This window comes from Neopelma chrysocephalum, unplaced genomic scaffold, assembly GCF_003984885.1.
Source record: "Neopelma chrysocephalum unplaced genomic scaffold, ASM398488v2 Primary Assembly neopelma1_75, whole genome shotgun sequence".
In the NCBI taxonomy this organism is placed as follows: domain Eukaryota; kingdom Metazoa; phylum Chordata; class Aves; order Passeriformes; family Pipridae; genus Neopelma; species Neopelma chrysocephalum.
In genome coordinates, this window is record NW_020897736.1 from 11,122,343 (window position 1) to 11,266,521 (window position 144,179).

Below are 144,179 nucleotides of genomic sequence, written 5' to 3' on the forward strand. Positions count from 1 at the left end.
TCATCTAGTTCCAATTTCCCTGCCATGGGCAGGGACACCTTCCACTAGACCAGGTTGCTCTAAGTCCCTTCCAACCTGGCCTTGAACACTTCCAGGGATGGGATATCTGCCATCATCTTTTTCAGGATTAAATGTTATTGAATGAGACACAGCTTCCCATACAGGCCCTTCTCTGCCTCCAAAACAGTCAGCCCCCTTCTCTTTGTGCAGCCCTCAGGTCACTGGTTCTGCAGACAGGGATTTGTGATAGTTGACTGCAACCTGCACACTGGGCAAAGGCACCCCCCCCCAAATCCTGACTGCTCAGGTCATACCTGGACATCCAGCAGATTTATCCCAGGGCCAGCTCTGCCATCTCCTTCTCCTCAAGCTGAGATTTCCAGAGCAGCACGTGTGTTACTGCCATCAGCTCACACCAGCTCCTCTGGGTGCTAATAAGGCCCATCACAGAGACAGCAAGATTTTTTTAGTGTATTCTGTGAAACAAGGAGAATAAAAATCAATGGCACTACATAATCCAGTCAGTGCTTTTCTTTGCTCACAAATCTTCTTTTGTTCAGCTGGGAAAATTATGAACCATCGAGAAATAATACAGTAAAGGCGGTCAATGACAATTATAACATAAAGACTAATAGGGATGGTGTGTGAATCTGGTATATTCAGTTCTGCTGAAGCCCATTTATAATTTTTAATAAAAACAGTAACAATTTATGATAACTGGACATCATTTAATGCTCAATTACTATGAAATTCCTTTGGAAATATCTATTAAGCACAGCAGCTCTGTATTTTTATCAGGAGGGTTCCTGGAGATTGATGTTATTACAGGGAACACCAGAGGAATGTCAAGTCCAACACCAGTGCATTCAATATTCCTGCCCTCTGGGTCAGGTATCCTTTCCTCCTCCACCCTGACATTTGAGATGAGTCCTTATCTATGTGGAGAGGAACAACGTAAACTACATACATCTTGCATTTAAAAAAAAAAAAAAAAAAAGGAATTTGCAACACAGGCTGGCAAGGCCTTCTGCAATGATTAACTGAGACATTTTTGAATAACAATACAAAAAGGTACAGATCCTAAACAGGCAATTTTATCTTGAATGTCAAGAGGTTTCTGAACTCCCATGTTTATAAAACAAGCATTATCCCAGATAAAGCACAGAACCCTTACATCAGAACTAACTTCAACTTACTGAAGATTTCTCCTAAAAAGAAAAATACTATAAGCCTTTTTCCTCTACTTGCAGAAGCTTTTATACTGCAGCATTTTTAACCCTACCTTACCATCAGAGTTCACCACGTAGATCTGAGCCCTCCAACATGCTCTGCACAGGTGGGCTTAGTTACCCTGGAAAGCAAATGGGATCTCCCTGATCCCCTACAGCTGCCTGCCTCTGTGCTTTCAGCCCCACATGTTCAGCCTTGACTCTCCACTGCTCTTTCCCAGCAGGCTGTGGGAGAACTTGCTTATCTCAGAGGTATTTTGAGGAAAAGCAAGAGGATGTGAGCAGCAGAGCAGACACTGAACCCTGGCAGGGTATGGCTGGGCCCTGCTGAAGTCTGAAACCAGAGACACATATTTTGTTTAGCTACAACCTCTCTGAGCAGCAGAGGCAACAAAAATGGCTGAATTTGGTTTGGGAAATACAGTCTGGGGAGGCAAATCTGAGAGGCCATCTCTTCTCTCTGGATGTATCCACAGCCAGGGCTCTTCCATGAATGTGATCCCTACCCCGACCGCACACAAAATCTGTCACCCGAGGATGGTACTAAACTGGCTTCTGTGCTGCCCTGCTTGCTTTGCAGTGAGGACTAACAAGACTAGGCAAGGTTTGAAGGATGGCATGGTTTGAAGGTACCAGACACAGGTCACCAGAGTCCTCAGTTTGCAACACTGCTCAGATCCAAAGGCAAATTTAAAGGAGTGCATCTCTTCCCAGACCATAAATACTATCGATAGCTCCTTAAGCAGCTTAGGAAAAAGAAACACCAGTTGGAGGAAAGGGGGCATCCTAAAGGCTCCACTACAACTAACATCATTCCATTTAATCATAAATCATGCTTTGCATCCTCTGCTGGAACACTGTTTATCCCAGACCTCTGAGCAGCTTAGACACCTGGCACAATAGCCCATTAATTACTTCGGCATGGGAAATATATTTTAATGTCTTTCTCTTTGATGCTCATTACTAAACACTTCACACATTCCCAAATGCACATCAATGGTTTATTCTTCTTCCTGTTAGATGTAAGAGGCTTTATTTTACAGTTTAACTTTAATCAACATCTCCCTCAACCCTGTGTGGCATGCCATAATGTTATACCCTCATTCTGGGTCACCAGTTCATTTAGGAACCCAGGATAAGGTATTTATATTTTGCTGCACTCGTGTTCTCATCCTGTTAAAGGTGATTACAACATCAAGTTTTGTCCAGTGTTTCAGCCTCTGAAGATGAAAGGTGGCATGAGGTACAATGGTAGCAGGTCAGCATTTTCAATAAGCATCCATCCGTAAATAAGTCCCTTAAAATATTGCAGCAGTGTGAGGGGAAGCTGCACCCTAATTGGGTAGAGTGAAAAGCCACAGGGCTTATAAATATAACACGTAGGTGATCTGTCTTGCCAAAAAAGAGGAGGTTCGTTATATGAAGGACACATTATCCTTTTCTCTTCCTATGATTCAGCATGGTAAGTAGTCATTCCTAATTGGCTTACAGCTTAGTATGAAATATTAGGATGCCACACAATGTGATGACACAGCTGGATTCCTAAGGGAAGCCGAAGAGTGATCTGAGAACAGAAGAGGGACAAGAGCAGATGCGAGCCTGAAAAAAAATAGTTGTAACTTACAGAGTAGCATGTCATTCTTTATCCTCCTCCTCCTGCGTGCAGCATGCTGTGTGCAGCACACTGCTTGCCTGGTAGAAAGGCAAGAGACCTGTCATTTCACAGTTCCTAAATAAAACGTGGAGGGGGGAGAAAATGTGATTGCTGGGCCTATTGAAACAGGAAGAGCCAAGCAGGCTGAATAAATCCGGGCAATAGCTGCCTCGTCATGAAAAATACACTGCACAAATTTCACCTCTCTGTGCGTCAAATGATGATTTCCTCAAATTTATTCTCGACTGGAAAGGATTTGCCAAATTACCGAGCCAAACAATCCGTGGGTCACTCACAGAAGTCAGGCATTCGGGAGACAAGCTGTTTGAGCCGGCACCCAGGTCTGTGCTGGGAGCTTGTTTCCTGGTCCTGGCCTTGATTCAGGAAGGTAATTAAACAGCTGCCTACCTGAAGTCAATAGGGCTATTCACATGCACTTAAGTGCTGCTGACGCCAGGCCGAGGGGAATAGACTTCTCAGGGGGAGATTTTTGCTGCAAATACCAGTGCTAATTCAAAATTCACTTTCTACAGAGTTCTTCCCCTGCAGTCAGCTGAAATTAGCTATATCCACTGTGGTGCTTGCCAGGAAACTTGATAGAATATCGCCCAAAGTGAACATAAAGGAGAAATAAACACAGCAGAAATTAATAACAGGAGTTCAGACGGGTAGGTTGCAGAAGATGTGTTATAAATTTCATCCAGCTGTAATGCAAATTCTGCCAAATGACTGGGAACATCTCCCTTTTTATATCACTGTTTCACTACATATTAATAGCAACCAGTTACTGATGCGGCACTAAAATATTAATGATATGGTCATAAACCTGAATCAGTGCCTAACTTGGCAGAACAACGTTGGGCAACTTTTCAATCACGTGTGAACAAACCCAGTTAGCAGAAACCATTTTGTTACTGCGGGACCATGTGAGCAGAAGTAATTGCAGGGCTATTTTAGGCACAAAAAAAATTGTTAGTCTTCCTTGGAAGATCGACAGCCCCGTTGAGGTGTGCAGCATGGGTGCCCAGGTCTTTATGCAAGGCTGAGGGAATCTCAAACCAGGCAGAAACAAAGTTCATGCAACTAATTAGCAAGATTTCTTCTGTGATTTCATCTGCAGCTGGTATGACTGACTTTTATCTGTACATTAGAGGCAGGAGCCTCCAGCCCCTGGGGACGGATTGTTTCAGCGGGATTTTGCCCTTTGTTCTGGACTCAGCTGGAATATGGTCACCAAGAGAGGCAAGAAATCCAAAGAAATTTTACAGAATTGCCTGATATAAGAGCAGGTGAATTTATCAACTCTGCATTGTATCACCTGTGACCACAACAGAAATTTGGGGATGTTAAAAGGCTTTAAAAGTCAGAGACTTCTCTTGCACCTCTTAATTCTTCCAGTCAGCTTCCCAAGCCTTGGAAACCTACTCTGATATTCAGGTACCCTTCTCAGGACAACCAGGGGCCACTTCCAGTTAAACAAGGTAGTCCTTGGGATGTTTGGTTGGGTCTGTAAAAGAAAAGCACATCTAGAAGTTCTCCTTGCTCCTCACTTTAGTTATGCTCCAACAGAACCAGGCTGGTCCATTTTATTTTTCACTTTTGTCCCTTTTTATGAAGATGGAGCCATATATTTAAGCTCCTTTCACACACAGTTGAAGCTACAAATCAAGGGGAGTAAGGACAGACACAGAAGGATTCTGTACAATTCCCAAGAGCAGCCAGCACCCCAGGAAGAGCTGGAATACCAAAAGAATATTTTATTTCCACATTTCCACAGGACACAGCTAATGGCTCACTCTTCCTCCACCCCACCAGGATCCAAAGGAGGCTCTGGAGAAAACTCATATACAGCCAACATTTTACATTGATCTATCAATACTAAACCAAGGTCTTTGCTTTAAAGGTGTTTCACCGCTTCTTCTTTAAGTCATCAATGCAGAAATAAGCTGACTTTGGTCATGACTGAGTTTTCAGTTTAGAAGTGCAGGGAATGGCAAGAAATTATGTATGTCTGGTTTTCTATTGCAGTTACATAAATGAGGACCCAAAATCCCACTGAGATATCACTTAACAGTGTTAGCACCTGGGAGGCAGGGCTGATCACTAAGACAATGTCTTTATTATTCGCTGACCAGAGTCACTGCAGTCACTTACAGCAATGATAATCTTTCTTCATTATATCTGCAAGCAGATGCCACCGAGGTGTGGCTGACAATCAGCCCTTCCAGAGTAAGTGATCAGAGGGTTTCCATTGCTCCCACATCCGTTGGCTCCTTGTTTATTAATAACACAGTTGAAATTTTAGGGTTGCTTCTGCTCAGGTGGAAAACAAACATTTGTTTGACTGACACCTGTCATTACAAAAGTTTCTCCTACAACTGAAGCAGCAAATAAATAATACAGTCTGACTGCAAATCAAATTGCCAAAACAAAGACTTTTTTTTTGGTTTACAAGTTAGCAGAGCAGGAGGAAAACTGCCCATGTTTTGAAACTCGTTCTAGCAAGACAGTGGAAATCTCCCACATCTAAAGTCTACTCTAAAAACCAGAAAAAAATCATCTCTTGGAAGAAGACAAGTCAAACATAACTCATTCCTTTATTCTTTTTCTTTCTTACCATGCTTTACAGATAATTGTTTCATCTTGTTCTTCTGTTTCCAAGAAAGACCTTTCTAAATCCTCAGGCAATATTCAGAGCAGGCAGATTTTTCTTTGAGTGTTCAAGGCTGATCTGATCAATTTTAAAAAAAAAGAAGGTTACAGTACATTTTAAACCAAATACCCCATAGTATAAAATCTCAGAGGTCATTCTAAAGAAAAATATATTTTGTTAGCAAGTAAATGCAAAGAAATTATAAAAGGATTAGGTACAACCCCCTTTCTCATGTGTCCTCTGGGATTTTCTGCATTGTTCTCTCTGTTTAAAGGGTTTAAAATGCAAGGGTAAGGCTGCTGAAGTCCTGGACATGTGAGTTCTGTTCTCTGGATGGAAACATAGTGCCATGGATCACACAAAATTCTTCCCGGCTGCTTTGTTCCCCACACACACATTTTTGTTCTTTTTCACTCAGGAAAGCTATAAATTCTCTCCAGTCACAGACTTTCTCCCAGCATGTGATGCACCACAACCTTCTCTGAGGCTGTTGGGGCCCAGCTGCAATATAAACAGTCTTCACCACTGGGACAGGCTTTAGGATCTCTCTTTGCAACAGCAAATTTCCAGTGAAGTACAACTCATTCCTCAAGGTGAGCGTTCCCTGAGGCCTCAGGAATCAGAGCTGGCATAACGTGAAATTTGCTTCCCCCTTTACAAACTCTGGCTACATAAACTTGTCTTCCATACAGCAGGACACACTTCATTTTCCTGTCCTTCATTCTCTTCTCCCTCTTGCTGATTCCAAAAGAAGACCACATAGACCAACCATCACAGCCAATTTGATTTCCAATTTTCTGAGTAGCTCTGCAATCACGTTCCCTTTGTCACCTGAATGCAGTATCGAATTTGCAGCCCGGGTGTGAATGACTTCTGGAATTATCTCCCCTGGACAAGACACCAAAGCAATTCAAAAGTAAGTAAACAGAATGCAGGAATACCTCTGAATACGATTATGTCAGGTTTCTAAATCCTAACTGTGTTTCTTCAGTCCCTTTTCCTCTCTTTTCCCCTTCTGGTTAATATTTTCCTACCCAGAACTCAGTTCACATGGCCACAACAATCAAATATATTCTGTAAAGTTACTGGGTCTGTATGAACCCCTAGAGCTTGGCAAGCTGTGTTGTAACACCAAAATATGTTCTTGACAACCAGTGACCCCAAAAGCTGATGCGATCAAACACATCCCCCCATGAAAGAAAGAATAAGGCCGTAATCAGTTTTACAACTTTAAGGAAAATAAATCCTAATCCTTTGCTGTTCCGTGGTATTCCTCTAATTGCTGTTTCCTTACACATTCAAACATCCACAATTTGGTTCCGTTGTTTGAACATCACTTGGAATCAAATCAGTGTTGCGGACACAACGTCTTTGAACCTTTTAGTCCAGCTGTGAACTTTGGGCTTAATCCTTTAGGGTGCCCCTGTCTAGCAAGCTTTAATGTATATTAAATTTTCTAAAAGGAGAGGGAAAGTGGTCAAAGCGAGATAGTGCAAGGTTCTGTGTTTCATAAATTAATAAGCATCACCAACTGCATTGCTTGACCCTTTAAACTCTGTGAAATTAATATAAGTAGACAACCAAAGTGCACTTGGCCCCTGAAGAGCCTTGGAAGTTCACTTAAGCAATCCAAGTTTCCTTAAAGTTTTATAAGCCAGCTTTTAAAGCAAGTCCTTTGTACTTATTACTGGTGACAGTGAGCATTACAACAGCTAATGAACCTTTGCTGACTTCCGACCCCAATATGGTAGAGCACGGTTATCAAGGGAAATATCAGAATCAAAGCTTGTATATTACATTGAGGTCCTGACTCCTGCAAGAGCCCCCCATAGACTCCTCAGAGTATGTCAGAGAAATAAACAGCTAATATTCTCAGACATCTACTTGTGATGTATGGATATTATTGTTTACTTAAGCACTTTTGGCATAGTAACACCCCCACCACTCCCCAATAAAAACTAAAGCCTCCTACAATGAAAGCTGTGGCCCTTGCAAGACGACAAAATTTTAAGATCTTTTATTTAACCTGGATAAACCCTCCACTTGGTGGTGGTGAGTCAAGCAACACTAAGTGTTCATCTTAAGTGATTAATGGATTTAAATTATTAAGTGGCACTAGGTAGGCACGGTGAGGAATACACAGTCTTCTCTCAGCCCTCCACACAGGCTGAGACTGCCTTGAACAAAGAGGACAGTGTGTATCCACACCTTCAGCGTTCTGGCATTAATCCTGCAGTCACTTGTAATACTTGAGTTAGCATCCTGTAGAAATAAGATATCTCAGCACTGCCAGCTGATTATATTTTTCATAATGTAAAAGGTTCTTGCTGAATTATTCAGGTGTTTTTCCCACTGCTTAGAAGGAGAAAAAAAAAAGAAAAAGGAGCAAGACAGAACCGCTAAGGCAGACAAGTATCTGGGAATAAACAGGCTGACAGGCAGTGGTGCCCAGTATTAGTAATTATTATTGGACTATAAAGCCCAATTAATGATGATGTTTAAGATAAACTTTTCAAAAGGGCAAGCAGATATTCAAAAACCAGACAGGTTTTTTGATGCAATGAGAAATCACAAGATTATCTGCTGAAGGACATCCAACTCTATTGCCTGTGTCCCCCTCCAGCAGTGAAGTCAGGGAGGGCACATGTTATCTGTTCTCTCCACCTGCTTAGAACATTTGAGTGAAGCTTTTGGGGACATTTAATGACACTGGTTTCCATTTGTTCATCTCATTTTTCTGTCTAGATCTGGACGTGGACAGAGACAATAATATCACGGCATGGAGGAAATAAATATATAAACATAGATACATATTTTATATACACACCATGCACTACTGTACATAAGAAATAAAACCCAAATAAAAAGCAGAACTCAAGTACTAGGAAATAATTGATGGAATTTCTTAGCAGAAACACAGATAACAAGAGACAGATGGAAAAAGGAGGTGCTTTCGAGGAACGTGGCTCACAGCTTCCACGGAAAGCGAATGTTACCAGGGACAGGCTGGTGACAGGGTCACAGTCCCTGCCAGGCAGATTCTGCTCTGAGAACAGTGAAGTTCATTTAGCAACTGCCTGATTATTAAATGTAAATTGGACTATAAGTGAACCTTGAAATACTTTGGGTCTACTCTGACACATGTTGCTCCAATTCAGATTTTTTGTGAGTGTAACCAAGCAACAATTACTGAAAATGGAATCACATTAATTGATCATTATCAACAGAACAGCTAATTTGAATGTGTGTATATATATATATGTCTATGGCATCTACAGAGGTATTAGTGTATGGCTGCATGGGCCAATACTGGAGAAAATGAAAGTATGTTCAAATGAATCCCATGCACTGACTGGACAGTGCCTAAGGGGCGACCCCCGAGCAGCATAAGGAAGCAAATAACAAAATTGTTGACATGAGAGAAAACAATTTCTACATTCAGGACTCCTTTATTTGGAAACGAGTCATTTGTGCCTGCTGGCTTTTCCTCAGAGCTATCCATCTTCTCGCTCGTAAGTGGATCACCAGCTGGTGCCAGGAGGAGATGTCCACAAGGAATAGAACAGGACATTTTTTAAGGGGTGTGACAAAAGGGGTCTGCGTTTCCTTCCAGGAAAGGAAAGCCAACTTCGCAAGTCCCAAATCTTCAACACCAATCTCAGAAGGAGGCTCTGGTAAATGCTCATTAGCACTGGAAAAATAGGATCTGCCTAAGAAAGGCAGACTCTAAGTCCTGACTACCTCTCTTTTTGAGAAAGCTCTGTGTAACAGAGTGGAAGCAAGGCAGATGTCTCCCAGAAATGAAAGTTGTTTTCCTTACTTGGAACAGTTCAGTCCTGGACAACCTATAGGAGCTTCAAGACGAGATACTAATTTGTTTTCCACCTTTCCCTGAGAGACTTCCAGGCTTCTTGATGAATGAGCTCTGTCTTCCCAGCTCCCATATCCAGTCAGGCCTGTGACACATCTTTGGTTTTTTTTGTTCTTGGATCAGAAAAGTTTGCTGAGGCTGGGGGAGTCTCAGAACTGCCATCCAAGTCACTGAGGCCTTCTGCAGACCACTTTTGATTAGCCAGCTGGAAAAGAAAAGCGCCTTTTATCAAATCCCCTGGGGCTAACTCATATTGAAAATAACTTGTTCTTAACACTTTTAGAGGCCGGGCTTCAAATGATGAATGGAGAAGAATATTCTCTGTCACAGGATTTTCTTTGTTTTTTAAGTCCTTAGAGGGAGTTTGTGATCTTTGAAACTCTGGGACTAAGAGCACTGTCGTTTTCCACTGAACTTGCCACCGTTTCCTTCCGGAGAAGGCTGGCTATGTCTTCCAAAATAAAAGAACACATTTATTTGTTATCCTGAGAACATCGTCAGAGGATTTCCATAACTAAAGTAATTAATCTGGGGCAAAGATTCTACCTTTTTCTTTCTTTCTTTCTTCAGACAGCACCTAGTACCAAACACTCAATCCTGACTGCCCTACAAATGGCTTTTATAATAATGGGAAATAGCCAGGGTACATCTAACTTCATCAGCTGGTTTTCTGTTTTATTTTAAATTTCTGATACACTTGCTCTTTGAAATGTCTGAGGGTTTTACTTTTTTAAAGTTTCAGTGTGTTTTTTCTTCTTTCAGTTAAGCAAATTTTCAAGTGCCCTTAGTTATTTCTCAGGACAAACAGAGTCAAGCTCTGAAATGTAATTAAAATTTTTATAGTTTCTAGGAAGATTTTCTTAAATACAAAAAAATTAAAATGGAAACATGAAAAGAGGTTTTGATCAAGTGCTCAAAAATTTTCAGTGGATAAAAAATGCCAGTGTTATTAACAGCTCTGAAGTTCTTGAAATCTTCAGCAGAATCCAGTATAACTTTTATAAAGCAACAAACGCTTTTCTGACAATTTTATCAGTGAAGCTTATAAAAGAAAAATGCATAAGAAAAATGCTCTAATGAGACTATCAATTAAAACCACAAATACTGTACTTGGCTCAGAAAATTCCATTTCCACAGCAAGTGGATATTAATTTCAAGGATACAACTTAGTAGCTACAAACAGCGTTATATGAATCATAGAATATCCAGAGCTGGAAGGGATCCACAAGGATCATCGAGTTCAACTCCTGGCCCTGCACTGTACAAACAAGTTCTAATGAGGACAAACGCTGCTGGCCCAGTCCCACCAAGACAACCAGACACAGAACTCTACTGATTTCCCTTGAACCTCCCTGAAAGGGGAAAGATTTAGATTCCTTCAAACTGAAAGAGTGTGGATTTAGATTGGATACTGGGAAGCTATTCTTCCCTGTGAGGGTGGGGAGGCCCTGGCACAGGTTGCCCACAAAAGCTGTGGCTGCCCCATCCCTGGAAGTGTCCAAGGCCAGGATGGACAGGGCTTGGAGCAACCTGGGATAGTGGAAGGTGTCCCTGCCCATGGCAGGGCGTTGGAACCAGGAGATGATCTTTACGTCACTTCCAACCCAAACCATTCCAGGAGCCCTGCCTTGCAGCCAGAGGAAGTGATGCTCCAACTTCTCCACCTACCAACGAAGATGATTCCAGCCTCCTGCCTCCAGAAGAGGCAAAAGGAGAAATCCTGCCTAACTATCTGTGACCACATTGGAAAGCAATGGCCATCTTTCACTGTTAACCAAAAAAGTGTTTCTCTTCATGTGGCTGCTTTGGTTTGGGTGTGCATCTCCCTGAGGGAATGTTCTGAGACTTCAGCTTCTGTGTGTGTGGGGTGGAAATGACCTGGGGATAACCTGGGTGACTCTTTTCCAGCAGGTAAGGGAAGGTTTAAAATGGGAAAAATTGAGATTGGACCTTAACATGTCCCTAAGTGTGGACACCAAAGCAAAAGAGACACACAGGGAAAATCACTGAGGGGCTAAAACTTCAACCACCAGAAGAAGGTCTGGCATTAGCTATAAACTCTGTCAAACAACATCTAATTAACCCAATTCTGCCCAGGCAGGCATTCACTACAGTGCTCCATTTGGGATACTGACACTGCAGCAAATTCAAATACTGAGTTACCCCCAAAAGAAACCCCTCCCACACAGACCAAACACATGCTACATCCCCCACAAAGGAAGGACACTTTTCCACAGCTCTAGAAATATTCATTTGACAGTTTCTCCTTCCTTGGCTACAGCTCTAGTAATTGATCTGCTCTATTATTTTTCCCATTCTTTCTCTCTTACATTTAAATATGTCCTTCATACTTCTGGAGCTTTTTTTTTCCCCAGCCTGTATCTCCACTGTTACATTATTTTTTATCTCTCTCCTCCATTCTTCAAGTGTGAAAAGGGTGCTCTGTTCTCTAATATTCATTTTTCTTTTTTTATTCTCCAAGTACTTTCTTTCCCATCTGTAACAGCCCCTAATATGCACCTCCATTCGATTTTACTTACCCAGCTTGAAACCCTCTCATTCTAATTACCTTTTCAGTTTTCTTCTATTTCTCCCTTGAGATGTCTCAATTAGTGTACTTTTTCTTACTGGCTGTCACCTCTGAGCTACAAGGTGGGTCTAACTCCAACTTAAACCATGCAGAAAATAAATGAGGAGCTGTTCGTGGCGGCCCTGCTGAAGGTGGTGTTACTTTACAAACTAGTGCACCTTTAATAGATGATAAATGGGCAGAAAAGTGGCCTTGTTAATGCAGCAGCCCTTGATTTGGTTGCCATGCCGTGTCCTTTCATTACTCAAAGATACAGGAAAGGCAACCTATGCTAAGTCCTGGGTGATGTAATTCCATACAAAGGGAGTGAGTAGAGGCTAATTAACATAGTTCTGGTCAAAGCCTGAAATTAACTCTTGTCTTTAAAGACCAAAGCTAAAAATGTCATTTGTCTTGGCCATAATTATGTTTAGAGGTAATTATGGTAGCAGAATAACAGCAGGCTGAACGAGCCTAGGAGTGGGATTTTCTGCCCTTTCTGTTGCTAGCAGAACTCTGAATTCTATTTCTGTCAAAGAGAACTGGATAAAAATGCAGGTGACATCCACAGTACATTTCTTTGATTAAAATTGGCACCGTCATATTGAAGTTCACACAGAGCTTTCAGAACCTGAGGAGTAAATTCTCCCTCCACTTGTTCCCACAGAATAGAGAAACGAGCACCCTCCCCACCACCACAGCTACTGTGCAGCAAAGGGGAGATGTGTGGCTGATTAAAGTGCCAGGCTTGGAGCCTAAAACCACATCCACAGGGAAGTGTTCTGCCATATATTAAAGTCCCAGGCCCCTTCAAACGACCCAAGATATCTCCACAACACAGAGATGCCCTTGTCCTGTATTAGCACAGTGTTACCTCTCAATTAAAGCATTTACGTCCTGGGGTAATTAATTTGTCAAGCAGGTCTGCCCATATCATCATTTGTCCAGAGCCAGGATAACTATCTCTGTGTTCTGCAGAACAGATACGCCCCAAACATTTGAACCCACTTATTTAAATTATATGTATGTTAAAATAGATATTATTGTTATTATTATTGCTGCTATTATTAAAATCCCAATGGCATATGCTGCTGTCACCATTTAGGTGTCCTGAAATCCATCTACCTGCGGTGTCTGCTTCACCACCATCCCCGAAATTTATGAGCACATCAGCCATTAGTGACTTGGAGGATTTATTTGTGAGGTATATAATACTAATTTAAAGACTTCAAACTAAACTTTTTTAAAGTTGGTATATTCACTTGGATCAAAGCTTGACACTGAAGTGAAACTTCTCCCAAGGGTTTATTACTGAAAGAAATTTCAAATATCTGATAGACCTAGAGCTATATATACGTATACACTCATTTTTCCAGCTACTGCATTTATCTAGGGTGGCAAAAACATTTAGATTTCTACTGCACTGGGCCTGAAGGGGATGCACAAACACTGGGTGTGCATTACTGGATGGGCTGCTGGCAAATGCCAAGGTCTGTAACACAACTGTATGCAGAGCATATTCACTGGGTCCAAATTTGTCTGTTTCTGAAATTATTACACTTCATAGTGTAAATTCAGTGAAGTCACCCAAGGGCCCATAATATCATCTTTGGCACAAGTACAAACTAAGTTATAGCCAGGATTTCACAGAGATGACAATAGCATATAAAACATGTCATAGCAGCTTTTATGAAGTTCTGGAGGAGAACTTTTCTAATGGAACACCTCTGCCATTTTTACTAGTATCCTTCCTGGCTAGCAGGGAATCAGGGAAAACTTCCCCTGAAGGATCAGCTCTAGGGATCCCAAAGGCATCCCCCATCTTGCCTCAAAGAGATCTTAGTCTTCAGAGATCAGCTTCAACAGAGCATCAATTTTAAAGCACCAATTTAAGGACTGGTTACAGGAGTTTTGCTTCAAAAAACTGCCCAAAACCACAGAACCCTTTTGAAAGTCTCACTGTGCTATCAAAGGTAAATTTTGAAAGATCTGTATATCCCTCGAGCTGTGTCTTTCCAGAACTCCAGAAAACTTGCAGAAAGCAGGACTCCTGTCCTCAAAAGCTCATGTTTTTTTCCCAACTATATCAGTTACCCAATAAAATGTGTCCCTTCTCCCTATAGATATCGCCTCACATACCTCTTAGACCTTCACAGCTCTTGCATTACTACCACTACTTTTACAAGTGGCAAAAGTACTTTAATGGTGACATCTGCCTGTATCACCTGACAAACACAAGCACCAAAGCCCATCTGGAAAAGCTGCCTCTTCCCATAATATTCCTGTATCCTTCATGAGATTGTCTTGCAAAATTTTTAATGATTTGTTTAAACGCAAAAAAAAAAAAAAAAGCTTAAGAGTTACATGTTACTCTGACACCTGTTACATTCAAACTCTTTGGGTTTCATCCCTGACTAGGTGGAACTCTTAGAGATGCAAACCTTGCAATGTTCCCATTTATGAGACCTTCACTGATGTTACAGGTTCTAAGAGCAAAGACACTTCTCTGAAACCTGGCTTGTCCTCCCAGTGGAAAGTGCAAAGCACAGAGAGGACAAAACAGAAAACCAGATGACTTACAGACATGAAACAAGGGTTTCAGTAACCCTGAAACTAAACCATCTTCTGCCTCTCCCTAGCACAGCACAGAACCACCAGAAGGCCATTCCATCAGCAGTGGCACCTAGATCCACAGTTCCCAAATAGTACTACACATACCACTGCATAAAGCCATTGCAAGCTGTCTTGCTGCCACAAAAGGGCTCACTGTCTTTCCATTCACATTATTTGGGCATGACTGAAACCAGCTCCTGACCCCGAGCTCACAGGACCGTGATATTCCTCTCCTTAACATCAGTGAGATATCTAAAATGGTAAAATAATTTTACAGAAGCCTCCAACTCCTACTGAAAACAAAGATGTGTACTGAAGGGGAAAAGAGAGGGCAGGAGCAGAGAACCTAGTTTGTGCTCAGCATCCAGCAGGAAGAACCTATCCATAGTGCTTGGTTTCCAGTTGTTAATTTAAGTGAAGAAACTCTTATCCTCTGTGGAAACCTTAAATCAGCAGGAACTCATTTGTTACAACTGCTTCCCTGTCTGTCCTGTATTTTGAGAGCACCTCGGTCTTTGCAGAGCAACACAAACCAACACAGACAACTCTAAAATGTCTCACATGGCAGCTCCAAATGCTTACAGTTTATGTAAAGCCATGGAGCCAGCATGATAAGATCTAATTACCAAGCAAATTAGTAAAAAAACAGCTGCAAGGTTTGCAGAAATGTCTGGAAGTGCAGAGTAAATGGCCACAATTGATAGAGTTATTGCACAAGCATCCTGAGGGCACAGTCTGCAGCACTCGAGTCCTAACCAAAATCACTGTCAACAGTTGTTGTTTTCTCCATTCTGTTAAATGAAAAGAGCATGAAAATGATCCTGCAAACAGCCATTTAATATTCTCATGCACGTGAACTGCAATTAGCAGCAGCAGCAACAACAAACTCTGCTGTAATGTGTTCATGGTTAATCAATTCAATTGATCACTGTTTATTAAATAAAAACCTGCTCTCTAAACAGTTCTTCTCTAAATGGCATGTTTTGGGGCTTGGGTTTTTTTTTCTAGCTTTCTTTTTCCTTTTTTCTTTTTTTAAACACTCTGCTGGGAGAATCAGGAGACCAATCAAAGGTTTTAATTTAAATCCAAGCTAAGAGAAATGTTAGCAACATATAGTGCCTTTACAAAAGCATTAGCTTAGAAGAGGTTTGAATCAGCCTAGCCACTCCCTGGAAAAGCTGCACTGGATCTGATTTGTTCCTATTCCAAAGGCTTTCAAGGCATGTTAGCAAAAGCCAGTGTATTTATCTGTGTAGGAGACAGTCATGACCAGGTCAGCTCAGGATATCAGAAGTGGGCTGTTGATAATGCAGATTAGGGGACACACTTTATTCACATCAGCACTGTAGCATTGATCACCCCTATTCTGCACCTTTACAAAGCAGATCGGAAATCAATGAATCCCAGGCTGGAGAGATGCTGTGGATAACAGAAATCCTCTATAGCCAGTTATCTCCCTACAAGGAATAACGATCCTGCACAGAATTGAATGCTTTAAATGTACGAAGAATATCCACTACATCACAAGCTCAATGGAGATTGATACCAGGCAGGCTGAGGGTCTGGGTGTACCCAACTCCAGCACTGGAACCCTGCACCCAGAACTTCCACCCACAGTGCTGGAGTCCTCCTTGCCCTTCGGCTGCTCCAAACGGTGCAGAAGGGAGGAGAAGGGGAGTGTTGACACACAAAAATAACCTCGTGGGATTTAATTAAGACTACTGAACCTGTGTCACTTGTAATTTATGGCAGATTTGAACCCCTGCCTCCAGAGGGAGAAAATGAAGGCATTTCCAGTACATTAGCTGACTTCAATAGCAAAGTCAAATCTGACGTCCTGTGACCCTCGAGTGAACGAAGACTAAGGAGTCCCTGTTATCCCAATTATTTCTGACTAGATTTGTCAGATGTTTGCACTACTATGGAATCCAGCAACAACCAGGTACCTGCCCTAATGGGGGAAGTGCAAAGCCTCCTCATGCCATAAAACCCTTGTAAGAGCATTAGAAATCTCCAGCAAAATTGGGTCATTAATGGCATGGTTCCATGGAGAAAAAGGGATGTGGGGCATATTCCCTCCCCTGCCAGCAGGCACCTGGCCTCCACAGGAGCTAAGAGAAGGCTTGCAAATAAAGCTGTGCAAATAAACCAGCTTTGCCATTTATGGCCAAAGTGAAAAAATAAACTCCACAAAAATGCTTTAGGTCAAGTAAATGTTTTGTTCAGTCTCATATCAGGTGTTTCACCTTTGATCCTTTGGGAGACTGGGGGAAGGGTGAGAACAGGCTTTATTTACCAGTCAAAATGAGGCATATTTTGCAACAGAAAATGTTAACATTATTGTTAATTTTCTCTTAATTCTTTATTTTTCAACCAGAATTAATTGCTAACTACACAACCAACTTCCAAATAGGTTCACCTGACCCAAAATCACTGGTCTCTTTAGGGGTAGGAGGAAAAAAAATCACTGAAATCCTTCACTCAGAATAACTTCTACAGAGGTATTTCAGGGAAGAGCAAAGCAGAGATGCCTTCTTTTTTGAGTGCCCCAATAAAATAATACTAAAAGGAAAACTTTTCCCCAAGATGAGACAGATGTCTTGCCTGACTGACCAGCCCTGAAACCAATAACAACACCGCCAGCGAGGCTGAAAGCTCCAGCAGTAGCAGCAGCCTCTCTAGTCTGACCTGTTTGAGAGAAAAGGGATTATTAGGGAATAAAATTAAATCCTTTCGTTATAGGTTCCACAGCCAGTGAGTTTAGCACACAGCTGTCTAGTGACTGTGTTAAATCCATCTTTACCCCCAGGCTTGGTAGGCAGCATCAGCTAAATGAATTCCTGACGCTGCTGATAAGAAGCTGACAGCCTTGCTGGGGAGAGGAGGGAGGCAGGTACATCCACTCGGAAAGGTGCCGTGGAGGACCCTGCCCAGACCGGCAGAAATGTCCCCAAACTGTGCCTAAAACGCCGTCCCTGTTCCGGGTGCTGGCAGGAACACGCCCCTGAAGGGAGGGGGGTTTTCCCCGTAGGAAATTGGCATCTGAAGTTGGGGTAGAAGCAATGCCGCATCAAAGTGCTTCATAATGAGCTACAAATTTTGCTTGTAGTTCAGCAATTTATACGGATTAGCAGCCGCTGACCTTCCCAAGGCCCCCAAACGCCGGCAGGCTCCATCCCTGGTCACAGAGTGACCTCTAGTGTTGCCGAGAGCCGCGCGGATTAGGCAGAGTCCCAGGGCTGTGACCAGCTTCCCAGCTGGCTACACTGGGATCTTCCCGCTGACCTTACTGGAGCCCTGTTTATTTAAATCAGTTGACGACACAACTTCCAGAGGCTGTTCCAGCTGTGCTGCACGTGGTACCACAGCAAGATGCTGGAAAAGTACTCAAAAATCTGAAGCTGTCGACCTTAATCATAGAAAAATAGACTGGTTTGGGTTGGAAGGTACCTTAAAGATCATCTAATTCCAGGCAGGGACATCTTCCACTAGATCAGGGTGCTCAAATCCCCATCCAACCTGGCCTTGAACACTCCTTCCTACATCTTCTGCTTCCCCACTTCTGAGAGCAATCTGCTTCTCTTACCAATTGGCACACAGAAGTTCTAATGAATTTTTAAAACCCTGAAGAATGTTAGTGTGGAAAGGCAAAACAGAGAACTGAGCACACAGGTTTGGATCTATTTCCTACAGAGCCCAGGTGTCTGTAAGCAACTAAAGAGGCCTGCTGTTCAACAGCAGGGGTTCAGCACCATCCTCCAAAAGCTACTTAATTCTATGTCTTTTTAACTCCAATCTGGAAACCCAGGAGCTCTAGCAGACTGCCAGGAGGGGACAGACCCATGGCATCTCTTAAGCCTGGCTTTCCCTTTGAGCCTGGATGAGCACTGAGCACAGTCAAATCAAAGCAAGCCTACTCAAGATGTGAAGGTCATTGAATCACTGCACGGTAACAAATGCTGGGAGTGAACATCATTTGTCAGGCACCTTCTATCAATCATTCCTGAAGCAAGTCTAGCACAGGATCTCCATGTCCACCTCTCAGTGATGTGCAGTAAGACTTCACCTCTCCAGCCCCACAAGGTTCAAATCCCTTCCCTAAAAGCAATAGTCCGGACTAGCAAAAGTTAAAGAAGTTACAAGTGAGGTGCAAGTAAATGCAAAAGGCAAATCTGAATGGGAAGATTTTGTATAAAGGTGGGGTAGAGAGGAACCAAAAGCTCACAGGAGAAGAGGAAAGAGCTGGAGATCGGTGGTCAGGATGTTGCCAAACTGGCTATTACTGTGATTATGGAATCTTACAACTTCAGTTTTCCTTGTAATGAAAATGAATGCAGGTATTTTGACACAGATGAGGGACAGAGGTAATGCAGATTTTCACTGCTGGAGTGAAGTCAGGGTTTACAGATGCTTCTTTGGCATTCCTGATTGCTCTGTGCTTTTAGGTATTCCCTTGTCTCTCTTTTACCCACATCCACAAGCACATCTCACACCACACTTATTTCATGGGCAGCCTTCCATCTTCCACAGACCAACAGCCTGTGATACACATCTCTTCCCCCAGACCATGGAATGAAGAGAACATTGCCTAAGATTTAATACATAAACAAAAAACATTTAATTTTAAAACCTTGCCTGATGCCTGTCACCTACACAAAAGAGTTGAAGGGACAATGCCTATTTTAAGCAGGGAAGGCCAGAAAGTCCACTAACAGCTGACACGGTGGCTTTTCCAGACAGAATGAAGACATGAGCTGGAATGGCATGAACATCAGGGCTGGCATTCCTTGCAGGCCATGATTATCACTTATCAAATTACCCATGAGCAGAACAAGCCAAGTGGAGCAGCACATTGCACTGACACACAACCAAACCAAGACCCAAGGCCTGCAGGTAGATTCAGAACTCCCTGTGCTCAGCTGGGGGGAAGAAATTTTGTAGCTGGGCATGAGAGAGTGACTCAGTGTTCAAAATTACCTGTTCTCATCTTAGAATTATAAAAGCCAGAATATGAACCCACTGCTCAAGAAAAAAAAAAAAAAGACATTCTGATAACTACAGGGATGAGGAATAGCATAGAAGAAGGGTTAAGGAAGTGGCAGCCTGGGAATATATTGTTTGGTTCAGTCTTCTCAGGGACTGGCCCAATTGTCCCTGGAGCCTTGGAGCAGTTTCCATCAACTTCAGCAAGCACTTAACACACAGCCAGTCTGACAGATGGATCTCCACCATAACTCAGGTACCACTGCACCTGGAAAAAATCTCAGTTGAAAGAGAAAGCAGGTTTGATAAAGGCTGAAATTAAGGCTTGTTCAATACAGGGCACTGAGTTCAAACAGGATACAGAAAAATCAAGGATGTCTGAAGGCTCCATGACAAGACACAGATTCTGGAATAACAGTGCAAATATTCTGCATCCATTTCCAAAAGGCAAAGGAGCTTCCATGGAGTGATAATCGAGAGTTATTCCTAACTGATATCCCCTCCTGCAGACAAACACTCACTTGTTAAAAGTTGCAGTGTATTGACAGGAATAAACTGTAGAACAAACAGATACATTTGTTAGGGCTAAGAGAAGTGTAAACCTCGAGGATAAAATTAGGGAAAGTGTCTAGTTGTAACTTGTTGAGGACCAAGGGAGGAAGCGAAAATCAAACAGTACCAGACAGACAACTATCAGTAACCCAAACAACAGAGAGGTACAACAGGGCAGAGAAATAGCAGCCCAGATGGTGGTCATGTGAAAAAACACATTCCACAGATTGCAAAGTACTTAACTTATTTATGATTACATGAGACAGAGAAGGATGGCAAAGTTAAAAAAGAAATGAGCTTGAGCCATATCATCACAGGCACATGCCCATTGTGCACCTTCCCAGTTTTGACCCACTGGCTTATTTTTCCAGCAAGATACCTTTGATGTTTTAGATACATCTAGAGGAAAAAAAAATCTTATGAGAAAATTTACAGTATTTCATACCAAAGCACTGCAGGAAAGGGTGATTTTATTGAGAGACAGAAATTCTAGAAAATGTTGAGCTGGTCAACAGCTTCTCGCCACAGATCTCCCCAAGAAAAAAATCTAATCTCAGTCTGATGAGTGAAGTGATAATATTGCAGCTTCTCCCAGTACTGCCTGAGCATCAGTGCCCTAACAAGAGAGAAGAATAACTGTGTCAGGAACACCTCTCCTCTTTGTCTTCATTAATTTACATTTTTGGCTGCACACCCCAGAGGTGAGCAGCAGAGAGGAATGTGCAGACTCCAAAGGGCTCAGCTGGAACTGCAGCCCAGTTCTGCCATAAAATGACTCAAACTTCATTAAATAAAACAAACCTGTTGTGGCCCAAGGATTGACTGAGCTGCAGTTTTCCCTGCTCCTGGGTTAATACAGTGGAGTTGGCACTTTGATAGAACACTCAGCAGGACAATGGGGTTTGCTGAATTCAAATGAGCCTTCAAGGCTGGTAGGACTTTGCCAGGGACTCCATACATAGTCTGCAGCTTGGAGGAAGGGAACAGAATGCAGATAAAAAAGGAAGAAAAATGTAAAAAACTGCAGTTGCAACTGACATAGATTTGTCACATAAAATAGAGGATCTTGAAGACCTTGAAGTGAGTGCAAACTGGAGAAGACCATAAATTCTACCTTGGAGTTTAGATTAAGAGGCTCTTCTGATTTAGGTATGTCTGACTACAGGTCAGCTCCTTATAAAAATTAACAGTCCATGCATCCCAGTGGGACATTGCCAGAAACTCTACAACAGTACACACCTGGAAAATCATGTAGCAAACCAGTGACTACCAGAATGTGTGAGTGCCTTGGATACACCCACATGCTCAGTTCACAGCTCAGCTGCACATCCTGCTACACAGGAGATGTGAGGCATCAGCCACGGAGCTGGTGGTGTGAGGCTGTGACACTTCCCAGGTGTTTGTAAGCTGGAGCCTGTTCATGACATCCTAGTGCCCATCTGCTGGAGGCTTCTGCTGGTAGAACAACCAAGTAAGAGCTACTGCTCCAGGAGTGCTGGAAGTCAGAATACACAGTGGATGGCCCATTAACCCAAGGCCTTCTGACAAAAGCAATCAGGACATCTTTCCAAATCTTGATTCTGGTTTCAAATCAGTCAGGCCAGCACTCAAGAACGAGACTTAAGCATTGAGCTGTCCAGGTTTAACTAAAATGCAGAATATTGAGCAAACATGAAAGCCAGGACAGGAATACCAAGGAAGAACACACAGTTGAAACCTGGGCTCTTTGCACAGTCACACAGGAGGCACCTCTGTGAAACCTTAATCCAGGCTTGAAGCTGATTCCTACCATCAGCAGATAGGCAGGTGGGGCTGTGACTCCAGGGAGGATGACATGGGGACTGACTGCCAAGGCAGCAGATCCCATGGGAGTAGGAACTGGTTTTCAGGAGGAAAAGCCTTTTTCAGGGAAAGGCTTAATCCATTTTGGCACAAATTATATACAGAAGCAGGAAAAAAAAAAAAAAGAAAAGAAAAGAGATTCTGGAAGCAAAATTTAGGCTCTGGGAAAGGAAACTGGAGACAACGAGTATTCTCTGAAAACACTCCCAGTAAATCCAAGCAGGATTAGAAAGAGAGGAAAAGAAGCCAAGGTTTAATACCTGGCTGAGAAGAAGGTTGAAAGAGCAGATTTGTCAGGAACTGAGGACACTTCTGGAAGAGAGGAAGCCCATGCCAGAGGGACAGATCTCTCTGATGCACTGCCCAATAGTATTAAGGGCATTTAAAACCAGGAAAGTTGCAAGCAGGCTTTTACACTGGAGAGCAGAGGGAAGCAAACAAGTGCAGAAGCACAAACAGCTTTGGCTGATGCTTCTTTGAGGACAAAGCCATGGAAATCATGTATCCTCACAAAGAGGACACAACAAGGAACAGAACAAGTCAGACAGAAGGACAGAAAACAGAGTAGGTGCCATTTGTGCAAAGAACTATGAGAACCAAAACAATGATACAAAATGCCAGAAATCTAATAAGTGAGAAATCTGGAACATCTTCCTTAGGTGAGGACATCAACTAAATGTGTATTTCAGAGAGCTTGAGGACAGAAGACATCCTGAGAGATTCTCCCCACATACCACCCACTGCATTTATGCCCAAATCCGATAAATATGGGCTGATTTTCTCTATGTACAAGAGAAGACATTTGGGGAGGAATGCCCAATGGCTAATATTTGCTCCATGCTAGATGCATCAGCACTGCTCTGGCTGCAGAGTTAAGGCACAAAAGCAGGGTTTGTGCCTGGGTGCACTCAGTGCCTCCCCTGGGAGATGCTGCCACCTTTAACTAGCATTTGGGTCGTGTTCAGCATGCACGGGTTGGCACTGCTGAATGCAACACATTTGCTATGCTATCAGGAGAGCAAAGGCTAAATGCAAGTGTTTTGAGCTGGAGAAGAGACTCTGACAGTTTTGGAAAGGCATTAATTCCATAAACCAGAAATAATACACTGGGTAAGAAGTTAACACACCAAGGTGAGCAATATGTTATTGAAAGGTTAACAGTCAGCAGGTGTCCTGCCCCAGGAGATGAGGAAGCAGTACTTGAAATGGTGATAGGCATGGAGAACTGAGAGTCCACAAGTTCACACCTCTGCACAGCCTTGTCTTTACACCTCTCCCTGTGCCAACAAGAAAAACTGTTCTCTTTTGAGGAGCTTCTCCACTCTGTCTCCTCGGTTTCTGCATCCCCTGATGTCCAGCAGTCCCATCACTCAGGGCCAGCTGTCCCTGTTTAGTTCCTCTGGGATGGTGCACACACTGTGTTATCTCTGATAACCAGCCCTGGCACCTGTGCCACAAGCTGGGAGTGGCTGTGTCTGAGGTGTGGAACTGAGGAGAGGTGACCTGGCCTCTGCTGGGACAGCTCTGTTTTTATTGTGTTTAAAATTACAGATTCACAGGTTTTAAGTGACCTCATGTGGGGTCATCCAGTTCTTCCTCCTGGCTCAAGACAGGATTTGCATCACTCCTGAGAAAGGAACTATGAAGAGAAAATATTCTGAGAGCAGAAAAACAATCGCCTAAACACCACTTCATTTTAATGCCTATCAGCTTTCAATCTGTATCTGTGTCAGCGTGGGGGTGTTTAACACAGGATTGGACAATTCCTAGAGTAATTTCAAGAACAAATTGTACCAGAGCCCCAGAAAGAGAGAGAGTTCCCTAGGAGGTATTTGGGTAACATAATCAATTCATACAGAGAACGGGTGTGTGTATGCAGGCGAGGACAAGAAAAGCACATGGACACACACACCCACACATCACACCAGGATGCTGCAGAATCCCACAGACATCAGCAGCATGAAAGCCTGCTTTTTCCTGCATTATTTCTGAAATTTCTCAAGCCTTCCTGTTTTGCAAAACAGAATTATTTAAAACCAGCACAGAGAAGCAGGACTACACTATAAAGAAGAGGGGGAAAAAAACCCCAACATTACCTGGATCTGAGCAAACCAGATTTTGTTTCATACTCACAAATAAAAGTTTATAATCCTGACTTCATCTCACCCAGAGCTGCAATTTTCCAGCTCACAGGATGACAAAACTAAGTTGAAACATATATCTGAAAACACTGACAGCAGTCTGACCCTGACCTCAGTTAAACTGATTTTTATATCTAAAGATAACAGTGATTTTTTGTGTCATCTGAAGTAGCGTGGGGGGGGACAACAGTGTGAGGAATGTCACAACATGGGGTGCTACTGACTGGAAGCAGCATCTCCTTGCTGGGGTTCCCTGGTCTCTGGTGTGCCCCTGGTAAAACAATCTAAGTGGTTCTGGCCCATTGCCACGAGCCCTTTTCTCTGCTCTATGTGCAGAGAAATGTGTTACAGCATTATGAACATGTCACTGGCACTGTTAGCAGGGCAGAGATAAAACCTCACTAATCTTCAGTGCAGCAAGCAGGAAAGGATCATTCCTTTAATTATTAAGCATAAGTGAGCTATCCTCCCAAAGACAGTTTACACTGGATTGTGCCCTGCAGACTCAGCGCTCGTGAGTTGATGTTGCAGAGCTTTAAAAACATTTTGCTCTCTTTCTCTAGCTGTTTCTCACTTTATTTTTACTTTTGTTTTCTCCCTTGAACTCCCAAGCCCTCAGAATCTGAGGACAGCATGAGTGAACTCTGAACAAAGCTGGCAGCAATCCTTCCTCACTGCTCACACTTCCTCCTGCCAAGCTCGGGGAGGTTTGTTAAGTCCTGAACCTCTCACCTGAGATGTGCCCATCACTCTCCCAGGAGTGGAATGTGTTGTGTCCCTCAGGAAACCACATCTCAGGAACAATTTCTCCAGCAAACACATCTCCACTGGTACATCAATTCCTCAGCCCAGGCTGTAGGTCCAGAAGGAGCCAGGGGAAGATCTGTGAAATAAAAGGGACAAGATCTGAGTTTTGGCTGGAAGACTCTTTAAATTTTCAAAGCCACCTGGGAAGATCTACACCACTTGGCTCCTCCAGGCTATTTGTCCACTGTGAATAAACCTACTCACTCCTTTGGAGGTCAGAAGGAACAGCACTATATGGCAGAAGGCCAGATTCAAAATAAAGAGGAAACTAAAATTAATCCTTGGAATAGAGGCCAGCCTGAATCTTGATATCTGCATAACGAATCAGGCAATGTCAACTACACCAAAAGAATTGTGAGTGTTTAGGCTCTGGCTTAGTTTCTCTGACTGGGTGTCAAACCCTGTGCTCCTTCCAGAGCACATGTTGCCATCTGTCTCTGCTTCTCACCAACTCCTTTTGGCCACATGCCACTCTAGGGCATATGGATGGATCAGCCCGAGAAGAGGAACATTACCTGAAGTTTTCTTTTCCCAGTACTCTTTTTGTGCTTCCTCAAGGTAATCAAGACTCACCTCTCCCACCCCTCATAAACATGGTGCTGAGTTTGAACTAACTCCAAGTTTGGGGTAGTTCAGGATAGAGAAGAAACAGCTACAGTGCAGGTAGTGCAAGACAAGAGAACCTTTGTTTTAGGAGAGATAACTGTGGAAAAAGTAGAGGAACAAATTCATCAACATCTACTGTCTGGCATGTGAAACTGGATATTGCTTCAAGTAAGAGTGGTGCAACTGGGCTGCTGAGAACAATCACTAGAAGACAGAGGAATGCCCTGTATCTAGGTGGATATGGATGTTCAGATCCCAAAACCTGGCTCAAGATCATCTAAGTACAGAGTACAAACACAGTAAGAGCTATGCCAGTTCGTGCAGCTTTAAATGACAGCTGAATCCCAGAAATTTCAGGAGCTCAGAGCAGACCCTACACACTCCACAACTTTTGCTGGTGGGGCTTTCCTCCTACTCACCCCCAGGCCTTTAACCACCTTGCAAATGTAAAGCTGAGCCCTAGACACAGGTAGAACTCCCTACCAACCCCATCCTCTCCCTGCAGCCTTCCAACATCTCCTCACACCTCCTTTTCCCCTCTTGGCTCATTTGCTGGCTGAGTTTGCTCTGTGCCCTCCCTATGGCAGTGCCTCCCCTGCCAGGCAGGACCCCATGTGGGCTGTGTTACCCCCGGCTGCAGGGCAGTGCTGGGGGCACAGAAACGCCCTGGGGTGGGTTTGTAGCTGATCCCTGTCAACTTGCATCATTCCAGCCACTGAGTTATCTGCTACTGCAAACTGTCCTCAGAGAGCCCCTCACGTCATCCTTCTGCCAGCTGCCAGCCAGAGGACAGCTCCTGTTCACTGCTGCAACACACAGCCAGACCTGGAGCCCTCTTGTTAAATCACAGAGCTGGTCCAAGCTATTCCGTGGCTTGCACTAAACCAACACATCCCTTTTGTTATTCCTTCTAAGCTCAGTCCTGTGTTTCTCTGCATATGTTAAACTGGGGGGTGAAGAGAAAGATTAACACAGTGTCTATACTGGATTTTTTACTCTCTCAGTTTGTGCTGAGCAAAGGGGGGAGGCAGATGCTTAACCCCCAGCAGGAACACATCACTGAAATCAGCTTGGCAACCTCCTCTTCCTTGCCAACGTTCCTGTGAAGATCCTGCAGGCAATCTGCACAGAGCAGGCTCTGGCTCACCTGCAGTCACTTGCATCTGCGAGATCAGCTGCTTGGTGGCATCTCATCACTGTGAAGGGCTGGAGCTGCTTCATCTCAGCTCCTGCTGGGTTCTGAGGTCAGCAGAAGTTGTGAGTCTCTGCTACATGGGGAAGCTCTGCGAGTAGCAGGGTCTCACAGCCTCTGCTCAGATGAGAATGCAGCTGGAGATGTAAGACAGGAGCCCCTGCCTATTACCAGAGACAGGATTTTGCTTGCATGAAAGGCAGACACTCCTCCTTCCCATCTCCTACTTAGCCAGGAACCATATTCTCCTCTTAAGCAGTGCTTATACCTAAGCCTTTCACTGTCAGCTAGTGATGTTCATAGCTGGATCCACACAGCTCAGCTTTGTGCTCCTCTCTGTGCTGAACCCCACTGATCATTAACCACCTTGTACAGGGCCGAGGAAAGCCTGTGGAAAGCATCTTACATATCATGGATACTACTGCCAAGAGAAGAAACAGAGTGAGGACCAAAATCAGCCTTCAGGATTTCAATCAGTGCACAGAAGACAACAAATGCAAATCAATTTTTGCACTCTAGAAAGGTTTTCTTTGCTGCCAAAAAGCTTTAGAGAGGCTTCTATGGGGTGGGGAGTATTTCAGAAACAAGAGGTACAGTGCCCCATGGTTTTTTCTTCGAGAGGAAAACAGTGCTTTAAGATATTTCTTTGTATTTCTGAGCCCAGGCACACCTGCCTTTTATTGATCTACTGTACAACTGGAAAGGAACCAACACACTCCCACAGAGCAAGACCCCACAGCACAGCACGATGCTCCATCAAACACTGGCCACCTACCCATTGTCATGTATCCTCTGGTTGTCACTAGCCCAGATCAATCCCATGCTGTTCAGCACATTTTAGGAACTCAGGCTAATAAATCATTTAAGTGCCTCTCACTTCACAGATGGTAAGTGCAGTTCAATGAAGGTAATTATAAAAAAAATTACTTCTGGAGCAAAAAAATCAAAACATGGGAATATCTGTCTAATAGAAAAGGCCTGCAAAGAGATTTGGGAGTTCTAATAATTCTGAGGAGCAGGTTAAAGGTCTGAGAGTCTGACAGTAGGTTTTCCCTCTGATTGACTGAATCGATCCTGTCCTCATGTAACAGCTCTGGGCCCCTGTATCTACCAGATTTCAGGTCCTGAAAACAGTGTTGAGAAAAAAAAATACACTTGGCTTCCTCTCACTATAACGTGGTTGTTTTTTCCTTTGTGCAAATGCAATATCCATCACTAAGAAGACAAGATGATGGGGAGGTGCAGGTCCTGCAGGGAGCAGGGAACATACTAAAGCAAGACCCAAACTCCAGTAATGGTGGCATATTCAAAGGGGACTCCCAAATTCCATCTGGCTTTTGTTCCTGGGTTTTGACATAACATGTTGTGGTTGTGCCATTTCAACCCATTGTTTACGCTGATCTTTCTAACATGCCAGAATAAAACTCCTTAGTTCTTGGATTATACATACAAAGGGAAGATGCCCTTCTCAGCCAGCATCACTGAAGATATATTTACAGATGGTCAAACCACTCTCTCCAGCTAAGAGGCCACAGCAAGTGAAGCCCCTTTTGTCTATCCACATCTCCTAGTTCCAGCTTCAGATCTAAGCACAGAGATGGGCTATGTTACTTCTTCCAGCCTTCTTTATGCAGCAAAGCCAGTTAAGCCAGTTCTGCCAAACTTAGGGTTGTTACAGAATCAGTGCTCCCAATACTGCTGAGATATAAAACCAAATATTGGATTTTTTTTTATATGTAGCATGGCAAGAAGTAATTCAGCAACCAGCAAAATCCCTCCAGAGTTTAAAGCAAATTCAAAACAAAGACTCAATCAGTTTACCATTCTCCTTTCTTTTTTCACCTCAGTGAAAGGCAAATTCATGTCCTTCAAGCAGTTTACAAAGTTCATCTTCTTACTCCACTTACTTTGCATTAAATTGTACACCCAGTTTTAACAAACAAGCTAATTTGAAAAAAAACCCCACACAAGTCCTTCACAAAAAGCTTCAGAGCTTCACATACAGCTTCATATAAAGCTTTGAGTAAGGGGTGTTCACCTGTCCCTTTTACTACCTAGTAAGTTGTGAGCTCCATCCTCATTTAAAGCCATTATGTTGACTACCCCAAGGGTAAAACTTTGTTTACAAAGCACTAGTTGAGTATAAGTGGCTCTGTCTCCTTCTTACAGAGCTCAGAACAAGTAACATTTTTTTGATTGCAGTTACAATTTGAAGAGCGTGACATTTAGTGATGCATTCTGAGTGACCTTAAATCGTTATATAAAGTAAGATGTAAAAGCCAAATGTGAGATATGATTCCAGGAACTGTTAAGAGATTAGAGATATGAATAAGTAAATCTGTTGAATAGCTTCCTTGGGCCTTAGAATTTCAGCTGGCTCTCAAGAGCAGCCAAAACAAAGGCCTTTTGATTGTGCAGAGTGCTAAGAGCAGCATGAGACATGAAATGCAGCCACAAAAAAGAGTTAAGGTGAGGACAGTTTTGGTGAAATTTGTCTCTGTGCTGCAGGCAGGAAGGACAATCTCTATACCCAAGACCTTGGAACTGCTGCTGTTTTTACACACTCTTGGAGACTCAAGAGATCTTACCTAAGATCCATCCCTGGCATTTGAGGATTCATCCCAACTGAAACAATAAGGCTTTGAGAATTATCTATTAGGAGTTAGCATAAGTTCTGTGATTTCATAAGTGTCTGAAGTTTTCCTGTTCAGCTTCACTGAAGTCATCAACTAAAGCAGTGTATAAACTAGGTAGCCCTGAACTCTCACTCCCTCTCCCACTTCAACAACAATTTCCATTTAATTAGCACCTCATTAGGCTGAGACATCTCAAGGGGCTTTATGAAAGCTGTCCAGTCTTATAATCTGCAGTGCCAAGGCAACAAACAAAATCAAGAAAATGAAAAATATAAGAAAAGCCTCCATTTAGATTTATAGAACAAAAGGGTAGCAAAGCACAAAACAGGATGGATTCTCAGCAGGCAAATATCAGGGACTGGGCTCTGTTCTCCATCTGCTGATACTCCACTACACCAACTTCAGGAAAAGTTTCTCCTTTTACCTAAGTAATGTTTCATATTCACATTTCCAGGCATAAGGATTTTTTTTTTTAAGTAGCTCAGAAAGAAAATCAGGAAACAAAGTTTTGATATTGCTGACTGGTAACTCCTTACTCCCCTCTAACCGAGCTCCAGAAGACTTCGTGTGTCAGCACTATGATAAGTGAGGCTGATACTGGAGATGACACTCTTCAAATGAAAAATTAAAAACTCATCCAATATGGATTTCTCCTGATGATCCAGAGGGACACCAAAGGACACACAACACTCTTCACAAAGCTGGGGGACAACGCTGCTGTCCAGACCATACTCGGAACAGCAGGGCTTTATGTCCTGTATCCCATAAAACACATGCTGGCTTCCTTTAAAGCACTATTAACATCACTACTCTGGATCATGGGGCACATCCTGATGTTCCTACTCAGATTCTGTTCAGGGGAAATGCCCAGTAAACGTTGAGAATTTCCCCTTGCCCTTACCTGACTCATTATCCTACTAAAATCCCCATTTCTGGAGGCTATTGCAGTCAGAACATGTTCGAGCACTGCCTTCAGCAGGAAGGCAGCTGAAGCTGAAAGACCACAAGATATTAGAACTAAGGTTTAAATTAAGGAGTACACTCAAGCTTGTCAGTTGTGCCAAACTGTTATTAGAAACACTGATAAGGAAATAAATAGATACTTTTAAAAATCACATTTCAAATGCCTTCTCTCATAAAATTCTTTGCTAGGCATTGACCTCTCTGAATTTTATTATATGTTGCATCCAGCTACATTAATAAAAGTGATGTCTAATGTATTAAATTCATGTCAAAAGAAATGATAACTTTAAGAAAATCTTTTCTAAGGGGAAAATGCAATTTTAATGACATCAAAGCATAGATTCATAAGAAGAACATGCGCTCTGGTTTGATGACAAGAAGATAATCAAGAGCTCAGGCATCTTCCTGATGTACAACAATGAACCAAGTAAATTATACATTTGGAAAAAAAAAAAAGAAAAAACCAACAACCCAAAGGAGGACTAAGATTAGAAAATTAAAATCACAGTCTAAGATCAGTATTATTTCTGAATAGTCAGTGTTAGTGAACACACCCTACTGGAAAAGATTCCAAGGCAACAGGGAGAGAACAGTTAAAAATCAATTAGTAAGAATCATTCTGCTTTAAATATACAAAGTATGTACAAAATGAAACAATGTCATAAAGAAAAAAAAAATTAAAAGACCACAGCAAGTTATAGTTTGAACAGAGCTTCACTGTTTTTAAACACAGATTTCTCCTGTCTTCAAGGATAACATTCAAAAGCTCATGGTTTGTGGCTGTAGAAAAAAACCATCCTTGAACACCTTTTCACATTATTCCCTTTTCTCCCTCTTGGCTTCTGTGATGCCACTAAACCCAGAATGTATTTTAGTTCAGAAAGATCTACCGGCCTGTCAACTTTCAAAATATCCATCAAGCCATTTTTGTAACACATTGGGGCGAGGAAAGGGGAAACCAGATTTGAAGGTCTTGTCAAAGCTCATAGTAATTTATGACGTGAATGCAAAGTGCCTCTGACAGCAAGAAACTGTTTGCCATGAAACTACTTTGCAGTGAAATAAATACTACAAAGTAAACTGGAATGCCAAACTTCTTGGCACATCCTGCCAGGGGCTGTGCAATCCACTGCCCTCTTTCATCCCTGATTTTGGCCACCTCTGAAAGTAGATTGTGAGAATCCTGACTCTGAAGAGCTTATCAATGTTAATCAGTGGAACACTCTCAAGGAAAGGCAAAGCCATCTTCACTTTTCACCCTTTACTAAAAGCACACCCCATCCTGCCTTATTTAAGTACTGCTCAGGTTACCCCAGCACACAGAAGAACCAACAACACAAATTCTGTTGAGTTTGGTATCACACACATACTATGAGATAGGGGAGGTGTAAAGGCTTGAGAAATCATCTTCTAATCTCACCAGATGACACAGGAATTCTTTCTGTCCCTCATTTCAGGGTCAAGAACTGAGAGTGCTCGATTTCTGGCAAAGGTGGGAGTTGAGACGTCTTCCAAGTGCCTTAGTTATAATTTGAATTAAGTAGGACTAAAACATCACACATAGCAACAAATATTAGCAAGTAAATAAAGTCTACAGATATAGATAAAGAAAAAGTAGAACTGGTGAAAAAATTTCCACGTTGGATGTGGAAGAGTTCTGTGGAGATTTGGGTTTTAATAAAAGAAAGCTTTAATAGAAATGTCCTTTTCCTGAGAAAAAAAAAGATGGTGTGGATAACATCACAAATAAATAGCTTCTAGCTCTGATAAATAGCCAGCCACAACACTACATTTGGCAAAGCCTCTGCAGAGAACACATTACTTTATTACTGTTGTTATTTCTACAGAAATAGGTTTGTACCAGCACTGTCACGGAGCAGCCTAATCTTCCCCCGGATTTTTGGGTCAGAAATGAATGTATAGTACAGATGTCCCAGCAAGGAGTGCTGGGCAAGTCAGGGAAGCAATGCAGTGGAAACACAAGGCTGTGATGCAAGGAGAGGGCACTTCAAAACAGGCAAATACAACCCAACATGGAGGGAACAACCAAGCAGCTCAGAGCCAGACTGGTGAGATAATGTGAGTGGTGGGCTCTGAAGAAGCAGAGACTCTGAAAAGGACAGTTGAATACAGTGTTTTGGGAACTTAGACCTCACAGATCTTCTAATAATTGGCAATGAGCTTCTACTAATTGGCAATCATTTCAGCACAGTGTTTAGAGCGTGCAGAACAAACAAGACAGACGTGTTTTCCTGTCTTACCCCGAGACTGAAGGATGGTTGAGGAAACTGAAACACCTCCATGCCGGGTGAAGTGGAAAAGGGGTTACAACGGCTGCTGTAACTCCATGCAAGTATTACCCAGCCAGCACTGAAAAGAATTCAGAAGAAGAGTCAAGATTAGGTGCCTCACAGAGCAGCCTGAATCACCAACCTGTGGATTGTCCCCAAACACAACTGAGACTGGAAAAAAATTCAGCTGTGAGGAAAAAAAGTCAGAAATTCCTTTTGTAAGCCCAGTGGCATGTGGCTGATTAGAATTGCAGGCAGCAGTTTGGGGCATTGTTTGTTCATGTTTTGTCCCTAAATCTGAAAACTGCAATAACATTTCATACTCCCAAAGAAGATTCAGAAGCAGAGAAAAGATAGTCAGAGTGATCCATACAATGACCTTTTATTCCTTATCTCTCTCTCATTTAATCAGGGAAGGTTATTAATGGAAACAACCCCAGGTTTTATTGGCCCTTAATGCCAGGGTTGCTTTTCAAAATTATTCAAGAGATGCCAGCTGCAAGTCATCTTATTCAGCCAAGTAAGAATGAGATTAACTTCCTGTGCTAGTAGTAAAGCTAAAAAATTGTCTTTGCCATGAAAACTTTGAGTTTTAAATAGTGAACATTACCTTAGGCTATGCCATTATTTTCAAGTTTCAGCTATTTATCTTTTTAATTGTGCCAGAATTCAATTTTTAAACTGAGTTCGATTGGGTTTGGATTATTTTATGTATTTGTCAGCCCAAGGTCAGAGTTTGGATGAGTGCCTTATTAGTTTAAGGGTTTTAACAAGTAGCATAGGAGCTGGGGATTCCATTAGTAGCGGACAAGCCAGAGTCTTTTAATACTTAGGATGTTTTTTGGGATCCAAATGTGTTTTGGTTGCTATGGAATGAAGTCTCCCGTGGAAAAAAAACACCCTGGGGCACTAAGTCCACATTCTGGGGATGTACTGGCAGAAGAAAAATAACATTGTGCCAGTTGTAGGCTTTTGCATTTTGACAGTGTTTTGTGTGCAAAGGGATGGAACCAAGATAAATGGTTGCAGATGGCTGAAACCAGAGTTCAGAAAACAAACTGAGTTTACCTTGTGCGTTGCACATCCACACTGCAGATGTTCCTCGGTTAGCAGGGCCTGCTGAAACAATTCTAAAGGATTGCTTGTAAAACTGGCTCAGGGATGAAACCTGCTAAGGCCATTAGTATATCCCAATTTAAAACACATCAGCAGCTCCAGCTCATTTTCAAGGCTTTGTGATCATGATGTAATTGGAGCTTTTGCCTTCATCTTCCTTTGGGTTGCCTCTGTTTCCTAAAACACTGATGAAGAATAACCTGATGAGGGTTATCCCTCATCACCAACACAGGACTCTTCAGAACACCAATGCAAACATGCAGATATTAGAGGGGACATCCTTAGAATTAAAACCCACAAGAAGAAAATCCGGATTCTAATCCCATTTTTTCTGCAATGAGGACAATTCATGTCAGAAAGGGGTCTAATAGAATCGGAAAAGATTCAGAGAGACAGTATGGAAAACCTGTATGAGGAGGGCTCCTACAGACTCTTTAAGACTTCAGCTTCAAAAAGAGTCTACACCGAATTTATTTTAGGAGTCTATAAAATCATGAGTGGTCTGGAGGGGTGGGAGAGAAATGGACTGTTCCCATCCCTTCCAATATAAGAGTGAGATAAAGCCCATGAAAGGTACATTCAAACAGGCAAAAGGAGGTTGTTCTTCAAGTAACAGAAAACAAACGTGTAGAACTCCACCAAGGGCATTATGAACACAAAGAATTTACAGGACTTCAAGGGAGGCTGGGCCAGGATTGGGAAGAGAGATCCAGTCCAGAGATTCTGAATTTATCCACCTCTTTCAGTGACTCCAGATCTAGTGCCTGCCAGGGCATTTTTCCCAGCATGTAGCATATCACCCGATTCCAAATAGGTTTCCTTATTCTCACTATTAAGTGGTACCTCTGTCTCCTGACTGCCCAAAATGCCAGAGCCTGTGGTTATCAAGGACAGGGATCAGATAAAGATGGCTCTTCTTCTCAGTTTTGCCTCTTATGCCTGTAATGTAAGAAGAGGTCACATGCTGATACAATAACTAAGGATTTCAAAGGGGATTTCAGCAACTTTGAGAGTAGTAGTATTCAAGCATGAGAAGGAGGCTTAAGCAGAACAAAAACTACCTGTGAGACAAGTTAGTTCTTCTCTGAGATTAAGAGCTCCTTGAAGGGTAGTTAGAAACAAGGCCTACAGAAATGCTTCACAACAGAAGTGCATGGGGGAAGCACGTTTATGTAGCAACACACAAATTTTAGGGAGAAAGAATTCTGAAGTCCCATAAAGTATTGCTTGTTTCTAATAAGATGCCTTGTTTAACTAGCCAGAAGGTAATTCAGTAACAGGAAAAAAAAATTAAAAAAACAAAGGTAGAATTCTGCACTAAACTTAAGATTTATCCCTGTAAATCCAGAAGGCAGAAACTGTGGGGTTCATAATTCTGCACATACACAGAGTCAAAGCCAACACTCCCAGGGTATTTTCATGTACAAGAGTTCACGACCAAAATGGAGCATAACCTGGTACTGTTCATCACCGAGAGACTCCAGTCAGGTTATTCAAGGCTTCCTACAATAAGATTAATGACAAGGGACACACTGAGCCTGGAGCAAAACAGCATCTAGGTCAGGGCAGGATAACTTGCAGTCTATCACAATGGCTTCATGAACTTCAGAAGAGCTCAAGTAGATGCAGAGAGGTACTGAATAACTCAAAGTTGTCAACAGTTACTCAACACAGCATGTATTTAGGAATTCAAAAGGGCATTTTCATTACGGAACTCAGGGGAAATGGCTTATTGTTCACTTCAAGAGGAACATTGTGCACTCACTGGAAGGTACCTTTTGCTGCACAGAATTTCTCAGTAATGTAGTGACAGAGAGGGGATGTTTAGTGTAGATCACATAGGGGCAAAAAAATGTTCTTTCACTAAAGAGACAACAGTAGGTTTTGGAACATCATATTTGCCCAATTCATGCTCTGGGAGGCATGAAGTCCATTGACCTGCCTCTCAAAGCAACACGTGCCTCAAGTTTCAGAACAAAACAAATTACCCTTAACAAATGTTGTGCTACACAATACCAAAAGAGAAAAAAAAGAAGGGCAGGACCAAGAAGCAATGGCAGACAGAAGAGACAGAGATACTTCTGTATGAGCAATTTTTTCCAAAGATCAGTAATCTCACTAAACAGATATTCATCCACAGCATTTGCTTCCATAACCTCCTGTGACAGCAAGTTCCTGTGCTGCGTGAGAAAGCATTTCTTTTTTGCTACCCCATGTTCACCGCCATTGATTTCATTGACTGACCCTTTTAAATCAGTCAGTGCAAATATATAAAGGGCATCTGATAGGGTTCCAGAGTGACGTAACTGGACATAATATAGCCTAGTGTGACAAGCTGCTGAAGTTTGAAGAAGATATTCCCAGTTTCAGACAGATATCAAGGGTGAACTGAGACAACCCCAGGTCCTTTGTTCAGACCTGTGTGATATGGCACCACCTCGCCAACTTCCCTCCCTCTGCTGTCCTTCAGTAACTTCCAGGTGGAAGATGAAGGGGGGAATTGATCACTTTAATATTTACCCTGAATGGCAAGGTCTTTGATGGTTTGTACAATTGCTGAAAACCTGTGGGGAAGAAGTTCCAACACTCCAAAGTCTCACCCATCTTCTACCTGTGGCATTCCCAGTGCCCACACCACGGGGCTGGAGAACATTGAGTAAACACACTGCCATCGGAGTGGAGGAATAAGGACAGCTGCTTTTTAAGGACAAGCACATGGTGCTCTGTGGATTTTCACAGCTCCTCCAGGACATGGAGCACGTGCTGCTCTCTGAGTTGCAGTTGCTGACAGAAGCTGATGTTTTCACAGGTTGTTTTCTTTCTGGAACGAAAGAAAGGCTTGAAGGGCCACCAGGAAATGAGAAGGATCCTGTCCTTCCTGCGTAACTCTTAATGCTTTTTTTTAAGTATGACGTCACACCTTACAAATCAAGAGAGCTTGTGATTGCATGTGCAAAGGTGGTTTCATTGTGTGACACACTGTAGTCAGCAATGCAGGCACTGAGCAGTCACTGATGTGTGAGATTAACAACTTCAAACAAAGCCTGATGTGCTTTCTTCATTGAAAACCCTCATTCTCTTCACCAAATTCTCTTTGTAATTAGATGAATGTTTCAGTCTCTTCAGACAGATGTGGAGGGGACAAATACAACTGAAAGATGGAGGCATGGGCACCACCTAAATTTAGCAGGACTGTAGGTGTCTCACCTGGGTGATTGCATTCATTAACAGTGGAAAGACATTGGCTTTTTCAAAGTGTGACTTAAGATATTAAAAGCAAGTTCAGCTTTCTCCATTGATTATATAGGAAGCAAAGAGGAACTCCCCTTCTAACCTAATCATTTGCACGTAGTCTCAAGAGTCTCAGTGTGTCACAGAATTATAGCAACAATTTGTGTCTGTTTATAAGAGTGATTTCCTGCACAGAAAAGAAACAAGAAGGTGGGGAACTGTTTGCATTACATCAGTTTAGAGATCCCAGTGCATCATCATCGGTTACATGCACTCACACAGCACTGTACAACAAAGTGGGGACAACAAAACAGGTTTTATCACCTTGTCAGAAGTTTGAAAGAAAATTCTCTGTCAGTGAAAAGTGCACACTTACAACTTATGTTTTAGCAACATTAAGTCTAGAGACATAAAGGAAATAAATAGAAGCAAGTTCAAGAATGCACCAAGCTAGAGAGCTTCTTTTATGTCATCTGTCTAGGTTGTCAAGGTTCCTACAAAATCCTCATATGAAAACTGTAGAAGAAAGAAAAGACATAGCTAGACAATCCTGCTGATGCAGATGATAAGGCAGTTCAGTAATTCTGAAAGCAAAGGCTCCATTTAGGAGTATGGAATTTATTATGCGAAATCCCTTTCCAGCACCGGGTAAGCAGGAGAGTGGAGGGACCATTCCATTTCACACATCTTACCCTTCCTGCATTACCACATGCAGAGCAAATCCCAACAGTCTGCCCTCCTTGTGGTTTCTGGGCTGGGAATTAAACCAGACAAAACTCCACAATTTTAGCATCCCAGCAAGAAAAGGGAACCCTATCTCTTGCCTACTCATTTGTAACATACATTACAGGAATAAAAGTAGATACTTAAATCCTAAATTGTCCTTCATCCTTATTCTTTTCCACAGGAAAATCTTTCCCACCACCCAAGCATTCCTACTGCTACTTCCCAAAGTGTAAAGAGAAAATGAACACAGGATGTTACATTTGCCCTGCAGGTGCCCAGCTGAGCTGGAATCTGTTCCTGTCCATCTGCTCAGGTTTTTTGCTGTATGTGACACATAAAGTTACAAGAGTAGGGACCATCTACTGTTATTTTAACTGTAAGAAGGCTGGTTGAGATCACCTGGAGTGAAAGGTATCAGGCTTTTAGGAACCTATGCAGACAAACACAGTAATTCTACAAGAACAGTTTTGCATATGGAAACTCAGAGTAGGATTTATTACATCCCAATAGCATTCCTCTTTTCTCTTCCTAGAGCTCACCAAAGAAGCTCTAACTTGCTCCTACTTTTAAGGTTCTGGCAGGGTAGCTTCCCCAAAACACTTTTTCCCTGTTAAAATTTCCATTGGTGTGATGGACGTTCCTTGCATCCAGTGAAAAACCCCTATTTTGAATGTCAGGTGCCTCACTGCCTTCCAGGAAAGAACACAGAGGGGCATTTTTGGGGTATCCAGGTGTTCTTGAACCCGGCTTCCATGACCCTCTTTGAGCCTTGGACTTCTCAACCAGCTGCATGATTGATGCTCCTTGTGCTGGCAAAGCTGATTCAAAGTCTCTCCAGAGCCTCTGTCAGATCTAGAAATCTGTGTTGTGCAAGATCATCCTTCCAAAAAAATCCAGTTCCAGATATATTGGTAAAATCTGGTAGATAACACAGACATCCCTTCCAAAACAAACCGACCAAATTTTTATCTATGTTATATTTTCCCTTTCCCATGCTATCCATCACCTCCAGTTCCATGCACCAAAAGCCACAAAGCCATACATCTGTCTCCAGAATTAGAATTTTGCACATTTGGAACACTGAAAACCACATCTTAAACTTTAACAAAGGCTCTAGAAAATAAAATGCTAGAGGACTATTTGTGATGATTGGTCATACATCCCTGCAGCAGCTCCCTCTCCATTTCTGCTTGGCTTATGATCACCTAAACAATGGCATGACCAAAACCTGGCACAGAGTCACAGCACCAGGTAGACATTTCCATAAGTACTTCAGTACCCCCGGTACTGCTTTCACGGTTTAAAGGGACTTTTGAAGGCCAAGGATTTTTCCTGGCTGGCCAAAGGATATTTTATTTAAATTTAAATAGTAAAAATTATGATTCTGTTGCCATGTGCTTTGCATGTTTATAACTTCTGAGTTTTTTACTTGCAACTTGAAGAGAGAACACATACTGAATTTATTTTAACGGTTTTCTATTCAACCCCCCTAATCCACAGTATCCAGTACTGAGGTTAAATTCTCCCCTTCAGAATAAACAAGCCTTGAAGCTCTCATTTCTCTCTGACTTATCTCTGATCTGTTTGAAAAAACCTGACCAGATCCTTCTTTTCGTCTCACAAAAATTCACGCCAAGAGAAGTAACATCATCACAACCTGTCAACGCTTAGAGACTAAACAAAGAAAGGAACAGATCAAGAAAACGGGGATGAAAAGCTTCTGTGCCCCTCTTCCCAAACTAATATTCCCAAAATGTGTTTGGCGAGAAGGGGGAGGGCCCATTGTTTGAGCTAACACATCAGCCCATGTGATTATTTAACTAACTATCTCCATCCCCAGACATATCAAACGGAAGGCAATGCCAGCTGAAAGTATTATGTAGCCTTCAGTGATGTGAAACATCTAAGCTCCAAGGCATACGGTTTGGCTGGAGACTCCAGCTGGCACTGGTAGTTTTATTGTGCTGTGAAAAACATTAAAGTCCTCAGATGCCCTGCTGATCATGGGATCTGAGAAACTTTCCCTTCCCCGCCTGACATGTGCTCACACTGCAATTAACACACACCTCCCTCTCTTTTCCCTCTCTGCAGATGAACACACACACACACACATACACACACGTGCACTGCCAACATCATTTTGTCCTGGAATGCTTGTGCTGGGAGTCCCTGCTCCGTTGTAGTTGGGAGGGGGGAGCTTTGTCCAAGTGCTAAAAAAATCTGGTACCTCAACTTTCACTTGAAGGTGGCTGCAGCACATGTAGAGACCATTAAGGGTTGTGTTTTGCTTCCTAACTTTTCACACGTTTTCCTCCCTTTATGACATGTTTATTGGCCTAGAAGGGCGAGGAGGGGTAACAGAGGAAACCAAAGTTCTCTGTTCAGCTCTGACTCAACTATTGTACACCTCAGCCTCATTTAAGGGCAAGTTGCACTGGGCATGGTGGGTAGGCAGCGTGAGCAACTGGAACCATTAATCCCTGTTCACATCTGATTTTCGGCAAAATCTAAGCCAGTGGGCCCAGGGTAGTTAAATGTGCAGCTTCGGCAATTAAAAAAAAAAAAAAAGGTTACAGATGAATATAACTGGGTCTGAAAACAAATCTGCAAGAGGTTTTGGAGACTAGTGCCTTGAGGATTACAGCTTATTTGTGGAGCTTTAACAGGAAACTGCTAATTATGACACCTGCACAACTTTCCTTGAATTAGGCCCTGGGGATGCATTGCCTTGCCTATAGATGATGGCCAAGGCCTCAGGCTCTTAATCCACAGCCATCACCTAAAGTGAGAACAGAACAGCCACAGGGCATTTGCAATGTTATTTAAGAAAGGGTATTGCACCGTTTAAACTGGATTTTTCCTTCCAACACAAACTACTTGAGTTTTGAATACTCTTCCAAGGAGTTTTACCCTTCAGGCTCTTGTGAAATCAGCAGGCTGATCCATTAAAATGGCTCCCACTCAAAGTGAATCTGTATGCAGCACTACAAAAGTGTTAGGAAAACAGACTGGAACTATAGGAATCAAAGCAAATAAACTAATGGATATGATTGTAAAACAAGGGAAATTCACACAAAACCAGCATATCACGGACTCTCTATTCCAGTTTAAAATGGACATGTGTTTCTTAAGCCTTGCCTTGGTCCTGTAGCTGAGATGAATACTAATTCCCAGACTTTAACAAATACAATTTTAGAAGCATTTTCTAGAGCTGCTCTGCTTGCACAGTCCATGCTTTACAGTGCACAGCATTCACCATGTGAAGACAAAAGCCAGGAATTTGCTCAAGAAAGCTTGACTTGAGGGTTTAAGTTAGGCATTGGTTTACACAAGATGCACTTGCAAAAATCAGACAGGCTTGCATATCTCACAAAATTAAGGTTCTAAAAACTGCATGAGCAGCCACGTCCCGGGTGAGACTTTGGGAACAATCTGCCATGATTTCTACAGGCTCTTCTACACTGCCCACTGGTTTTGTGGCAACGAAGCTGGTGCCAAACAGGCTGGTGTGTCTACACAGCATGATCAGCACCTCCTGAGCTGAGCCAATGTGTTCACCCTCCTCCTCCTCAGCAATTATCAGCCCTTTAGCCTGTGTGTGGATCTGGGACACAGCAACAGGCTGACATAGCTCTATGATTCTGGAACAGGGCTACACTGGATATATCTGCACCCTGAAAATACATACTGAAACCACCAGCATGGAGCATGTGATACAGGAGATGGCTGCACTAGGAATCCAGTCAACCCATAGCACCGAGAAAGCCTCCTGCACAATTCTCCAGCAAGTTTCCTCCTAAAGTGCCACGCACACAGACAGAAGCAATCCTGATGGCAAATAATGACTAGGACATTTTTTGCTTTGAAGTCAAGCTGGTCAGTGGCAAGGACCACTGACACTGCCCTCATCCTGGTGGCTGTAACAGCCACTCTGGAAGCCTCTCTCAAAGCAGGCTCTCATTTTATTGACAGAAACATGCCCAAGGTAATAACTGATCCCTAGGTCTTACACGGTGTTTCTGACCAGCAGACTGTGAAGTTGTCTCCAAAAATAACCTGTCAGTGCCATGCTCAGACAGCAAAGTCCCAGCCAGAACCAAACCTCTCATCTCTGAAGGTCCTGACACTCCCATGTAACATCACAGTGTGCCTCACTCTCTGACTTGTGGATTTGCTGCAAGTCTGCTCTGACCTTACTGAAAGAGCAATATCCAAACAATGATGAAGCACTGCAGCATTTTTTTCTTCTTGGGGCAGCCAGGGTTGACAAGTGGGTGGCAGGACAAGGTTAAGCAATGCATTCATAAGAAAGCACTCACGGGCTTATTTCCTCCCCTCTATCAATGACTTTTTCCAAATGTCTGAGCTCCTTTTTGTCTCAAACTGCTTAAGACATGGGAGCGTTCCAAGTAATAATAAACTCCTCGTCTTTAATTTATAACTCCTAAAATTGACAGAAGCCCATAACACTTTTTTAAGCCTGAAAAGGTGGTGGAGACGCATATTGTGTTCTCAGCACAAGAACTTCTGTGGCTGCAAGGAGAGAGAGCTGCCAATGCGCCTGCAGAAATAGCAGCAGTATTTTATTTATCCCTGTAAAGCTCGGCCAGTCTATTTTGCACGAGGGAGCAGATTTACCAGGAGGAGAGGGAAGTGCAGCCTCCATCCCTTTTAACATTGTTCAGCGTGGAGCCCAGCCCTGGGCTGTGAGCCCTCCCAGTGTTTCCAGCTCTACAGCAGGAGCACTGGGAAGGGATGCTACATCAGATGCCCTAAACCCTCCTGCTCGAGTTTACAGCCCAGAGGCTGTGTCTCCTCTCCTCCCCAGCTTTCCTATGGCTAAATCTGGGAACCAAACATCAGTCAATCCCATTGCACCCTCCTGTCCTTCCAAAGTGTGCAGCCAACGGGCTTCTGCACATCTATTGGAGCAGAGGCATGGGAAGCAGGGGCTTAGGATGGAGGGGGGGAAATGCATCCACCAAACCTTCCATCTGCAGCCCAAAGGAACAACTTCGTGGGGCAGGAAAGCGAGAGGGAATGTGGTGCACACAGCAATACAAAAAGGAGGTTTTGTGCCAGGCTCATCAGTGTGGCAGGGTAATAAGGTCAATGTGAAAACAACTGGAAGGCACATTCCCCAGTAAACATGTGCTGAGTGAAAACGGCCCGACCTTATGTTGTAGAATCCAAACCCATTGAGTCAATTGCCAGAAAACATGACATGACCTTTCAGATTCAGTGAGCATCAGTTCCAAGAGCAGGCTGCCGTGCTCTTTTCCATTTCACTGCTGCCCCCGGAGGGCCTCAAGTCACCTGAAATAATAGCTCGGGCTCAAAATCTGCACTCCTTTAATGAAAAAAAAAAATACACATGGCATCAAGTCTGACCCTGGTGGCAGATTTTTTTATATGCTTAGCTCAATTTCTTTAAACTTAACAACTGTGCTTTGTTTTGCTTGCCTTTTTTTTATTTTTTTTTTTTTTAAATCTTCCCAGAGCTCAGGTTTTCCCACTGACAACCCATTTTTGGGAATGGAGGAAACTTCTTGGTTTTGTGAATGAGGAAAATAATTAATAGCTAATGAGGTGCTCCTTCCAACTCACAGCCTTCCCTCCCCAAACAAGTAAAGAAAAAACTATTCCAGCTGGAACATATTCTCTTCGCTTTCTAGACTGAGAAACACAGAAAGACGTATTTTCGCCCACAAACCTTCAGAATCTTATTTTAATCCTCAGAACTCAAGCTGCCCATGAGAGGAGTAAAGCTGTGCAATGTTCCAAGCACCGGCAAGATGAAAGCTTGTGATATTAAGTGCAATTCAAACTGTACTTTCCCTCCCACTGAATTGCTTTCCCTGCTAAATCCTGATTAAAAATTTTCTCCCCTTTTACTGTCTCCCTGACAGACTGATGGGGCTGAGATCTGAAATCAATTCAGCTTTTAGGTGAAATATTTATTTTGGGGGGCCAAACAAGAAGTTTTTTTGGATACTATTCAGATTTTTCCCCTCCTCTGTCAAAATAAATAAATAAATAAAAGCAGAAAAGAGAGGCAAGGATCCGAACTGTCTGGAAATTGTATTTATTTTGACTTGAGCTCTGCCAACCTGCAGTATACAAATACTCAGTCAAAACTGCCTCCCATCTGTGTTTATTGTGGAGGAATAGCAACATCCAATGGCCAGTTCAATGCAGGTTAATTGCAGGCGTGTATTGAATTCCCTGGAGAGCCAAGTACACAGTTAGCTCCCCTGGTGTAATCTCTTTCTGTTCCATGAAGGAAATCAAAAAGAGGAAGAACAACAATGCCAACCCACAGCAGAGCTTGATGCCTCTCTGCACAGAGGGGGGGATCTGCAGGGAACAATAAGAGTCTATTAAATTCTTTCATTGGCACCAGAGAAGTAAAATGAACATAAATTAATCAGCCACAAAAGATGGGACAAGTGTTGGTGCAACTCTATTGAAGTTGGTGGAGTTGTGGAAAGGATAAATTTAACCCAGGATCTTGCAATGTCTGCATTGAAAACTGGCTTGTTGAAAAAATGAGGCATTCTCAGAAAAGAAAAAAGGAGTGGGAGAAGCTCCCTGTGAAATGCCACCCTTTAATATCCCTGAACACTCACATTTTTGCCATATTGACATTTGCCATCTTATTTCCTTACATTTATAAAGCCATTTAGCCAAGATTTTCGAAAGCACTGACACATTGTGGGCATCAAAATTTGAGTTTAAAAGACCCAGACTGACAACAGCTGCACCGAAAATGAGTGCCCTGCAGAGGTGTGTCAGGCTGGGCAGGACCAGGTGCAGATGCCGTGGTGCATTTTTGGATGAAGGAGAAGGGCAGTCTCTGGTCCATGTGAACCAGAGCAAACACACCAGTTCTGGAGAAGGAACAGGGAAAAGGGATCTCCAGATTTGTTACAGTCACAGCCTGGAAAATCCATATCAAAAAGGCACACAAAAGTTCAGGCTCCTCAGGTCAACCTTAGCATCCTCCTCACAGCTGATGTTCTATACTATGCACTACATGTAGCCTAAGAACAGCCACAAAATATTTAAAAAAAAAAAAGAGAAGAAAAACATGCCATTTGTGGTGTACCCAAAGGACAGAAAAACTCTGGGTGCCGCCAGAAGGGGAGCAGAGTTTCCAAGGCCTCTCCAGTGAATGTCTTTGTATGTGCACGCTTCCAGGCCCCACAACACGATGGGAGTGAGCACCTCTCTGAAAGCACCAAATCAGATTTAGAGCTTTAAAACTAGGACCAGATTCTCCTCACCAGGTGGGGTGAAGAGAAGGGGAAGGAGGCATTCAAGGTTGACTGCAGTATCACACACAATAGAGGAAAGGCAGTGCCTTGGCACACCTTCCCCATGAACACAAGCACATCCAGCCCTGGAAGGCAGCAGGACCAGGGTCAGTCAGCCAGGAGAGAGAGCTCCAGGGCACAGCCCTGCATGAGATGAGAACAATATTTCAGGTGCAGAGTAAATTGGTATCACAAACAGCCACATTATTTTCTTGACATCTCCTTTTGCTCTGGGAGTAGGAATACACTTTAGCCTTAAAATACCTACTTCCCACCTCTCCAGCAAGTCCCATGGCTGGCACAGTGCCCTGACACAAGTGTGACCCCCCTCCTCCCACCGAAGGAAAAGCTACACCAGCTCCAGAGGGGCTTAATGGGGCAGTCGGTGCTCGCTGCCTCCCTCCCGTGTGTGCTCAGAATTTCTGCCTCTGAACTGTCAGCCTTGGGGGGGGGTTAATGTGTTTTCTCCTTCCTTTCCACATTGCCAGTGGCGATGTCCTTCTCACAGACCCATATTCTTAGGGGCATTTTCAGCTCTTCCTCCCTCTTCTCCCAGACGTCAAAGCTCCCATTAAATCCGCCTGCCCAATTTACAATGCTGAAGCCTTTCAGCCAAGGCTCACTCATCTCACGCCTCATCTCACTGAAGCTTTCTCCCCTCCAGGCTTCTGCCCTCATCCCCTCCAGTCCATTTATCCAGAGTCACCTACCTTCTCTGCCATCCTCAGATCCTTCTGCTTCCCAGCCAATGTTCATCACATCAAAGCTTATTGTTTTCACATTCAGCACCTTGCACAACTTCTTTTTTTTTTTCTCTCTCTCCACTTCCCCCTATTTTCCCTTTCATCTTGGCCCTCCTCAGCTCTCCCAGGAGACAATTTGTTCATGACTTTCTTCCAGTCTCATACCAGAGTTTCTTGTATATGCCAGAAACCTGATCAGGCTACAGTGCTCTACCAAGTCAGATCCATATCTCATATGTCTACGAGTAAGTTTAGTTCTTCCTCACTTTGAAATATTAAAATAACCATTACCACCATGAAAAATAAAATTAATGCTACGCTCTTCTGCTTCCTTCAGTTACATCCCACCCTTGTGCTCACACTGGCTTCAGGTGACAAGCTGTTCTTCTCAGGCCTCACACCTTCTGGGCCTAACACTAGGGTTATACATGATACTATGTATTAACCACTCCCTGAAAATCTCCCTGAAATCTGCTTCCTCTTACATTTCACCCAAAACTATTCTAGTTCCCTATTTTGAAAAAGTATCTTAACATATATTTCCATATTACAGCACTTACAATGAAATATTTGCAAGGATTCTTAAAAAGCACGAGCTGGTATGGCTTTGCTGACATCCGTGAAGGATAACTGGCTTTATTAAAACGTGTTGAGTAACATCAGATGGCAAGTTGGCCCCACAACTGAACATTTGAATAGACTCAACTCACTGATTCTGAGTTTAATTCAAAAGGCACCACTGCACCCTTGGGATTTTGCGTTGCCAAATCTCCTTCAGAAACTAAAGAGTAAGAGCACGTTTCTCTTCACACCAATTTCTCAGCTCAGAACAAGCTCTGGGCAGAGGCTCCACATATGCTGTTGTTCAAACTGCTGAGCATTTCAGCCTCAAGCTGACACCTATGGCCGTGACCCACGGTGCCCTCATTTACCTCTTGAATTAAAACGGAGCACAACAACATATTTCCTGCCTCACTCCTTGGGTAGTCTCTCACACAAGGCTTCAGACTGCAAAGTTCATCATTAAACGCAGATTTTCACCCCCAGGAAGTTCTAGAGGCCCAGAGAAAGATACTACAAGCCTGAGATCCTACAGTGGATTCAATTACAGCATGCAAGGGACATTTAAACAAGCTTCCCTGGGATAAATGAGAGAAAAGAGCCAGCACACTCAGCATGAGTAAAATAAAAAGCAATCTTCAGCTGGTGCCAGCCATGCATATTTTGAAAACCATCCCCTTCAGCCATTACCAACAAAAAGTCAGCAAAAACTTATTTTAGAATCTGAAAAGACAGAAATTTAAAGCATTTGGCGGCACAATCTGTTACTTAGGGACAAGCTCATTAAAAATGCAGCACTATTTACTGAAGGCAAAATGCAGACATGCACTTTTGCATGTAAAGCAAGCACTTATGGAGTGATTGGAACACCTTTCCTCCTGATTGGAATGGGAAGGAGAGCTGGTTAATTGTTGTGATGGATGGCTCTCCGAATGAAGGTAATAATTGGAGAAGCCAGTCCAAAACCTCACACAAACCCAAAAGGCCGATGAGTAAGAGACTGGATTCAACAAGAAATGAACCACGGGGAGTTAAAAAGAGCTTAGGAAGAGCTATGGAATCATCCCTGGGCTACAGTTACACTGGGGGAGAGCAAGGGTGAACTCAGGGAGCAGCCTGAGCTGATAACTGTGTCTTTGGGATGAGAAGGGAGAAGAGGGATGAGGGAACTGAGTTGCAAAGGCAAATGTCAACAAATGCAGAAATAGGAGCAGAGGGAACCAGAAATCAGGAGAAGCAACATGGTGGGAAAATGAGACTCAGAGAGAACACTGTGATTGTCAACCCAAACCAGAGGGAAAGGAGGGGGGAAGGACCCAGAGCAGAGGAAGTTCACTATCCTCCTTTTCCCACTGAAATGATTCCTTTTTCCTGGCTGGCTCCTGCAGACCTCAGTTAAAGCTTGTTGGGAAAACTCAGCTGACTGAGCCAGTGACTGATCTCACCATGGATTTACACTGCCATGAATCTCTGATGGAAATCAAGTAGTTACTCCTCACCTTGACAGATCAGGAGCAAGCCTTTGGGAACAAAAGGTGCTATAAGGGCATGAAGCATTTTCTTGAAACACAAAGACCCCGAGCATAAAAAAACACTTGAAGCTCACAGCTATGAATTCCACTGCTATATGAAACCATATATGAGCCATTCCTATGATATATTCCTGATATATTCCTCAAGACAACATATTAGACACATTGCATATGCTCTGTAAAACATCTGAAAGTAAATAAAATAACCACTAAAATAATCATTACCAGGCAAATATGCTCAGAACCTTCCTCGGTCTTTTATATGATGGTTTTAATCTCTGGTCTTCAGAGCCCTGGGTATCCACAGCTTCCTTGGAAACACATCTATGAAATTTAACTTGAAAAAAACCCCAAAAAACAAAAAACAAAGCAAGAGAGCTGTCAAAAGGCTTGAACTCAAGGGTTCCTGTCCAAGAAGAAAAAGGGGACAATTGGCATATTAAAAAGGGTTAAAACTTTGAGAGGTTTGCAAAATGAGTATACCAGGCTGCTACAACTCCATGGCAACGGTGTGTTTCCTCCCGTGGAAAAGGAGGAGGGGTGGAAGACAGTTTCCCAGTAAAATAATATCTTTTTCTGGTCAAAGAATTTATTGTGCCGGATTTCCATCATCCCATGTGCCCAAGAATGCACATCATTCCAAACTGCTCTGGCTTCCCCAAAAACATCTCCAGAAAAAGGAGATCTGCAACCCCAAGACCTGACCCACTTGGCTACTAAACACTGCTCCCAAGCTTCCAAACTGGCAGCTTCAGAAGCATCTTCTCTATTGGACAACTGGAGACATATACTAAGATTAATTAATTCAACATTAGGTTAAGACAAAGTAGAGATTTATAAAGAAGTCAGTCTCTTCCAGATTGTTTGTTTTGCTCCTTTAAATTTACCCAATCTGGTAAATAAACAAACAAAAAAATGTTTCCTCTGTATCAATATTTGATGTAGTAAATAATTAGAATGTTTTTTTTAAAAGACAATCCAAAAAGCTCTTATTTCTATGTCTTTGTTTTTTGTCTTACCCTCCACTCCCTGTTCTGCTCCCTTTATATAAAAAATAACGTTACATTAAATTAAATTTTTTTTAAAACTGTTTAACACAGACTGCATGGAAAGTGAATGGAAAGGAAATAAAAGAATCAGTATTCCTGGTGAATAATTTGGCTAGAGGAAAAAGACAGATACAGATCAGATTCTTTTGATATGTTAAAAGCATCCCAAAATGCCTACGCTCTGGATGCTTTTACACAAATTATCTTTCATCATAAAAGTACAAAATACATATAATGGACAGCTCATCTCTCTCCAATGAATATGTAGCCACGAGCTGATAAGATAATAGACTAAACAGTGACCTGTCACAGACTTGACAATCATGAAAGTAGAGTTTAAAAAGTTGGTTCTCACATCTCAGGCATTTAATGGGCAGACACTAAGATCTGCTTCCAATCTTCAAACTCTTTTCATACTGTTCTGCCTTAATAAGCACAGGCATAACCCTCAAAACTGGTTGTATTTGAAGAAAGACACTATTTGTACATATAGTTCTCCTACAACCTCAGCTCCCAGGAACTAACTCCTTCCCACTTAACCTTAGAATGACTTCAGTGTCACGTAGTTGCTCCGAAACAGATTAAAAATCTCTTTATTGAGTGCAGCAGCCCAATTTGCTTTATAGTCTAATCTCAAGAGGCACCTGAGGCACCAGTTGATGGATAGGCTCCTAATAAACAATAATTATTATTTTTGCAATGTGCAAAGCAGCTGAACTGTTGAGAACAGAGTCTCAGAACTGGAAACTCTTTGCTGGTGGCCTTCTCTGAGTGCCCCATCTCACCATGGCACCCAAGCCTGCTCTCTTCACAGTGCCCATGAGAGCCAAGATCATCTCCTTCCCCCACCACTTTTTCCAAGGCAGCAAAGACAATGTATTTTTGGCCTTAATAATTAACCTAAGAGGCACCTTTGCTCAGGAACATGCACTGCACATATCTGCTACTTTTCCCCCCTACACTGCATCTGACAGCCCAATTCTCCTTCCCTTTTCTCAGTATCTCCCTTTGGAAGCATTCACCACCCATGGATAGAAAATCCTCTCCTCTGTACACAATAGAGCAGGTGGATTTGTTTGAACTGGGCAGGACTCATTACAGATTGCTTTTACATAGCTCACCCTCCTGCAAGATGCCTCATTAGCATTGCCTAGTTATTGGTAATTATTGTATTTTAAATCAACAGCCAGCCTGAAAAGAAACAGCATGTGGTGCTCAGACCTCAGAAACGATGGGCCTGGGTTCTTACTACAGTCCTATAACAGTCCCACTGTGGGATCTCTGGAAAGTCACTGACCCCCACTATCACTATTCTAAACCCTGATAAACAGGAAGATTAGCTGAAAAAAATGATAAGTTATTAATGTGGCCCCAGCAGCAGTCTCATACAGGCATCACCATCTCTTCTGATTAAATTAATAGAAGCTCAGCTCTTCAAAGGAATTTAGGGGCTTATTTTCACTATAAAAGCCAAAAGTCCAGGAAAGTAAGTACACTTGAACACCTCCTGGGGGAACAGAACCTGCATCTCTCAAGGCTTTTCTTTTTCTCCCCGGTTCACATCAATACGGCTTATGGGGCACCTAACACTCATTAAAACCAATATTTATTGATTGATTTAGGCACTTTTACAGTCACAGAAGAGCTTTCCATTCTTCCTTAGTGCTATGTAGACAGAGCAGCAGCTTTTAGATGACAAAAATTTGCAGCAAAAGCTGCAAGCACTCAGGATGAAGGCAGGCCAGTGCATACAGGTATTACAGTGTAAAGTGGCGAGTTCCTCCCTGCGGAACAGGCTCATGTACATGGCAGATATCTCACTTTTATTTATCCTGAATACAGTTTTTCTTATTCTCCCACACTTAGAGCAGGCTCTGGGTATCAACTGTTTTCATTCTGCAAAGTCAGTTGAGCACTTGTGGTTTTCCCTTCAGGAGGCTGTGATGAGAAAAGGGGTTGCCTTTATTTTTTCCTGTTTATTGTACTCAGGAGTTATCACAGTGTGACTCCAAATCTCTCCCCTTTGGGTTAAGAAAAACAGCATGTGATTCATTCAGGCAGTGTTAGGAAAAAACACTCTGGGAGTGCAAAACCAAGGTTTTAATTATTTTGGGGCAAGTAATCAGAAAGCACAATATGCCTGAAACCACCTTTTAGCAGCCTTCTGGAATATATAAGAACCTGGTCAAGTTTGGGCTGCCTGGGAGCCAGGTGAGAGCTTACAGGATCACACCATGGCTTGTTAAGACACTTTCACAAAGGCTTTTTGATTTCACTTGCACCAGCAGCCTCATGCTGAAAGGTTAGACTTGCAATCAAAGAGAATCTATGAGCTCAATGCACCATGAGACATTTCTTAGTCACAGAAGGAAAAAGACAAAGATTTTCCCCCAGAACCAGTGGGGTATCATTCAGCATAGAATGGGAACCTGAATACAGCATTAATAAGAGTATCAGGTACATTGATCTATAGTTGGTGGGTTTGTGGAGCTCTGTGAAGCCCAAACCCAAGTGAAATGAAAAGGCAGACAAAGGGATGAAGCTGTGGTCTTTCTACACCTGAATATACAGAGGTATATTCACCCTTGGGAACCAGTTTCTTTGAAGGACAGAGGATTTTCTTGATGCTGTGCAAGAAATTAGCGGTGAGGCAGGAGCTGGCTTTGTGTCTCCATGACTGTACCTGGTGTTGCCCATTCCTATCACACAGCTGTGGCAGGGGCCACTTCCCTGCTGCTCTCCATTTCAGGGGCATGATTCCAGCCAAACAATCTCTCTGCCTTAACTCAGCCTCTACAGATGAATTAATGCAATCCAAACTGAAATTATGAGAGGAAAGTCCAGTCTAGAAACACATCACCTTTCTTTACAATGGTGCTAGGCAGTCTGGACAGTCCCACCAGTGACTGGTAATCTCTGGTGGTTTAAAAGGATGGAGGTCTAATGGTAGGTACTTTGGAACTCATTCCCTCTGTTTTTCTGCCAGATCCTCAATTGCAGAGCTTCCTGTAAGCACTGAAATGCTAATCTTTCCCATTGCATCCATGTGGGCAGGGATGGGGATGTGGAACCCATGTGTTTTGCCACAGGGTTAATTATGGTGGCTTATGCATCACTGTACTGTCATGAAAGCAGGCTGATACTTCATGATTCACACTGTACAATTCCACCATTGTCAAAATCAAATCCCCAAAACATAACACAGCCCTGTAAAGAAAGGGAATTAAATGACGTAATACGTGGAGTACAAGCAATGCCCAAGAAAGGATAAGGAAACGCCTAAGGGGCACAATCTTCCCTCGAGGCCTGAAACCCACACTAAGCAGCAACCCAAAGTAGTCACTCAGAGAAAGAACAGAGAAGCACATCAGGCCTGGAGTGCTGCTTCTTCCACCTTCCAGCTCCTGGCAATCTGCCATGAGGGGATTTCCTGAGCCAGAGGTTGCATCTGCATCAGTGTGTTTAACAGCCCCTGCTGGACCTATTTTCCATGAATTTGTCTAATTGCTTCTGGAATCCATATCTGTCAGCAATAAGTTCCACAACTGAATTATGCCCTGTGTGAAAGAGCACTTCTATTTGTTCTGGTCTAAAGTAGCTGTCTTAAAATTCCCTTCACTGTCCCTTTACTCTTACGTTGTAACAGGGAATAGTCATTTCCAGTTCATTTTTCCCATGCCATTTATGACTTTACACACACCTGTATTACTTGTCTCTCTTCCAAACTGAACTGGCCTGTTTTATTTAATCCTCTCGAAAAGTAATTTTAGAACTCTGCACATCTTTGTTGTCCTCCTCTGTATCTTCTCTTTTTCTATCATATCTTTTTTGGGAGATGATGACCAGGACTTTGTGCTCCTTCAAGACATGGGTGGATCAGAACTTTGCAAGCTGCATAAGGCCATTTTCTATTTTGTTGTTGACTTATAGGAAATAGTCACACTGGCCACATACCTGCAGGATTAATCCCAGAACTGCATTCTACATACAAAGGATGGGTAGGGAACACAAATGACAGAAATCATACAGATAAGAGTAAACATTTCTGTTCCAGTAAAGTGCTAAAGTGCAATTCATAGGGAAAAATCCATCATGAGCAATTAATAATTGCTCCAAAGCTCTATTTCTGCCTCAGGAAATCCTGAGCCCCTGCTAACTTCTGCCAGAGGAATGTACCATGGATTAGTACATAGTTTTATCCTTCTCAGAAGCTCTGAGTTGACCACTGTTGATAACAGATAAAGGAAGAGATAAATTTTTGGTTTCATACACCATCCTGCCTGTCTGTGTGTTACAATTTCAGCGACTTTAATCACAGTTGCATCCCATAGAGCCCACTGCTTTCAAACCCAGGCTTGAGGCAGCTGCAATTTGAATTCATTTCATTCTAAGGTGGCACAAAAAGATCCAGATTTTGTGCACTGTGGCCAAATACAGTTCATGTTTGCTACAGAATTACACTCATCATTGCATCTAAATGTTCTCAGCCACCTCTTTCAAACCCAGCATTGTCTGTCCCCCCTACTCCTTATCTCCAGCACCCCCAGACTCTGTATCTGTACTTTGGAGAGCACTTGCAAACAGATTCTGAATTAATTTTTAGAACAGATTAGCTAAAATGCATTGAATATCTATGTGGACTCATTCAGAATTAAAGCAGGCCTAATTCAATTTAACTTACTTCACTTCCAAAGTGAATTAAGTAAATGTAATTGAAGCTACTTAAATTCTGATTAAGAGTCTTGACATCTGCTGCAAGTGAAGCTCTATTATCCACAGGGAGTTAATTCACCACCGTAAGTGTGGAAACACAACCAACTGCATAGCAGGAAAGCTGGAGAAAAAGGAAATCGTTAGTCCCTGAATTGCAATAATCACTACAGTGTATTTATGCTAAATGCCTATTTAATTTGGGGAGGCAACATTCTTGCATGACAAAAAAGGGAAATAGACTTACCTCACTTAGAAGAACAATCCTATAAAATTTTCCAGTAACAACTTTTTTTTTTATTTTTGTAACAGAATTATAATTGTGTCAGAATTCCACAGAAGTTGGCTAAGGAAAAAAAGAGAGGAACTTTCATCACAAGAAATGCAACAGCAATGAAATTTTCTTTGCTAACTCATTGTTGTGCAAGTATCCATCTTTATGTGAGAACTGTAAAAATGGCTTAGAAAATTACCTCAGTTTTACACTGTACATAACAGAAAACCTCTCTTTGCCCCATTGTGCTTGTCTTCTCCCTATCAATTTGATGTTTAATGCATTTGTTGTCACCTGATGGCAGAATCACAGAAACCTCAAGCTCTTGCTGCCTTGACACTGAACCTGTTTCAGGCCACATCTGTGGATAACTCTACTGCTATTGGCAGTGACAGAGAGGCTTGTGGGTGTCCTGTTTCTTCATGATCTGCTTTTACTATCTCTCAAGAGTCCTGCTATTTGAAAAAAATCAAGGTTTATTACACTTTGTGCAACATTCAGTTCATCCCATGCCATCATTATGCTGATTTTTTGTGTACAGCAGCAGTTATTTACAACTGAACTTGAATCTAAAAAGCACTTTTTTCAGCTTATTCTTCACTTCCCTGCTGACAAGCACAGCAAAAGTAGAATTGCTGGGGTTAGTGGCCCAACCTGGGCTTAGGAAGATCAGCAATACCTGAATAGAGAGTGCGACTCCAAGCAGCAAAATGTTGCCTGGGAGCAAAACAAGGTAGTAGTGGCCAAGAGAACCTTCTTTGGACTTACATGGCCTAGAAATCCTCCCCAGCCCTCTCCAGGTATCTGAGTCCTTGTTTCTGCAGGTATCTGAAGTCCTTGTGGTCCAAGGCTCTTGTTGTCCAACTCCCAATTCATGCTGGTCTACATGATTCTAGAGATAAATAAGAAATAAAGTTGAGACTCTTCCCATGAAAAAAATCTAAGACCTTTTCTGTACCAGCCTCACACCCAGTAATGAAGGACTAAAGGTCACTTTCTGTCATAAGTATATGCATTTTTCCTAACTTTATCTTTTAGAACTTTACAAGGTTTGACACTTTTTCCTTCCTGTACATCCCATCCCAACAGCTGCATTGCTAGGGGTAATTTCTCCATATTCTTTAATATTAACACTACATGTTGAAAATGTGGGTTTCAGCCAAGAAACTTGTTTCTTTTCCCTTCCTTCTGTTGGATTTCATTCAGATAGAATTGCACCATATAATCAAGGGTAATTTCATCGGCTTTTGTGAGAAATTTTCAGTAGAAATCTGAAGGCTCCTTGTCTTTCCTGATGGGGTAACATGGAGCAAGTTCTACACCAGCTCTCCTTGTCTACTCCATAGAAAGAGTGTCAAGGATATGTCTCTCCCTGTATACTACTCTCCTCCACAAATTCCCCAACATAGTCCAGTTTATTTCCAGGTTGTACTGGAACCTTCAAACTTGTTAACTTGCTTTAATTACCTTTCACTAACAATCAGAATAATTTTTCTATTTTAAAAAGTACTGCCTGAAATAGAAACACAAAAAGTTCACTAAAATGGTGGGGGGAAAAAAATTCCTATCTGAGACCAAAACATTTTGTTCTGAAAATTCCCTTTACAAAGTCCCTATTGACACCAAGGGAGAAGAGGGAAAAAGGTGCTACACAATATCTCTGAGAGATTTATTCCTCTGAGAAAATGTTTGTTGGCAAAGACAGGGGAGAAGAAAAAAAAAAAAGGCAGGAAAAGCCATACAAAAAACCCCAACCCAAACCCCAGAAAGAAGTGGGGAAGAATATTTAAGGGACATAAATATACAAGACCTTCCTACCTCATCCCCAAATCATTTCAGAGCAAGACTAATAATATGATTTTAATGATACCCGTGCAGGAATCAGTTTTCCCACCTGGAATTTCTTGCCTGACAAAATGATCAAGGCCTCGGCCTCAGGTAACTCATAGAGAAATAATATGTGAGAAAAATATAATTGTAATGTCTTCTACCAAAACCAATGACCAGCTGTGCCCTCTCTACTGGTGTATTAGTTCACTCCTCTCAGATAATGGGGAAGTAGCTTTGCTGCGTGGTTGTAAATGAAGTAGACTGGAGTAGTTAGTTCAAAAGTGACAGAAAAAAGAATTCCAAGAACTCAACTGAGAAGCTTACTGGAAAAGTGGGGCTGAAGATCTAAATGCAGGAGGTGGATGATTCAGTAATGAATGGAAGGCTCATTTTGACAGCTTGGGCTGCCATCCAAGCTAATTTGTTTCCAAGCCTTCAGTTTGCCAACTGAAGTGGCTGAGGAATAATAGGCCCCAAAAATATTTCTAAGGAAACACAATGCCCATTATCACTGGAGGAGAAAGAATCTGCACGTTTCAAAGAGGCAAAAGAAATTTGAGATCTGCCAACTTTGGCCAGTTCCAAATGACACAGGAAGGAGCAGTTACAATGTACTGAAAGGAAAGAAATAGAGCATTGTTAAATAAAATAAATTCAAAGTAAGAGTCGTCATAAAAAATAGACACAATAAATAGAAGGATGTTTCTTTTAGAGAGAGATGATTTTATGGCTGAGCCCATGCAAGCAGCCTATGAAAAAGAAAAGAGGGGCATAGGAAAAAATTGAAAATAAATTGGTAAAGAGAAGGAGTATATAGTAAAATGAAGAATAATGAAGCAATACCTTTATGTTCAACTTGGTCATCATAGTACTTCATATAAACTCATCTGGATATTTTAAAAACATTAGAAACTTTAAAAATTTCCCGCACACAAACATTTTGTAGCTCTCACTAAAGTCAACAACAGCAAGAAGTGTCTTGCAATTGTCAGCACAGGTTAAGCCTGTCCTTATCCTTCCAGTTTCCGTGCAGAAACACCCACCTTACCCCCGTGGCACAGCACAGGGGGGTGTTGCTTTGACTCCTTGAGCCAGCAAGTGGAAAAGCCACATTCTGTCCACGGATCAGCCACATGCAAAGACCAGACCTGTCCCTGCCTGTCCCTGCATCTGAGTGGAAAACACGTCCACAGTCACTCCGTGCTTTCGTCCCCTCTTTCTCCGTGTCTACCAAGATGACAGCTCAGCCAGAAAACAGAAGAGGGAGATTTGATAAACATCTTCAAAAAAGTGAAAGGGATTTTTAGAGTAGAACAACCAGGTAATCCCCTACTTGAAAAAGGAGTCAGCTTTATGTGCAGTTAAGCAGAACAAGAGATTTTGAGGAGTTGAGAAACCACTGCATGGCTACAGGAAATACCTATGGAGGTTGTATACTCTTTTTCACCACAGACTTCACTTCTTCAGTGAAGAGGTTAGACATGGCTGATGCATATATAAAAAGCTTTTTTGTTTGTTTGTTTTACTTTATGCAAACACATTAAAATGCTTATTACTTGTAAAAATATTTCCTTGTTATATTTTTTTATACCTAAGGGCAAAAAAATCCATTTTTCCGCTCTAAGACCTGCTCAGCAAAATACTGAAGTTACCTGTTAGCCTTCAGCTTAGGTTTTCCTAACAATCAGCAGCTGCAAAACTCACCTTTCTCACCTGCCACACACTTGATGCTACAGACTTTTTTTGTGCACAAAAGGAAATCAACATTTTACTGAGACTTGCCAGCCTTTTAGATTATACCATCTCTGTGATGCCCCATCAACACCTGACTATAAAAATGGCTTTCTCATCCTCCTAAATACCTTTCTGATCTGAAACCTTTTCTTTTCCTGCATTTTTAAATGAATGGCAAAAGAATGAAACTACTGTAATTTTCTTGCACTAGACAGATTTCTAAGCCCTGAGTGGTTTTACATGCACATTTCATGGTCAGTGTTATTGAGGACCGTTCCTAATAAATTTATACATGTGCTCACCACCTTCATTTCCACTGAGAAGGGAATCTAGCACTGAAGGTTACTTTTCCTATTTCTAATACAATTGCACTACCAGGCTACTTAATTAAATGGGCACTCAAAGCTAACTGTGTTCCCTCAGGGTAAATCTAAACTGCAATGGGAAGGTACTATCGTGATTTTAGTAGTTGTACCAAGCCCAGCTTCCACCCCAGGAGGATCAGTAGCAACAAAGCTACACCTGAGCAGGTTTCACTGCAGGCTGAATCACTGCACACATATTCACACAACTCTGTGAGTTTTACAGCAGCCAGATTAAAACCAGCTACAGCAGAACCAGGGCCAGCACTGGAGTCGTGAAATATTTGAGAAGAGATGGACTCCCTTCCCCTTCCCAGTGAATTTCTACCTAAATTAATTTCAGAGCCTTTGTAACTGTCCTGTCGCTTGTCCCTAAAGCCAATAGTGTTTCCACGTGCTCATTTGCAGCAAAGGTGCATTTTTAATAAGTATGCACTGCCATACCTTGCATTTTTTTCATGTCAGTGGCTTTCATGGGTGGTCACCTCTCCACAGCATAGCCCAAGGACTTACTCAATACCTTGCAAATTGATTCTTCCTCATGAGAGGGTACTGGCTGGATGCCACTGAAACAGAAATAACCATGTTTCCAGAGGTAAGATTGTTTGTGTTTACTCAATAAGCTGCATCTTCACAAAATTCTATCATTGGAAAATCCAAGTATTTTAAGAAATTAACCTTTCAATGGAATTCTGACAAGGCAGGATGTTTTGCTGATAGATGAACAGTATCCTGCCACAGTTAAACAGATTAGTATTTGTGAATTTTGACATAATTACTGATTTCCTCAACAGATTTAAAGTCTAAGTTTATCTTCATGTTAATCCAATTTCATGCCTAGAACAGAGCAAGCACAACAGAATGTCTTTCGTAACCTTCTGATATCATTAATTATTGCTACATTGGGAGTTACAGCATGGAACAAACAGGTTTTTAAATGGAAATCATTTGTCTCTCAGCAGGGAGACTCAACAGTTTTATTTCCTTCAACACCAAGCTGCATTCAAGTAATCTTGTTTCATGGTGATCCTCCTTCGACAACCTGCAAGTCAGTGGTGAAATCCCATTTATTTTGTCCCTGGATTGGTCAAATATGCTGCCCATAAGGGGAGGTGTCTATTTCCTCTCCTAATTGTGGAGGAAGGGTTTGCTATATGTTAAGGCCACGCTTTCCCCAAGGTGTGGGCATTTGGTCAGGTTTCCTGGTGATTTTCCACAAAAGGAAATCCCCTAACTCATTAAAAAAAAAAATAGATTAATTGACCGGTTCAGTAACAAGCTGCCCCAGGACCCAATAAACTTTACAAAGGGTACATTCCAATTATGACTGGGCTCAGCATGAACCTGATAAGTAAGCCAGCAGAGTCCTTCTCCAGCATTAAGAGTGGGTTTTTTTCTCCTTTTCCTCCATTAATTTAACTCTTTCTTGGCACTTGTGGATTGACCAACTCCTTGTTTTCCCTCTCCCTGTGAATGTTAACCCTGCTGAACAACTCCCAGCAACGAGATCTAACGGGCTCAATAAAGCCAAGCCCTGGTCTCCAGTCACTTTCTTGGCACTGCTGTGGCCTTGTCAGAAGGGTCAGCTACAGTGCTGTCCCCTTCCACCCTTTGCCTGGTGTCATAAAATGAACCCAGCTCTCAGACCAGGACAGGGAAGAGGGAAAAAGTGATTTTCTCCCAGCAGAAACATCTAGTGAAGCAACTGGAACCACCTGCTAGCAGAGCACAGATACAAGCCTGCCTTCACTGCTTGAGAAGGGTGGGAAGGGTACAGGGGCTTTTGGTAATTGCATAATTACCATATATACCATAATACCACGGCTGCAGCCATAATTGCAGCAGCAGGAGAAGGAAATGCAAGGCAGGTATCAAGTTAGGGAGACAAAACCAAAGGTTACTGGCTACAAAACATTGTCATTATTTTATATTCTCACGTTAGTCCATCGTGGCATTAGTTGATACAGACCCACAAGAACACCTCAGACTCAAGTACTCCTGACCCTTTTGTGCCCACCCCTGTTCTTGGCAGCAAAAAAAGCCTGATCTTGGTAGCACGTACCTGTCAGATGTGAGTAAGCCTGGTCAGCCAAAAAAAAGAGCTCCTGGTTTCAGGTCTTTGCAGCAGTTCCCCACCTGAGGCACCAAGCTGAGTGCAGATATAGAAGACCACACAGATCAACTCTATCTCCTCCCTGCCTATGAGGAACACTGTGGAAGCTCAGGCTGAGCACAGGGTTGTCCTCAGGTACAAAAGAAATCATTTGACCAATCTGGCAACATCTGGATGTGTCTCGAACAATCATCAGGCATCTCCTCCAGAGACAGCACATGAAGGTCAGGTGGAAGTGCCCCATGAACTGCATTTTCTCTGCAGAACCCCCAGCCTGAGCCTTCTGCCACACAGCCCAACTGGGGTGCAAGGCAGCCTTTATTCACAGAGGCTTCTTTAGCTGGCTAGCCATGTAAAGCAAATCTACACACCTGCCTTGTAACTACTGTTACTTTAAACACATAAAAATGCACAGAAATTTGTACAGAAGACACTTAAACTGTTTGGACCCGCATCTACTTCTGCTCAGATTTTGAATATCATTTTCATACATTTATTATGCCTAGCCTGCACCGTATTTCTTATAGGAACAAGAATAGCTGTAATTATTGTTGTCAATCAAAGTTTCTCTGAAGTCCTCAGCTTTACTGTTTCAATAACTCATTTTAACCGGTGGCAAATGTCTTCAACAAGCACTAGAGCCTAATTTGCAGTCTGGTTCCCTTGTCATTTTCTGAGTCATCTTGGTGGAATGCTGTGAGGCAAGAGATTAGTTTTAGGACTTTTTTTCATCTCCTTTTTCTTTACATCTGAGGGCTGTTAAGAAGTTTGGTTTCAATAGCTCAGACATATCCAAGGCGTACTACAGGTACCCAAGGTGCAATGAAATACAAAGTTTATTCTACTTCACTACAAAGAAAATACCTGATAAACTGTTTCAAAGTCAGGCTTAGCACATGCAGGTGCAGCTGTTATTGGTTTCACTGGAATTACAGTTGCTTACAACTGGTGCTGGATTTAGCCCCTTACAAGTAAACTCTTCAGCATCACCGGGAGCTCAACTGTGATTGCACACAGTTGATTTACATTGTTGGTGTAAATCAGAAGTAATTCTACCAATGATACACAACCCTCGAGGTAAACATCAACCTCCCAAAATAGGTAAGATGCCAAAAATAAGCATGATACAATGCTGATGGATTTATAGGCAACTGACAGTTTCCTCCTCGGGTTCTTAATCAGGTCTCACCGAGAGGTGCTAATATAATTAGGGATGAGATATGGATTAATAGAAAGAAAATATCATAACCTCCCTCTTACAATAAAACAGTTCGTACACTGTACTTACCTGCAAACTGCTCCATTCTTCTGGTAGCATGACATTTGCTAAGGCAAAAGCCTGTTGATAATTCTCTGTAGTCCTATATAGCACTCAGCCATGGCTGCTCTTCAAAAGGCCATATTTATCCCCTGGGAAATATAGCTGTATTAATATGACATTTTGTCACAAATTAATCTTAAACAGGGTAATATTTTTGACACTGAGTTGAAACTGGAACTAAAAGGCAGTTCAGGTGGTTAAAGTGGCAATATCCTGTAGCAGACTTATATTCCCTGAGATAATACTGTTATGGTGTAAGTACCAATGTACTGGGATGTACCAAGGGGGAGAAACACTGTGCAAGTCTTTCTTCATTTTAACAACATACAGGATCGTTGGCCTTCTACTCTTTATTACAGCTGGCACTGTAGTAATGCCCACTGATCCCAAACACCAGAGCCTGTGGTGCCAGGTGCAGGATAGAATAACAAACCTTGTGATCAGAAAAAGCAGCCAAGACAGATAATTAGCACCTCATCTCCCATCATGATGGGCTGCAGTGCTAGAAGTAGACAGACAGCTTAACAAAGATTATCTTTTTTAAAAAACTAATTTCTCATTAAAGCGATTAAAAGTGGCCTGGTCTGGTTTTTAATTGAAGTCCCGTGGCACAAGTCAGTTGTGACGAAAGGGATTCTCTGTGATGTGCTCTCTTTCCTGCTGTGGAAGTTCCCAGGCTTTGTACAGTTCATCAATGCCAGGCTAATTAGCACAACTGCAATCTCACCACTTACACCCACTTCCCAACTCATTTGCACATAGTTCCCACTACTACAGAAATCAGGGTAAATTCATACTACAGATTTCCACAGGAGTTGATCCTATTCCACAGAGGATGCTGTAAACCTTTTTTTGTTCCATCCCTCCAAACTACACGATGTTGATGGTCACTGAAGATTTGGTGATTTGGTGGACCCCAAATACTACCTTATGGGCACTTCAGTGAACATCTCAGCTGTTCTTCACCAACTGCACGTCATCTGCTTTTAATGGGATCATTTTCATTAAGACTAATGTCTCCTCCCTGGCTGTTCAGCTCAATTCTCTCCTCAACCTGAAGGCTGCAGTCACAGGCCATGCAGAGATATTTGTGTTACACGACAGATGGGAATACCCACACTCCTGATCTGTTCAATATCAATCCTGGAGATGTGATGTGAAGCCCGCTGACCACTAACAGTCATTAAAGATCCTATGACACTTTTTGCAAGAGCAGAGGGTGTTATTAACTCCAGGATCCTGGCCATGTTCCAGTTTGGATAATTACATTCTACCACACTAAATTTCCCCCCGCAGTTTCAGACGGGGAACTTCTGTTCTTCGCTTCCTCTTGTAACAACCAGAGCAAAGTGTTGCTGGCGCTGAAATGCCAACACGTCCCGGCCCCGAGCCGGGCACAGGGCTCAGCCCACGGGTCCAATGTGCATTCTGCAAAATGCCCTGGGACTCGTTACTAAAGAAAAAGAAAACCATAGAAACACAGCTCCAACCCTGGAGATTCTGCAGGTTGGTCACACACGCACATGTTGCTGCATTTCATTTCTGCCCACATGAAAGGGCTGGGTGTCTACCAGTGCTGTCCTCAGGCTGGACCAAGAGGTTTTGCTAGTGAGTGTTTTATCAAGTGCTCAAGTGTAAGAATCAATCCAGCAAAGAGCTAAAATTCAGGCCTTTTTATGTCTTGGTTGTACTCAGCGTCCATGAGTTTTTTAGGTAACAACTGGATCTTCTGGAAGCAGACAGTAAATATAAGCAGCCCTAATTTCTGCATCAGGTAACACCAGAAAATATTAAACTAAGGACAAAATTTGTTACTTGAACAGGAAACCATGTGTGTTTATTCAGCGGAGTTGCTTGCTCCTGGTAGGTACTGTGAAATAAGAGTAAAATGCATCTGTAGTGAGGCAACAAGGGCCCATGGGGTACCATTATCATGACCTGGAGAGAGAGAGGGAACAGAACAGACAATGTAAGAAAGGGAAGCACTTCCTGTGACTTTGTCTGGAGAGGCAACTCACAACCTATTTAGTTTTAAAGGCTCGTTTGATTGATTTTCTTACTAAAAACATTCCTGGGAAGTCTGAGTGTGGACCCGGAAATTATGATGGCCGAAGGGACCAAATCACTGAACTATTAAAGAAACTTTGAAAACACTATTTCTGTGTTCATTTGAGAGCAAACAGACAGAATTCTCTTCTCTGAATTCCTCCAGCTTAGCATAAGAAAGATGATGCACTGTAGATTCTGTTGCTCCAGGCAACTGATGAGGAACATCTTTGATGTGCTTTGATTAATGTTGGCTTCTTTGATTCAATGATATTTGGTTCCAGCTCCACTTTAAAAATAAAAAATCCTTACTACCACAGGGAAAAATATTAAGGACACTTGCTTGGAAAACACTTGGGCTTATGTTAAGAGTTCTTATTCAAGATCAGAAAGTTTTCCTGCCTCTATTGTTCTCTCTCCTTTGAGCTGGTCACCTTGACTGCAAACCTGGGCACCAGGTACACTCTCCTGGGGTAAAACTTTCCATATTTTAGGACAATAAAAAATAGGAGTGAAAGGGACTGCCAGAGACCATATCACTCCCTTTCCCTCCCTAATCACCTGATTGTTTCTAGCAGACATCTGTCTGTCTCTGTGATGGAGGTTTCATGCTCCCCTGGAGTGATCTATTTTGGGAATTAACTATCCTACCCACTCACTCCTTCAGACAAAGGAATGCTGTCAGGAAACATCAGACCTCCAGAGAAATACAGCCATTTCTGTAGTAAACTGTGGAAGCTGTATAAAAATAGAGAGAGCAAATCGCTTCAGTGATGTTTGATTACAAAAATGAAAACGGATTATGTATCCAAACTGGGTGGAAAGGGATTCACTCAGAGTCAGAACAGTGGGAATCTACCCGGTTTCCCTGGTTATTCCACAGCTTTGGGACTTTATCATTTTGAGTCTAGCAGCTTTGGATTAATCAGACCAGATCACAATACCCAGCTATCTCAGTCTGACATCCAGTTAACAGTAGAAGGAACAGAGCCAGGAAGCAGAAGGAGGAAAAGAGGGACCACCTATCACGTTTCATTCACTGGGCAGACATCCTCCAACTCTCAGTCCAAGAAAACTCCCACTTGTTTCTGAACGAGCTGTTCAAAAGCAGCGTTTTCCTGAATGGATCAGCACAGCTCCCAGACTAAAGGCTATTCTAGAATAAGCCAATGGCATTTTTATCCTGCTCTGAGTTAATATTAGTCCACACTGCAGTGTGTATCCTGATAGTGGTTTAAGTTAAGATTTTTTTAATTTTTTTTTTTTTAGGAAATGTGAATTCCCGTATGCCCTACTTTGGTAGCTTAAAGATTGTAGGAGGTCAAAAAAAAATAGGTCAGTGAAAATAACATTGCAACAAGAAATTAATTGCAAAGAACGTTTAATATGACAGGGGACTACATAAAATCCTATTATATTTCTTCACTATTCTACTCAGTAGTCTGTACTATTGCTATACTCAAAGGCCAGGGCAGTCTCCCAGGGTAAATTGCTACATTAGTTTGACATTTCTGGCTCCAATTAACCTTATATTTGAGCTATTTTCCAAGGGTTTTTTAAAAAAAGTCTGTGATAAGGTTATGTTTTTCTATTAGAGTTTCAATTGCTTAATGGTCTGTTCCTGATGCCAATCCCTCTTTAAACACACTCTCAGTAAGAAAATTAGGCCATAGTTTGACAATACATTGCTTTTGGCAGCAGGACCAGCCTAAGGTTTTCCAAGCTCTCCCTCCTTGGCCCTGTCCTCACAGGACAACTCACTATTCCCTCCTTTGCTCTTCCTCAGGACTAAGTGCTTCACTGCAATCCAGGAACTACAGCTTCAAAAGCTTTGCCAAATCTCCCTGTCTTATCCAGTCTGGGCTGGGAAGGAATCAGAACATTGAGGATCTGATTTCTTCATGGAAAGAGTCGTTAAGCATTGGAAGGGGCTGCCCAGGAAGGTGGTAGAGTTACCATCCCTGGAGGTGTTCAAGGAATGACTGGAGATGGCACTTTGTTGACAAGGTGGTGATGGGTCAAAGGTTGGACTCGAAGATCTTGGAGATCTTTCCCAACCTAAATGATTCCAGGGCCAGGAGCTGGACTCTATGATCCTTGTGGGTCCCTTCCAACTTGGCATATTCTGTGATTCTTTGAATGGCATAAACTGGATTAGAGAGGTGTTCCATGTACAAAGCAACCTTGATAGAGAAGACACAAGATTTACCTCCCAATCTATATATTAAATGAAAACAACACGGAAACAAGCAATGCAAACAATTCTCTCAACAAGGAAAGAGCAGGACTAAGGTCTTGCTTATACCTTAAGCACAGACTAGAAGTACATTTGCTCTGGTGCTCCTTGCAGCCCTTCCTGGCATTTTGAACAGATAATTCTAATTCAGCAAACGCTGCCAAGAACACGCAAAAATTTGTTGAGAACCAATGAACCCTGCCCACAGCTGCGGATCCAGCCAGATCAGTACCTTCTGGGGAAGAAGTCAAAGAGAAACAAGATGAAGTTCAAGAAAGCTTTCTCTGAGGCCATTTGCCAAAATAATATTCAGTGAAAGACACCAGTAGTGAAATTATCTTCCTCCCGTTCCACAGACATAAACGTATATTCATTATTTGAGCTTCACCAGAAAGTAATTCTTGGGAGTGAGTCTTGGCCTGTAATTTTCTGGCAAGCAGTTCACTCCAAGTATGAAATTTTCAAAACATGAAATTCAAGCTCTATGACCTACAGTCTGGCAGACGAGTCGGTTTTAATGCTTTAATCACGATCCTGCTATAAATGCTTACATTTATGAATGCAAATTCATTAGCTACGAGCACTTGCCAAAAAAAATACGTATTTTTGAAACATTCCCAATGTCAAGTCTGCTTATTTTAATGTTTCCGGAATAGAATTACTTGGGAAGTGAAAGATCTTAGATTTTATTTTTATTTTCGTATTAATGTGTTTCAAATGGAAAGAATAATAGCCAGATTTTGCAGCTCCATCCAGCTCCAGTATTAGGTGAGGGGGTAATAATACTGCACAAAGCATCATAGAGACAACTACAGAAGTGGGAGAGCTGAGATATGGTTGGCAAGGAAACCACAACTGACAATAGCCTGGATTTTCACATGCAGAACCCACAGCTCTGTGATGTTAATTATGTACAGCTCTGCTGCTGAACTCACCCCATTGCCTGCCACATGAGCCAAACTAAGCAAATACTTCATCACCTCACTGGATTGCTCTGATAGACCCAACGGAAGCAAATGATAAAATCTTCCTTTATTTCCATAGACAAAGATCAGGATCTTGGGCCTTATTTTATTTACTTCAATCTTTTCCTTATATTATTTACCTTCCAAACTCAGTGATATGGTAAAATCCATATGATGCAATTCTGTCCTCTACTTAAAAAACAAACAGATTTTTCTCACACAGAGTGAGAAAATAATCACGGCTAAGATTTTTGAAAGATCGATACTTCAGTGAGGCAACTTAATAAGTCATGGTATGGTCTTTAACAGCACAGGAGCTCTTGTAAGCATATAACAAAAATGAAGACACTTTTTTAAAGTGTCTAAAGACCGTGACTAAAGAAAGTTCAGGTCAGTTCAGTAACCATCAGAAAATTCCAATACTAAAATGATAGTTCTGAACTATAATAATCAATCCCTTCAATTCAGAAAACATAGTCAATATGTTGTTAAAATAAGGCATATATAGAAATTATTACACCAGATTAAAGCCACTACTGAAATACAAATCCCAAGTGTGACTTGCAGCTTCTGTGGAGCTGCACAGACTTCCAGCAGAGACTTCAGGGAAGTTTCAGCTCCAATTCCACAGAGCAACTGGCTGTTGTTCTGTCCCCTCCTCTCAGGACCAAAGAGCTCAACCCCAAAATAAATAAGCTCCACGTGGAAGAAACCTTTCCAAACTTTACAGCACCTATTGATAGTGCATTTTGAACCCAGAGGTCTGAGACACAGATCCTGTACAAACCTAAGGTCAGGAGAGGTCCTGCCCTCTGTGCCAGCTTGTGTGCTCCGGAGCTAATCCCTGACAGGACATTCCTGCCAAGGCAGGAGGAGCTGCAGGGCTGTGAAACCCAGCACTGGACCCAGAATTCCCCTCACCCCTCCCTGCTCACTGCTGCCCAAAACCAGCAGAGCCAACCATTAAGTCATCTTCTGCCAATTTGCATTGGAAATGTCCTGTGAGCACCACTTTATCCACCGGGAGGTTCCCGGCGTATCATTTATTTATTGTGTTGTCTAAAAATTACCTTCAGAAATATAAATGCTAATTTGACTGTAAAAAAGATTGCACCAAGGCAGAGATTCAGGCTGGGGGATGTTTTCTACATTCATTAATGCAAAATAAACTGCTCTGGTTTTCGGGAGCGAAGGATCAAGGACTGTCTTTTACATAATTAAAAATCTGAAATTTTCCCATTATCTTCCCCGCACAAGATTCCGAATTCAGGAAACACCTCTGTGAGTATTAATTGTGCAGAATAATATGGCTGACTGTCTGTATGATCTCTCCATCCTTTGATGTTTAAATTGATCCTGGTATTCTGGAGACAGCTTCTGCAGAACCGATTTCCTTGTCTTTATTTTAGCTAGGTTCATTCAAAGGGCAAAATATCTAAGCATTCAGCTTTTGACCCTACTAGCAAATATTTAATGTATGAATTAAACTGGACAGGGCTTTGCCAGAAGCTCTCTTCATGTTTTATTTCTGAAGCTATTTTTACCAACATTTAATCGCTTAAATGTAAGGAGATAAAGACATCCCTGACAAACTGTGTTTATTGAGCTAAATGCCATCAAGGAAAGCCCTTTTATTTTTTTATAATGGGTTCAGTGCACTTTGTATCTATGGCTTTATCCTGGAACACACTGTTACCATCCTGGAGGATGATACAGTACCTAATATACTCCTAAATAAATGCACAAGTGGATGGACACAGGAGGCAGCTTGACAAAGAGACGGATGGATAAACTTGAAACCATCTTTAATAGGCTCCCAGGAAATAAAAGAGTGGTTACAATCTCCAGTTACTCTCCTGCCCTTTCTGTATATATTTACAAGGGACCATTCTGTAAAAACCATCAGCAAGCAAACAACAGCCAGACACCTGATTAAAGGTCACACCAGCAGTGACAAAGCACAAATTAAAAGGGAAAACCCTGATTTTCACTCCCCTCCCCTATCAACCAGAAGGCATTAGAGACCAGACTGCTGTGAGTCAGCAAAATCCAAAAGAATTTTGGGTATCCAATTTTTGGATATTAATGATGACCCTTGGATGGCCAGGAAGAGGAGGAAGGCAGTGAGGAGGGGAGGGTTTTAAGAACAAATAGCCAAGAGGTGGAGAGGGCGAGAGCAGAACTGGAGAATGACAAAACCAGGCCACTGCCAGGTGGAAAGGGCTTTGGGAGAGAACGTGACCGAGTAATTAGCAGGTGGAAGGGGAAGTTGAGGGTCAAAATCAATCTGTCAGGGGCAGCAGGGAGGAATTACCACTGCGACTGGCTCTTGCCTGGCTGATGCAGGGGGGTCTGCAGGCCGCTGGAGAAAATCACAGCCAAAGCTTTGCCTCAACTCTGCAGTGGCTGCAGCACATTCCAGAATAGCCCAAATTTGGACTGCACACCCACCATCACTGCCTGTGCTGCACTGGCTCATCTTTGAGGGGCAAACAGGACCTCACTTAGCCCCCAGCAGCTAAACCAGGAACAGGCAGTGTGCTGTGATAACCTGGTCTTCGTTTATCTAAACAGGGTGACAGACATTCCCAAATTAATTCCAGTCTACAAACTGTTTTAATGCAAGTAGTGACAGATAATGGTCCCTTCCCTTCCCAGCTATATTGGACCCCAATTTGTTCCCATTAAATTATTTTTATTAGGGCTTTTCATGGCAAAAGGAGAAATACAATACAAACAACAAACATGAACTAGACCCATGGGGGATGTTTTTCCCCCCACGAGATGAGGGGAATTTATACACTCTTCTGATATCAAGAACACAACTATATCTCTGTTTTCCTGAACATCCTTTGATGTTCAAATCCATCTTTGAGGACTGGACAGAGCACTGCAGAAGTGACTTCCATGCCTTCATTTTCTGTAAGGTTCATTCACAGGTCAAAAATCCAAGCACTAAGCTCTTGACCCTAACTAATCTGCTGGGCAGTACCACAGACAGGAAAACTGTCTATAGGAAGAAGACAGAACGGCAAGTGCTGAGCCAAACTTCCCCACCACACATCCTACAGAACAGACTGCTGACAAATGCCCATTTACTGACAAGGAGAGAGCAGCGCTGTAGCAGGTGAAGCCCTGCACCACTGCCCAGTCACCCTTTGGTGCCCCTGCAGAGGCCAATAATGCTGCTGATTTTTGTTCCGGGGCAGTGATCTGTAATTTAAGTGGAGACATTCATCATTCAGGAGTCACAGTTGAACAAGCTGCTCAATGACGACCTGAGGGCACTCCCAGTCATGCAACCAGACTCAAACAGCAAGTGGGGATATAAACGCTCATGTTTAGGGATGAGTGTTTACATCCTGTCTCTCTCACTACTTCTGTTGTTCAATAAATGGGATTAGACATCATGTGATGTCCTTCAAGAGTCTATCAGGACCTACACGAGTTCCAGCAATTACTAGTCCACACCAATGTGTCACTTGCATTCATCATAAATGCCAAAAAAATTAAGTGTTCAAAATTCTGAATGCCAAATACACTGCTTTATTGCATAAATTCTGAATGTCAAGTACCCTGCATTATTGCACATAGGTGCATTAATCAACTGTTCTCCCACTTCCTCAGCAGTCCGTTCCCAAATACTATTATTTCAACAGCAACTGCAGACTCCAGGAAAAAGAAATAAGAAGGGGTAAAAAGAAAAAAAATGGTGGGAGAAGTGAAATCTTTCCCCCAAGACTCTCTAAATCCATTTTCAGGCAGGACCCAGCAAGAACGCTGAGATTTTGCATCGAGAAGGGCTGGAAGTCAATAAAATTTGGAGAACATTTCACGGCCAGCACACCATACAAGGGATGTTTGTGAGTAGATGATCAGGCATCTTTATGACTGTCTAGTTACCATGCCCATCTAATTACCTATTGGAAAAATTCTATCCATCATCTCCTGACTACCTTCAGTGAGAACAATGCAAGTGTCCGCTCCAGTTTCCCAGTCAGAGCAGACTGCCAGGAACAGCAGCAATAATGACATCCCCTTCTGTCCTCCAGGAACTGAGCACAGAAAATATAGCTGCTGGGATTCTTCTGCACACTTCTGCCAACTCTCTTGCCAGGATCTAGCTGTAAGACAGGCTGGATCCAGAGATGGCTTCATAAAGGGAAAAACAAACAAACAAACCCACACCAAAAAATCCCAATGACCAGATGTGACCACTGATGGAGAAAACGGTCCCTTTCTCTCTCATGCAGCTGTAACAAACTTGCAGCATCATGCAAGACACAGCTTTGGCTAAAACATAAAATAGGACATCAGAACTCTCAGGATTTTGCTCCTGATCCTTGTGTGATTCACTTCACTCTTCTGTGCCTTGGTCTCCCTTGTCTAAATGAGGATGGCAGTACTTTCCCATGCCTTGGTGGGTTTGTGAGGTTTAACCCTTATTAACATTTGCAAAGCAGATTGGGACCATTGAATGGAAGGCTGAATAGAATTTTCAAAGCTTTATTACTTGAGAGAAAAAATACTGGGGGGAAAAAATATCCCAGTCAGGGGCAGGAGACTCTGCTCCCCTTCTCAGGGTGGCAGCACTAACTCTGTGGGACCAGTTTAACCCAGCTCTGTAAGGCCATTCCCTGGCTCAGCTGACTCTGAAGAATCACGCTCTGCAATCACCTCTTTTCATCCCCTTTACAAAAGGTGAGCAATATTTATTGGTTCAAGCAGGGCCAAGGGCTGACATTAAGCAAATTTCAAGGGTTATTTGAAGTTAATTGAGTTTAATCATGTAATGATTTTATAATTAGTCATAGTTCCCAGTCTCGCACTGAAAAAGTCACACTTAAGAATTATTTAAAAGAAAATTAAAGCCAATTTAGAATAAGCAGGAGGAAACTCCAGCAGTGATTGGTGGGGCTGGGTGAGGGAGTAGAAAGTGCTGGATAAATGCACTTAGTGCAGTGAGCTGAGGTCCCAGCTGGGGATGTGCACCAAGGGTAAGGACAGCAGCAAGTTTCTGAATGTCGGTCATGAGGACTTGCTGGTGTTTCTCACTGGCAAAGAGTTGGGTGGATCTTGCCCCAGGGGAAAAGAAACTCCAGAGTTTTTCCTCCTCACCAGAGCCAGGTCCACCCAGGTAATTCAAAAGCAGAGATCAGGAAATTGGGTTTACACACCCTTAAGACAGGACTTGCCAGTGGAAAATTATACTCCTTAGTTCTATAGAAGGTAAGTCTTATCACCCTGCACAGAAACATAATTATTATTAAAATTATACTTCTCATCACCCACTGATAATTCTTCTGTAACTGTCTTGCTTATTTTTATCAAATTACAGAACTGATGTGTTCCCAGCCACTTGGCAATGATGATCCACAAGCAAGACTAGCTGGGACAATTTTTTTTTTCTTTCAAATGCTCAAATTGTGTGGAAAATTCAGCCAAGGAGAAATAAACAGACGAACAAAAATTCAAAGCAAAAATAAAGTAGAACACTAACTACAATATATTAAAAATTAATTTGATTTTTCCCTTCAGAAATAAGATTTTTCAAGTGATACCTTCCTAACTTTGTTTACAAACACATATTATAAATGTGTGTATTCCAGCTGGAAATGCCTATTTCTGGTTTTAGTGGTGGAGGGAGGATTTCAGTGATGAAGCTGTTAAACAAGACTTTCAGAACAGCCCAGGAAATATCAGGGCTTCATCCTCATAAGCAAAGGCGTGACTTGGAGTCAGTGCTCCATGTGTAAGGCCTGACAACGTTGTGGTGCCTTCCCAGGACAGCTCTGCCATCCCAAACACCACGATGCTGAGGGCTCCTGGCACCAGACCTTTGGTCCTTCCCAAGAGAAAAATCAGGGACACGAGGGACAAGTCTGGGAGACAGGACTGTGCTCAGTAGGAGCAAACCACGGGACACCTGATGTGCCCAGTGGACAGCAGGATCAGAGACAGACAATTTGGTGCTAATTCATTCAGAGGAAATCATAGAATTGATCTGAAGGGACCTTAAAGATCATCCAGTTCCAAACCCTAGTTCCACTCACTAGATCAGGCTGCTCAGGGCCCCATCCAACCTGGCCTGGAACATTTCCGGGGATGGGGCATCCAAATCCACATCCCAGGACAGTTTCCAAAAGCTCATTCCATAAGTCCAGAAGGCAGTGTTTTAAATGATGAGCCCCACAAAGGCTTCTTTTCATTTTAAACACAGTCTCATCCACAATATTCTTACCCTCTCCCTACAGCCATAAATAATACCAGTGTATTACTTAATGATATGACTTATTTATTATTTAAATGATTTATGTAGAGCCTATAACCTTAACAACTATAATGATAACGATTCAAAAACCAGAAGCAACTTGAAAAGGAGATGCTTAAATAATTAAAAGCCTCCCTCCTTTCCCGAAACAGAGCTGAGGAGCAGTGTGTTTTTCTTCCTTTAGGTTTCTAGTTCTCCTACACATGAAAGGGCACAGTGCCATTGGCTAAATGCTGGCTTAGCAAAGGAAAACCAATAAATCAGGACACCCATTGTTACTGCAGCTCTTGTCTAGCCTTTCCCATCCACACATCTCAGAGGAGGGTAAGTACCACAGGACCTGTTTTGCAGAAGGTGAAGCTGAGGACAAGGAGGTGCTATAAATGGTCCATGGGCATCCAGAAGTTCACATGCAAAGCTGGGAATAAATCTCTTCTTCCATCTGCTAGACCAGATCTCATCCACCAACTTCCCTCTTCCTGATTTTTTTACCTTTCACGATTCTCTGCCTTTTCAGCATTCCCCATGTTTCTTCTCTCTCCTCCAGTGCCTCTGTTCTCAACCTCAAGCACTCCTCCTCCCCTGGTAGTCTTTCCCTCCAGGTTTACCCCTCCTGGCATTCACTTTTTACCCATTTTTTTTCCAAATGGGTTTTATCCTCTGCAAGTAGGCAAACACTTGGCAACTCACAGCCCAAGTGGGTAATTGAGCACAGTTGTAAGTGGATTATCATGGAAATGACTGATTTTACCCAATGCAGAAAGCTCAAGGCAGCAACAGGGTGCTTTGCAATTTAAACATTGTAAAGAGGGGGGAAATATTTTCAGGTTTCATTTTAAAACTTTCTAAATGCAAAAATGGAAGCTGATTCCCCAATGGCAAGGCATAAATACACACTGTAAACTCAAATCACCACATGTTTGCCTAGTTCTATTAAGGGGAGCAGATGAATTACCAGAATCAGACTTTACAAAGCAGCTGGAGCAGTAAAAAATAAAACAAAATTTTAAAAGATATTCTGGACAACTCTTCAAACAAGCCAAAAAGACAGAAGTTCCTTGACATCAATCTTGGGGTTCAATGAAAACATTACCACAGTAGACAGACAGGTATCTCCAAGAGAAAACCCTAAATACTTAGAGATCTCAAAGTTTACACCCATGTTGTGAGGGATTCAAAAAAATGGCATAGAGAACTCATGGACTGGAAATTCCTAAAGCCAAACCCAACAACCCTCTGATCTAGGGATCCTCTCTGTTCATTTGACTCTAAACTAACTCTTTAGCAAAGGGAATTTTTTAATTTAACTGGGAGTGGAGAATGATAAATGCTTATGGATGATCAGAAGTCCTTATTTTATTAATTTTTTTATTTATTATTCAGGACACTGAACTGAGATTTGGCAAACCAATTCAATATCCAGCTCTGCCACAAATTTTCTGTGTGACCTTGGCAAAGTCATTTAGGTCTGTGCATCCCATTAGGAAGTTAATCCATGGAGATAATGCAGGGAGACAGAGACAGGCACCAAAAGAGTGGGGATGCAGACCACCTAAATAATACATAAACATATTATTTTCTTCTACTCTTCATCTCCTCTATTGAGTATTGCTCGTTCAATGCTGCATTATCTTTATGGCATAGACTTTTCTCCCACCCCCAACAGGATCCCAATTTCATAAACCATCCTGAAGTATTGCATTAATACAAATAAAAGTGAGAACGTGAATTCAAAATTGTTATATTTATCTCATCAGAGCTGCTTACATTTAAAAGATGTAACTGTCACAGTGAACAGCTCACAAGCAATCTGCAAACTAAAAAGGCAAATAAATGTTTTGTTAAAAGTTATTTGAGGAATGATTCTAAAAACCACAATCAACACAGGAAAACCACAGTCTGCTCAGTGACCCATTGAGAACATACAGAGATATGAAGTTTGAATGAAAAAAATTCACAACTTAATCTGCCAAACTACCTTCCTTCTTCTCAGAAACAGCAAATAAAGGGAAGCATTTGTGAATAAGGACTATTCATGACTGGAAGCAGGTACATTAGATATGGTGGACTGAGAAAGCAGACTCAGTCTGCTGGAGACAGACAGTCGCAACAATTTCCAGTGTCAAAGAAAAATCTGGCACCTTGTTAAATATTAATAAGCTGTCGGGGTCAAAATGTTTAGGTCCTCCCGACTCAATCACTTTCATTTCTACTTCTCAGAAGCCATTCAATTGGAAATACCCTTTCCTGTCTTGCCCCTCCTCATCCTGCCTTCTCACCACGAGCCAGGCAGAATCAGATGGAAACGGACAGTAAATGAGTTGGCAGCCAAATGAGGTTTTTGTCTGCCCTGCCTTTGCTGGTGTGAATTCTGTTATTGTTAGTGAGGCACAGAAAACTTCAAGACAAGAAAAAGAACAATGTGAAGAGTTGGTTTAGCAAACCTCTGTTGCATTTTCTGCAGGTTAGTGTTATTGATTACTGACACCTAAGGGTCTGACACATAATCGATAGACCCCATGACCCACATATGTGACATGGCCTGTGGGGGCTTTAGAAACAAGAATGAACATGGCAGCTCCATCCAAAGCTTTTCATATAATATTTATTTATTTATTTGCCAGCAAAGCTGTTTCTACTCAAATTACTGTCAGGGTGAAAACTGGTGTCAGAGGGGTTTGCTCATTTTTTTCTCTCGGAACTTGAGGACTAGAGCGAAAAAAAATAAGTGTTGGTGAAACAAAAATCTAACTCCACACCAGCAATCTAGGGAGTTGAACATCCCCTTCCCTCCCGAATTTAGGTCCTCATTGTGAAAACTAGTCATGTGAAGGAGAAAGAAGTGCTTGAATAAGAGAAAGAGGCAGAAGGTATCTCACCAGCTTACCTTTATCTTCCTGCAAGGTGCCAGAGCAGCACAGAGGAGTGTGGAAAGCACCAGTTTGCCTCCAGAAGATTAGAGGGGTTCTTTGCTGCTGCAGAGTCCTCAAAGGCAGGCAGTAAAGCTTCTGTACTGCAGTTTGCAGTCTTCTCCAGACATAACTGTTTTGTTGTATCTTCTTCCCAGTACAAACTGGTCACTCAGGATCACTGCTGGGACTCCAAGAGCTGCGCCAGATGTGCTCATTTCCTTGACTGCAGCACTGTTTTTAGCTGGGATTTTACACTCCCAGAGCTATCCTTCTTCTCACTATCTCCGCTGTTTCTGAATGAGAACTGCCTTCACTAAACATAGTTCACTTTTAGTTTGAGGACTCTGCCTACACAGTATTCAAATAACAGTAAACATCTGAAATTCTCTGGATTTTCAGGATTTTCAGGTATTATTAAAGATTTTCCTCCCGTTTCTCCAGAATATTCTATCAATTGTCAATTGCATCTGTAATTTTTCTAGTTTGTTTGGTTGGTTTTTTAGGCATTACATTCTTGTTGCAATATTTTAAGACCAGCCCACACACAGAGGCCACATGCAGGCTGGTTATGGTGGCACCTGAGATAAATGCAGGCCTGTCACTTCACGAGCACAGTGAACAACTGGGAGCACTCACTATGGAGTCAGGGGATCCTGGCTGGAAGAAGGGAAACCAAGGAAAGTTTAACATGATCAGGTGGTCTGAATCAGACTCTGGGTATGTATCTTCACCCATAAAAACTGTCACTGTCACACAGCAGGGCTGACACCAAGGCTGAAGATCAGCAGGAGTAAGACCCAGCCTAGTCTGATGTCACTGGAGTGCTGTGCTGCACCAGAGCCAGATTCCTCATTGCTTTGGAGATTTCAGTCTCCAGAGCAGATAATGTCCTACTACAACTGGGCACCCTGCCCAATCCCAACAAGGACATTCTTTCCTGGATGAGCAGATCCAGGCCAGAATAGCTGAGACTCTTCCATCAGTGAGCAATGGCTTTGGTTCAGTGTCTGCCTTCTTACACCACCCAACACAGCTTGCTTCCAAGCCAGGCCCCAGGAAGCTCTTGGTGGGGCTGTCTGAGGCCACAGAAAGTATCCTGCTGTTCTCTTCCCTGTAGACTTTTCACCCTGCTTCTCTCACACTGACACTTTCTTGGCATATCTTGAAGGAAAATACATTTCTGACTCAAAGCTATGTGGACTTTCAATGCTTCTTCCACATCACAAAGAACCAAACTGCTGCAACAAAAGAGTTCCCACCAATAGCAAATAACCAGGACAGAAGCTAAGACCTCCCAGCAATTTCTTACATTAAATGCTCTACAACAGCATCTAATCTTGAAATATCAGTCAGCAAAAGTCAATTGAGAGGCTGTTGACAAGTCCCTCCACAGTGCTGTTCTCTGTGCCAGCTTCTGTGTAATGCTGGAAAGATTTCAGTTTTAATAAATCCTTTGTCGACATGAGCAAAGTTTTTATGAGGCCAGTGAAGCATGGATTCTGTGATGCATGCAGGGTACCACACTGTGGAGAGGGGCAAATGCAGCTGAAGACAGAGGTAGAAATGAAATCAGTGTGAGGGACACAACCCACACTCACCTGCTGGCCTCAGAGCCACTCGCTGTTTCAAATGCTCGCTGCTGAGCGAAGCTTGGCAATTCAACCCTTTCCACTCAAATCCTTTCCTGAACATCTAAGTCCAGTGCTTTTCTGCCCTCCCTCCATAAAAACATCAATTCCAGGTGCTGAGCAGCTTCACCTCAGTGTTCTGCTTCATATCAAATACAGATGGCTGTATTTAAGGGGATTGTCACAGAGCATTCAGCATTCCTAGTCTGTGAAGGGTTCTGAATCCTTCAGGATAAGAAAACACTACACATTTTAAACACATACACCTTACACAAGTCAACTACTGACATTTTTCTCTAGTTTTCAATCTCTTGCAAGACACTGTTATTTTATGGAGAGCTGAAAAATACCCATAAGTAAGTCAGAGACAAATAATAACACCCATTCAGTTCCGCACTAGAAACCCTACGAAGATTTTCTCTTTCCAACACACCCAGCAATATCCTGCAGGAGAGATGGCCTGCTGCTATCATTTTAGAGGTGCAATCTCTTCTTTTTTTTCCCATCCTTCCTGCTGCAGAAAATTCTCCATCAGCTCCTGATAAACACTATTTCTGCTCTAGCCTGTTGTGCTGCATGGGGGAACACAGGGCTGGGTGCAGGAACTTCCCGCTATCTATTTTACGCCTCCGGGAGTTTTCCAGCAGACAGCAATAATATAAAAGATCACCATGGACTGTGATACGACCAATTACAGCAGACAGCAGTTATTTATAGAAAAGTCAGCAGCACTGAAGCTTTAACACCAGCCAGCACACCCCTCTGCTTCCCATCACTCAGAGAGCACGCTACCATCCTGTGACACCCTGCGTGGCGAGGGGTTTTAAGGCAATTACCTTGGTACCTCACAAAACTGCAGAGACACTTGGCACATGCCCACAGGACATGGAAGGAGTAGCACTTTACACACACCGTATCCTCGAGCTGCCACAGCAGATTTCATTCCCATGAATCCCTGACCCCAGATGTCGCTTGCCTTCTGAAATCCTTGTCCGCCTGCTCAGCAGCACAGCACATGAGGGCACAGCACAGCCAGTGTGTGTGAGACCCTGTAGCACACACCTTCCTCAATCCTGGCTCTTTGCTAAGAGTCTCTTCCCATCTTCTGAGAGGTCTGTCCAAATATTACAGTGCAAAGGAAGACAACATGTTGGCTACGTACCTTTTGACCCTCCCCAATCATGACATGAACTAAAGGAGTTGATACAGCTTTCACTCCCTGGATGCAAAGGCAAAAAATTCACTGAAAAGGTGGAAAATCCACCAAAAAAGAGGAAAACTCAACAAAAACCTGAACAAATCACGACAGCCAAGCTGGAGATGTCACTTCCAGGGGTCATATACTGCCTCACTGAATCCCCGCTACAAGACAATGCTGCTGGTCCCCAACATGTAAATAAATGCCCATTTTCAGGGCTGACATGCAGCATCAGGCCTGTTTGGCCTGATCAACTCAAGCACTTGACACGAGTAACTGAAGAAATTCGGATTCAAAATGGGACTTTGAATTATTTGGCTTCTGGAATATTAAATACAGCCTGTAAGTGCAAACCTGCTCTTGGAAGCTGAGGGGAAAAGTTCACGGCCCCTTTCCGAGGTGAGCATTTCTCCCAGAGCAGCTGCAGAATGAAAGGCAATATTGCCATCTACTGCCCTGCCGTGCAGCCAGCCCCTCTCTGGCTGCCACAGCCAGCTGGAGAGGAGATCAATGTTTCAGGACAAGGAATCTTTTAATCATAATGAAAATGTGATCTTGACTGATCTGAGGTCACATTACATTAATACAGTCTTCAAAGCTTTTTTAATAATACAATTAACGATTTTTGCCATACCATTAAGAGAATTAAAGACCAAAAAGCTTAAGGGGTATTGACCTATTCAGTTTCAGTTTTTAAAATAACCTCAAAGCAACACAGACTTTCTTCCTTTTTTCACTCCCCTCCTTCAAACTCCCAGATACATAACTCTTAGATGTGTTGTTCTATTTGTGTTCATGGATATATCACACTTTTAGTAAAGATTTGGATAAGCCAGTAGAGGGGATCTCCATTCTGATGAGTTAACCCCTTTCATCTTGTGAACCAACAGGTCAGGCTGGGACAGCTTGCACAGCAGTGAGAAGAAAAACAACAACATTAATTAGGAAGGTCAAAACTACAGTTTGATGAAGAAAGAGAATTACTTCCACAAAGGAGCTTTAATTCCTCACCCCCCTTTCTCCAAGCCAACAGTCTCATTCTCTTCCTTAACCTACCATCTTGCTAAAGCTCTCATCCGTGCCTTTGCAAATGACTTGGAAAGCTTTAAAGAAATTCAATAAAGCCCAAAATACATCCTGGCTAATTCTTCCTCCCAATGAGTTCACTCCTCAGCACCAGAAGCCACAGATTCAGCTGGTATTTCTCAACAAGTGGTGCTATTAGTTGCTCACTAACTACAGCCTGAGCACTTCTGGGTTCAAGCTGCTCCCTCAGTGCACGGTGTGGGATACTGGCTCCCAGGAATATCCACTGTCAGGACACAGTGGGGCTCAAACTACCCTGAGGCTGGGATCAAGAAGTCAGGACTGATGAGCCCCAATATGGTTGTTGAACGAGCAAGGTCAGCATCAGAAAGCAGCAACACAGTGAGTTTCACCGTGAAGGAGAAAAGATTGAAGCCGAACTGGCACTGTATCATGTGCTTCTCTATAAACTGAGTTCTCTTCTGTGCTTGCTTGTTTTCTTTCTTTTACTCAGGCATTATATCTAAAACCTGTCAGTCCATGTTTATTTTTAAGTTAGGACAAGTGAACCCCAGGAAACTCGTTCTGGATCGATGGCAGACGCTGGCAGGGTTTTGTGAGGGAGAGCAGAGTGCTCTGAGGCTCTGAGCTACCCCTGCACAGGAGGGGAGAGGCAGAACTGCGCCTGTGCACCAAAAATTGCACATGAAACCAGGGGACTGTGAAAAATCTATAACAACAGTGAAGAACACAGCCCATGCTTTCACCATATGAGCTTACTGTCCTGGGCAGGGGTTCAACCACGGGATTTGGCAGAGATGATTCTTTCTGATCAGAGTTACACCAATCCATTGCCACAAATAGAGAATAATCCAGCGTCAAAGCTGCCAGGGTTGTATTTCCCTGCATTTCCAGGTCCTGAGCAGCAGGATACTGTCTGCCTCCTGGATTACTAATACCCTTGGCTAGGACAGGCAATATTGGTTGTCCTGACCCTGTTATGTTGAAAGGTGAATTACCCAAGTATGTCTTACCTCCCCTTCACATCCCATTGCTGGAAAGGGAAGGTACAGGGAATCATCTCTGTCACTGTAATGATGCTGCATCAAAGAGACTGGTCTGAGAGTAAGTCACTGCAAGGCTGCAACCAGGCAGAAACACAGAGGCAAAAATCAAGCACTTCTATTACTTGGAACTGATGTCAGCTCTGTCTTTGGTAGAAACCTGCCTTCCCCTTCCCCTGTAGGGCCACAGCACCGCTCTGTGAGCTTAGGCCTGTAAGTCAAAAGCCAGGCAAGGACAGAGCACAGCATGGAATATCCATCTGTGGAAGCAAAGGCTCTCTGAAGCTCCCAGTCTCAGTTACCTCAATGAGTAGAAAGACAGAAGGTCCCTCCCTCCCACCCCCAGTGTGGCAGAGCAACGTGCTCTGCAATCTATTTGACAACTCACGAGGATATTACCTATCGAAGTGCTCGTGCCTTTGATGCCTTAACTGTTCAGGCAGGACATGCTAAATATCATCTTGCAGAAACTTCTGATGTCTACAGGGAGCAAGACCCCTTCTTGACCTTTTCTCTTGCTATTTTGCTGGTTTTGTTCCGTGCTTCTCAGAGCTGCTCCTCCATCCCAGATGCACAAAAGAGGTCAAGCTAGCAGAGGTGGCTTGTGCCAAAGGCTTTGGCTTCTACCAAGAGACACTTTAAAAGGAAGATATTTGTGCTTGTGACATGGAGCAAAGAGGGACAATGTGTCTTTCACTCCAATTGATTTACCCACCAACCTTCCACGCAAACAAGGATAAAAGCGGCATTTCAGTCTGTATTACAGCAGATGGGCTCTGCATGCAGCACAAGTGAAATAGCTTTAAAAAAGATTGAACCAGCCCCAAGATCTGGAGAGGGCGGGGGAATCAGAAGGCTCTTCTATATCATGTTGCTTGAAGACAGCATTTACCAAAATGCATCTTAGTTAAGATACTTATCAAAGGCTTGGAGGAGAGGGGACATGCCAAGCAAGGAGAAACTCAGAAAATTAGTCAGTGGAACTAATCCTTTTAGGAAGGGTTTTACTCTTCTCCCTCCCCGCTCCCTGCAGAAAGCTGGGACGGGATTAGTGGTTCCAGGTAGGAGGATTGAAGGTATGCTGCACATCTGTATCCTTTAAAAGCAGCATGAAATTAATGCCATTAAGCCAAGGCCACTGTGTTGGCCAGAGGGCACACAGAGCTCTGAAGTGTTTCTCCTCTCGTGGTCGCTGACCTTTAACATTCCACAGTCCAGAGAGGCTGAGCTATTAATTTACAAATCCAGTGTTGGTGAATGAATACCGACATCCCAAATGTACTCATCATGGTGAATGCAACCTCTGATCTCCTCCCTGAGAAGGAAAAAAAAAGTTCAACTTCATCTAAGTGTCAGGTGGCTGGGAGAAAAGAATTCTTCCAGATGGAATTCATTGATCTTCCAAAAATGGAGCCTTCAGTTTAAATTAAAACCAAAAAGATTTCTTAAAAAACACACCGCTGAAGAAAAACCCCAACAACCTTCAAGATAGAAAAATTCAATAAATCAAGGATAAAGTCTAGGGCAAACAGAGGAGATTAAACTGAGACTTCACCATCAAGCTGGACTGTAAGAAGAAAGAAATTGCAAAGCAGGCTAATTACAAACCTCTAATTTTGTCTCCCATGTACTATATTTTATTGCGTTCACATCTGTAACAAGAAATACATAAAGGAAGGCCTAAGTCAGTACCAAACAATGAACTACAGCTGAATGCATTCTTTGTTTATGCAGTTGAGCAATAAATTTGACAAAGCAGACATTCCATTCGGACACATTAATTTCCTCTTTTTCTGCAACATCCTTAATATGCAAATGTTAACAACAATTCAGGTAGCTGAATTTCAGACTGTTCCGTCCCTTCTTCATCCACAGGAAAGGACACTAAAATGTGGATTTGAACATACCTGATTCTTTTCTACTTTCACACCTACTTGTTAGGTCATCTTCACGATCACTCACTTCTCAGAATCGAGTAATACAAGTCAGAAGTGGTTATTTAGTGTTTAATTTCTATTCCCAAACCTCTAAAATTTGAACACAAAAACCACAGCAGAAAGAAGGCACCAGAAATTTCAATAACGTGAGTTCTAGCAGATGCTTCAAGAGAATTCCAGGAGTGTCCAAACTGATCCCATAATACATTAATGTCATCATAGAGATGGGAGGGAATGATGTTGGCCCAAGTAACTGATGTGATGAACTCAGAGTTGAACAGAGCTCCTGCCACTTAGCAGGGAGATGAATCATGCCACAGTAACCATGGAGTGATACTGCAGGCCTGGAGAACTGGGAAACACCCCAAAAATAGAGTTAGCATTGGGCTTTCCAACAGCAAGTGAAAGAATGGAGAACAACTTGCCTTGAAATGTTTGTATTGCAAACTTTGATTAGGATGGAGACCTGCCTTTAATTACAACTTTATCTTTGCACTAAAGTTTCGTTTCATCAACTTAACTAAACAATAAATGTTTCCAAAAATTGAAAAATAAAATTTAGATTAAATCACCTGCTTACTTAATTGCCCTTCTCTCCTTTGAAATGGTCACATGTAAAACACAGTAGCAAAGGAAGAAAATTTAACCTTTAGGGCAAACAGAGACCATCCTTTCTTTTCTAATGCTGGGAGTATTACCAGTATATTACATGGCAGCTGCTATTAATGAAAGAAAATGCTCAGTAGTTCTCTGATGCAAAGTGTGTGTTAGACAGAGAAGGGACAGAAATGAAAAATTAGATGCTCAAGTTATCTGTTGAACATAGAGACAGAATCATCCGCTGGAAAACAATGAGATACTACATGGAAAGTCCCACCTCTGATGAGACAAGAGAACGGAGGGGCCCAGTCTGGATGCAATTTGCATTTTGTCCTACTCTGACTTCTCCTTGGCTTCACAAATATTTTAAAAAATAAAAACTCCACAGATAAATGAGCCTGAATGACAAACACAAGACAAGCTTTACCACACCCTCATCCTCCATCTGAAGAAGTCAAGCCCACGAGTGATGCATTTAAATCCTGGGCAGGGTCTCAAGCCCCCAAGAGATGATGACACAGTTACGCTGTGTAATGGTGCCATCTCGTGGTGCCAACACAGGTGACACAGGATCAGCTGCATTTTCAGTGCAGCCATCACAGACAACACTTTAAAACAGACACCTCTTAATTAAGTTTAAGTTTTACAGTGCATGGTCACCATTAGGACACCCACGAGCACAAAAGGATCCCATGATGATTTACAACCACAGGTCACGGCAGTCCTGCAACACTGAGCGTGACTGGAACCAGAATGGGGGGGGGGGTCTAATGACAGGAAACTGAAAAATTGAAAATCTATCTGAAAGGACAGGGAGAATGAAGCAAGGTCAGGAAAATCTGACTCAGAGAGGCAGATCCAAAAACCAGAGCTGTGCGCTGATGTCGTGACGGACCACAAGGTCTCCATGCCCACGCTGAAAGAATCCTGACAGCACGACAGCCACAGCCCAGCATTAAACAGAACAGCAAAATCCATCACAGGGGACTAAAACAAAATTAATTCAGACTAAAGTAACTGGATGCACTCGTAAAGACAAGACTTTAGAACAACTTGCCAACAAACGTGGCAGATTTCCCGCTGCCCAACATCTGAAAACCAAAACTGCCAAATCAAAACAATCCTTCTTAAAAAATGGGTTGTTTCAACCAAAACCAACAATTTTTTTGATGCAGCGACCATGCATGAAATTGTCTGGCTTCCATTACGTGAAGCATCAGGAGAGATTAACGTAATGAAATTTCTAGCCTTAAAATCCATATGTTTACTTGTCTTGAGAGCAATTCCAATGCTTTATTCACTTGGCACACACCCCCTGGATCACTGCTAACACTGATCTGGATGTCTAACATCTTCCTTGCACACCAAACTTAAATGTCTGTGCTTGTAAGAACTACAGGTACAAATTCCCTCTGAGCAGACCTGCCACCTCTCTCACACACACACACACTCTAAGCAGAAACACGACCCTGTGATGCCACATCCAGAGTGTAGATTCAGAAAGAGATTAAATCCAAGGCTTTGAAAACTTAACTCCAAGAACTGGAATGCTCTTTCAAGCCTTTGCCAACTTTTCCAGCACTCTGAAACCATCCTGCCCTTGAGTAAATGCAGATTTCTTTCAAATAAAAGAACTTCCACTGAGAGAAAAAAGATGTTTGTGCTGTTGGGTGGGTTTTTTCTATGCTGTTCTGTTAAGAAAGCAAACATATTAGATCTGTTTCTGCTTCAGACCCTCTTAAGATTCCTGTGATCTAAGAAGAGCTTCAGACTGCTAAGAAGAGTTGCAAGTCCAAGCTTCTGAATTAATCAGATACCTTACAGCACTAATAGAACAAAAAAAAAAAAAGGAAACAAAATCAATATTCAGACTAATTGTTCTGTGAGTCAACATTTCTGAACTAACATGGAGCAAGCCTGTGCCATCCTGAAACCTGTAAGAAACCTGCAGCCCAGGAGTTTAGTACAGTTAAGTAGGACCTCAGAATTCCTGGCTCTAATAAGTCACAAGTTTTGATTAGAAGTATGATGTGATCACTTTGATTAGAGAGTATCGAGCATTGCCAACACCACCTCAGCAAATGTACCTTTGGTTACTTCTCTAAGAGGCCCAGTTGCCACCATGTGAATTTTTGATGAAAAAGAGAAACTCAGAAAACTAAAACCTAAACAAACTCAAGAAGGACAATTCACACACAGAGGAAAGCAGCAACTTTTCTGCAAGAACGCCCCGTAAAGTGCTGCTAACGCAGGCTGTGGATCGCTGGTTAACAGGTGAAACATAAATTTAGTTGGAGGATTTTGAAACATTGATGGTTTTTTCCTCTAAATCAAAGTATCTCCAGATATAGAATGAATTGAATCTCATTAGTTGTCTGCCCATTCCACACACAGTACCTTATCCATCTCCTTTATTCTAATACAAATTCATATAGCATTTCCTGGGGCCTTCTTAGATAAAATTTTGTAGAAAGACTTAATTCAGGTTAAATTTCTTAAGGTTCCTCACTTGCTGGAACAACCCCAGTTTACCTTACCCTGACATTACAATATAAAGTGCAAACTAGACATGAGGCCAGGCTCCTGCAACCCCAGAATCAGCTTTCAGGAGTAGAGATATAATGACTTTCTATCATACTTAGGCACAACTGGTATTGCAAGTCTTCACAAATATCTCTTTTTTTTTTTTCTTAAAAAAAAAGGTTTGTATTTAACCATACATTGAGTAAGAATATAGGCTGCTGCACAGGAGGACATGGAGTTTGTAGCAGCCTTCATAGCACACTCTTTGTGACTTTTCAACAATCTGAAGACTAACTGACTATAAAGTTAGTCCTAAATGCACTTTCTTTGAGACAAGAGAACCATAGCAACGTGATTAAGGCTGGCACACAATCCAGTGTTTTAATTCTCTTGGCAAAAACTTGTTCCAATTATAGCTTTTTTTTTTTTTTTAACGAGATACCTAGGAAGGTCTGATTTCTATGTGTCTCAGGCATATGGTTTACAGAGCAGCTCAAGGGGGAAGGAGTTACTTGGATACAGGGATAAATGCTACGTTAAATCACGACCTTAAACCAAAACAGGGTGACAGGGCTATGAGTGAGCAATTCTGCTGTACAGGGGGGAAAATACACATCCCCACAGTGTGCCTGCAATGCCTGCCTACAGAACTGTCTCCCTGGAAATGCTGGGTTAGTATCTGGAAAGAAATAGCTACCTTTCCTTGTTCCAAAGCATTGTCTCAAGAATTACAGGTTGCTGGATCTCTTCAGGTTCATCAGGCCCCTACTGCTGTTCAGCACTGAAGTATCTCTTTGCAAAGCCTTCTCTGCCATTGGACTAAAGATCTGATCCTTACAATTTTCACCTGTAAATCATTAACACAACATTCAAGCTTTAGAAAGTCCCCACTAAAAAAAAATAAAATATTCTAACATAACCAGCTTTGTGGTAAAAGAACAAAATTTCTTTACCAAGCCACAACATGAGCAATCCAGTGAAATATGTTATATTTCCAAGTTCATTAAATGCAAAACATTAGCAAAGAGCCTACATGGAATAAAACATGCAATGTGCAATCTACACAAAGTCCTACACCCTGTAACAGTGCCTGAACTGAAAGGCAGTTTAATGCCTGTACCTCTGTTCACTCTCCTTCTCTGCACCGAACTTTTCCTGCATGAATGGCCTTTGTGTGCCATCCTGTCCACCACAGGCTTTAAGGCAGATTTTTCTGCTAGAAAAGCTCAAATGAAAGCAATTCAAGATCAATTGTTCACTCTGAAAGGAAGGTTACAACTGTCATTCTGATACCAACGTGTGTTGTGGTATCTCTCTTCCATAATGCAGGATGTGGTTTCCATAGAAATGTCTTCTTACATCAGTACCTACAAGCCCTCCAATTATTCCCTTTTGGACACCTCACGAAATCCAATAAAATCTTTTCAGTGCAGGGAAATAACTAGGCTCAGCTACTACTTAATTACTTGGTGAGAAGAAAAAGGAAAGGACATTTAGTAAACAAAAGCTTTATTAAAAACAAAACATAAAACGGAGAGCACGTGTTGCAAAAAAATTACATCTTACCTGAAGAAATTTCTGCAGTGTCACAAATTAAGAACAGTCAATTACAATTTTTAAGACTATAGTGAATTTGCTGATTTCTGAAACAGCAATTATGGTGTAGTTCTAAATTGTTTGGTGGCCTTGTCTCCAACCAAGTCCCCAGGGCTTGCTCTTTTCCCGAGTCCTTTGTGTTGCTGAGTATTGCCTGCACCTTTTTCCAAGTGCTCTTCTTCAGGACCTTGTGGGTTTAGAGTCCCTGCTGCTGCTGTGTCATCTTTTTTCTCTGTGGCATCTCCTGCCCCTCTCCCAGCACCAGGAAAGCATTCAACACCCTGAAATTAGAGCCGACACAGAAGGAACACCAAATAATACACAAACAAGATAAACAGCGACTTGATCCCAATATAAAATCCCTCTGGTCGACCAAGACTGCCATGAACATGCAAGGCAAGGAACTCAGCTGCACTCCTGCTGCTCTGCCTGCCTTCCCAGAAGTGTCAGCATAAAGAAAACTGGGAGCACAGGGAGCCTTGATCTGACTGGGTGGGCTCTGGAGCCATGACCACAGCCCATCACACAAGAACGTGCACCACGGGCCAGAGCTGCCACAGCTCCCTCAGGAGACACATGCCTGAGGAAAACAAACTGATTTAATTGTGTGGCAATCAAAATGTGCTGAGGAAACAAGCCCTACAGCTCTTTGTTTCGCTTCCACTCATCTCTCCTTTTTCTTTATTACTTGAAAAAGCTTCGTTACTGTGATTTGTTTTCTCAGATACATGTACCCCTTCCTGGGCTGAGCCTTCATTCAAACCTCACACCTTGTTTTAGGCCTTGGTCCTGCAAAAGCTAAGCACAGTCAGATCTACAGCTCAGTAGTGGGATGAAATAATTAGGACCATAAAGAGTTTGGCCTACTTGTTCTAAAGGTGCCACACTCAAGCCCCTGCACAGGAAGAACCACAAGGAAGTTCAGAAAACCATTCCATAAACAGACCTTGTAATTCTCTGAATTCCAGCTTGGTTACAGATCCCTTACTTTGGTAAGGATGAAACTAAAACATTTAGTGAAAACTCTACTTTAGTCTTTAGCTTCTCAAACTATTACAGCTATATAAGTTAGCTAGAGGTATCAATTATATGCATGTATATATATATATATATTATGTAGCTGGGATTACCTACTTAGACTTATGTAGGTAGTAGTAGTAAAAAACACCCATAGGTAGCTGTGACAGATTCTCATATTTAAACCTCACTATTTCACTAAAAAGGGAAAAGGCCACCAATGAAAAACAAAATTATAAAATAGCAAATTAATCACTGTACCTTATTCATCTGGTCCACATCTGATTGCCTGGGTTTACTGGCTGGAGTATTCTCCATATGAGAGCCCACTGCAGCCTCTGGAGAAATGGGGTGAATATTTTGCCCCAGAAAGAGATTTAAAAGGAAAAAACGTTAGCACACTTCCATGGCTATTTCCATTTAAAAAACACACCAGAAAAAGCCACCTGAATGCCACCTTCAACCCCTCCTGCCTTGTTTCTGTTAATTAATCAAAACAAGGTGCTACATGTCACTATCACAAAAGACCAAGGTGAACAACTGTACTAGAAACAAAATGTCTCTGGGTCTTGAAAGTTCTACTAAACAGATAATCCATTTATCTCTTACACATGGAAGATTCATATCCATCCCTCCCTCCCTCCCTTTCAGCAAATGCAGGGACTTTGACCAATTCAGATAAAGGATTATAAGCAATCACTTGAAATTTATTTTAATTCTTCTCAGTCTGCTTACTTTTGCACAAGTTTCACACTTACATGCTTTATGCATATTACTAAAGTACTTCAGAGCAGCTCAGCTCACTGCCTGGTAGATTTAGCTACCACAACCAAACCCTGTGAAATGATTTCTGTTGCTCCAATCAGCCCCAGAAGAGAAATGTCACCATGTTCCTGTTACTGAGACTACTTGCTGTAATTACATCTCTACATTTTTCAAACAATAAGAATTAATTCAGAATGAATAATTGCAGCTATGTGTGAGAACACGCTAAAAAGTTTTATTTTTATAGATACATGTATGCAGACAGAAGTAGGTGTGTGTACATGGACCTATGTATTGGGCACATCCAAACAGAAGTATCAGCTGCAGTAAACAGAATGCTGCAGTTGGTATGAACTGCCACTAGATGCAGCCACAGAACCTTGCAAAATTTAAAATTCTGACCTCAGGGTTACAGAAACCTGTTTTGGAATATCTATGACCATAGAATTCTTACAAGAATGTTCATGGTATTCAGTCCTGAGTACTGGTGTGGAAAAAAAAATATAATATGAGCAAAATATTCAATTTTTCTTCTCAGTAATTTTGTTCCAAAACACAGCATTGCAAATGTCAACAGGAGTCTAAGAAATCAGAGCAGAATAAGACTTGTCTATTTTCACAGTTGTTGCCATAGATCCAGATTGGAGCTGACAATATTGAATTACATTGTGTTTTGCTTTCTTCATAACAGAACAAGTACAAATGAAGCCCTTGTTCCCAAGCAAGCCCCTAAAGATAGAATCATGGGATCATAGAATAGTTTGGATTGCAACGGACCTTTAAAGTTCATCTAACCCAGCCCAGCAATGAGCAGGGACACCTTCAACAAGACCAGGTTGCTCCAAGCCCCATCCAGCCTGGCCTTGAACACTCCCAGGGATGGGGCAGCCACAGCTTCTCTGGGCAACCTGCGTCTGTGCCTCAACACCCTCTTTGTAAAAAATTTCTTCCATATATTAGCCTAAATCTATCCTCTTTTAGTTTAAAATCATTATCCTTTGTCCTACTGCAACAGGTCCTGGTGTCCTCTGCACACCTGGACGTGATCTGGATGACTGTGCACTTATGGAACACATAAACATGTAACTCCAGGGGTTCCATCCACATCATTTTCCCCTCTGTGTCCCTACACCACAACTCTGGAAACACAAGCTTCCCTTCAGGGGCATGGTAAGCACACACTGGGTCAGATGATTATGAATAAAGGACTGACGCAGGAATGAAGCAGGAATAAAGGATTCCTGCACTCAGAAAATGTTTCTGCTTTATCTACCACTAACAGATAGCACAAAGCCTTGGAAAACTCTCTTGCTATCTCCTCCCTGGCTATTAGACAGAATAAGGCTGCCTTTAGGACAAAGCAAAAGCAGGGAAACTCTCCCCCAGTTTCAGCAGGTGTTATCTGCTCTCTACCCTCCCTTGGTATTTCCCTGGGTGCAAAATATGCACAGTACTGGGATAATACAAGCATGAGAAGCAGACTGCATATGTAAAACAGATATAACAAATGTAACACACGCTTTCAGATCCTAGTTTTATAGCGGGTTGATTTTCCACTGAAGATGGATGAAATAAAGCCTGTTCAGCACAATTAGTGTAAAGAGTGATGCCCAGTGAGCTGGAGGACATAGATTAAAAAGCAGATTTTTATTATATATTTTAATGCCAAACTCACTTGCTTCTGCTCCCTTCCACTATAAAGATCATATTGTAATTCACAATCCTTATAAATAAATATAAGCACACACAGACACCATGTCATTTATGTGCAGAACTGCCCAAGGCAGTTCCCCAACCTCACATGTCTTTTTTACTCACAGCCACTCCAGTGGAATGATATTCACCCATGTTTTGGGTCGTTTCTCTTTGTCTGTTTGTTTGTTTTCGTAGAAGATGGCAAAAAGAAGAAAGGAAAAAGAAAAGTATACTCGCCTCCAGGATCTGCTGGGTTTTGATCTGATCACAGTTCTCTTCAACTGCCATTAATAAACTTCACTTAGCAAGACGGATTAAAGGAAAGAGCAACCCCAGGTTTTGGTGATTTAAAGCATAAGGAACACAGATATAATGGCTTCAGAGGAACCCAGCCTAGGGCTAAAGTCTGACTTAACTCTCCTGTGGGTGCTGCAGACAAGATGAAACGCAATGTCTCAGTGGAAGGTCCCCGAGCCAACACGGAGCAGGATGGATGTGGGAAGGCATGGGAGCAATTTGCTCTGGAGCACTCCTTGCTGCACTTCCAGAAAGAGACAGTGTGTGTCCTTCTTTTGGAATCTAGTGCTTACCACAGCTTGTGTGCATGCAGCAGAGGGGCCTGTCTGGATTCTCCAGCCAGCTGAACAGATTATACCAACGAGATCCACAGAGGAACTGTCAAAAAGTTTCCCTACTCTGTTGCTATCTTTTGTGAAGTAGACAGAAAATTCTCCCAGCACGAAGGATTTACCCTGTAGGAGAGTACTTGGAATCTTCCAAAAGCCATAATGAAAATGTTTGTGTTCCCATCCAAGAATGGTACTGGCAGCAGTTGAAGGTAATTAAATATACTGCCCATTGGCCATACAAATTTCTTTTTTGCAACAATTTCAGAGAAACAAACCCCTGTCTATAACCCAGACACCGTGTTGTGCAACAGGAATTTTTGGGGCTAACTTCTACCCTGCTCTGAGTGCACCGCAACAGGAGTTACAGCCACTTTATGCCAAGACTGTGCTTTGTTCAGTATCTCTCAGATGCTCTGTGGTTCCATTTCATTACCTCATAATTTCTAAGAATTATCCTGTTTAATGTGAAAGGATGAGGGAGCTGGACTGCACACTCAGTAGTTTCTCCAACAGAGACACCACCTTTCCATGATCACCACCCAACCCTTGATTTTATGTCTTATCTTTACAGAACTGTAACTATTGTAACTACCAAGTTCACAACTGCTTGTTTTAACTCACTTCCTGAAGGGAATAACTCCATCTGAATTTTTAACCAGATATTCACTCGCTGGCTCCAATCTCCCGGTGCTTCCACCTCCCACAGTCGCTTCTGCTCCTCGGGATAAACCTGCAGGAATTTCTGGCAAACTGAATAGGAGAAACCAAGGGGTAAAAGCATGAATGAGTGCAAAGTACAGGGGAAGAGGAAGAGTATTCTACCCCAGAAATTCTCTCAGACCCATTTTCATTAGTTCCTTTGGAAATCTTTTCTCATTTCCTCCTCTATGTTTTAGTTGGGGTTTTAGTAAAAGACTGTGGAATGGTTTGAACAGGCATCAGTGAATCCTGTCCCTCTGCTTCAGTCTAGATTATCTCCGAGTGCAGAAAGACAGGACTTGAAATCATGTACTGAGCACTGGTCATCAATATAATTTGGGTAAACAATCAAAGTTAGGTTTGCTTCAGTTATCAAACTGAAATATGTGGTTTCCTTAAGATGTCTGCAGCATCTGCACATGTCCTGTTGTAGGACAAACAGTTCAAAAAGTTCAAAGAGGATTTTTAAACTTTCCTCAACCACCATCTCATCAGTTCCATCAACTGCACTAAGACAGCAAAATTATTGTCACGCTCTGTCCACTGTAGTTCACCATACTACAGAACAGGTAGTTTATCTTCAATATTCAGTTGAGTTTAACAATGGGATGGCAAAACAAGACCCTAAGGTATGTAAACATTTGCCTTACAGTAATGAGCAAGGATATCCCAACTAAATTAATCATTCCAATAAAAGCTACTGAAAGTAACATATATACCAAAATACAGGTATCTGCTAAATGGCTTTTTACTTCCTTTTAGGCTTCTACAGCACCTTAAATACCAAGCTGGTGAAAACTGTCCAGTTTCAGAGATCTCAGTGCAGAGATTTGGAGTAAAAGGTTGCATTCACTTATCCAAGTATGAGAATGTGGTTCCAATGAAATTAAAAACAGACAGTGATTTCAATATGCTCAAAAATTAACTTACACTATTGGTATTTTTATAAAAGAAAACCTAATTAAAACATGATGCAGGTCAGATTTATTCACTATTAGCTCTAAACTTAATTGAGACAAAAGCTCGTGTTAACAAATAAAAAATGCAGCTTTCTCATCCATAGTGCCTAAAGCTCTGACATCTGCCATAGGAAAAATGGATATTATTGGGAGAAGAGAAGGAATGTTGTCAATACTATCCCTTCCTGAATTGAGAAGTAGAAGTACCTGCTGGAGTACATTTGTATATTTTCAGTGGTACATAATAACCAAAATAAAAAACAGATAGAGCCAAAATGTTGTTGATACTTGTTAGGAAATGGCTGTAAAGTTGTAAGTCAATCAAAGCATCTCCCCAAAAATTTAGGTAAAGACCACAGAAAGCGACTTCAGTAAAGAAACACTTTTCTAAATAAAAGAGTTTTATAAATAATGTGAGCACAGATACTTTCCATGAATTGTGCCAGCAAAAGCAGAACTTTGACCTAAACACAGAGAAGATATGTAACTACTTTGTGATCTTTTAAAAGTGACAAATGTTCAAAGACAGTCAATACAACACAAGTACTGATGTGACTGGATGACTGAGCAGAGCCTGGGTATTTGGCTTATTAAATGTAAATTCTTATGAATGCAGGGTCTACTAGAGCATTATGTGCACAGTGTGGGCTTGACATCTTATGATTCTTTTCCCTCTGGTGTCAAATAAAATGTGTCAGTCCCTGTCTAAGGGCAGTGACACAGTTCTAAGAGAGTGAGATAAGAACACAAAATGTCAAACAGGCGGAATGAGTTTTATGCTTCTCATTGTCTTACATAAATATTGGCCTACCTTTCTACAGGAAATTCCAGATGTCTCTGGAAAAGTAACCAGTTGCACACTAACAACAGCTCGGTTCAGACAAGGGCACTGAACTCTTACACAGTGAAGACAATCTTACCCAGACCATATTGAAAATTATACATTATACATGACCCTTACCTAACGTGTCCACATCAAACCATTTACCTTGATACATGGCAGCAGAAATAGGGCAGCTGATCCCCAAGGCATCCTCAGCCAGGAAAGACTGACAGAAATCATGCAGCATTTTCATCCCTAGGCCACCTCTTCTGCACTTTCTCCGGACAAATATAGTATCCAAGACTGGCAGCAAGTAACACCGACTGGTTGTACCATCACACAGGCTCCCTGAAAGCAGAAAGGTAAAAAAACATGAATTTGCTAACAAAACTGGTAACTGCTGTGTGATTCTAGCCACAGTTACTGTCCTGGTACCTCTCCACAGGCTGGGAGGATGATCCCAACAGAACTGCATTTGCACAGACAGTAAAACACTTTCCAAGAGGAAGATTTGTGCCCTCAAATGGAGAGGACCTGCCTAACATTGGCTGACAGGTCTCACCAGAATACTTTCCAGACTCTGGTTCTTCATAATCAGACCATCCAGGTACACAGGAAAGCTCACTGTAAAGATATAACTGAGCTACAGCCAAAGATATACAAATATTCTGAATGTAATGTCAGTATATTCCTTTAGCTTTTGGTTATATTGGTAAATCACCCCACAAACTGTTTTTATGAAATACACTGAACACACAACACAGCATGAGCTAAATGCTCAGAAGGTCCATCCTGCCTAATGCAGCTGGACAGAGAAGAAGCCTTCCAGAGAAAATTCCCAATCCTGTTTAAGCTAATCATTCCTACAAGAAAGGCTCCCATGGTCTCTGTGTACATTGCTGTTGTGCCTTCCCAAATGCTCTGAAGTATGAAACTTAACTGGTCCCATCATTTACACCTCCTTTCTGACTCTCACTGCTCAGAAAGTTATACAGTTATACAACTCCATTACTGCATATTCAGCCTCTGAACTCTTTGTTCAGTAAATTCTATAGACACGTGTAAAATAAAATATTTCTTCTCTCAGTTACCTGTCAACACAGACCAGGAGTCACCTTCAAACATTTGCTGGTAAGAGAACCACACAAAAGTGTTGGGGTTGCTCCACCTGAAACTGGGAAACATAACAGGGAAGCAAATGACTTCCCAAAGTGGAGGAACTGTGTCTGAGAAAGCACCAAGTAGAACCCAAGCAATAAAACTCCCAGCAGCAGCTTAGGTTCAGCCTTATACTGCAGCACACAAAAGTCCCATCTCTGTAGGAAAAGGAGTACATTAATTAAGGCATTTGGGTGTAAAGCCCTAAACAACTGAGGGGGGCATTTTAAGAAAGCACTATAAGAGCTCCTCTATAAGTCACTCCATTTCTGCTGTGGTAGTTTATCACAAATGTACGTGCTCCTACAGTCCTTGCTTGAACTACCACCACCAGTGTTAAATCAGGGGTTTCACTCAAGAACAGTCCTTGCTAATAAATACATTAAGTCAGTCAACTGAAATCACGGGGACATGACATAATGCTCTACATGTGGACAAAACACAGACTCAAGTATAACCCTCCAAAGTACTAAAACTCAGCTCCCAGTGAAAATTGTCAAAAAAAAAAGAACTAGAATCAAGGGATTTATTTTGCAATCACGAATGATAAACTCAAACTGGAGTCAAGAGAAAGTTGATTAAGAACAGACATTCAGTGTCCAAAATTTCAATGTTCACCCTAAACAACCTAGGGTCCTATTGCAAGAGATGCATTAGCAATTCACTGAACAACTTCCATTCAGTGCAGAATACCATAAAAACAGAACCTTCAACTACTTTATAGCATAAGCACTCAACCCTGAACTGAATGACCAACATCAGTTCACCAATTACCTACATATAGGATGAGGTCAGCATAGAAACATCTCACTGATTTATTTTCAATTTTAGAAAATATTTATGAAAATTTTATGATGCTTCTATCTGGGTACACGTCAGTTCAAACACAAATGGATGGCCCAGCCTTCATAACAGAAAAAGATTACATTTTCATACCTTGTTGCTTAAATCTCATCTAGACCTTCTTGCTTTTCTTTCCTACTACTTACTAGTGGACCACTCGGTCTAGTTTTCAGTGTCTTGAGACATGAAACTTCCATCATTTCACTAAGGCCTATTTCACAGTTTCACTATCTTCTATTAAATGGTTGTTCCTAAATCCCACTATTAGACTTTTATTTAATAGATCCATTTTTTCTTTATCTCATTGCCTAACTATCTTAAACTGAGATCTACTTCTGCTCCTTGAGTTGGTGTCCAGTACCTTTTGCTGATACTCAGCAGGCCTGAATTTGATTACTCTATTTTCTAGGATGCCAATTCAGCACAGAATACATGATTATATTTAATTCTAGACACTGATTTGTCAAGGCTTTAGCTGTTCATTTAGCAACAATCCACATCACACATACTGAGCACTACAACAAGAGTGTGTAGCTACATAACCACCCATTCACATCCAGGCTTTGTTCACTCCTGCTTAATCAAAGTGCATGTTTAACTTCAAACACATGTTCCAGCACATTGTCAGAAAAGGCTGGGTTGTGGTGGTGTTTATAACCTTCCAATATTTGTAACACATGATGGGTAGTTACTCTTTTTCTTCATGAGCCAAAAAATTGAGTATATCCCCGGTCCCATTGTTAGCTGCCAACCCAACAGAGATGTTGGATCCCAGCAGAGTTGCACCACACGTTCTAAGAAAGGCACAAACTTTTCCTCACAAAGTCTTTAAGGATTCCTACACGTTGCAAGTGTCCTTATAAGTTTATTATTATCTCATATAGTCTGTCTCCTATAAATCCTGCCGAGACTGCTGTGCAGCAATCCCAGGAGCCGCGTGATTTATGTCTGTGCTCCTAATTTTGTGTTGAGAAGATGACAAAAGCTTGTCATGTCTAAAGGCACTGTAAATAAAAGAAACCATGAAGCCATTCCTCACCTTGTCCCTGGGAAACATATTAGGAGAGTCATAGCCCACAGGCATTTGAAACAAAATAAACAAACAAACCAACCTTTGGAACAAAGGCCACTTTGTCCCCAGTTCCCATCCAATGGCACAGAGGTTACTGTAAGCTGATGGTGGCCCGGAGGTGACCACTGGGCTCTCACACATCTGGTTGAGAGGTTTGTTTCTTTGTTGGAACACACAAACACAGTTTTGAGGTGAGGCAGGAGACAGGGGAAATAAGGGCACTGCTGATGGAGATGGAAGCATTCGTGCAGTCTGCCCTCTGAAAGCCTTTGATGTCTTTGGTCAGGTCACGAGTGCCAAATGACCAACTCCGGAGCCAGCGAAATGGCAAACAGATATTACAGGGGCAGGGAAGCAGACGGCCATTAGCATTCCCAAAGAGCCACAAACCAGAAAAAACCCCAGCAATCTGGTCCCCACATCCAACAGACCCAAACAAAACAAGGTTGTGCACACTGACTGTTTCCCTGCTGAACAAGTTGGCTTGGCACACACATGTTTGGACAGGCCCCGAGCAGGCCGGGTGCTTGTGCAAAGGGTGGGGAATATTCCTGCAGAGTAGAACCCAAGGTCAGCCCATTGTGTGGAGTTTGTATGTGAGAAGGAGAACAAAGGTTCTGGCTTCAATAAAATTAAATGAATTCATGTCTTGACTGGTATGTAGTCATTTCATTTTTATTACAGCCAGAACCTTCAATCTGCCTCAGAAATGCACATTAAAAATATTATTGCTAGCAAACAGAGGGAGACAAAAGCAATTATCCAACAAGATTCCAGCTAATTGTCTGTCAGGTTAACTTCAATTCTGATTTTTTTTTTTTCTAAAAGAAATGTATGTAATCAGTGAAAAATAAAACCCTGTTATCTTTTTAAGGATTTACTTCCAGAGAAAGCACCTGAGCCACCAAAGTATCAAAAGAAATCTGCAAAGGCTTGTATGAAAAAAGGCATGAAATGGATTTTTGCCTGGGGAGCCACTTCCAAAGACCATCTCTAAGGCTCTGGGGCAGGAAAAAGCAGAGATTGAGGCAGGGTTGCTTTGTTGCCGACTCTATGTCAGCTTAGAAGTTTTTGCAGTCAGGTTTTCCCAAACTGTGCCTTGTGGAGCATCTCTAAAGAATGAATGAGAAGCCAAGAACGCATTTACTCCTGATTCAAGTGCATGTTTTACAGCCTTCTCAGAGGACTCAATTTGGTTAAGGCTGGTTTGATTCACATCACAGGGAGCACCATCCTTCTCCACACTTTTACTGCTAAGGTTTGTCAGGAGGGAAGGGACAAGCGTTGACAACCTGACTCCTTTGCTTGATCCACAGCTGGGCAGCTCCTGTGCGTTAAAGAAACAGTAATATATTTAACAGTAGGGGGAAAAGGATGTATATAAAAAAGGAGTTTTGTTCTGTTTTGCTCTTAAAGGGACTAAGACATTCCTGGCTCATTGCACCCTCCAACTTCCTCCCTGATTTATTTGCATCATGAATATTCTACATTCTCCTGGCATTTATGTGAAAGTGGTATAAAAGTCCATTTTCAGTAATTACTAGTCCTCAGTAAATAAAAAAGAAAAACTTCCAGGGAATTACATGGTCTCACTGCACAAAAAGCAGTGTCAGTAACCGTGGCAATTAATCCTACATCACTACACAAAACACATTCTTTTTGGGGTTTTCACACAGATTTAGAGCATGAAGTAAACACTTTAAACAATATAAAACAGATCTGAAAACACAAGTATCTATAGGAAGGCTTTCTGCAAAATATTTCAATTTTCACGTTGCTGTCTGCAGTGAAAGGTACAGGAGCAAGGAACTGTCATTTCCTGTTGTACCTTTAAGTAGCTACATTTAGTGAGGTCTAACTCCTCAGCTGTCTGATATGGAGGCTGCTGACATAGATAAAACTGGAGACATTTATCTTGGCACGTGACAAAGTGTCTTATCAGCCTCATTAGTGGCTTAGTACATCTCATCAATCTTTAGTATACCCAGTGGTAAACGCTGCATGCCTGTCATTGGACAGGAATAGGCACATACCAGAGAGGGTAAGTTGATGATCTGTGTAGTCATGAATAAATTTTGCTTTAATAAAGGTGTCTAATGCTCAGGAAAAGTGATAGCCTTGAAGAATGAGTCTTCTGTTATTCTACACAACAGGTGCAGGATGGCCAGTGCCAGTAGTTGCCAAATTGTCTCAAAACCTTGACTTGCACTTACTGCATCTCTGAGCAAGACGGGTGCTCAAGACCATCTGTCCCTCCTTAGCTGGACTATTAAAAAAGAGATCCAGTTAAGGATGTTCATAAGATGGATGGGAGCAGGGAACTGGAGCAAAATTACCAAGTTCACTTTGTACAGGCCACCTAGGAACTGGCAAATGGAAATGACTTTACAATAGTGTCAAGACAGTTAATTGGAATCACTGAAGTCCATTGAAAATTTAGTTTGCATAACAACACATTAAATCTGTCGTAAAGATAGAACAGACTCTCTTCCTTGGTCACCATTTCTATGATTCACCCAGAAGACTTATGTTTCAAACAGGCTCCACAGACCAGTTCTGCCTTATTTGGCTCCACTGAAGCATGTTTTTTTGTCGTGCTGTAGATAATGGAAAATTCACAGATGAGAAATACAGTTGAAAATGACATCAATACGAGAGTCTCAATTACCAAGAACGTAAAACCACAAAGAATGGCCAGGTAATTGCAAAGCATAAAGGGAATCAGAATCACATGGTGGGCACAGAGGTAAATAATTTCTTCCTAGGATCAGAAGCTGTAAGAGAGGCCCAGCACAATATAAAGTCCTGTAGTTAAACCCACCCCTACTAAATGTTCTGACCAGGACAGTAAAAACAAAAAGAAATTACATTATGATTTAAAAAAAAAATTTTTAAAAAAACATCTGAACCAATCATATGAAATACAACTTCTAAGTGAAGATATTTATCTTAGTCTCTTTTGGGCCTAATAAATCCAGGGCTCTTCTAAAAAGCAGAGAGAATGGGATCAGCCAGAGCATGGCTGGTATGAAATTGAAATCACAGAACTTCAGAAAGAGGAATTATTTTCTAAATGCGTACATCAAATTGCAAAAAGCAGCAAAAACAATCAGTTTCAAGCTTCCCGAAAAGGCTCTGGCAAAAGACTGCAGTAATTTGTGACACAGGCCAAAAACTAACAAATATAGCTGCCCAGAGAAAAAAAACACTGGCAAGAAAAGGCAGATGCTGACAAAGCTGGACTTGAAGGATTTGTATTTTATGTGGACCTGGTTTAAAACCAAACTGTGACTCTCAACTTACTCAGAAACAGTTTCAACTTGGCTAATACTCCACCCATAACAGACTACTGTGCACATTTATTTTACTGAAGCATGAATCATTACAGCCCATACAAGTGTTTCTTTCCAAAAGCTTTGCTCAGGAATATTTACTGACTTAAAGGAAAATGTACTATTGCAATGGAGTGTTTGCCATTACAAACCAGTTCATCAGCATGACCACAGATACAGCCAAGGCTCCTTTATCATGGGCTGAGTTCTGATTCATCACTGATGGTACAGCAGCACTGCACAGTCATGGTGCTGTACAAGCCACACCTCTCTGTGAATAAGGATTTCTCCATCCCAAGGCAGCTGAAGAGCAGAACATCTTATTGCTGCTGGCCTTTGGGATCTAGAAGAGAAGGTACCTTCACACTGGTAACCATCTCTCTGGATTTCTCTGGAATCCAAAGCAAACCATCTCTGTGCAGCTCTGAAGCTGTTTCTTATTCTCCCATTTTGGATGGATGGCTACTGAGCACTGACTTGGACAACACATTTTACTTCCAAAGATCCCATCTTCTCATGATTTAAGCTGCTGGTATCAAGATGAATCAAACACACACTGGTAACCAGCTCCTACATGGGGGCACACACTCAACTGCATATCTGGAGTTATTCTAATGAAGCCTCTTCCCCTCCAGCCTGGTTAACAGGCTGCACCAATACAAACCCTCTGTTTAATAAAAGACCCTCACTAAAGCTTATCAAGTATCGTTAAAGAACTAAAGTTTTGTTTCTTTTCTATGCTAGTTCATCAACTAATCACGAAATTAATTAATCGCCATCCTTTAAACTGGGAGTACAACTGGACAAAGCACTCCAGGACTGATCTAGTGCACACACCTTCCTCTACACAATCCAGCCACTGCTCCTTTCACATCCAAGGAGCCTTCCACTTCTTTCCACCACCCACTCTCAATACACTGTTTTTCCACAGGGAACTGCCCTCCTTTTCCAGATCTCATTCTTTCCAGGATGCAGCCCTCCATTCTGTGGATAGGCCCTACATTCTTTGTTCCTAGATGTACAACCTTCTACTTGGCTGCATTAAAGCCCATTTTATTGGGATAAGCCACTGCCTCAGATTGCTCAGTGTAACTGAGGAGAGGCTTTGGAACCATCGTGTTTAAATGAAAGTCACATGGATGGCTTCCAAATTCTGGGAGGGTTTGTTCCCCAGATTAATTCTGAGAGAGATTTCATATAAAAATGTAAATGAGAGCCAGGATTATTTATACTGAAAGATAAACAAAAGGATTACATTTGGAGCTATTAGGAACCAATGGAAATGTGCCTCTGAAATGACCTTACCTTTCATCTTGACTGAGTAAAAGGCAACAGCCTCGCCGTTCCTCCAGAGTATCTTGGCACACTCGGTGGCAGAGTGAGGTAGAAAGAATGCATCATTAGCTGAACTCCCTTCCAGCATTCCAAAAATAATGTAGTTCAGAACAAAGAGGACAATCCTTTCTGCAAATGTCTGGACCTTAGAGAACAAACAAAAAAACAGACCAAAGAAAAATGAGGCAGAGAACAGTATTTTGCATCTCATAAAAAAGGTTTCAAAATCACAAGAGGCTGGGAAAGAGGAGGTCAGGAAACACGTACACTTAATTTGGGGAAAATACCTCATGAATTGGTTCAGCTAGAATAACAAAAACAGTTTTTCGCAGTGTTTCACCCTCTATCCAGAGGGCATAGAATAATTTAGTAACTATTTATTTATAAAGCTTGACATATCTCCTGTTGTCACAGAGAGGAATTCTAAAGCAGCAGGAGTAACTTGACTGTAGTCACAGCAAACCAGTCACAGATTTGGAACTGGGATCCAGGCAATCTAATCCTACCCAAAGCAGAATAAAGATAGGATTCACTGTATTGGCCTGGTCACCTCTCCCCTATTACCTGTCTTGCCACAGCATCAAAGAGCTTTAGTGGGCCAGGACCTTACTGAGGTAGACACTAAACAAAACAGAGGATGAACAGTCTGTCCCAAATATCGTATGATCCAGCTGTAACATGAACAATTAATCTGTGCTGTGTTTCTTCCAAGACAACCAACAGGACAGGGAGATGAAGAATATAAAGGAACAAGATCACATTGGCCATCAAGGTAAAAGCTGATGCCGACAAGCTTCACATGAATGCTGAAAAAGAAAATGAGAGTTCTCACAAAAAATGACAATTTACCTCTTAGCAATGAGCTAGAAGGGGCAAGGTTTCTATTTTCAGATACTATTTTCATTCTCTGTTGATATAGCAGATGCTTAAAAGCTTCAAGGCCTGTGTTTGTGCTCCAAGTTCTATCTTGCAAGGATTTGGATCCCAAAATCCCTCCAGTTCAGTGACCCATAAAAAGCCAACTTAATTCTGTGAGTAATTAAACTCTATGTGTGACAGATATTAGGGAAAGATGATTAAGAAGTGGAATCATTCAGGACCAAAGATACAGAGGGTTGGGTATGAAACAGAACTGACTTAATAACCTCATGGCAACACAAAGCTCACATGCACTAGACATCTGACTTTTCAGCTAAAAACAGACTACAAGCTACCCAAATCCTTCAAATTATGAAAAAGTAGCCCTATCCTATTATAATAATTTATTTGGAAAAAGAATTATTGATACAGAAACTATTAAATAACAACCATTTCATAAAATGTATCAACATTATTAACATTATCCAAGGGAAAAAAAAAATCCTAACTAGCTAGATAATACAGTCAGTCAAGCAACAATAACATGTGAAACTATTGCTAATGCAGTAATTCAGTTTATCTGATTATTCCTTTAGTAGGCAGTGAGGGTAAACTAAAAAAACAGAAGAAAATAAATCCCACAGGTGACTCATAAACTGCATGCAGAAAATTGTCTGGAGAGGGTTAAAGGTGCATGTCACTGTAATGGAGATATGAAGTACTTGGTGAGCCACAGGGCCCAGATCCCACAGGTTCTACAGCAGGAGCTGTAGGAAGCCAGAGACAATTACATAAGATTGTTCTGGCTGGGAAGTTCCAGGGCAAAGGGAACTGTTTAAAATAGCATCCTCACCAAAAGGAGCCCATCTCTAGCAGGATCAGCCGTCTTCACCACGTCTTCGACAGGCCACCAACGCCGGCCCAAATAAACTGCCAAGACTACAAGAAAAAAAACAGGGGAACACGTTACCTGCAAATACAAAGTAGGTTCTGAACCTTTCCACCAGCAGCCTCAGATCTACTCCTCCTTCCAGTTGACACCAGTTTGATCTGCTGTGAGACAGCAGAACAATTGTATTTCAGTTTCTCCTCCACATCCCTTGCTCCTAATTTTCAGTACCGCAGGAGGCATGAAGGGAAGGTAATTTTTCTCAGGAATTGATGTGACTTCAGTGTGACAACCTGCATGCCACATGAACAAAGCACTTCCTGCATAATAATAAGTTCAGTAGCAGAGTAGGTTTGAGTGGCATTTGGGACAGAGGAGCTACCTGGCTAAAGGTTACTGTTTTGAAGGTTCTTTCAGACCTTCCCCTGCCCACACACATATATTTGCATATATTTGAGTGCCCACATATGCACTCATGCAAGTCAAACACCAAAGTTCTCATATCTGCTTTATCAAACAGCTCTCTATGTGACTGAATTTCTCTCTCTCTCTGTACCTCTGGAGTACAGACTCCTAAATCATAGACAGATATTCACAGAGTTTCAAAATGCATACAGAGAGGTTTTTATCAACAAAGGACAGACAAATACACACATAAATAAGATACACTTTGCCCTGAAGCAAAAGCGTATGATCAACCTACGTAAGTCAAGTCCTCACGTAGGTGCCATGCAAAACTTGCACCCCACTTCTTCCCATCCCTCCTCAATTTTTCACATATGCAGGAACAAGTACTTAAACCCTACTCCTACATGCTCATCTACAGAATTTGTTGCCTGCCAATAGATTTACAAGAAAAATACTGAAGCAGAAACAGCGACACTGAAATTACTCCCAAGCCTTGTTAAGAAAGAAAAGTTTTGACATGGGGTCATTTCAAAGGATAGAGAAAAGATTTTAAGGGTTTAGATGAGGTTTTAGAAGAAACACAGAAGTCTCATCATTTATGACCACAAACACGTCAAAGAAAATATTTCAGCAAGAAGAACTTTTATTGTCTGTACAGTGGTGACATTCACCTCAAGAAAGCACATGGCCACAATTTCAGGATTGCTCAAGAACACCAGTAGCTTTACTACGATCAAATAGGGCAGCTAGCATCCCCCTTTTTAGACAAAAAGATAATATATAATACAGGAAGTATGTTGTAAAGAATAGCACAGGGTTCATACCTCTTGAGTCCTAAGAGAGCTCCATCAACTGGCTCTCTAATCCATCCAACAAGGGACAAACACAAGAAAGTTCAAACCCATCTATGAGTTAGAGACAAATTCACACACAAGGAAATGAAGTGACTTTGAGGACAGGGTTCATCATTTACCTGTTTTAGCCCCAGGTTATACAAATGTCACTGATGCACACAGGTTGGTTCCCCTTTTTGCTTCAGCCTCTATTGCTCCCACTGGCTTTAAGGCTTAGCTAACTTATATTCCAAATAAATTATTAAAGCATGTGCCAGAAAGCATCACACTTTGTGCACTGGGTTAACAAGGAAGGAGCACTGCACGCAAGGGCAGATGCCTGTTTATAGCACCAGATTCAATTCATTAAATATTATGCACTTACTTGCATGGGAGTTTCATACCCTTTGTGTGATGGATTCAATCTGTTCCCTCAAACCCTTCCCTCTGCTTTCAAATGCAGCAGCCACTGCTCCATTACACATCCATGAAACATGCAGCTACAAAGGGAGCTGAGTCACACAAAGGGGACATTACAGGCCAAATGCTGACTTTAATGAGAGCTGCACAGAGGTTTGGCACACAGCTCAGACATACAAGACACACAGTAAAGGTCAGAGAAGTTTTAAAAGGCTTTGAGGAAAATAGGAAGATGCATAACCATGTTGGAAGGAGTTACTTTTATAGAACATTTACTGTGCTATTCAATAATTTAAATGTATGGAAGGGAACACTAGTTGACATAGCAACTGTCACATCACATTACTTGAGCAACCTTATCTATATGGATGCCTTCCTTGAAGGAAAAACATTTCTCCATATTTCACACAAACATATGTACTTCGCTTTTTGTTATCATTTTTCAAGTCAACATCTGGTCTGCAGTTAAATCCATCCATGCTTCCCCATACTCTCATTTTCATTTTATAATCAACTTTGAGGAGCACTATTTCAAATGCGAACATGATTTGTGAGACCACATGTTCCTTCTCTCTCCTTTCCCAGTCCTGCTGTTCTTTCCAAGACATTGGGTCACGTTCACCTGATCATGAGAGATTGAGTTGTTGCCAACACGCATCACCTGAACCCTGTGAATCACCATGTACATGATTACAATGACCTTGCAACTCTAAGACTTGATGTGTTTGATCTTGCAGTTGCAAGACCAGGTGAAGTGGATCAAGTCCAAAGCATTTCAGGTCACAATTAATGGAGTTTATACATGCTCAGGTGGGTGGTTTGCCCTGTAAGCCCCAGCTTGCTAAACCTCAGTACTTTCATCACTCGCAGTCAGACAAACATACTCAGAGTGTTGCAAGATGCACACGATTCCACAGCACAGAGATATTTGGAACCCAGTACTGAACTGAATTAGGCACTGAGAATAATGCAATTGTGATTATGAAATGTCTCCTTTTGCTAGGCAAACATGGATCCATTCCCAACTCAGGCCTGGATTATATTTTTACTTCCAAATGTTCCCACACTGGTGTGCAACTATTTGAATGAAATGTGCGCATCAGGACTCTACACAGAGAGTAAAGAAATAAAAATAAATCAACGTCCAGCTTGGTCCTTCTTTTTCCCCTGCCTTATCTAACTGCTGAAACACATCCCTCAGTCCCAAACTAAATAAAGGCAATGATATATAGGAGAGATGTAATTTGAGTTTAATAAATATAGAATGTACCACTTCTTTATCTTAGATAAAGTCATCTTTACCTTAATTTTGGCAGTATTTCAAATTGATGGCACACTTACAGAGGCTGGTTGTGCCAGATTTCCACGTTGAAAGGAGGATGGTAAATCACCCCAACAAGCAGTTCCATGCAACCAGGCCTAAGTGAGCTCTGATACTGGAGCAAGCTCACAGATCCTACATCAAACCGTGTTCTGCAGCTGGGTCCTGTCTTTAAAATGCAATAAGAGCATTTTCCCCTCTTTCCTAAGAGTTTTATCTAAATAAATATGCTAAAGCTTGGGAGGCAGGCAGATGCTGCAGGAATGGCAGCTACTCAAGTACCTCAGATTATCTTTCCTGCAACCAGCTAAGTCGTCTTCTATAATTCAAGTTTTACTCAGTGATTTGTTGCAAATGTCTTGTGATAAATGTTCCAAGGCATCTAACAGTTATTGTGAATTATTATATACAGCATACAGAAAATGCCACAATAAGGTATGTTTATTTAGTGTTATAAAGATGTTAATCACCCATGTTATGCTCTGTAGGCTCTTACAATACAATTTACATTCTCATAAAAATTTCTATACAGATATACTAACAGAACACAGCACTCAGCCCATCAAAAATAAATTAAAAATGCTGCCAACCAAGACCAAGTCCTACGGAAAAGCTGCCATACCCATTTTCTCTTTGAAATATGCAGATCATTTCAGACCACAAGCTACACATCAACTTCTGGACAACCCATGTGATCAAGATCATGAGATATAAACCTCAGTGGTGGAATACACTCCTCTTCAACCCATGTTCAAGAATTAAAGATCGAAATCTCAGTGGTGGAATACACCCCTCTTTAACCCATGTTCAAGAATTAAATGCCATCAAACTGAAACACCGTGCGTGGGGACAACCAGGAAATCTGCTTCTAGAAGCACCCCTGGTAGGAAAGAAAACTAAAATGCAGAGGCAGTGGACAGGTAGAGAAAGAGAAGGGATCAACATACACACACACCTCAGCAGGCTTTAGAGAACTCATGGAAATATATTAAAAATCATCTAATGAAAACAAAAATCACATCAAATTTGATGTGTGTAGGAAGGCTGGCCACATGTTTATAGCATAGAAAATCCAGAAACAAAGAACTTCCAGTAAAATCCTTTAAATCATACTTTTAGAAGGAAATATTAAAAGCCAGGTGATGTAGGCCTTATTTAAATAATTAGACTTACTGAGCTCTCTGTTTCTGTGACTATGGGCTGGTAACTTAAGCTGAAGTTTTGCAAGGGGGTCACAGCAGTTAGTCAGGCTGTTGTTTATAATATAATAAGGTGTTTATTCTTCCAGGTTTAAGCTTTTAATGAGGACAGCTATCATGTAATTTAGGCTCCAACATGGACTTGTTTGACTTGTTCCTGTGAGAAATCATTTTCCTTGTGTGCATGTATCTCATTAATACTTGTTGTTTCCTAATACTATGAGATCATTTAACTGAAGAGCTGTGCTAAATGCACTTTCACCTGCATTTATTTAATAATTCTTTATTTTTGCCTTGTAGTTACAGATCCCAATTCCTCTCGTGCAGCCTGAACTAACTCACTGCTGTTTTCAACTACATTCCTTTGAATATGAGTCAGGAGGTGTGAACAACTGCACTCAGAGCAAGTCTGGCCTCCAGTGTAGACACTTCTTTATCACACCAGTGCCTGTATGTCTCTTCAGGAAAATATTAATGGAATATATAAATTAATGGCAGGAAAGGAAGTCAACATCAGCAGTTTCAGAGGGACCAGAAAGTCTTTTGACTACATTTGTAACTTGGGAAGGTCTCCTACCTTCAACTGTGTGAATCACAACCCATTAGCAAATGTCCAATTGGAATCGTGTGTAGGAGCTGGGAAACTACAGAGTTCACCTCCAACCACAGATGATTTTAATCTGCTTTTTGTTCTTCTGAAGAAATTTCCTGGTTATGGGGTTTGGACTGAACAATGAACACTTACTTAGAGTAACAGAACCTGTTCTAGGAGTGCAAGATCGTTACCTGACACACTTCAGAACTGAACACAGAGGACCAAACTTTGTGCCTTGCCTTTGTTCTATTATTAAGAATACTGGCTAGTAAGGCCTTTCAGGCATAATTTATGGCTTATCCTTTAAAAAAAAAGTATACTTTTAAAGACAGATGTCATTAGTTTGCTGCCACATTTGGAAGCTGAAAGTTTAAGGAGTTTCATGTGTTCTGCATTTCCTAAGCGACACAATGGGTCAATGCAAAGGTTCATGTCTCCACTGTAGATGTTCCAAAAATTCCATAGCCCACTGCTTCACAACAGCTCCAACACTCCTCATCTAATCTATGCACCAGCAGATACTCCTCACACACCAGTACTGCAAATAAAAGGCAATTAAACCTAGGACTGAAGACAATATCATAAATTAAAAAAAAATATACAAATAAGAATGAGTAAGAAGCAATACAATTTCATAGCTGTGTTTTATTGCTTAAGGATTTCAGAATTCTATCCAAACTATAATGTACATCATCCTGAATCAGAGAAATATTACCCCAATCGAATAAAGTCAGAAAGAGTAACAGATTTATCCAAGGTGATTTTTCAGCTACCAGCAGAGAATTTATGCACAGAATTTAAAAGCTCTGATTGTCAATTTTTCCTTCTAATCAGCAGCCCACTGACACAAATCCTTGACAGGTAAACTGAATCCACATTCAAAACAAAACCCAGAATATTTAAATATATAAACAAACAGATAATCTCAAAAGTAAAGAAAGTACAACTACTCAAATTTCAAAATATTTTGACCAATTCTAACCTGTCTCTTTATCCTTTGGATCAGTTAACAGCAACAGTTTGCAAGTAGGATTATTTCGGTAGAGGGGGACAAAACACACACAGGAATCTTCAAGTTTAACCTAAAAAACAAACAAGCCCTGTAGCTGTTTGTACTGCAAAGCTCACCAGAAGTATTTCATGTATCAGATGCACTTAAGATACGTTTTATTGACATGCAGGGTATAAATTTAGCTCAACACCCTCTCAATCCTCAACTTCAAGGCACTGAAACATATATAATACTCTAATATTATCCATAAGTAACGTTAATTTAAAAGAAATCAAGCTACTGAAGTTAGCAAAGCCCTTAATGCTGACTTGCTGTGGTTAGTCCATAACCTGGCTTTGAACAGTTACACACAGACAAATGGTGTTATGAAAGTCCAGACACATCAAATGAAAACAAATACAACTTGCACTTCTTACAGCATCCTCCAGCTGAGCACTTGTGGTGTTTTGCAAACAATGAATTAAGCCTCGGGGTACAGGGAGTATCAAAGCATTAGGGCAGTGCCTGGGCAGTTTATCTGCGAGGCACAGGGAGGGTGGATAATTGGCACAAGGTAGTTAAGTTGAAGGCAAAGCTAAAATCAAAATGCAGCTCTCGAGCTTTTGGTCTTAGACTAAACTTCTACATGATGTGACACATAAACACAAAATTACTGTGCTCAAACAGCTCTATATGCATAGAAATGACGATTTCCATATGAATATTGCAAATGCTGTCATGTAAGTTTAGGTACAGGCAAAGAGTGTGCATGACTTAGCACAGTATGTACTGTACTTTCCAAAATCTGGTCCATTGTGTATGTGTGGGCGTGCCTCTCTCTCTAATTGCACCCATTTGTCAGTTTGCTATGAAACTCAAATCATTCCTGTGATACATTTAATATTTCTTGGTGCATGGAAAGAGTATGAATATGGATTATTCAGGATAACAACTTTAAATTGAAACCACTGTTCGCTGGTTTATGGGTGCCAGAATCTTGGAATCATCTCTGCAAACACTGGACTCCAGGAAAAAAAAACAAAACCTGAAAACTGCTTGAAAACTGTATTCATGAGCTTGCCTAAATCTCAGTATGTTCTGGGGATTCAGTCACTCTTTGCACACTTCAAACATAACAGCATCAATGTCACTATGGCACCTGGGAGCATTACCATAATTAAAAGGCCAGGACTACTTTCAATGCTGTTATTTTGTTTGATAAGGTAATGTGCACTTTCACAGGTGTTAACAACACCAGCAGGAGCCAAGCATAGCTCTGTGTGTGGCTGCTGCCAACGTGCTCCCATCCTGACTTGCAACAATCCTGGCTATTTGTGTCCTGAATGCCTGACCAAGCCATACCTAAAAGAAGTTCTGTGACCCGAGCAAGGGGGACTGACAGCCACTTAACTCTTGCTAAATAATTATTCACACTTGCCAGTCCTGCCACTTGAAACCTGCTTTAATTCAGATGCAGAGGGGGGAAAAAAAAAGCTTGGTAATGCAGTATTCAAACACCAAAATCCTCATCCTCCAGGTTGCAGGTATATAACGGAGATTGTCAGCTGGGACGTTCCCTGGGAATGGAAGCTTCACCTTATTACATCTAATTCATTTTTAATTACAAAATATCAACATTCTTTGAGCTATTTATTATAGAGCATAAGGAAAAAGACAATACAGCAAGAACATCAGCATCACTTGTGCCCTTGACTAGCTGTCTGACTGCAGATTAGATTAGACCTGAATTAAATGAATGCAAAGAGAAATGTGTTGCTATGAGACTCACATCAGTCATGTGATATATTTAAAGGTTGGTGACAAGCCACAAAAGCAAAGACAGTTGTGAATCAAAAGCCAGAAGTCCACCTTTAACTGCTCTCACCATGTGTAGCTACTGCAGGAACACACACGGCACTGCTCGGGATTTTAACTTCCCCTCCCACCTAATGGAACAGCAAATGAGCTTCCAAAACTACAACCAGGCACAAAAGGCCGAGGTAAGGACAGAGAAGCTCTAAACTGGGGGATCTTTGCATTTTCAGGACTGTTTGTATTTAACCCTACAAGGTCCACTAGAGGGCATTAAAAGAATATTTAAACCCAGTTACATTCCCAGCTCAAAGCCGAAGCTGAACCCACCTGGAACAGCATTTTTCTGGAAACTACTACATATCATATTCCTAAACTGCAGAAACCCCACAGTATTGCAAACATTTATTTCACCTAATCCAATTTCTGCTTTTACAGTACAATAACAGGTAGCCCAGCACACCTTTTATGATCTAGAATGAAAGGTTTCATAGGTTGACTGAAGTACAAATTTTCAGTAGGCCTGTTCAGTCACCTGCATTCCCCCAGGTGGCTTAGGAATGGACCCTAAAGCATTGGCACCTATAGGATTTATGCTGATCAGAATTCCTTTGGGAGAACCCATACTCAAAATTATCAATATAAGCATTGGAAAGAATGGAAACAAACAATGGGCTGTATCACAATACCTGTGTAAACTGCACAGCAGAGGCAGAACACAGAGCTGCACCACAGTATAAATCTTGATCAACTTACTTTGATCCAGTCCTGTAAGGAGGCAGGTCAAGATGCAAAGTTCACCTAAGTACTCCAAACCCTCTTCCAGACATGCAGTTGAAGCTTATCACTCATTTACAGCATGCAAACTACGAAATAATGTAGGATTTGCTGATTTTAAGAGATCTGCAATCCAGCCACACCAGTTTACCCCTGTTCACAGACAACAAGCACAACCAACAAACTGATTTCCAAGTATCGAACTTGCAGTATGAAAAACATCAGCCTACTACCTCTTGTCCTCCAGGGATGGAAAAAACATCAGGAGTGGGCAATGATTTCTTTAAGAGCTTTTCATAGTATGTTTGAGCATCTCCTTGCAGAACCTCTGGATCTTCTGCTATTGTATCGACCAAGCAAAGGCAACCTGTAGTTAAAATAAAACACAAGATGTTTTGACTTTTTAAATGAACTAAGAAGCATGAGCCTCAAAACCCCAGTTTCCCCAGGAGCTGCTTGGTGTAGCTGGGGCCTTAATGATTTCATTAGAGCCTTTTGGATAATCCTAGTCTAAAACAGTAATGCTGGTAAAAAATTAACAGTATGTTATTTAACTCTTGACATGCAGTTTTACAAAGGAGATCCGTGACAGCATCAAATCACTTTTGTCTCCTTTGAATTCAACAAGCAGAGTCTCAAATTTCTCTAGGTGTAAGTAAATTGCTTTAAAGCTGGAAGAGGGAAAAAACCCTTCAAAACACAGCCCAAGTCCAAAAATATAACAGGGAAAGAATTCCAAGGATTCCGCTCTTTCTTGGAAGTCTGCCCCTTTATGGGTCAGTTGTAGATCATTAGGTTTTTATTTCTCTTTTTTGAATAACTTCAATTGGGCACTTTCACATCAGCGAAAGAATGTCAAAAATATTAAAATACACACACAGGATTTCCCAAAATAGTAACATCCTCTTTTATGCAACATAACTTTTAATCCACATGATCAAAGGGTGGATTAATACCAAAGGGTATTTGTTAATTGCATGCAAACAAAAATCTCATACATCTGATGCCTGTTACTTAAACGCAAAGTCCCACTTGGTGTTCCTGAAGAACCAATAACCTCCTTCTGATCTAACAAACCCGTCTGGTGGCTCATCACCAGCCCAAGAGAAAGAACATAAGAAATGTGTTGCTGTCCAAACGGTGTCTTGCCAGTCTTCCATCACAGGAAGGAAATAATTTCAATTTAAGGGGCTTTCAATCAATCAGCTACACCTGCAGCTCTTGTAAGCCCAAAACTGAGGACAAAAATCTTCTCCCACACTGCTGTAGTTGAAATCTTAGTTCTGAATGCTCCATTTTTAATCATGGTTTGGCCTCACACAGCAGCTCCTGTGGCTCAAGTGAAATGTGAAAGAACTGCACAGTAAGTGCAAATTAAATGGCTGAGACAACAAAGAGTCTTGTAAGAACCATTGCAAGAATATCTATATCAAGATTCAAAAAACCATGAATCATAAAAGTACCATATTGAAAATGATACCTTTCCACATAAAAGTAGGAGCAAGGGATTTGTAGTGCCAGTTCAGACTATTCATCCATGGTCCCACCACTCTCCCTCCAGCAGTGATCTGCATCTGATTCCTCAGCAAAGGGTAAGAAACTGCAGCTGATAATTCTCCACTACACAGCATTGCTTAAAATGCTTTAAACACTATTTTCCTGCCCTTTGCAGGCAATCAGCTTCTATCCTGAGGCTTGACAGCAAAGCTATGTAGTCAGAATGCTGAACAGAAGCTACTCTGTAAATGCGTTTCATGGTATGTTTGTATGTGACAAAATGGGAGAGAAAAGAGCATTGCAACACTGGCAACTTGGGTCACATTATAAAATCCCAGGCAGTCCTTAGGAGGGTTTCTTCTGCAGAAAGTGTGTACTATGCACCACCACCAAGCAGAGAAGTCATGTGAGGAAAGAAAATAAAGATTATTATTAAAAACTTTGGTAATTCACAAAAGTAAATCTACTAGTAAATTAATTCTTTGCAAAAGAGCAGCAGGCAAGACTTAAGTTTAGCACAAAGAAAAATATTTGCCATGCTAATAAATACTGTTCATGAGGTGCAGCTCACAAGGCTCCCTCCTGCCACGGCTCAGCCAATGCAGCTTCACAGCACAGTCGTTTTCTGCTCCCTGAACAAAGCAACTGGTGCCTTCAGGGTCACATGAACCTCCTGGTACAGAATATGCTTGTACTCTAAGGCAACAGTGACCATTTAAGGACAAAATCAGGTTGCAGATTAAATATTGAGGCCTTAAAGAAAACTTCTGATGAACTGTCCATTAATACAGCTTTGCACAGAAGTAATCTTTTCCTCTAAAATATGTTTATAGATTTCCAGTTGTCTTTCCTGTGCAACACACTGAAAAGGCCCAAGTGAGTCAGGAGCACATACTCCAATAAAAGGGAAATCAAAAAATTTTTCATGAAGAAAATTAATGTCTCAGCCTCTGTGTGTAAGGGGAGGAGGGAGAGTGAGGCTCCTTTAGGAACAATATGGAGCAGAAGTCTCACTTTAGGTCCCCTGGAGTGCTCTCAAGAAGTCAGTGGAGCTAAGGCTGGCTCTGGTGAACATCCCCCAAACCTGCACACACAGGCACATACCACTCATACTGTTCAGCTGCCACAGGCAGGAGAAAAATTTGTTTGAATTTTTTTTAAATTAACTAATGTGTTTCCCAGTTTTTCCCAGTGCAAAGTGACAAAATAATATTTGCACTGGTGTGCGTGTCCCTTTTACACGTTGTTTTTGTATACAGAAACACGAAAAATCCCTCAGAGTCTAAACATAACTATTGTTATTAAGCATTTGACTAAATCAATAATAATTGCTGTCTAACAGGATGTTATAAAGGTTCCTAAAGAAAATGCAAAATAATTTAACTTCACTTTAAAATAAAAGCAGTGCTGTTCTCCCACAAGTGCTTCAGTTTGAAGACCCCACCAGCATCTTGGGATAGCAAAATCACAAAGTTCCAAGGAAAGCTATCACAAAGTTCCAAGGAAAGCTTTTTAACTTAATTGGAATGACAGGATTTTATTTGAATTTGCTCTTCCCCAGCAGCAACAAAAGAGCACATGGTGGCAGGCAGTGTGCCAGGACCCTGCCAGCACTCCTTGGACGGGCACTGCTCACAAAGGGTTACCCTGAGCAGGGGAAGGAGCGAGGGCCGAGTCATAAAAGGGGCCTCTCTCTGCAGCCACAGAGGAGGGACCATAAACCGTAAGGAGGGTAAATTTAGAACGGGAGGCCTCCTGCATGAGAGGGATTCCTGACAGTGCCACTGCAGAGGCTGAGACCTTAAACAGCCAAAGCTGGTAAACAAGGTCAAGGCACCATCGGCGAAGGGTTCACACACAGACACCGGGCTTTGTCTCTCCCAGGGCATCCAGGGCAGAGGAGGTGGAAGGGTGTGCAATTCCACCGGGAAAACCTACCTAGAGGTGAATAAATGAGAAACCCGAAGGAGCATGCTTCCATTTCAAGCATGCAGAATAGATTTTAAAGCAAAAACAGGCAGTACATCTGCTTCTCCTCTGCTTTGTTTCCATGGAGCAGCCTGGGCCACGTTCTCAAGCGAGGATGTGCAAGTACATCTCCTCTCACTACAGTTATCTGTCATCAATTTGACTGAGAATCTGATTTTTAAAGTGAAAAGCTTTTAATAGCTTAAACCAGCTATAAAAACAAGTAGCACTGCCCATAGCACTCAGTCATCTTTAGGAGATTCTACCCTCCCGCACCTCTAAGTAACTCAGCCTAAAACATCATGCAACTCTGACAACAAGGCATAAACCAAGGCCCCTGTTTCAGTCCTGATCCCTAAACACAGCTTATTCTATACCCATTGCTATTTCCATCTCTATCTCCTCCAGAAGAGAGAGCTGAATTTCATGGGGGTTTCATTAAGTGGACAAATATCCTCCTTGAGAGGTTAAAGTAAAAATTTTACATCACTTAGGACCCAAAAAGGTCAATATGTGGGAATCCATATATATCTAATTATTAACATGCATATGGTCTGCATCAGGTAGATAAATAACAAATGCAATCACAAAATGGGAGACAATACTTTAAACTAGAAATAATTTTTGCAGATTAAAGACAGACTTCCATCATTACAGATTCAGCAAAAATTTCTTTCTACCAGATAAAGTAAGCAGGAAATATTTTTCCATGGGCAAAAGAATTTATTCTCAACACAACACAAAACACATGGTGCACACAGTTGTATGTGAAATTCAACAAGTGAAACTGCAGACTGCTGAAATACCTGAAGGTAAAGGACATGCTTCCATCTAATCAGATATTCTGAAGATTTTTCTTGATGGTCCTTTTATATCCCCTGCAACTAAACCCTGTGCCATAACAGAAAGAATTTAACTAGAATACAGATAACCACAGACTTACCTCATTAATATAATGTTACAGCAATTCAAATAACCATTACATCCCTCAAGCTCTCTTTCACTAGACCAGTCATTTTAATATCTACGTATTATTTTTACTATTTTGCCATTATCTAACAAACCAGTTACAACTTGGGACAATCAACTCTGTCTCATTGTAAAGATGCTTTAAATAGTCATTCAAGTTTCAAATTAGTAGGTACTGCCAATGCACTTGTTATTTTTGACCATGAAGCCAATGCAAAATGTATTAAACAAGAGACATTTCATGGAATGGTTTGGATTGGAAGGGATTATAAAGATCATCTTGTTCCAATCCCCTGCCATGGGCAGGGACACCTTCCACCAGACCAGGTTACTTAAAGCTCCATCCAATCTGACCTTGGACACTTCCAGGGATGAGGGATTTTTGCTTCCACTGTTAAGAATATTCCATTCCCGCATTCATGTGTAGCTAATTAAGACTGTTTCCTTAAGCTAAAAAAGTTGGGGATGCAGTTTTTCCCAGTCCAGACACACCACTGGGTTGATCAGATGCACTGAGGTATTGCTGGTACTCCCAGGAAAGGAGGACTTGTTGAAATGCCCATTACAGAGATTTGTAAGGGCACTCAGGATGCAGCCAGATTGTAAAGCAAAATACATCAACCTCACCGTAGATGAAGCATGAAGAGTGTTATGTCTGAAGTGAATTAATCATTTATCCTACAACTACTTTTTCATGTTCTACAAACACAGAGGAGGATACTACATGCATCCATTAGGAACTGTATGTTTACAGAAGAGCCATCAGTCACCACAGGATTTGTATCTGGACTTTGTACATTTGTGCAAATCTGTGCATAATTTTATATGTAAAAATATGAAAAACACCTCAGTCAGATTTCTTGTGGTGCAGGAACAAGACAGATTAAAAAAACTTAACATTTCTAACTTTCAAGTTTCATTATTTTTTAGTTACTTTTGCCATGCCTAATGTTCACAATAGCAGCACTGGCTTTGTTTGCTGGCTTTATTTTCATGCCAATATATTTCACAATAACAAAAAAAAACAACCCAAAAAACAACTTCAGCAGGTTTTGAGTGTCTCTGACAGTATTGTGAGGTTTTTTTGTCCAAGAAATATTTTCCCTTTTTTTTCTTTTTAAATCAAAACTCACTTTGCAATACGAGACGAACATGTGCACCAAGATAAAATGACAGTATATCGTGTCAATATCTAGGAGGGAATGTTCTGGTAATTAAACTGTGCAACTGAGCCCAGAACTCTTAGGATTTATTCTTAACTCAGGTGTGCAGGTGTGCTTTTGTGGCCCCTACCAAATCACTCCATCTTCTGACTGGTTTCTTATCAGTTAAGTGTGTGTCTTATCCACCACTTCAAAAAGGTGTGACCTCCTTATCAGTGTCTTTGGAGTCACAACATAAAAATACAAAGATGTAACACAAATTGTTGTTCTCTGTTCTCCTGTGGACTGTCACTGCAACACCATGGCAGCACAACCAGGACAATGGCCAGGATCCAATGATAAGGGGGTTTTTGCCCTTCTAAATCATACACCCATAACTGAAGTGCTGTCCCTTACCCTCTGTGTTAAACAGCAGTGCTTCACATCACCTCCCTTCCTTTCCTTCCCATGAGCTTGAACAGCTCTGTGCATGTGGTTATCATTAGACATCCACATTTGTTTAACCTTCCAAAGGAAGGAAGAGGTCTTTGGCACGTTCCCGGGAGCACACGCACAACCTGACTCTCATATCCTGCATTTAATTGAGCAAATACATGTCAAAAACCCAAGTTCCAGTGCAAGTGAAACCTCAGCATCACAACAAAGTGTGGTGGAAATGGAGCCAGTGGGCAAGGTCATGGTGTGGGATCTGCCCAACAAGGCAAGGCAGCTCTTACCACGTGCTGCCCATCATTAATGAAAGCAAAGTTCTTCCCCACTGCATTGCTTTTCCCCATTATTAACAGAGCAATCACACCTGGAATATAAAGGATGGAAAAGATGCCTTGGTGTTACCAGGTTTCTTTGTTTCAATCCAAAAATGCCATTTATATATTACTTCCTATCCTATCACAACCCAAATGGCAAGAAGGGCTTCAGAACGCCAAATATAAGCTTCTGTCTGCAAATAATTTTCTGCTGTGGAATCAATCATTGAAGGCAGAAGAGAAAAAAATAATCCTAATCCCATCCCCAATTAAGAAATCAAACATTAAATAGATGAGTTCAGATGTAGCTATACATGGCACTACTGCAAATTTTGTCCCTCAAATGTCAGGCATCTCAAATGCAGGATGCCATCCTGTTAGACATCACATTCCCACTAATATATTTTTACTACTTATTTCACAAAAGAGAAGAAAAAAGCTTTAAGCATACACATATCTTTAGCAGGATGTAGATGAGAAAAGGCTCTGAAAAATGTCAAACACCTTCAACTTCCACTCACTTCAATGCACCCTGAAGGCCCTCAGAACATTCTGTTAGCAGGGTCTATAAAACATGTGCTATTTATTTTCCAAAACTTCAAGTAATCCACAATTTATGAAATGGGAAAAAAAAATCAGGCAAGGGAATTAAATAATTGATTTAATTATTTAGCTCTTTTTGGACAAACACCTGGGTGAAAGTATTTAAAATGTTTTCAAGGCTGGAAAAGCAAGTGCATACTAAAGGGATATTTCCTCCACCCTAACCTGCAGTACTCCCAGAATGAAAGTTGTTCCAAAAATAGGTTCCAACTCTTATCTATTTTTCCTCAGATGGATCTTTAGCAGTGTGACTACTTACAAAAATAAAGCCACATCCAACTCACAGTACAGATAAATTAAAATACATCTGTGTAAACAGGCTAGCCTTGTCCTATTACACACAGAATGCACATCTGGGATGGCATGTTTAGCACAAAGTTCTAACCTAATGTAATTGAAAAAAGATGAGGAATTATGGCCCAGGAACAGACTTTACAACTAAAAACTGCAGCATTCTGTTAAACCATGGAAGTGCTACCAGCTGTGGCTATGACATATCAGGAATTCATACTTCTGCATATTTAACTTTCTTATTCACAGAGCTTAGATGTAAAAAAGAAAGAGGGGGCTTACAGAATAATTCAGAAAAAAAATATAGTGCTGGAGAAAAGGGACACTCAGAATTGTAATTAATTAAGGCTTTAAGGTCCATGTTCACATCAGGTTTTTCTCAAGGAAATTCCATTGATTCACTGGGATTTCTGCTAATACCTCTGAATTTGTGAACATCAGCATTGAGTTCTTAATAAACACTGGTTTTTATACAATCAAGAAATGGGCAGAAATGTTCCTGGAAAAGTCTAACTTTGACTACTGAAGGGAGAGATATGGATTTTTGGAATCACAGGATGGTTTGAGTTGGAAGGGACCTTAAAGACCACCTCATTCCAACCCCTTGCCGTAGGCAAGGACACCTTCCACTAGACCAGGTTGCTCCAAGTCCCGTCCACCCTGGTCTTGAACACTTCCTGGGATGGGGCAGCCACAGTTTCTCTGGGCAACCTGTTCCAAACTTGTCTTTTCTTGTACAGGTAACCAAAAAAAGTCTAAGTTTGTCAACTTAATTATTTGTCTATCCCCTAAACAAAATAAAACATAAAAGAAAAATACACAAGTTTTCCAGAACAACCGGAAAGAGGCTGACTTGAAAGGAAAATGACAGCAAAGACTCTGCGAAGAGCAGCAGAGCTTTTATGAATCTCAAGTTCAAATGTAAATAGTGGCAATTCAATCCTTTCCAAAGATGGAAGATGGAAAGGAGGACGCACTGATCAAAAGTCATCCTGTAACTTAAGGAAAAAGAGGAAGACAATGACTCCCATAGTCATAAACAAGGAATAGTGAAATAGCAGGAAGTGACAACTGAGTTTGGCAAATGGTCTAGCACAAGGATGATTTCATCCCATGGGGAGAAGCCAGACAGACTGACAGGACAGTTTCAGAAAACTGCTGCATTTTAATAATTTAAAATCATTACTGAAACACCCACTGTCACCACCTGGCATCAGGGCTCGAATTTAAGTACCACATAAAACACATTTTCCTATTACTACCATCACTCAAAGCAGGTGTGAGAAACCCAAGGTGACACCACACAAACTACAGCAGTGTGTGGCACACCAGGAGTACCTGAAAGCTCTGCTACCAGAAAGGACAACATTCCCAAATAAAACAAAGCAGTAATGAAAATATGAGACAACTGTCTAGATATTCAGAGATACCAGCTTCAAATACCACATCATTTGAGTTGCAAATACTTTACATCTGACAGGCCTACTGCTCCCACCAGCAGAGAGCACAAGTCTGCCTAAGAAAGCCCAGCAGCCTTTCTCCAAATTACTTGCAACCAGCAATTTGTCCAGCCAGAATAATCTCAAAATAAAGCAATTATTTTGAGGGGGCAAAAAAGGAAAGGAAGAAACAAACAAATCCCTTCCCCCAGTAATTCCAACTTTGCTGAATTTATTATGTGGCTGCAAATTAATATGTCACCTGCCCCAGCTATCACAAGGCTGTCTCAGAACTTGCTTTATTAAACAGCTGCAAGTAGTGGAGTAAATGTGTAAACATCTCGCTTGCCTCTCCGTGCCATTGTGTCAGCTATTCTACATGTCTTTGAAGGTGCTCCAAAATCAGCATGGCTCTGCTGTTCCCTTTTTCTCCTTTTGGGAGGAGGAAAAAGCAGAGCAGGAAGGACAGGCTGGCAACAGGGGGATAACTCTGTGCTCGCTGTGCTCTTGACAGAGAGGCTGCGAGTGTTCAAATTCAGTTTACATGGGCTCTTCTGTAAGGACAAAAGAAACCACTGCTGGTGGTTAAAAATGCAAAAGGTTTTGATTGCAATGGCTTGAAAATAAGCCAAAGATATGACTAGGGGGAAAAACACAGCAAGGCAGCTACGACCAGAATGGAAGAAACAAGGAAAAACACATGGCTCAACTTCAGAGCAGAAAATTGACTTAGGCTTTGCATAAACGACAGCATACCTCCAAGCCTGCCTGATCCACAGTCTGCCTGGAATGGGAACATGTAGGCTAAAAGCAGAGCCTATTAAAAGGCATAATGTTTCTAAACGGCATCTGTTACATACTAATAAGCATTACTTAAAGGACACAGGCCTTAAATTGCTACCAAACGTGCACTTATCTGAAACTGCTGCGAGGCAATCGTTACCCAAATGTCACATGACACCATGGGAATCTGAATAATAGAAAATGTTTTTATTTCCTTTGGCTTGGAATCATTATGCAGGAAAAAACATGGAGGCCCTTTCTGAGATTCTGAAACTGTGCAACTTCACAGGAACGAAGCACCGGCGAGAATTACACCAGCAGAGCCATTTGCCATCTGTTGTCAGTAAAGCCAGAAAGACCAGCCACCAGACAGCGGTTTCAAAGGTTACAAACACAACATTTTTAAGCATCCACAGACCTCTCTGTAAGCGAGCAGCACCCAGTTTAACTTCAGATATGTGGGACCTGAGGGTCTGCCAATCATTTTGCAAAGGCAACATTCCAGAACAGCGAATTGCAAAGGGTTTGGAAGTCTCTCAGTATGCAACCTTTCCACAATGTGGAAAATACATGCCAGCCTGTTCACGTAGGTTCTTATAACATGCTCACGACCAGGATGCCTGCACACCTCCCACTTGCAAATTGAAACCGGCTAAACTTTCTCTTGTGCTGTTTGTTTTCCCAAACTTTCCCCTCAAGGGAAGGAGTGTATTCACTGAAGTGCTATTATGGAAAAGGGCTCTGGTTTGTTTGCTGGGTTCTGGACTGTATTTTTTTCTTTGGGGGAAGTATTTAGGATTTTGTTTCCTGATTTCTTTTCTTTCCAGACCATAACTACATATTTGTGTTAAAGAAAGCAAGGTTTTGGCAACTTGCTTTACCTGTAGCAATGACAGCCCTTACCTCTTACATACACACACACACCTCAGTCTGAATAAAATTCTGCCTGTTCCATCCATGAGATCTGAGTTCCACTATGGTTGTTCATCAGTCTCATCTTAGAGCTTTGAGTAACTTTTCTAGATGCACAGACCACATTTATGATGACAGTGCCTATACAATACCTGAATTTTGTGGTTCCATCTTTCAAGCTGTTGACCTCCTGCCTATAAACTAATTAACATGGATTTTGTGGAGGGCAGGGAGATTTCCATCTTCCTCGAGAGACAGATGGAAATTTAAGACTTCATTAATGCAATAGCTAAACCAGATGTACAGGTTTCTCATCCTGTAACTATTTCTCAGGCTCCAGAGGTGCAAATACGTGGTTACTCACTGAATGTCCTTCCTGGCCTTTCTGTTGGATAGTTAAACACATACAAATCTAACTTCTAAAATGTTCTGAATCAAAAAGAATTTGTGAGAAGGCTCAATCTAAAACAACCACCTCAAGTTCTAGGTCAACAGCTACCCTGCTTCTCAACAGCAAGGTCTGCCTAGGACTTACAAGGGAGCTTAGAAACCTGGAAGTGTAAATAACCTTTCCCTGTGAAAAACAGTTACAAAAACAGCCCTCAAGACTGAGCTGTAGCATCTCAATTATAGCACAACACAAATTGAAAAGCATCATTTGTACAAGACCTAATGGTTGATTCCAACATGCTCTTAAAGCCTGCTGTACACTCAATTTGCTTATTATTAAAGATAGCTATATCCAACTAAATAACTATGCCAAAACTCAGACAATATCCAGAAACAACATCAGCTGTCCCAAAAGAGGAAGGGGATGGAAACAACTATTCTAAACATTCAATTTGAGAGTAATGAAAAAGTCAGGGAAAAACGCAGACTGAAGTGCCCAAAAATACGTTTGCTTGGACATGAAAAACCAAATCCCATTCATCTATTTTATTTAAAAACATCAGTAGAATTGAGAGCCTTCCAAAGAAAAACAAAAAAGCATTATTACAAATGTTTGACTTCCATAAGTGGTTGATAGGAGGGAAAAAATAGAGCAATCTGACTGAGGCACATTTAGCCCATGAGCAGCAAAAGGAACTAATGAACAACATCATTATTTTACTGAAGGGGATGAAGTAGGTGCTTTAGACAAATGGCAGCAACTTAAAATGTGTTTCAGAAGATAAATTCACTTTCTCTCCATTTACCTGCTAGCGTGACAAATTAAGAAAGAGGAGTATAAAAACAGAGCAGGAGGGAAAGCAGTGCAAAAGCTAACTGAGGTGATGCAATGGGCCCTTATCCAAACAAGTGCGTGAACAGAGATTCTTGGAAGTCCTCCTAGTCAAATATAAACCCAGAACACTGCACACGCCAGACTCCTTTGGAAATCCACGGTGGAGCGTGTGCAGAAGATCCACCTGTGCTTAAATCAGGTCCCTTAGCAGGCACTGGGAGCAGGGCCATTCGGGAACTGATGGAACATCTGTTCATCTCAAAGCAGTGCAAGCCCAGCAGGTACTGAGGGGCTGAGCAGCTCTTTGCCCACTGCCAGAAACACCAGCAAATTAACTTCTCCTAGTTATGAGGAGATGAGCAGAGAGTGGCTTTTTTCAAAAAATATATCAGTTTCCATCTACTTCTTGTTCTGCTGTCAGCTCACCAACAGCAAAAAAAAAGGTTTTACTGAATACTTTTTAAAGAAAGCGTATTATATACTTTGTGTACAGTATATATGTATATAATAATATTTTATAGTATATTGTGTATAGTGCTCTGTAGTATACAATGCCTTTTATATCTAATCTCTACACCAAAACAGTTCTACTAATTATGTTCGCATGGTCAAGAACCAACGTGTTTACTGCTCCTTTTGTCCCTGTCAAACCATGCTCCTTTTGTTAAACTGTGGGTTTACTCAGTTTGAGTAAACAATTGCCGACAGTGCCTGAGATTTGGCTTTAAAAAACTGCTATTTTTACGCCGTATTCCCACTGCTTTTTAGCAGTTCTCAAGCAGTGAGTTATTAAAGCCTCAAACTCATCCACCTGCGCTGAGACCCCCGAACACGCTCCGCACACAGGAGTTCGGGGACGAGCCTCTCGCAGCATCACCCTCCGAACCACAGCGGACGGGAATCATCGGGCCAGTCCTCTCTGCTTCAGGACTAGCCGAAAACCTGGAAAAGTTACCTGTACGCTTGGGGAAAGGGGGGGGGGGGGGGAACCTTGTAGCGCCTGCCCCTGCGCGCAGGGGGTCGGGCTGTCCCACCTCCCTCAGGCGCAGCGAGCGCGGCCAGGGAGGCGCGGGGCTCGCCCGGGCACGGCCGCGGGCAGAGATTTCCTGGAAAGACCCGAGTGTCCTGCGGCGTTGCAGCCGCCCGTGACCATCTCGGCGGCGGGGCCCGAGCCGCTCCCTCCCTCTTACCCGCGGCGGCTCTTCCTCCTCCCTCGGCCGCCATCACTTCCTGAGGGCGGGCGCGGGGCAGCCTTGAGGGCGGGACGGGGGTGGGCAGCGGGATGGCGGCTGTGGGACCGGAGAACGGGGGTGGCGGCTGTGGGACAGAAGGACGGCGGCGAGGAACGGCCTGGCGACGTTCCTGGAGAGCCCAGCGGAGGCTGGAGAGTCCGGCGGCAGGCTGAGGGAATGCCCTGAGCCCCCGCCATCGAGGCGCGGCCCTGGGCGAGGGCCAGCCCAGCGCTGCCTCTGAACTTAACAAAACTCCAATACAAATCCCACGTTATCTATTTAAAAGGCACGGAACGACAAGGCATAGAGCTAGCGACAGTTTCTGTTAACCTGGGGGGGGGAGAAGGGGGAAGAGGCAGAGAGGCAGAAAGTTTACGAGGGGAAAGATGTATAAAAATTACATTTTTATAGCGTTCTGCAGTGATCACTGTCAATATGAAAAAGGAGTTTGGAAGACCTAGGCAAGCAGCCTGCTGTTCATTACCACAAACCATTAAACTGAGGTACGGGAGCTAAAATGAACACACAGCTGTCAAAATTAAAAGTAGAATTCAGGTGGTGACTCAGGGAAGCCTTCCTACCCGCAATGTACAAGCATTTAATTGTTTTTAAAATAACAGACACAGGTATCAAAGAAGTGAAAAGTACATGGGAATAGCAATATGTTTGCAAAGAAGCAAACTCAGCTTTGCACTTATGCCACCAAGGTACGCTGTGACCTTGAGACAAAGTCCCAAAGCAGCATCTCGAGTGCTGCACATCAGCCAGATACTTCACTGTCAGCACAGTGACCAAAGAGTCCTTAACATTGTTCTCCTTTCAAATGGCTTAAAACACACAGTGAAGTAAATTTATATTTTCTTTCCTCAACAGGGTGAAGTGATCTTAGCCCGTCCACTGATGTCATATCACCACATCTTACAAAGCTTTGGAGGATTTCAGCACATTCTGATGATCCTTCCACACACAGTCCGGAGGTTTGGCCATGCCATGGTCCAAGGTCTAGTTTGATGCAGCATTGCTGTGTGACCCTGTGTGAGTTTTACTGAGGAAAATCAGAAAGTACATGAGTTAAAAGTGTAAAGCTGAAGTCACAGAATTGCTGTTCTTGGGATGACAATAGTTAGCTGGTAAAAGATTCAAGTGAAAAGATACAGAAGAAAAAAGGAAAAAAAAAGCAGAAAACATGATGATAACTCAGTAATGCTGAGGATGAGTTCATACCAATAAATGTCAGAGACCAACTTTTCCCATCTTACTGGAAACTTCCTGGCCAGCTAAAACTCATCAGTTTTCTTATCAGGAGTGGTGAGCATATTACTGTTCAGCCTAGTAATCTCTTAGTGCTAGCTATCCTATTTTGCATATTAGCTGATAAACAGTTACTTCAATTGTGTGTATCCTGCTTGCAAAGTCTCTTTGTGCTGGCAAATGACACCTGAACAAAAGCAACCTGTTGGTCATGAGTTGCATATTCTCCTGCTGAAGTACTTTCTCTCTATTATAAACAAAAATAAAGTTAAAAAACCTGTCCATACACAGCCATCAGTTCTTGCTAATACTGCAGGAAGACCAGAACTGAAATTGCAACAGCCACATAACAGCTTGGCTACATTTAACTTATATACATTGGATATTTTTTCCATTATTGCTAAACACTGGGTATAGACCAGTGGATTCAAATCCAGAAGAACTAATATAAACAAGGCAGTGACATAAAATGTATAACACTTTATATCAAAAAACAGACACTGGCACAGATTACCCAGAGAAGCTGTGGATGCTCCATCCCTGGAAGTGTTCAGAGCCACGTTGGACAGGGCTTGGAGCAACTTGGGATAGTGGAAGGTGTCCCTGCTCATGGCAGGGGACTTGATATTAGGTGATCTTTAAGATTCCTTCCAACCCAGAGCATTCTATAATTATAGAAGGGGGGGGGGGAAGTAAGTGAAATTGCAAATATATTTTTCCATTTACTGTTTCTACAGATTTTGTTATAGAAGAGGCCCCTGTCCACAAGGAACAGTGAGCTTTACACTGAAATGTTTGTCTCCTTTCTTTTTGTGACATTGCATTCCATCTACCTGAAGACCTGCTTCAGTTTTTTCTGAGGATCATTTATTTTTATTAGAATGGAAAAGAAATTTAGAGTGTTAGTTCTTGAAATTTCTATTTCCAGTCCCATTATAGTTTAGTGTTAAATAGCATAACAGCTTGATTTCCTCCTCCTCTCATTAAGTGTTGAACAGCTGAGATAAAAACTGGAATATATTAAACACTTCCACTTAACAGTTTAAATCACTGGTCAGCGCCTGCCAATAACAAGAAATAAAAAACCTACATGTAAGTAATAATAAAAGAGATAAAAATTAAAGAGCTGTTTCTAAATGAAGGGCCATATTCTGTTCTTGTTGCCATCTACTAAAAAGCTACTGGAGCAGTGTGCTGGCAGTTCTGCAGTGTGGTCAGAATTTATTTGCAGAAAAAAATATTTTTCTCTTACTCAGCAGTTCAAATAAGTTTTAAATGTATCAGACAAGTGTACAGAAAAATATTCAAGGTGATAACCAAGACTTTCATAGTTGAGTTGGTTCCATTTCTTCTTTACCTCAAGATGAGGGCCATGCCAATCACATCTGTGTGTAGCAAGAACAACAACCAGTTTTTTAGCTGAGTCAGCTGCATCTGACTTGCCTTCAAATATCAAGGGCTTGGATTCTTAATTATGGATGGGGAGATTAATTTGCACAGACCTCAGATATCCAGTGACCCTCAAATCCATTGTTATGGGCACATACACACACGGGAGTGCTAATTTTAAAGCTACAATCATACTTGAACAGAAATTTCGAGACTAGCTGCGACTTCAGTTGAAGAAATGTTAGAGGAAAGAAAAGGTTTAATTTCTGAATAAAATTTTGAGTAGAACCAAGGCCTAACCTGAATTTTTTTAATTCTTTTTTGAACTATGTGGCACTCCAAGTACACAAAGCACATGCACACAAAGCTTGGGAACATGAGCAATCAATTAAATTAGTGCAAAAATTAACTTTTGTGTGCTTTGTCAAATTCAATAATTCTATCAAAGTACTTATACCACTGGCATGCCTCCCACATTTGCACAAGTATGTACCAACACTGGATATGTCTTGGAATCTTTCCTACCAAAGCAGCAAAGCTCTGCTTATGGAAAAGGACTAACTTAACTATTGAAGACAATACTTTCCCCAAAAATATTTCTGTCAGCTTCTTCATAAAGGCTTGGTGATATAATCTTTGTTGCTTTGTATTTTTTCTACTCCTTTTTGCCAGCTGTAAAAACTTTGAACACTAGTACTACATTCCAAACAGATTGTATCAGTTGTTTCAGAGTGCATGGAACTAATAGACTTACATCTACCCTCTGGAAGAATATCTAATGAAATACCTAATATTTTACAGCATTCAAGCAATACCTTTCATATGTATTTACATATATATATATATATGTATGATTGTATGTGTGTATAAAGCAGCTATAATGTCCCAAAGAAACCACAGGTTCTCACTGAGGAAAGAAATTAAGCAACTATAGACCTTAAATCTTGCTTTATTCCTTAGAAATTCACTAGACCACCCTGTACTTAGATTTTTTTAAAATAGCAGAAATTAGAAATATCTATAAGAAGACTCATTACCCTGTTCAGTGTCATAGGGGGAGTTTTACTGACTGGTCAAGGAGAAAAATTAATTGATAAGAATCTTGATTGACATAGGAGTATGAAGGACTGTGGGATTTTAAATGTAGTTCACTGCTGCCAGATTTTGTCTTACTTAGAGTTGCAGAGAGCTCTGTTTCCTGCATTAGCTACTCCTTCAGCCCCAGCAGCCAGCAGAAGTTAGTTTTGCAAGTTGTACTAACCAGGGGAAGGAATGGATGATGGAATCAGAGAATCTCTGAAATAAAGAGAATCCACAAATCTCTTTGTGTCTCAGCGCAGGAGGATTTAAATGACAGACACAGGTCATGGCTTCAAACCTCATTTGGCCACACCCAACCCCAGAGATTTCTTCAGAGATTTTTTTTTCCCTAGGGTCTCACAATTACCAGCTCTCTCGAGATGATATAGTGGCTTTCTATTCTTAGCATATTTCTCCCCTCCCTCCCTCCCTCCTTCTCTCTCCCTCTCTCTCTCTCTCACACACACACACACACACACTCACACACACTTCCTACTCAAAACAAGACCCAGTGAAACCCTCTGCCCACATAGTTATAATTCCCAAGAGAACTTGCATATGCTTTTGTTTTGGGCAGTGACAATGTGCATATGTTTTGATTTCAGGCCCCCCCCATTGGTTCTCAGGCTCCAGTTTAATGAAGACAGACCAGCTCTTAAACTCACCAGTTTCAGCAAGATACAACCCAGCTTCTAGAGTTCCTCTGACCTTGCAAGTTGGAGTGAGATTTTTTAACATGTTGCCTGTTAAAGGATATTACTGAGTAAGTGTTTTGGTTTAGCAAATACACACATTTTCCTATTGGTGTTTGGTTTGAAAAGTGTACAGTGCTTTGTCTCCTTTATAACAAGCCTGAGATAGGAATCAAGAGTAGTAAATTAGATAACTGCTATGAAAAGGAACAGCAAAGTTAGCCTTGAGTTTAAGTCAGTAAGAGAAAGTCTAAGAACAAGAAAAATGGACAAGATAAGTTTTTGTAGTTAAGTCACTCCTCACAGTTAAAGTGAATTACAGCTGATACCCACAGAGATATAATAAAACTGATTCAATTAATTTGCTGTTTACTCACACATAAACAGGTGGTGAAAAATGTTGCTGGATATTTTTCAAGAAGTTTCTCTAAGCCTTTCCAGTTCTTCCTAAATCCTATTACGTGCCTGGAAAAAGGAATAGAAGTTTGGGGCAGTCCCAGTCAGACAGCTGGGCAGTCAGACTTCTATCTTTAATAGAGACGTAATAATTTTTGCTTTAAAAACTACATGAGTCACGAATCATCCCTGTCATGTGAATCCACACACATCACAGTTGGAAGAAAAAAGGTGCTCTAAATGAAGTTGGCCACAGATACCTGAATTATAACACTGTTTGGAACGGAAAGACAACAGGATTTCACCTTCTGGAGCAGAGATTTCATGGATTCAAATTCCAACACTGTGGTGGTAACTGGTAAGGTTTTTACTTTGTTCTTTGAGCTGGAGATGGCATGCACGCATGCTTGGTCTTTGTCATAAACAGTTTCCTGGAGGGAAAAACAGTAGCAAATGGTCATACTAACATTTCTAAATGGAAAATAACTTACTGTGCCTTCCTAAGAAAAATCAGATGCATGTCAGAGGAAACAGACTGCAGTCTGCCCTCTTTACTGCCATCCAGTTTGGTTTGTTGTTCATTCTCTCCATGTTTTAATCTTTGTTGACATTCTCTCTGATCCAAACCACATAGCTCAAGGCAGTGCAGGCTAGGATTAGATAAAGCTTACCCAAAAGAAGCTCTGAAGCAAGAAAACCAGGTTGCATCACAATGTCACATAGTCAGTGTCCAGAATTAGAGCAACACATGGCAAGTCTCAGGGGCTCAGTTTCATGGCAAGGTAAGGGAGTTTTAAACAGGAGATGCTGCCTCATCATTGCTAAACTAGACCATTAAATTTAAATATACCAAAGGAACATGCCTGAACATGCAGCACAAGGGACCAAATTTGGAGTTTCTCTTGCTGGCTGTAGCTACTGAGGCTTCACAGTGGCAGAACCCCCAGCTAGAGAGTCCTGAGCTTTAAAAGGTTAAAGCTCTTAAGGAATGCTGCTCCTCGCTGTTCCTCTTGTTGCCACTGGCTCATCTAAAGGCAATCATTACACATATCTTGACATGTGAGTTGCTGGATAATTTTCCACTGCAGGTCATCTGAGGACATAGGAATGAGGTTGAAGCTACATCAAAGAGATTTGCATCTTGCTGTTTTCAATTAAACACTTTTTTTTTTTAAAATAGCTGCAAGATGGGCAGAACTAGTCTGGCTTGCTCCAGACATAACTGCAGCTGAGCTGGATGGAGTGCAGGAGAGGGCAGGAGGTATTAGCTAACCTCTTAAAAGGCTGACAGTCTGGTTCTCTCCTATGATATTTATGGCACATACCCTTGTTAGGAACACTTCTTAGCACCCTCTTAGATTTTTCCTCCCCTTACATCACCATTTATGTGCAGAAATCTACTTGTTCAAGAAGTTTGAGACTGGTGTGCCCTGTTAAAGACACAAGTGCATCTTTAAGCTACTGCAGAGATTATCACAGCATGTCACATTTTCACTTGCTCAGAATATAAACCTGCTGGCAGGGAGCCCAGTTTATTATATGGTGCTCAATAACATTCAGCCATTTAGTTCTCCACATTGCTGCAGGTATTTCAGTAAAACTCCTACATTTAGTCATTTTTCATGGAATCATTTTGTCCTAAGCATGAGTTTCTTACAGCCACCACTGACACACGTGTGTTTCATTGGGAGCTGATTAATAACTCTATTAAAATTCTGTAGTTCTGCACACACAGGTACAGAAGCATGTACAACAACTACAGCTCCAAAATGGAGCAGGTGTCACCCTAATTTTGCTCCCAAAGCAGAGTGGGACCAGTGGGGTTTTATGTTCCCCTGATAATGTGAAATGAGCACCATTTCCCTTCTTCCCTCCCCATGGTAGAAACTCAAACCTGGAGAAAACCTTGTCAGAAATATTAGCACCATCAAGCTTTTCAAAATACTAAAGAGAAAAGATGGAGCAGTTATGAAATAAGCATTAACAAATTAAGAAATGCTTAAAGTCTAGCACTAATTAAGCTGTCACAAGCCTGTATTTAGGCTTAATTGTCTCCAATGCAAGTAGCTTTCACTGTGCAAAATAGCAATCATATGCTGTCAAGTATTTATTTGTCCATTTAAGGATTTTTAAATATTTAAGAGTTATAGCATAAAAACCATTTCACAAATTCCTGTTCCTGCCACCCAAGACTTGGCAGCACTCTGGATTGAGAATATTAATTGAGATTAATAAAGATAGTGGGAGTTTTCCATCAAACTTTTTAATGACAAAAATGCCATCTGCTCAAAATGAGTTTTTATTTCCCTTGTATTGAAAAAAATAAAAAGACTTTCACAAAAAAGATGCATAAAATTGAATGTAATACTTTGGATTAAAGTGTGCTTTTCCCTTTTCACCTTTCTTTACTTTTAGGTAAAAAGTGAAGAAAGAGAGAAAACTTTCAAGTTTTCATTACCTGGGATTAAAACAAAATTACAAATTAAATAAAATTTTACTTTTTCAAACATTTTCATTAAATATGCATATCTTCATCATTATGAGCTCTAACAATAAGAATGATAGATTAACTCTGACCTGGGAGTATTTAACACCAGAACCTTTAGCAGTGCTATTTCTGGGGATGATGATCCTTGCCCAAAATCATCATTTACTTGATCTGTCCTATCAGTTCCAGTACATTTACCAGCTTTAGTTAAGGCTCCCTCACAAGAAAGCCTTGACATGAATGAAGATTGCAGGATTAGTTCTTTTATCAGTGAATACACAGAATGAAAATACTATTCCCTTAAGTGTTATAAAGCTAAATCCTACCTGAAAAACTCAACCTCCATAACCAAAAATATGAAGATAAAGAACAAATATGTGTGTGCAGGCAAGTCAGCCCCTAATCTGCAATTGCAGAGCAAGCAGAGGTTAAAAGCACCTTTCTTTCTTTTCATTTGCAGGTTTTGGTCCCTTCAGACAATACCTGGTTAATTCCAGCTGGGAGGCAGTGAAGGTAAGCATAATAAAAAGGGGGAAAAAAAGGAGGGAGACATTTTATTTTGTAGAGATCCCAACACAAACTGCTTTTAGGCTTTCCATTCCCTTCAAAAAAGTTATTTCTCATGACTCATTAAACAGAATTGTGCCTCATGGAGCAGACTCCCAACATGGAAGAAAGAGGATAATGAAAAAGTGAAACATTATTTTATTTGCATGATATTTTTTGTGCTACTTAAGCACTTTCAAAATATTATTCTTGATTCTTAAAAAAGGTATTTTTTACCCAGGGTGCCTTCTCTGCAACTAATGCATATTACAGGAGTTATCTCTCTCTGCAGTAAATAGATCATCTCACACCATGGATCATTTTATCATGTCTGTGTGAGGTGATTTCCTTCTCATACAAGTGCAGCTTATGAGTTCGGACTGCCTGCTTCAGGAACACAAAAATCTGTGCCAATTCTAAGTATGTTTTCACGTTTCAGCTTTGGCTTCCACTTTCAAATGACAGTGAAGTCTACAGTTAAATTGAAAGCAAGGTAATTCAGATTTTTTTCCTCCTCCATCCACCTTGACTAGCAGGAACAAGTCTAAGGTGGAGCCTTAAAAATTCCTGCTTATTTCCTAAATGTGTGTATTAGAGCAAATTTATCTGAGGTATAAAAAGACATGGTTTGGATACCTGGCTTTCAGCATCAGCTGATTCATTCTCCCTATCACAGATAAAAACTTTCCTTGAGTTCAGTTACTCTCATAAGGTACTTAGGAACAGAGTTATTTTGAGAGGGTCTTTCATACAAGTTTTTAGCAATCCCAAGGTGGAAAGAAAGTCACACAATGAAATCTGAAACTACTTGGGGAACAGTCAAAATAGTAAAATTGAATTAGAGCTTTGGTCCAAGAAATAACAGATAATAGTGGTAAAAATGGAAAGCAAGACGTGTAAAACCAACTGAGGGGACTGTGTTCTTTTATGAAGACTGAAATAAGTCCATACATTTTAAAATTCTTATAGACACTGAAAGGGAAAAGGCAGCTATAGGAAAGTATCAGTAGTGACAGAAAGGCAATGGCCCTACGGGACTATAACCACAGTACAAATTTTAGTGACAGCTACTGAAGATCTGATTTGAAAATGAAATGCACTCCAGCCAAGATGATTGAAAAACAAGGAGATGGTGCATTTTTCCACAGACCAAAGCTATAGCAACTCCACCAACACATACACATTTGCTATTCCAGCTTTGTTGGGTGAAGAATGCTGAGTACATCTTGGTGTTTGGTAGAATAAATCTATTGCTCCCTCCAAATCATGAGGGATGTTATCCCTGTAGGCTAACAGGAAACAAAAATACTTCTGTGATACCTTTCCACACCCCAGTCATTACAGGAGGCCCATAAATTATCTAAACTCCAACCTGACATGGGCCCTAAACCACAAATATTTGTCAGTTGACAGTGTTCTTGCTCATTATTTCCTCATTCCTGTTGGTTCTAATTTTGGGTGGAAGATCATCCTCTTCTGGCTGAAAATAAAGCATGTTCTTTATCTGCAAGCAAAACAGCCCAAAGTGAGAAGGCACCAATGGGATGAGTTTCCTGTACCAATGCCATGAACTGGCTACATCAGGGACTTACATAACAGGGGCTACAGCATTCCATAACCAAACAGCTGTCAGTCCTTGTGTATGGAGGAGAACAAATCAATTTCTCTCTGATGTGACACCCTCACATCAGAGGAATTAATTTGTATTCAGACTGGGGATGCTGCTTTGGTTTCCTGTGCCCTGGCAAAGGTGGTAAATTCAGGCAATTCAGAGAAATTTGCTGCAAATCTGGAAGTACTTTGAATTTTGATAGGCTTCTCCACGCTAAATAGCAATCTCATGGTATTGTTCCATTGGCCTTATTCACAGGAGTAGCCCTGTGGTCTTCAGGAAGCTTATGCACATATGTTAAAGATAGCAAAATTTAGGATTTACATCTGGAAGTAATCCTGTCTTGGCTTGGGGTGCCTGCATGGATCACTGGAGTGACATAAAACCCTCCTGCTGAGTCCCTTTGCTGTGAACCAACAAGTGTGCACTCAGATTCCTCCTCAGGAACGTGCTGAGCAGCCAGACCAGAGCTACAAACGTGACTGCTCAGGCTTATGCTTAATGCCTTTGTAGCATTATCCAGAACTATCCTAATTATTAGCCCAATATGAAGTGGGTGCTTATCAAAAGCACCTTATGGATACCTTATGGAAAGCCTGGATACCACGGCAGCCTCGGTGATGTTGAAATGCTGATGCATGCAATCTCCAAAGTTCACATCCCAGAAGGGTCCTCATACCAAAAGCATCTGAAATCCTGTAAAAATACATTTAACCGTTCCAGTGTCCTAATTCCAAAGCATAACCTCACCCTCCATGCTTTTGAAATGGATTCTTTGCCAAAGAGCAATGGCTTCCCTTCTGTGAGCAATACTGGCTCTTACACACAACTGCTTCCTTAAAATCCCTGTTGCCAGCTCCTCCCTAAGATCCCGCTGATGGGATCACCTGTTTTCCTGAACCTCCCCTTCTTGCTGTGGGGAGGATCAGAGATTGATCCAGTGAGCACACAGCCCATTCCAACAGTTGCATCCCTTCTATGCCCTCATTGGCACTCAGAAAAATACTGTTTCTCTTAAAATTAACTGTTTACTACTACTACCTTTTTGGTGAATAAGCCAGTTTCCCTTTTCTGAAGTACTCAGGAATCAAATTATAAACATTAATAAAGCTCGATTTCTGCTGGTTTAGAAAGAGTATTTGTCCTGCATTGCCAGTTTTATAATATGAAGATACAATTTTCCAAGAATGTGAGGAGTACCCTGTTGTTTTTGCATGGACCCAAGTTCTCATCACAGCACAAGACTCACACAGGGCATTCATCATCCTTGGAGTTCTCATTCCTCAGCAAGTACCCCCTGAGTGTTCAGGGAAAAGGAGAGTCAAATGGATCTGAAAGTAGAGGCAAACCTGTCAATTCAGGGTCATGGAGAAAAGCTTCCGAGCTCTTATAGACACAGTCACATGGCTCAACATGGTTGTCTAGCACTAGGACAACTTCTCTTTAGAAACCTGTCTCACTAAGTTTTTCATGGTTCTCATAACTCCATTCACCTGAAGTCCCCTCCTAAAATATGCAGGAGAGCTCCACCAGCAGCACTTTTAACTCTGGAAGTGCAGGACATTGTTGCTAAAGGAAAATAACACCAGGTATTTGCTCTGCTTTTGCTGACAGATCACACTGAGTTACCACCATGTGTTAGTTCTGCAGCACCACATGAGACCCTCAGGATCCCAGATCCCCCGAATAATTGATTCCATATTCCAGACTGATGGCCCTACCTAATAACCCTTGATCTGATCCTGTTTCTGTGTCTCCTCCAGAAAGTCCTGTCTGCAAGTTGGCAGCAAAATAACCTATCAGGGCAGTCCACCCATCAAGGTCAAAGTCCCCAGTTAATAGGGCACAAATGTAAGTTGAGTGACAACATTCACAGTAATTAAACTGTTAGTGCAAAGAACAGGTCACATTTCCAACTGCTTCTGGGAACTATGTCTGCCATCGGGAGATGAGGATCAGATCTCCAGGGCAGTTTTTCATCCTGCCACTGACCATGTGGTCTTTGGAAATTTGTCATTTAATCTCTCTGTCTCTCTCCCTCTCTGCTTCAGTTTCATCATCTGTGAAACTAAGAAGACATTGCTATCTAGTGCCTTCATTTCTGTTCTGGAATTTTCTTACATCCCTAAAGCTTTAAAAAGGTATCTGCACAATTAGGAAAAAAACCAAACCAAACCAAACCAAAAAAACCAAAAAAAAATAAACAAAAAACCACCCAAAATCCCAAAGCAGACACCTAAACAAAAACCCACTAACCAACCAAACAAAACACCTTTGTTTGCAATGCACTTGCAGTGTGATGGGATCAGCTGAAAACTTCTGGTTCCCTTTGCACCAACACAAGCGATTCACAAAATCAACACATGTGACCCCCTTCCCGGCAGCCCAAATCAGTGAGAGCTCAGGCAAACTCACGGAAATTTTCTGGAGTTTTTCCAAAGTTCAAGATGCTTCCAACACCCCGTAGGGCACAGCCACCACCTCTGAGCACAGAGCTTACAAATACCTCCTCTTTGAGGAGGGCTGTGTGACAACATGGGCCGAACACTGGGGCTGTGACCACAACTCACCAACAGCTCCAGGTCAGCAGCTGGTAATGCTGGACTTCGTTTTCCTCCTAGAAGAACTTCCCAATAAAGAATCTTCATGTTTTCTTTGGAGCCACTTTTCCCACAAAACAGTCCTCCAAAATTTTTCTCCTCCTTTGAAGTTTCCTTTGCTGTTTCAACTACACCGGACAGACACTTGTTCACTGAATTCACTCACCACTGTGAGCTCAAGTTTCCAAGTGCAGTTATCCTCCTCCAACCATCCTCAGTCTCTCACCTTACATGCAAAAATGGTTCTGGTTAAGGCTGAGACAAGGAACAACCTTCGTTTATTTTATTCCATGTTTGCACAACATCTGGTCTAAGGGGGTATAAACCCATGGTTGGGACTCTTAGCCAACACAGTAATGCACGTTATCGACAACGTGCTGAAATTGCTTAGGACATAGCAAACCATCTTCCTTTGACACAAATTCTCAGCCCTTTGCTATTGGGCAGCTTCAGTTTTGTCCTGCACAAAAGTATTTCTGCGTGTTTCTGCCATGACAAATGTTGACAAAAGAAAATCTGTCAACAGAGAGCACGAGAGGAGAACAACCTTACAGCTCACTTTGGGCCTCCATGTTCTGAACCAAAGTTAGGGGCAGTTGAGTTCTCTAGGCCTTACAGTTAAAAAGAAAGAATCTCATTAAATGTAAAAATTAAAGATGCTTTAGAAAAGGAAATGCTAATTGTGAACCAGCTGGGGTTTTCTTTTTTGGAGGCTCAGGCACAGTACAGCATTCTTCAGCGAGATGATGCAATGGTCTCTCAAAGACTGTCAGTGCCCAGAGGAAAAAAGGCTGGCACTGTTCTCCAAATGTGTTTACTTCCCTGCAGGCATTGTTTCCTTGCTTGTGTCAAATAGTTTATTGAGCACAGCTAATCAATGCTTCCGCTGACAAGAAAATTGGAACACTTTATATAGGAAGTGAGTGTTGAAGGGCAAATTTCCCAGAATTGTGGGCCTCATCCACAGGGGTATTATCCTGAGTGAGAAATGAAAACTTGAGAAGACAATGACATTTAATACAGCTACAGGTTTCTTGGGCTAATCAGACACCTCTGCTGCTGTGCCCCCCTTGGACACTTCATCTGTACCATCCTTTGGTAGTGGTCTACTCAAATGGAACAGGGATTTTCAGCCACCATTTTACTTTTCTGGGACAAAGTTTTCCACTTCAGATGCATTCCTTCTGCATCCTGCCATTGCAGCCACCTACCTTCTACTTAGAAGCTTATGCCTTGTTTGTTAGCCCTGTTCCACTGACAAAATCATTTCATGTCCATATGACATTTCTTCTCCAGACCATCTTCAAACCACCTGGCCAACCTGCTGCTTTGAAGTGTACCTTTATTTCATTCACCTCAATTCTGGGCATAATTTTTGTTTCCCTTGGGAAAAGGTCCCGTGTGGAAATTCAGCTGTACATAAATGACACAGAAATAACATCCCAGTGACACTTCCTTTTACTAGAGAAACATATTCTGGACCAAAACACAAATTAAACTCATTCTAAATGTGACCTTCCTCATGTTGACAGTCACCTCCAGCACAGCTTACCTGAACCTGGTCAAGCCAACAGATCACTGGAGTGAAAAAGTCACGTGAATTCTCCTTGGGTTTGTCTCTTGACAGTGCAGATCTTTCAGAGGAACAGCTCTTACCTGTAGCAAAGCCCATTTAGATGCTTTCAAGTGTGGACCTTTTCTGAGAGACACTATCTCATGGTTCCCCAGGGACCACTCCCACCCACTGGAGACTAGGCATCCCTTTGGAAAACACAATAGCTCCACATGGACGTGACATTAGGGAACTGTTCAGCACATTTTAGTCTCTTCCAGCTGAAAAAGAGGGAACTACTATGAAACCAACCTCATTGCAGACCAGTGTTGAGGAACCAGGGGCTTAGGCATTGCTCCTTCAGGTGTTTTCTCAGCTGAATCAGCCCAGTTTCTTTATCACAGTCAGAAATCCACTGCTTTTTCAAGTCCATGGTGGCTTTTTTTGTAAACACAGGAGCTGTCCAAGAGAGGCCTTGGTGAAAACATCGATCTCCAGGTCATGCAGCTGCCAGTGGTTTACCAAAAAGCAAAGGAGCAAGTCATCAAGATATGGACAATTCTTCAGCCACTGGTGAGTAATGAGAAAGTTACACAATTTCCTCCCTTCACGTATGAATATGATGAGAAGATCTCGAAAAAAATCTCCAAGAGGGTATTGCAAAACATCAAACAAATCTGGAAAGTGACTATTGAAACTCTGATCAAGGTTTCAACCCCAAATTTGGAGCACACACTAATTAGCATTCTCTTTTGACCCCATGCCATTTAAAAAGCGTAAGTGATGCTGAACAAAGGAAAGGAAAAAAATCTACCATAAACTGCAAAAAAGGTACAGCAGCTCTGCAGTGCTGAGCTGAATAGACACAACAAAAACTGCAGCATAATTTGGTTCTCATTTATAATCTCTTATCAAAGTCTTCTTTAGACATGAGCAAGACTCCCCACCTTGAAGCTAGTGATTCACATAACGCTTGGCACTTTGGCATGACATGTTTGTAAAAAACAGGTCTCATTTTTAATTTCCTGTTGCTCACTCTGGTGGGAAAAAAAAACCAGCTTACTGTTCACGTTGGGCTGGCTTCATCCACCACACTCATCATCCTGGAGCAGTGTGGGAAGAACAAAGGCTACCGAGACAGGGATGCTTGTGGTTTTCACCCAGAAGGTGCCTGCTGTGTGCTAGATGGCCCAGAAAAGATTGAATCTACAATTAATATGAAGACTCTCTGGAAAAACCTTTCAGTGGAAGGGATTGATATCATCTTCTCCAGAGATGCGGGGAGGTAAACACGGCGTGTCGGGGGCTCGGGGGAACGGCAGGAGCAACTCAGTCAGCTCCACCTTGGAGAGTCTTTGCCTTGACTTTCCCTCCAAACAAAATCACTTTGAAGCAAAGTCTTCAGAGGGGCACAAGTATGAAAACTGCGATGAATTTAAATTTTATGTAAAGCAGCTTTCATGAAATGCTACAGCCAGTAGATATTTTTCCATGGATTTGTAAATTCCAAAAGAAACAAGTTCCAACATAGCACACCCTGTGATGAACAACCCCAGTAAACCTCAGCTATTAAGAGAGACTGAAAGCAATACCGACTGGGAGCAGATTTTAATCTATTTCTTCTCAGCTGGGAGGGACAGAAAATGTAAATACATACACTAGAGAACAACAATTACAGGTACCTTTAGAACCAGGTCTGTGATCTTATTATGTGTTCCAGTAGTACTGGAGCAATTTTCTACTGTGCTAGTCTTCATAGAAAAGAGAAAAAAAAGTAGTTTTATTTTTAAATAAAAATCAGTTAATCTTGGCCCTTAAATTCAGGATTTGCACCTGCAAGTTAAAAGGTGGGGTGATAAAGACAAAAACCCCTCCAGACTGAGAGATTCTATGCCTTACACATAAAACTGTGTTAAATGGTTGTAGTTTCCAGCAGGGTGTGTTACCTTTCCCACCCCACAAGAATGCCTGTCTTGTGACTTTTTTATTTAAAGTTCTTTGTGGGTGGGTGTCTGAGAAACCAAACCATCAGATAAGGAACATTTGTTTCTCAAACTTGGTTTATTTCAGCATTTCCTTTATTCACTAAGCAAATATGTTCTTAATAATTTCATAAACCAGATCTGGTTTGGCTACTTAGAATATTTAAATTTAATCAAAGTTTACTGAGCCTTAATTCAGGTTTCTGGTTTTGTTTTGTTTTTAATATTGCAGGTACATCTGTGATTACACCTACTACACTTCTCTGTATTATGGCAATGGAAGAGCAGCTTTCATCCATGTGCCTCCGTTATCCAAGTCAGTAACAGCAGACTTTCTAGGAAAAGCATTACAGACCATTATCTTAGCAATGTTAGAACAGTGTGGGGTGGATCATATAGGAAAAAAAAAAAAAGATGATTTCTCAGAAAGCAATTCCTTACTTCTTAAATGAAGCAAATCTAAAGATTATTTAAAACCCCCACACGAAAGGATTTTATAGCCCATGTTATTTTCAGTGAAATTTCCTTGCAAAACCCAAACAACTGTTTACATCTCTGAGAAAAAAGCTTGAGGGGAAAAACCAAGTAACTGGCAGTTTGTCTTGCTAAAAATAAGGTTGTTTCAGATTTCAAAAAGTGTGAAACTGGATTTCAAACATTTTAGATGCCTAATCCTAGTTCTGTTGGTTATAAAGACTGTTAATAAAGACTTGCTGAACCGAGGTGGGCTCTCAGAGCTGTAAGGACTCAGCACTGGATGGAGCCTCCAAGCCCATCCCAGTCCAGCTGAAGTGCCCACACAGAACATGTGGGTATAGGACAAACAAAACCACACATGGGGTCCTGGTATGTGAAGTTCTACAATTCCCCATCCCTGACCTGCTGTAAGTGCTGCTTTCCCCATCAGCAATGGGCTCTGAACCCAGGGAGACTTCCAAGTACAGAGAAAACTGGAGTCCAGCAGGATCTGGAATGCTCTTGGTAATTTCAGTTTCAGCCTGAAGCCATCGCTAACCCCAAATTCTCAGTGCCTGTCCCAAAGAAAAACACCACAGTCCTTCCACAGGGCACAGCCCAAAAGCAAGTCTTTCAGCAGGACAGGTCATGGCTATTCAGGGACTGACACATCAAAATCCAACAGCCAACCTGTCCCAGGAAGAGCAATCCTGAAGCACTGTGCTGTGGGAAGGGCACATGTTACTGACAAAACAGGCACCAAATGAGATCCCACATGGTAAAACTTGGGATCAGACCCCTCCACATCCCAAACAGCTCAATACAGAATTGCAGTGCCATGGAAGCTGGGTACCACAGGGGGTTACAGCACTGCCCCTCAGCACACAGGGAATACCCCCACACCCCCTCCTCCATAATCCTGCTACTGCCAGGACACAGGGATGAGATGCAGTTAGCTGGGATTTTTTCTAAGTCAGTCACTAGAACAGGGCAGCAGCAGCTTCATCTGGACACCTGGGATTTCTCCAGGGAAACAAAAGCCTGCTCCTCAAGCATCATGTCAGGACAGCGGACAAGAGACAAATGTAACAGCACAGGCAGCTGATGAGGCTTTGGGCCACCATCGTGCCTTGTTTTAGTCAACATGCTGGTGACAAGAGCCTGAGGAACTGGACCTGCCAAGATAATCCCAGTTTCTTCCCCGCTGTCTTTCCCAATGCCGCTGCAGAAAGCTGATAACCAGGTGCTGGCTGCCTGAATGCCTCACCTGTGGATTGCTGTGTGGGTAAAAATAAGTGGATTTTCCTCAAATAACAAACAATTCTCACCTTATTCAGAGGAATCACCCTGCAAAACACTGCTCAAATCTCACCAAGGCGGCTCCACACACCCTCAGTGTCACTGCATCACAATACTTCTGATTTCAACCCAGCAACGGCAGTACTGACCCCTACTAAAATATATTCAGAGTAGCTCAATTAAACGCAGCCAATAAGAAAACCAGAGAAACTTTACTCTTAGTTTTCTAACCTCTACTTGCTTTCTGGAAGGAGCAACAAATTCAGAAACAGGCAAATGCATACAGAATTCTTTTATTTAACTTAAATCATGTAGTACTGAAACTACTAGAAAAAAGCAGAGTAAGAGAAACTAAAGGAGCCTTAGCTTCAGCCATTCAAAATAGACAAAGTTTCTTCTTTTCATAATGTAAAGAATCCCGAGTATATCGCAATAACAGGAATAAATTCTTACAACAGAATATACAAAAACATTTTGAATTTTTTTTTAATCTACTGATTCATTTTAATATAAACACAGGAATTTCTTTAGGAATAATTTATACACAGCAAGTCTTTTTATGTAATAAATTGGCCATGTTATTGTTTAATTTTCTCTTAAAAAAATTTAAACAAGAAAAATTGGAAAATGTATTTGCAACTGCATCCATTCCTTAGCACTTTCTAGTTTTGTTTTTGTCCCAGAGGTAGACAAACTCTGGCCAATCCTTTCATCTCAAACCTCACTGGTTCGGAAAACAGAAGAAGTGGAAGGTGTCCCTGTCCACGGCAGAGGGGTTTGATCTTCAGTATCCTTAAATAAAAATAAATAGGGACCCTGCCTTGCTCATGTCAACCAAAGCTTCCAATGGTCCTCAACAGCTTTAGAGGCTGCACACAAACTTTTAAAGTGATAAGAGATTTGCAAAGAGTTCTTCAACAGCAGTTATGAAAACCATCTTCCCTCTTTCTCTCACGCAGTCACTTCCTTCAAATCACACAGAGCAGAGGTGCTGAACAGCACAGGTGAGCCTGGGGAGCAGCAAACCTGTTCTGTTTCCCTGACCAGTGAGGTTCTGGTAATCCAAAAGGTAACTGCCCTAGACAGTAAAGTGAAATGACCAGGTAAGATGATCCCACCCCAACCAGAGGGCTCTGGAAGACCAGGATACTGAAGATACAGAACATTTTCCCAACTCCTTTACTCACTCGCTGTATAGTGGGACACAAAGCTTGGGCGGGAAGGGGGAGAGGGACAAGCCATGAGTTGGACAAGTCAGCGATCCTTTTTGGCATATTGTAAAGCTAACTAGTAAACTGGTACCATGGAAAAACTGATCACAGACAGACACACCCACACACAGAAAAGTGCCCTTAAATTATATTTTAGGCATTTATAAACTACAAACATTTTATAAAATTATTCTATGTACTTACAAAATGCAATGAAACATTTAATTAGTTCTTGTAAACCAGATCTTCGTCAACTGACTACCCGTAATCTACTGGACTTAAAGCCCTATTGAAAATGCTAATTAATGGTTACTAATCAACAGAATGCATACCAAAAAAAATATATGAGCACACACGCAAATGCACACACACAAACTAGGGAAGTTCTAAGGTACTTGCAAAACAGACCAGCTGTAGGTGAGACAGATCCATACAGACCGATGACAACCACTGCCACGCTCCTGGGAACGAATTTCCCGCTCCAGCTGCCAAGTCCGGAGGTTTACGTACAAGTACCAACGATCAGAACGGGGTCACCTGAGCTCTGGTGTTGTCCCACAGATTAAGCCCAGGAAAACTACCTCAAGCTTCTGCCAAGCCCTGTGTCTCTAGATCCCCATTGCCATGTCCTGTTTTCAGGTGTCTCCCCACAAACACGTCTCTGTGCTGACTGACCTGGCTGCTCGAGGTCAGGGGCTGTTCAGCACCTCTGAGCAGCCGCTATCTGAATCGAGGTGTCCTTTCTGCCTACTTGAGTTCTGTATCTTCAGCACCCCTGGCCACTTGGGTTGTTTCTACACATCGTTCTCCAATCCTTGTCTGCACATCTACTCATGGGTTAAGTTGCAATATCTGGCTTTATCACTGGTTAGTAAGGAGTGGATCCCTTGCACCTTCCTCCACTGTTGTTCAGCCCAGTGACTGAATACACGGTTGACAAACAAAATAAAGATAACAGGAAACAAGTGTTACTTGTACTAATGGAATGAAAAGGGTTTAAATATATATATCTATATTATAGATATACATATGTAGGTATATATATATGTATATATAGATATATATGTATGGAGTTACACCAACAATAGGAGTGTTGTTCATTTAGTCTCGAATTGTACCGAACACCCCTCAGCAGTTCCCAGAGG

At 41.7% G+C, this 144,179-nt stretch overlaps 3 protein-coding genes and 1 long non-coding RNA gene across 13 annotated transcripts in view; 1 reads left to right on the plus strand and 3 right to left on the minus strand.

The window, feature by feature from the left end:
- Positions 1–5,500: 5,500 nt before the first annotated feature.
- Positions 5,501–65,731, minus strand: LOC113970124. Of its 2 annotated transcripts, none has more exons than XR_003535049.1 (6): positions 65,572–65,731; positions 61,188–63,158; positions 58,231–58,352; positions 54,629–54,752; positions 24,840–24,990; positions 5,501–5,614 (listed from the first exon to the last, which is right to left on the minus strand). It is a non-coding gene; the product is annotated as an uncharacterized LOC113970124 (long non-coding RNA). The 2 variants fall into 2 exon arrangements; XR_003535048.1 differs by lacking the exon at positions 5,501–5,614 and adding an exon at positions 9,022–9,612.
- A 21,382-nt stretch (positions 65,732–87,113) lies between these two features.
- FAM169B (family with sequence similarity 169 member B) lies at positions 87,114–129,920 on the minus strand. Of its 4 annotated transcripts, XM_027688615.1 has the most exons (11): positions 129,780–129,920; positions 128,866–128,943; positions 115,924–116,008; positions 111,886–112,019; positions 109,055–109,154; positions 103,261–103,346; positions 101,520–101,694; positions 93,975–94,157; positions 91,950–92,078; positions 88,501–88,577; positions 87,114–87,503 (listed from the first exon to the last, which is right to left on the minus strand). In XM_027688615.1, exons 3-11 carry the CDS (start codon positions 115,946–115,948, stop codon positions 87,282–87,284), a joined length of 1,131 nt encoding a protein of 376 aa, XP_027544416.1. In that variant the 5' UTR covers positions 115,949–116,008; positions 128,866–128,943; positions 129,780–129,920; the 3' UTR covers positions 87,114–87,281. The 4 variants fall into 4 exon arrangements, with proteins under 4 accessions (XP_027544416.1, XP_027544415.1, XP_027544414.1 ...); XM_027688614.1 differs by lacking the exons at positions 115,924–116,008; positions 128,866–128,943; positions 129,780–129,920 and adding an exon at positions 124,439–124,489 and having other exon boundaries at positions 101,520–101,688; XM_027688613.1 differs by lacking the exons at positions 115,924–116,008; positions 128,866–128,943; positions 129,780–129,920 and adding an exon at positions 124,439–124,489.
- Positions 124,491–142,637, plus strand: PGPEP1L (pyroglutamyl-peptidase I like). Of its 2 annotated transcripts, none has more exons than XM_027688617.1 (8): positions 124,491–124,983; positions 125,354–125,515; positions 128,806–128,963; positions 129,280–129,646; positions 132,237–132,289; positions 138,543–138,659; positions 139,145–139,371; positions 140,301–142,637. In XM_027688617.1, the coding sequence occupies exons 4-8, from the start codon at positions 129,613–129,615 to the stop codon at positions 140,518–140,520; spliced, it is 651 nt and encodes a 216-aa protein (XP_027544418.1). In that variant the 5' UTR covers positions 124,491–124,983; positions 125,354–125,515; positions 128,806–128,963; positions 129,280–129,612; the 3' UTR covers positions 140,521–142,637. The 2 variants fall into 2 exon arrangements, with proteins under 2 accessions (XP_027544418.1, XP_027544420.1); XM_027688619.1 differs by having other exon boundaries at positions 125,354–125,505.
- The window catches only part of IGF1R (insulin like growth factor 1 receptor), a 174,556-nt gene continuing 172,477 nt past the window's right edge, over positions 142,101–144,179 (minus strand). For all 5 annotated transcript variants that reach the window (XM_027688609.1, XM_027688607.1, XM_027688606.1 and 2 more), the window contains one exon: positions 142,101–144,179. This exon is cut by the window's right edge and continues 5,457 nt beyond it. The gene's annotated coding sequence lies outside the window, so the exon portion shown is untranslated.

What these genes read in the sequence shown, in the direction of transcription:
- FAM169B (XM_027688613.1), bottom strand. Translation starts at nt 124,472, where the DNA reads ATGGCGGCCGAGGGAGGAGGAAGAGCCGCCGCGG. An exon ending in AGGAGGAAGAGCCGCCGCGG is followed by an intron (nt 112,020 to 124,438) that starts GTAAGAGGGAGG and finishes TTTTAACTACAG; the next exon opens with GTTGCCTTTGCTTGGTCGAT. An exon ending in CTAGAGATGGGCTCCTTTTG is followed by an intron (nt 101,695 to 103,260) that starts GTGAGGATGCTA and finishes TTGTTCTCTAAG; the next exon opens with GTCCAGACATTTGCAGAAAG.
- PGPEP1L (XM_027688617.1), top strand. Translation starts at nt 129,613, where the DNA reads ATGGATTCAAATTCCAACACTGTGGTGGTAACTG. An exon ending in CCAGCTGGGAGGCAGTGAAG is followed by an intron (nt 132,290 to 138,542) that starts GTAAGCATAATA and finishes TTGTAAACACAG; the next exon opens with GAGCTGTCCAAGAGAGGCCT. An exon ending in GGACAATTCTTCAGCCACTG is followed by an intron (nt 138,660 to 139,144) that starts GTGAGTAATGAG and finishes AAAAAAAACCAG; the next exon opens with CTTACTGTTCACGTTGGGCT.